Below are 134,506 nucleotides of genomic sequence, written 5' to 3'. Positions count from 1 at the left end.
AGGGGCTGGTGGAGGCCTTGCAGGTGGCAGGGACTCGCCGGTGCCCGGCAAAGGGCCCCGCGGGGTCAAGAGTTCAGTGGGGAGCAGAGACTGGCCGTGTGCCAGGGTCGGGGGTGCTAGTTTTTTAAATATATTTTTTTAATTTATTGGTTTTAGAAGGAGAGGAAGGGAGAGGGGGAGAGAGAGAGCCGCCGATTTGCTGTTCCGCTCACTGATGCTCTGTCTTAGGAGGTTCTCCCGTGCGCCCTGACCGGGGAAGGAACCCGCGACCTTGGTGCGTCGGGACAACGGTCCCCCCAGCGGAGATGCCCGGCCAGGGCGGGGGGCGGGGGCTTCATCGGGACTGGGGAGCAGTGGTGAGCTGGGGGGTTTTTGGTCTGGGGTCAGGGTCAAGGCCACCCCCCAGCCTAGGGCAGAGCTCCCAGTAGCTGGGGCCCCAAGGTGAGCTGAAGTCAGGTCCGAGCCAGTGTCAGGGGCGGAGCCAGTGCCGGGGGCGGGGCCAGTGCCGGGGGCGGAGCCAGTGTCGGGGGCGGAGCCAGTGTCGGGGGCGGAGCCGGTGTCGCGGAAGGTGGGCGCTCCGAGCCTGCGGAACTCCGCGGGGCGCGTCCAGCACACGAAGCACAGACGTGGCTGAGGCGGGCGGGCGTCCACGGCATCGCTCCCACGTGCCCACCTCGCCCCTGCTCTCTCTGTTCCGGTCCGCGGGGGTCGGCTGGGCGGGAGGGAGGCGGAAAATCTCTGTCCTGTTGTGCGACCTTTCTTTCCACGTTGAAACTGTTTTGAATGAACAAGGCATCTCCTCCCCCTGCCTCTCCCCTCCCTTCCCCACCCCCGCAGGCAGACAGCTCTTCCCCGAGAGGTGCTCCGGCACCAGCTGGAAAGCAACCTTCCTCCCCCGACCCCCCCACAGGCCTGTCGAGCGGCTCCACTCCCGCTGCCCCCGGAGGGACTGAGTCCTGCCTCTGTGCGTCCTGTCCCCGTAAAGACAGAGCTGGCCGGCCGCACGGGAGCCAGAGGCCAACTCGTAGCCCCTGGCGATTCTATCAGCGGCTGCTCTGGGGCCAGACGCCCCGCCCTGGCCAGGACGGCCGGTCACACGGAGCCAAATGTGGCTGCCTATGCTTAAAAAATCCTTTCAGAAAAAAATTGCCCGCGCAAATGGTTCTACCGTCTTCCCTTCTACCTAACCCCACCTCCAATAATACTCCATTTAGAAATGTCTTCTGAAGAGCCTCCAGGGACACCCCGCCCCCTCCGGGGGATTCGGTCCAGAGAGGACGTCACCAGGCAGAGGCAGAGAGGAGAGACCCACACCACTGTCGAGCCCCCCCGCCGGCCCCCCGCTGGCCCAAAGGGGCCGCTCAGCCTCCAGGAACACGGAAACCCCCAGAACTGCCGCCTCCGGGCCCAGCCCCCTCCCCACCGGGGTCCTGCAAGAACCGAACCCCCTAACGAGCAAACGCAGGGCGGGAGTCTCTCCGACCGAGTCGGGGCGGCAGCGGGGGGCGGGGGGGGGGGAGTCTGTGGAGCCGCTGCTCAACCTCACGCTGGGAAACAGATTAATAAACCATTATGATGAGCGAGCCGATCATTAGCGGGGGAATGAGGCTCTGGACCTAATTGAAGCCATCCAGCAAAATGCCAGCACCTTCTTGCGGCATGAAATATTCATGGCGCCCGGGCCCCCGCGGGAGGCGGCGGTCCGTCTGCCCCTTGCCGCGGGCGGTCAGATGTCAGGGCGGGTGACTGGGGTGGCGGCCTTCTCCAGGGGGACACGGCATTTGGTTACAGCTGTAGCCCTGTCTCGGTCCATTTCAAGGCCAGAAAGAGATCCTCTCAAGGGTTAGGGAGTGCCGGCCCTGTTCTTACGGGGTCTCAGTGGGTGCGGGGGCCCCGTGTCTCTGGGGGGCGCCCACCCCGGGGCGGCTTTGCTCCAGTCTGCACTTGAACTGCATGTTCCGCAGTCTGGAGTGGAGCCGCCCCACACCCCAACAGCAGCCTTTAGCCCCCCGAGTCTTCCAAGGGCCCCTCCTGCAGCCAGAGGTCCTTCAGGCTGTCTCAGTGCCCGGGGCGTGTGCGGTGGGACAGGGCCACGTGGAGTGACCAGCCTCCAGGCTGACAGCGGCTTGTCTCCAGCAAGCCACGAGTCCTCAGTAGCCCCAGGCCTGTGCCCCCAGGGAGGATGGCGCCCAGCTCGGAGGGCCCCAGGGGAGGTCAGCGTTCCACGGTGGGAAGGCCCCTCAGGGCCCTGCTCTCCCCCGGCCTCGCGGGTGGCCAGGTGGCCGGCAGTAGGCAGCGGCGCGAGGGATGCTGGGAAAGTCCGGTGCGAAGCCGGCAGCCCGAGCTGCGGTTTTGACACACGTGTGTTCGCTCAGCAGAGCCCGTGTGCAGGGCCCCGTCCGGCGGCTGGAACCCCCGTGCCGAGCTGGGCCAGCCAGAAGCTGGGGGGCCAGCCAGCCGACCTCCTGCTGCAGGGGGAAGGCTGGCCAAGGGTGGGACTCAGCGTGAGCCCAGGTGCGGCGCTCACCGGGGGGCCCAGGGCAGGCAGCATCACCGACCCTAACCCTGGGGGCACTGGACGACCCCCAGGGCGAGAGGGCAGTTTCTTAGCCCCTCCCCGCTGCCACAGCAGCCACACTTTTAAAAAGTGTCCAATCTGTGCTGGGTCTTGGACGTCGTGAGAGGGACATTCATGTTTCCCACACGCCCGCCGTGGCTGCCACCACCACGCTCCTCTGCACCAGGCACTTCTTGGTCAAGGTGAGTTAAAATTCTTCGGTTTCGGAGATGTTTTAAAGACTGCTGTGACAGCTGGGAGGCCGTTACCGCCCCTTTGGAGCCCCATCTGACCCCAGCGGTGACGCTGCCTACCACCCGCCCTCCCCGCCAGGCCCCCATGCACACGGCCCGAACCAGGACCGATGGGACAGGACCCCCTGAGATGGGGACCCTCCTGTCTCATCGTCTCCCGCTGGGCCCCAACAGATGCCACCTCACTTCTCGGGAGCGCCCCGCCGGGCAGGACTCCAGCAGGGGTCAGTCCTTGGGGACAGAAAGCAGACACGCGGTCACCAGGGGCAGGGAGAGAGGAAGGGAAGTGTGTGCTCACAGGGCCGGGGGACCCCACAACTCTGAGCACACGAGCAGGCACCTGATCACAGGAGGGAGTTAGAGCTCAGTGAGAGTGGTCTTTTTTTTTTTCTTTTTATTTATTTATTTTTAGGGAGGGAAGGGAGGGGGAGAGAGAGAGAGAGAGAGAGGGAGGGAGAGAGAGAGAGAGAGAAACATCAATGTGCGGTTGCTGGGGGTTATGGCCTGCAACCCAGGCATGTACCCTGGCTGGGAATCGAACCTGGGACACTTTGGTTCCCAGCCCGCGCTCAATCCACTGAGCTACGCCAGCCAGAGTGAGAGTGGTCTTAAACCCACCGCCCAATAGCCCAGGGTCACTTGGGACAAACTGTGCTGGCACTCACACACCTGTACCCTGACCTAGAAATCTCTCTTCCGCTTCCAGGGACTCTCCCAAGGACACACCTGAGGACGCGTTAGCCCTTTGTAAGCCCCTTGACACGCCCAGCGAGGGGTCTGACGGCATGCTGGGGCGTGCGGTCACCAGAACGGCCCTGAACAGCGCACCCCACCCCCTGCCCCATGTGGGGGCACCGCCCCGACCAGCGCAGACGCGAGCTCACGGTGAACTTTGAGGGACGTGAACAGGCCGAGCGCAGCCACTGCGGGTGGTGTGGCGCCGCGGGCCTCGAGGGCGTGGGAGGGAGCCCCCAGGTCAGACACAGGGCTGCTTCCAGACGGGGCGTGGGGCCTCCCTCCTGTGTCTACTCTCAGGATGGGCTGGGTGGCTCCTGTGCCCAGTGTCCCGTGTGACATAAACCCTTGTGAGCGTTTCTTCGGAGGTGGTGGGAGGGAGGGCACTTCAAGGGCCCGAATGCAGAGAGGGGTGGATTTGCTTTGAGCAAGCTCTGGGTCGGGGAGGGGGGAGCCGAGCCCACCACCCAGCTCAGAGGGCTCTTGCCCCCAAGGACCTGGGTGAGCCCTGCAAGGGACAGGCCCCTCCCAAGTCCCAGCTCCCAGAGGGACGGAAGGGACCAGCTGTGGGTGCGGGCAGCCACCTCGGGGGGGGTCCTCAGCCACCCAGGCGTCCCAGCTGTCCCAGCCTGGATGGTGCGCACCCAGCGGGGCCTCCAGGTCCGTGCAGGGCCCGCCCCTCTGCCTTCCCATTACTTCCTGCTAACGAGCATCACGGGCCCCAGGAGATGCCAGCCCCCGAGCCCCACCAGCTGCTCGAGGAGCCGCTCCTGCTCCGGCACGCTTGGCTGGGTCTGGGGAGACCGAACATGAGTGGAGCTGACAGCCCCATCTGCTTCCTCCGGGCGCCGGGCCTGGCTCAGCCCCCGGGGCCCACCCGCCACGGCAGCCGCCCCCCTAAGCCCTGCCCGGGTGCAAGGGACAGAGTCGGGGCCCACCCAGGCAGCAGCAGGTTGGGGTCAGGGTCGGGGTCGGAGAGGCCGAGCCCCATCCGGCTGGTGGCACAGGCAAGTGCGGAGGGACAGTGACGACTGTCAGGACCGGGCAGCGGCTGTGGGCATTGACGGAAGGCTGGCTCGGGGAGAGCCCTGACTCCCTCGGCCCTGGCGCCGACCAGGCACGCCCCTCCCAGGCGCGGAGACTAGGGCTCAGGAAGGGGGCCACACAGCGGAGCCGGGCCCAGACTCCCATCGGCCGAGGTCCGGAGCCTGAGCCTGTGGATGTGCGGAGCGTCCTGGGTGCCCGAGTCCGGGGGCTTCTCCACAGGCTCCAGACCCTCGGGGAGCAGCGTGGCCCCTTCCCCAGGGGACGTGGGGACGGAGGAGCTCCGTCACCGGAAAGGCCACAGAGCCGGCAGGCCGGCCTGGGGCACAGGGCGGCCCCTGGGTGAGCCGCAGGCGGGGTCTGGTGCAGAGCGGGAGCTGGGAGCTGGGAGCTGGGGCCTGGCCATGGGGGACTAGAGGGCGGCCAGGGCCAGCCTAGGATGGGGCCCCAGCCTGCAAGGCGGTGGGGAAGGCAGCAGGGACACACGGTGCCACTGGCCCAGGATTGGGGGCAACCATCGAGGCCCCCGCAGCTCACAGTCTGTGGGCTCGGGGGCCCCAGACACCTGCCCCCAAATGGAGGCAGGGGACAGGCCTCCGCATCCCCTGTGTCAGACCATCACGGGAGTAGGCTGCTGTCCCCCCACCGACGGGAGGGACAACCTAAGAAGGAGAGGGTCCCGGTGGCCCACGGCAGGGGCCACAGCTGTGGGCAGGTGGTGCCCGCACTGAGAGGTGGGGGCTGGGGCCAGACGAGGGGGTCCAGCGGGGCACTGCACGCCACCGAGGGCCGGTGAGGGCGCAACACCGTCACGGCCGGGGCGCCCTGTCCGCACTGGGCCCAAGACAGGCTGCCCAGAGCACAGGTCACCCCAGGAGGTGGGGCCTGCCTCGTCTGGCTGATGCAGGGGTGCAGGGGCGGCGGGAGGGGCCTGCACCCTCCACTCTCCGCCCTGCAGCGGGCGCTCACTGCCCTACACCCAGAGCCCCTGTGCCTGCCCCCGAGCCAGGCCGGCCGTCCTGTCTGCAAGAGCAGCCTTTTCTCTTTAGGAGGACATGCGGGATGCTTGGGGGCGGGGGACCCAAACCACCCACTGAGCAGAGAGCAAGTCTCCCGGAGCCCACCCAGGGAGAGCCCGCTGTGCCCCTCCCCCGGCCCGGGCTGGGCAGGAACAGAGGGTGGACGGCTGAGTGCTGTGTGCAACCCACGCTTGGCTGACTCCCCACGCATCGCGGCGTGGGGAGTGCCCCAGGGGACAGGGCGCCGTCTGTGTCTGACCCCGCCAGGGCCTCACGGAGGCTGGTTCTCCGGTCCCCTGGGTGTGCAAGACTCACCCCAGGGTCTCTCCCTGCGCCCCACACCCTGCAGCCCTGCCCAGCCCCCTGACCCGGAGCTCCCCTGTAGGGTCCCATCCCACCGTGGCCCTTGGGGAGCCGCCCCGAGGAGCTGGGCCGCCCACGCGAAGGGCCATCCCGGTGATGGATTGGACTCTGGCGTCCGTTTAATCAGGTCGGGGCGGCACCTGCTCCGGGGCTCATCCCGTTGCTAGGAAACCAAAGTGCTGCAGAGCCCACCCCATCCCAAGTCCCAGGGACAGTGGACAGACCCTCGGGGGCCTCTGTGGCCAAACCCAAGGCCGAGGCCAGGGACGGCTGGGGACTGAGGGTGGCCTTTTTATCCACTGGCTCCTTGGCGGAGTGGCAGGACTGGTTGGGCTCACCTAGAGGGGCCCCGGCCCACCTGCCCCCTGCCCCCCCCCACGGCACCCCCAGCCCCTCACACGCACTGAGACTTCCGCTCCCACACAGCCCCGTCTGTCTGCCTCCACGCCTCCTGCCTCGGCCTCACGCCACGCCGAGCCCGGCAGCCCGGTGATACAGCCCGCATCTCTGCCCGGAGGCTGACACCGCGGCTCCCCTCTGGCCTTCCCAGCATGCCTCGGGGCAGCACGCAGACGGGGAGACAGACGGGGGGGGGGGGGGGGCGGGCTGCTGCAGGAGTGGCGGGGGCTCCTGGAGGAAGGAGGGCAGCGGGCGCTGACTGCCCTGAGGGGGCGGCCTGGCCCTTGAGGCCCCTGGCACCCCGGGACGGCAGAGCCCCGGCCCTGGAAACACCCCCTGACTCCCGCCCCCACTCTCCTCGTGTCGGTAATCCTTGCAGCAATAACCCGTGTTGTGTAGGCACAGTCAGTCTCCCCCCAGAAGAGATCGCTAGCCGGCGGGCTCCGCGGGGATTCCCGGCAGCCGGTGGTGCGATCGGCCGCACGCAGCCCGGGCCGTTAAAGCATCTAATGGCCACCCCTCCGCTCCGCTCCCCGTTAAACCTGCCTCCCGCTCGCCCACAGCAGGGACCTCCGCTGAGACGCAGGACTCCGCTGTCGCAAGTCCTCGTCCCTCATCTCCGCGGTGGGGTGGGGTGGGGGGCAGTTCCACGGCCTGTGTGTGCGCGTCCCACCCCCCCTGGTGGGCCCCCAGCGCCAGGGGAGGGGGTGCAGAGCTCGGGGACCCAGGGGAGCCCCCGCCTGCGGCCTGGCCCTCGGGTTCCACAGCGGTTGCCCTGCAGCTGGTTCCACTAAAACTCCGCGGCGCCAGCCTGCGGGGGCGGGGAGCAGCCAGGGGAGCACGCTGCGTGCGGGTGGAGCGCGAGTGGGGGGCCAGTGGGCTGAGGCTCAGGGGGAGCCAGTGTCGGGAGATGCGGGAGCACGCTGGAGGGGTGGGCTAGACTGGGGCCCCCACCCCACCCGGGAGCATAGCGGGCGTGAGGAGCACGCAGCTGGTATGGATGGCGCCCGGGCAGCCTCTGTGGGTGCGGAGATTCCTCCAGAAATCAGAGAGGGAGCTGCCTTCTGACCCGGCAACCCCACCTCTGGGCCCGAGTCCAGAGGAATCCGGAACGCTTGCTCAGAAGGACACGCACGCCTGTGCCCACCGAGGCAGACGGACTTGCCGCAGCCGGACCCGGGGGCCACCCGACCGCCTGTGGGCGGAGGAGCCGGCGGGAGAGCCGTGGGGCCATGCTGAGGGGCGTCAGGAGAGGAAGACGGACACACACGATGTCACTTGCGTGTGACACCTGTGGAGCGGTCACTCTGAGTTACATGAAAGTCCACCGACCGCACTGCACACCCAGAATCCGTGTAACATCAGACGCCAGCTGCAATCCCCCAAAACGTTTAGTTGTGTTGGGTAAGAAAAAAACAAGGAAGGGGGGGAACGGTGAGCCCCACCCCAAACTGCCCGGGACCAGCTGCTTTACCGCCCCTGAGACACCACGTCCTAATCCCTGGGACCCACGAACGTGACTTCGTGTGACTTTGAGACGGAGAGACCACCCTGCCCTCAATGCCACCACAGGTGTCCTCCCAAGAGGGAGGCGCAGGGAGATCTGACCCCCAAGAGGAACCTCACAGGGGCAGAGACAGGGCCGCAGCAATGCCCGGGGACCACCAGCAGCTGGGAGGGATGAGGAAGGACCCCCTCCTGCCACCCTTGACTTCTGGCCGTGGAACTGCCATCCTGCAGAGAGCAAAAAACACACGACTCCCGTTCCTGGCCCCGCAGGGCGGGGCCCCTGGCACAGCAGCCCAGGAAGCCACAGTACTTCCTGAACTCGAACTTGAACTCTGACCCGACCCCCAGGTGTGCACTAAGGTTGGGAGGCACTGGTCTGGGGGCGCCAGAGCCCAGGGCTAACACGCCAACACCCTGGCGTCACACCTACACTGAGCTGCCCGGTTGTCTGTACAACCGTGCCACCCCAACCGCAGCGCCCGGGAGAGACGCCGCGCCGGCACACAGCCTGGGAGACGGGCAGGCAGCGACGCGCCTGGGCCAGGAGCACGCGACTAGCGCATGGCCGAGCTGCAATTCGAACCCGGGACTCTGGCTTGAGAATCTCTGCCAGCTGGTCACAGGGCCAGGCCGCCGCCTCCCCGCACCCCAGGCCCCTGGTCCACAGCCTGGAGGGCGACGTCCACTCAGAGTGCAGTGGGTGCGAGGGGGACGCTGACCGAGGGCGGCCAGGCTGCCACTGTCAGGGCAGCCACACGTGCCCGACACGGAGCCACACGGAACCACATGGAGCCACACGTGGTTCCCTGCACTGCTGTAGTGGGGGAGGTCGGGTACAGGGGGTGCTGAGGCGGGACACCGTGCCGTGGGCCTGTTCCAGGAGATGGGGGCTGGCGGTCTGAGCAGGGATGGGGTCCTTCGGTCTCCCCACCCCTTCTGTCCCCGAGCTGTCCCCGATGCACCGCCACCCACACACTGGGTGCCACCGAGCCCCCAATGGTTTGGTCCCCGGTCACAGGTCAGTTCCCTGGAGCGGCCCCTGGGACCCCCATGGGTGTGTGGGAGGTCCTCTGGGGGCTCTCTCCAGAGAAGCAGCCAGGGGGTGGAGGAAGCAGGGTCGGGCAGGGGGGTGGGGGCAGCTGAGCCGCGACACGGCCTTGACAAAGGCCCAGCAGGGGCTTGGCGCCCACCCAGACTCGCCACGCTCACAAGGTGGGGGGGCGGGGGGGCACACGGTGCAGTTCCAGACAGGGGTCCTGGGCAGTGCGGCCCAGCACCCACCACATGCACCTCCGGGTGCCAGCCCAGCACGGACCCCCCCCCAAGCTCTCCCGCCTTCGTCCAAGGCCCCTCACCCCCCCACCCCACGGGCACCTTCTCCCCAACCCCCCACCCCCGCCCCCAGCTGCCCCCTCAACCGGCAGGGAGGCCCCCTTTCCCGGTCAGCACAGAGAGCCTCGGGCCCCAGCGTGGGGGCCAGGGCAGCTCCCGGGGCCAGAGCCCCGGCCCCTCCCTGACCTGGGGGGTCAGCGACGCCAACCGCCACAGCCATGCAGCCTCCGCACTCGAACCCGGGGCGGGCGCCCCGCCAAGCCTGTCCCCGGCGATTTCCCTCACGTTAATGACGCTTCCATTAGCCCGTGCGGCGAATCTGTCGAAGCCAGCCCCCTTCTGGCCCGTATTTTTAACTTTTAATTATGATCAGATGTGGAATATTGAGTAGTTTGATGCATTTTTAGATGCCCACAGAGATTTCTTTTTAATTATGCGACTGCAAGTTTCTCATGGCTCGCAGCTCAGGCCGCTCCTGAAATACGTCCTCGGGGCACCCCCGAGTCGGACACCCCTCCCTTCAGAGGGCGGTGCGGGGGGATCTCGGGCTGGCCACGGCCCAGAGGTCATTAGGGAGGACCCTCCCTCCAGCCGGCGTGGGAGCCTCAGCCACGCAAGCCGCTACAGGAGGGCAGCTCGTGACGGCTTGCCCCCCCCCGGACCCCCACGGAGCAGCTGGTCATCCCCACCCATCCAGGAAGAGAAGGGGCCCGCCCCCAGGAGCCCGGACTCTGGAGGGGAGGGGTCACGGGGCTCGGGGGCCACCACACTCCTCCGTCACGTGGGCACCAGGGTCTTGGGGAGCACATTCACCACCGGAAACCTGAAATGTGCTTCCGCCTTGGAGGGCACGGCCCGGCACACCTGTGAGCGCCAGCCCCCCGAGGTATCACAGATGCGGCAGGTCCCGTTCCTCTGCCGGGTGCCCCCCAACCCCCGCCGCCGCATGCGTCTCACTCAGGCGCCCGTGCCCTGCCTGGCCGCCTCCTGCTCACCTGACCTGACCAAAATATCACCCATTTCGGGGTCAGCGGGACGCTCCGCCCAGGTGCCTTCACGGGGCATCGTGACAGAGGACAGGCAGTGAGCACCGCCCTGGGGAGCGATGCCAGTTCCTGTCGTCGCTGCCCTGGGTGAGCGGGAACTGCAGGCTGGGCCTCGGGCAGGCGGGTGGGCGCCCCTCCTCCGGGAGCCCCCCTCACCCCGTCCTCACGCATGTCTGCAGAGGCAGGGCGGCCGGGCCACCAGAGCGAGGTCCGGGAGGCCGGCAGGAGCTGCGGCCTCACCCCCGGACTGTCCATCGGGAAGCCGTGAGCGTGACCCAGATTCAGTGTTGAGGGGGCGTGGGGGCAGGGAGGGGGGACTTGGTGTGACCTCTCAGTGGGGAGACAACAAAGAAATGGCGTCGCTCTTTGACCCCGAGGAGCCTGGCCAGACCTGGGTGAGCCACACCGGTCAGGGTCACTGCCGAGTCAGGACCCTCACGGCCCCAGGCCCGGGCTGAGCCCGTCTCTGCCCTGGTTCCCCAGCGGAGGACATGCGCCTTCCCTTCCCGTGGGCACCGGTCTCCCTGCCTCTGCGGGCCTGTGCCGGAAGCCGGGGGGGGGGGGGGGGGCACGTGTCCTAGGAGTCCATGCAGGGCTCCGTGCACACCCCTGGGTGTGAGAGCTCCCGGTCCCCAGAGACAGTGGCCCTGTCACCTTCAGCTCCCCACAAAGCCAGGAGGGCCTGCTCCCCAGCTCTGCAGAGACCACACACGATTCCCGCCGCCCCTGGACCTCCTGGACCACCCTGCACCAAGCCGGCCCCGCCCCCGCCCCCGCCCCCGGCGCCGCTCCCCCTCCCCCACAGCCCGAGACGCTCACGCGCACGTCCACTAGACCATCCAGTTAGACGCTAATGGCGCTAAACTACCAGCCTGATTTATGGCCCTTTCCTTGCAAAAAATCTGCTGCGTTCCCTGAAGACCCCTAACTTCCCTTCTGCAGATCCATTCATCACCCTACTCCTCAGAGCGCGCGGACGGGCGGGCGGGGCCCCTCCTTCCCTAGCGGGGCTGCGGGGCTGCGGGGCTTCCAGGCTCCAGTGGTGGGGGCGGGGCGGGGGCAGGGTGGGGGCACCAGCCTCCTGCTTATGGCCGTCCTGTACCCCGCTGATCTGTGGACCCTGGGGGCGTCTGCGCCCCCTGGCGGCGCCCCTGCCGCTCCTCAACTGCTCCCCACCCTTTGCTTTTCCCCTTCACAGTCAGGGTCACCGGCTCCCTGGGCCCGGCCCTCGTCTCCTAAACACAGCGCGCAGCCTCCACCTGCCCCCCACAGCCCCGCCCACTCCTCCGTGAGGCGCCCTCTGGGGCAGACGCGTGCCGCGTCCTGCTTCCTGGTTGGCTGCGACCCTCCTGGAGGCCGGTGGTTCCAACGTGGTGGAAGGCGACCACCGCAGCCTCAGCGCTCGTCCAAGACCCCGCACAGCATTCCCCTGCACATCCTTGAGCTGCGCCCGGGCGCAGGGACCCACCAGGAGCTAGGGATGGCCCTGCCCACACCTGCCACAGCCGCATCTAGGACCCCTTCCGTAAGGACCCGGAGAGTCCGCTAAAGGTTCAGAAAGCAGGGTGGGCACCTCCCTGGGAAATGTCGCCAGTCCTGGGTCCTGCCCCGCCCCATGGGCAGGCGGCCCGTGCTCCTCCTGTCCCTGCAAGTGACACATGTGGGGAGCCGGGGCTGGGCACCCCCCCAGGCGTCCACAGCGAGGGGCTGTGGCTGGAGCACCGTGTGGGACTCACAGGGCCGGGCCTGGGCAAGGGCTCGGGGGGCCTCCTCCAGGGGTGACCTGGGCTCAGGCCATCCTGAAAGAGACCGCTCCCAGGAGGCCCGCTCGGAGTGGCCAGGGGACCCCAGGAGGTGGGGTGGGTAGCAGGCGGCCGGGCAGGAGGCACCTCTGGACAGATTCCCAGGAAACAAACTGTGGTCCCGCCACACGGTGGGATGTGGCTCAGCCTCGCAATGGAAGGAAATCCCGGCAAGTGCGGATGACCCTGGAGGACGCTGCGCTGACAGGGACAAGACAAAGGACAAGGGACACGAAGGACCGATCCTGTGTGGCCCCACGTGCAGGAGCAGTGGGGTCCACGGCGTGTGAGTGTCCCTGACGTCACCGAGCCGCGCCCCGAGACGCGGTGGGGACGGTCAGTACTATGTCATGTGTGTATTTTACCACACCCTCGTTCACTCTGACCACTCGCACACTCAGGCACTTATTTTGATCACAACCGCTCTGGAAGCACCCAACGAGGGCACGAGCTGCGTCCGGTCAGGGGCTGAGCCTGACCGCCACCGTGCCTCGGCTCCACCGCTGTTCCCATGTGTCCCACACGGGCGCGCGCTCGGAGCTGGAGACAGATCCACTCGGTGGAGAGCGAGGGCACAGACCGCCGGGGACGCTGGGGGCTGACCACACCCAGGCCCACAGGAACGGGTGGGTCGGCCCTGGGGGACCCCATGTGGGGCTAAGCACTCGAAGAAGCAGCAGGAAAGGTCATTTCTAGTGCCCCCCCAGAGGCCAAGAGCAGGGGGGTCACGGGTCTTCCCCCAGCCCCCCACCCGTCCTGCCTGCCCGAGGGCACAGCCCGCCTTCCGGCGGAGCGGACCGGAGGGAACCCGCAGCGGCTCATCACTCCCGGCCGGCTGCGCAAGTGGGTTCTCAGGCCATCAATAAATGATGAGTGGTTGCCACGGCAACAGCCCCGGCCCGTGTTTCATCTCCCGGGGACTCAGGAAGGCTCCGGCAGTGCAGTGAGAAGCCAGGCTACACGGTGAGGGGCTCGAGCCTGCCCTGCCCCTGCCCTGGCCAGACCCCGGGCTCTGGGCGTGGGGCGGACACCCCGGGATGGACGCGGGGCTCCCAGGACTCAGAAGGGACGGGTCTGGGCCAGGAGAAGGGAGGGCAGACAGCCCCGCCGGGGGGTGCCAGGGCGCGGAACCCAGCCCGGCGCCGACCCCTGCACTCTGCCAGCTCAGCCGGGTCACGCTCGCCTCGGTTCCCTCCGCTGGGGAAGGCAGGCAAGCAGGCGCTGAACCCACCCCCCACCGGGTCTGTGAAGGTGGGACGCAGAGAACCCCGGCAGTGCTGGCTGCGGACCCACGGGTGTTCCCGGAGGTCGTCGCTGCAGACCAGGAGGTTCCCATGAAGGATGAGCCTGTGTATTTATTTATATCCAGCCACACCACCGGCCCGCGCGGCGGTCAGTGCACGCCGATGCAGCAGCACCTTCTCCCTTGTCCCCGAAACACGCCCTCCCGCGCCCCCGGCAGCGAGGGCTCGGTGCAGCGGCCAGCTCTCCTGGCTCTCCCGGCTCCGTGCCCCTGGGGAGTCCCCGCTGTGTCTTCACTCCTGAAAGGTGTGGTCCCCAGGTGCAGAACTCCAGGCCCCCGCCGCTCTTGTCTCCAGCCAGCCTTTCGGAGGCCTGGCCCCAGCCGCCTCGCAGCTCCCGGTGCGAAATCCCTGCCGCCCTCGGGCTGGCTCTGTGGGGCGAGCGTGTCTTCCCCCGCGGCTGCTCTCACGGTTCTTCCCTTCGCCCCTGGGGTCCAGCATGCCCACCGCCATGTGCCTGGCTGTGGTTCTCTCTCCCTGCGTCTTGGGCCGGGGTTCCCCGAGCACCCAGCATGTGCGGGTTCTGGGTTTTTACCAAATCTGCACAGTGAGGAGGTTTCGTGTCTTCAAACCTTTCTTCTGGTGTCCGCTGTCCTTGCTGCCCCGCGGGGACCCCGAGTGTCCAGGCGGCGCGCTCCCTGGAGCCCCTCCGCCGCAGCTCCCCCGGGGGCGGGTCACGTCCTTGAGAGTTTGTCTCCCTCCGCCGCGTTCCGGATGCCTCCCACGGCCGTGTCTTCGCGCTCACTGACCTCCGTGTCCGCGGCGTGGGGTCCCACCCGGGGGTGGTTTGCATGTCAGACTCCAGGGGCTGGACTGGGGTCCTTTCTGGGGTCCGTGCCTGCATCTCGCATGCCCGGGGTTTCCCTCCGGCTCTCTGGGCAGGTGGAATGCCGTCGCAGCAACTGTCCTCACATCCTCATCCGCCCGTGCTGACACCTGGGCGCGCGCCAAGCGGGGTGCAGGCACTGGCTCCTCCCCCCGCTGGGGCCACGCCCCCCGCTTCCGGTACACCTGGTGACCCTTTGCTCGGTGCCGCTGTCCCGGAGCCCACGCGGCTGGGTGCCACACACACTTGTCACTCGTCTCCAGGGTGGGGCACTTGGTTTTGAGACACGTTCCTTCTGAATGGTTGGAACCTTCTGGGTCTTGCCTTTCAGCTTTCTCCTTCAGGGCCAGACGGTGGGTGCGCTGGGTTCACTATTCCTCCCGACAGAGGCGGGCCCCCCGGGCCCTCCCCCGTGACCCCCTGTCCGCCTAGGGGGGGATGAACCCGAGGGCCGTCTGCCCCGGTCCCGTCCGGTGGCGGGTCCTCTCCGGGGCCCGGGAGTGTTGTTCCCCTGCACACGCCGGCCGGCGCACAGGGGCGGCCCCTCCAAGCCCCCCACCCACTTCCTGTCTGCACAGCCCCCCTCCCTCGGCGCTCCGCCCTGGTCCATCCCCTCGGCGCAGTGCCCCCGCCCCGCCCCACCCCTCCCGAGGCCCCTCCCACCTCAGCCTGGGCACTCCCTCAGGGCAGCGAGCTGGTGCCCCCCCTCCAGAATCACTGTCCTCGATGTCCAGTGTCCACGGCCCTGAAAACTGGTTTCTGAGATTACGTCTGGATTTGGGGAGCAGGGAAGGGAACTCCGTGAAGCTTCCAGCAGACACCCCTGGGACCCAGCCAGCCAGGCCCACCTCTGGGCACCAGCACTTCTGGCCTGACACCCACATTTTACATGGAGACTGGGAAAAGGGGCGGGTCCCACACCCGCTGGGCCTCGCTGCCCAGCCTCAGGCCTCGCCCGTCAACACCAAGGGACCTGCCTGGGGTCCCGGAGCCCCTGAGACGGTGAGAGTGACGCAGGTCCACTCCGGCCCCGAAGGCTCCCAGAAGAAGGAGCGACTGACTGCCAGGCAGGCCCAGCGCGCAGGAGTGTGGGGGCCCATCAGGAGGACGGGGCCCCGGGTAGACTCCGGATGTCCACCCCGTGCCTGGGGGCCCTACAGGTCAGGGGCCGAGGGAGGGGCTGGGAGCCCCAGGGAGAAGGGAGGGCCCAGGTGGCAACAAAGATGCCCACAGAACACCAGGGTGGCACACATCCTGCTACCGTCATCATCACCATCATCATCATCATCACCATCACCATCATCACCATCATCACCATCATTGTACGCAGCCTGAGCTGCTCCCCAACTCCTGGCTACCCCCCCGCCCCCGACCACAGCAGTGGGGCCCCACGGTGGCGCTCTGGACAGAAGTCCAGGACGAACCCTGGCTCCGAGGCCCCGGCCTCCCCAGCCTCCCTGGGCCTCGGCCCGGCGCGCCACCCACCGACCTCCAGCTGACCCGGTCTCCCTAATAGAAACCGACCGGCCGTCCACGAAATGTTTAAATGCCACATTTCACTGTTAAACGGTGAGGCAGAGCCAGCATCTTCCGAGAAAAGACTTTCCTGGGTGCAGACAGGCATTCTATAGATCAAAGCAACAGAACGAAATTAAGGCGACCGGCGAGCTGTGAGGGGTGGCAGGCTCTGTTCCGGGGGGGTTTCCACGGGAACCGGGGCCCAGCGCAGCAGACGCTGGGCGGGTGGGGAGCCCCGCCCCGCCCCGCCCCGCCCCGCCCCCGGTGCACACACACCCTCCTTCCCGGCAGCCTCGCTGCGGGGCCCCTCCCCTCCCACAGAGGTCATCACCACCAGACTCTGAGCCTCCCAGGGCACCTCCCGGCCTCCCGGGGGGACCCCAGCGGAAGCAAGGCCTCCTCTCCACTCCACCCCCACAGCTGCTCAGAGATGCTTCTGGAGCGTCCCTCCCCAGGAGGCACTGGGCCGGCCCCAGGTAGCTGTTCCCCGCCCGCCGGGCCCTCTTCCCGAAACCCGGACACGCCCCCGGGGCCCCAGGAAGCCGGGTCTCGGCCGGCGTCACATCCGAACCCTCGAGAGTCCGAGAGACGACGTTGATTCATAAAGACATCCAGGCCTTCCGGTTCTCGGGAGAGAGCGAACGGCTCCGATCAGAGGGAGCACGCGGCACCTCGCCAAGTCCTTCACTTTCTTCTTCTTTTATGGATTTTCTTTATTCCTGTCAGAGAGGGGGGAAGGGAGGAGAGAGGGAGAGAAACATCAGTCTGTGGTTGCCACTCACACCCCCCCCACTGGGGACCTGGCCTGCAACCCAGGAACGTGCCCTGACTGGGAATCGAACCCTCGACCTTTTGGTTCCCAGGCTGGTGCTCAGTCCACTGAGCTACACCAGCCAGGGCACTTTCTTCTTTTCCTTCCCCACCCACAGAAGCTCAGAGTGCTGGGCTGCGGACCCTCCAAACCCCGCCCTCAGCCGCGCCCCACACAGCCAGTCCCCGACCTGGCCCTCCCTCAATCTCCAAACCCCGCCCTACTCTACCCCCCTCCGCCTCCAAGCCCCGCCCAGTGTCACCCTGAACAGCCAGGTCCCGCCCCTGCCCTCCTGGCCCGCGGTGTGGGACGGATTCCTGCCCTCACCACGCTTCTTCCCACCTGCCCGCCGCCCTCCTGCTGCTCAGTGTCCAGCTGAGGACCCGCCTGCCCGCAGGTCTGCCGTCCAGGCAGGGCCATGCGGCCGGCCAGCCTCACGCTCCCCAAGGTGGGCCTTTCTGCTTTTGTTCTTTCCCACAAGGCCCCGGGCCCGGGTCACCACCTTCCATGACCCGGGGGCGGGTCCGAGCGCCCTCCTTCCAAACCCCCGACAGCTCAGTTCCCGCCTTGCCAGAGGTGGGCAGGCGCGTCTGTGAGCAGGGCTGGTCGGAGGGCAGAGGCCGGGCCAGAGGAAAGGGACTCAGGGGTCCCGATGAGCCCAGGCAAGCCCTGCCCCTCTGGATGGAGGGTCCCTTCGGTGGGCAGCAGGCCCGGGCTTGTCAGCCAGCCCCTTCTCCCCCCGCCCCGGCTCAGCGAGACTCTGCTTCCGCCCAGGGGGCCTGGACCCCCTACCCAGCCTTTCCACCCAGTCCAGCGCCGTGGTCAGTTGGAACAGGCCAACCCGCCCCGCCCTCTGTGGCCCCGCCCTCTGTGAGCGCAGCTGCAGGTCAGCTGTCCTCAGAGTAGGGGACACTGGGCAATGTCTGGGGACACGCTGGCTGTCCCAACCGCAGGGGTTCCCAGCACCTTCTGGGCAGGGCCCAGCGACGCGGCTGCACAGCCTGCAGGGCCCAGGACGCGCCGGCAGCAACGACCCGGCCCCCCGAGGCCACAGTGCCGGCACACAGCGGGACGTGTGCCTGAGAGTGACCGAGAAACAGACCCCCCCGGATGCCAGACGCAGGGTGAGCGGTCGAGCTTACGGAAGATCGTCCTCCGCAGAGCACAGCTCAGGGGTCACGGCGCAGGGTCGCAGCTGCATGCCCTCCCGATGCCCCTCGTGCCCTTGCCCCCCCCAGCCCCACCTGAATGCCCCCACCCACGGCCGCCACTCTACAGAGGGCGAGCACACCCCTCTCCCTCCACGCTGCTGACGCACAGGCCACAGGCCCCGCCTCCCGCCGGGGAGAAGGCTCCAACCTGCCCCTGGGGGCTCGGGGCTGGGGGACAAGCCCCGGCTGCTCGGTCGGTTCCCCCCTTGGATGACGCAGCCACGGTCAGAGCACTGCCGCCTCCCGGGACCGCCCCCAGAATGACACCACACCCTGGGTACGGAGCCACCTGGCACACTGCAGAGTGGGGCGTCCCCGGAGAGCACGCCCCTGGTCCCCCTGGGCCCTCCAGGCCCAGCCACTCCAGGCCCAGCCCCTCCCCCGAGGGCGCACCAGAGCCCTGGGCGTTCGGTGGGGGCGGAACTGGAGCCCACGCGGGCGTGCCCTCGGAGAGGAAGGAGCGAGGCAGATGGCTCGTGGGCGGCCTGGCGTCACCGCCCGACGTGGGCAGTCGGCACAGGCTGCTGTGCGCTGCCTCCTCGCTGCCACACCAGCGCGCGCCACGGGGCACTGCTCGGGCCCAGGAGCCGGCCTCCTCCAGGAAGCCTTCCTTGATCGCCTCCCCGCCCCACCGCTTCCACGAGGCGTGGCTTCTCTGCCCTGCTGGGGTCTATGCTGCCCTTCTGCACCCACCCACGGAGGCAGCGGCTGGCTCCCCGGTCCCCCCGCAGGCTGGGGCTCTGTGAGGGCAGAAAGGGGTCCGGTTCTCCCCTTGGGTCCCTCCCTCCCCCCTCCCTAAACCGGCAGGTGACTTGCTCAAGAAGAACTTTTATAGAATGAGGGGATGCAGGGACGGGTGGGTGCATGGATGGACTGACGGGTGGGTGGACTGACCGATGGGTGATGGGTGGGTGGTGGGTGGATGACCGATGGGTGGCGGGTAGACGCACAAGATGCGGAGGTACATGGCTGGATGAATACGTCAGTGGACGGATAATGGACGGAAAAACAGACACATGGACAGAAGCGTGGATGGGAAGATGGATGGACGCATGGACAAACGCGGGCTCCGCATGTAATTGGGGGGGGGGTAATGAATCGCACAGAAAGGCAGGGGGTGGACAGAGGCAGGAGGCTGGGGGACTGCAGCCCAGGGCCCCAGGGCCGCAGCGGGCAGAGCCCAGAGCCAGGAGCCAGGAGGCCTGCTCACCCGTCCCTGGGGCCCCGGCAGCCCGTCCTCACGAAGGGGACAGGGTCTCGTCAGAGACAAACTGAGGTTCCGGCCGCTCCGGCCCCAGCACCGCCGCCCTGCTGGTCAGGCGCCTCTCTGGGCCTCCGCACAGCCCCGAGGCCACACCGCCCTCAGAGAGTCTCCGGGCAGGAAAGGGTGCCTGAGCCTGGGGCAGGGGTGGGGTCCCTGCCCAGGTGATCAGAATGACCCTCTGAGGCCACCCCCTCGGCCCCTCCCCCACCAGGGACGACTCACAGATCCAAACACCAAGGACCTGGTCGCTGTCACCCATGGCCCCGCCCTGTGGCCGCCTTGCAGGTGTCACTCAGGACCCGCCTCCTTCAGCCCACACAGCTGAAGGCCCAGTGGTGTGAGGTGATTGCCTGGCCAAGGTGCGCAGGGCCTGGGGGGCCAAGCTGACCAAAGACTCAGGTCCTCCGAGGGCCACTGGGTGGAGCTCCCCCTGCCAACAGCACGGCCCTCAGGGGTGGGGGGGATGGCCCCATCACCTGCCGACTCAGACGGATGTGATCACCCACCTGGATGTTCCTGGCACCTGGGAGGCAGGAGGAAGGTTTGGGCACCCGCCAGCCCCAAGAGCACATCCCCAGAAGCCCGTGGGTGCCTGGGGCACGCGGGCCCTCCCCCACCCCGGAGAGGCAGGGATGGTCACCTGTTCACAGGCGAGGGAGCCAAGCGCAGACAGGTCCTGCACCTGGCACCGGGGCGGCCCTGGTGCCACCCGCCTCCTCTCCCCCAAAGGGCGGCACTGGGAACGAGCCCCCCCCCACTGGGCCCCCTGCAGCTCCGGCGCGGAGGGAGGGCGGTCCCCCTGCTCGGCCCCCCGTCTCCGGAACTCTCTGAGCAGGGGCCTGGGCGCCCGGGGGGGCAGCCCGAGGGAAGCTCACTCCGGGTGGTGATGAAAGAACGGGACGTTTCACGGGAAAGGCCTCGGAGTCCGAGCCAGCGCAGGACCTCTGTGCGTGGTGACCCAGTTTCTCAGGGGGTGTGAGGGTTGTGCATCCAGCTGGAGCACATGAAAAGGCATCGTCTTCCGTTCGGGAGGACTGGCCCCTCGGGGAGCAGGGCCCTGCCTCCGCCCGTCAGCATGCCCGGTGCCAGGCCGTGGCAGGGACGAGGGTGCCCGCTCAGGAACAGGGCCGAGCACGCGGCGGGTGCTGCCAGGCCCGGTCCTCACGCCGCACGGAGCCTCGCCCCCGCTCGGCCCAAGGCCAGGATGACCCTGGCTTTCGGAGGACCCCCCTGTTCCTCAAGGTGACCCTAAGACAAGGCCCAGAGGCTGGGGGGCCAGCAGGGACACCCTGGACCCGGGCTGGGGTGGCAGTGTGGCCATGGAGGAGAGGACAGACGTGTCCGGAGCGCAGCCTGGGGTGGGGCTGGCGACCGTGGGAGAGGACCGACCTCTGCCCCCTCCCTGGAGAAGAGGCGGCCTCCGAGCTCACCAGCCGAACCGTGTTCCAAGTGGGGGACCCACGGTCCGCCTCTCCCCAGCCAGACGGGCGCCGCCACTGGGCTCCCCCTGTGCAGGAGGCCCCGAGACACCCCTAGGCTGTACCCCCTCCTGTGCCCCGGCTGCTCTGCCTGCCTCCCAGGAGGACCCCACCATCCTTCCCACCCCGACCTGGCTGCAGTGCAGACCCCACCGGCCACACCCCCCGGCCAAACCCCGCCCCTCTCTCCAGCAGGTTGGGGCGGCCGCCTCCTGTCCTCAGAGACATGGACTCAGCTGTGTCGCCCGCCTGTCCACCTTTGCCACCCCCACCACTCACACTGCCCTGGTGCGCCCCCCACCCCCACCATGGCCGCCTGCAGGAGCCCTGCTCCACCCACCGCACCTGGCCCCAGGCCCCCTTCCCATATAACAGATGGTCGAGGGGCCAGCAGCACCTCCCGGGCAACTGGAGGCCCCCAGACAAGCCCCAGACACGGATGCCGGTGCCCGGGGACCCGCACGCTGGTCGTTGCCCTGAGTTGGGGCCGGGGGCTGCTGGGCCGAGGCATCGCCCAGGGTGGCAGGGGCCCGGCCTGAAGCCACACCGGGGGCAGCGCCAAGTTGGGCCCCCCACCTGCACCCCCGCCCCCGCCACGGGGACTCCGCTCACGCCCTTGACCGCCTGGCTGCCTGGGCCCACTGCCCTCCAGATGCTGATACCCCTCTGCCCGGCCCAGCCCTCCCGGGCCTGGCGTCTGCGCAGACCAGGGCCCCCTGCACTCCAGCTCCTGGCACGCGGCCAGGCAGCGCCCCCCCAACCCACGCCCTTGCAGCAGCCCCTCACCCTCCTCCCGCAGCTCCCGGGTCTCCTGGGCTCCTGTGGACGGGCTCCCGGCGCCCTCTTGTGGACAATCAGGAGCGCGCCATCTCCGTGCGTCCTGGACAGCGGCAGGCCCCCTCCCCGCCCCCCACAAGGTGACTCAGGTGACCTCCCACGGTCAGGGGTGGCAGAGTCCCAAGGGGACGAAAGGTCAGGGCCGAGCTGAAGGAATGACGCCCAGTGTCCCCACCTATGCGCAGCTGTTTCTGCCGTCTCAGGGCCCAGGGCCATGGTTCCAGATTTATTCAATGGAACGGAACTGGGGGCCCGAGGGCCCTGCCTGGAACCAGGTGGGGTGGCCTTGTCCCCGGAGCGCCCAGTCTGGGCCAGACAGTGAACTGAGAAGTTCGGTCGCCCAACAGAGAGGTGTGCACGGGCCCGAGGGAGCCCCAGGGAGGGGGGTGTCCCCCACCTAAGCCTGCAGGGTGGGGTGGGGACAGGGACACACCGGGCTGGGCAGGCTGCAGGGGCTGGGGACCGAGCAGCAGTGGCCAGGGTCACAGGAGCCAGCAGGGAAGGCTCAGCGGGGACCACTCCTGGGAGGGGGGGCTGGGTGTGGGAGTGAGGGGTCCTGAGCAGAAGACCCCAGTGGCAGACAGATGAGTTAAGGAGAGGACCCCAGTGGCCCGGGGAGGGCCCCGCCTGGGGAGGGGAAGAGGAGACACAGCCACATCGAGACAGAGCCAGCAGGCCGGGCAGCTGGGAGGGTGTGGGGGTGAGGGGGACAGCGGGGACACCAGGCCAAGGCGGGAGCTCCAGGGGGGGAGATTCCCAGAGGAAGAAGTGCGTGGGCTGGGGGCCCTCCGGGTGGCTCCCACAGGGACCCGTTTTTCCAGCACAAGGACGGCAGCAGGCTGGGGACCTGGCGGGCAGCATGGCCCCAAAACGCCCCCAGCCGCCATGCCCACCGGCGTGTCGTCACTCTCTCAACCTGGAGGAGAGCCGCCAGGTCAGGACTCCGGTCTCCAGGCGGCAGGCCCAGCACCCGCCCCGCTGGCTCACAGGCGGCTGTAGTGGGAAACCCCGTTAGGAGGAAGCGCCAGCCCGGCCACACAAAGGGAGGAGAGCAAAGTCCCGTGAAACAACGTTACAAATCCCGGTTGGTGTGAAGCCCCGCCCCCCATAGCTTGCAGGGGGCTGGGATTTGCGCTGCGGAGCCTCAGTGAGAGCTGCCCCGGACGTCGCACGCCGCGTAGGCCTGGAGACAGGGGCCCCGGCTCTGTTTAAGTCCTCAAAGCCTGCTGGAACAGGGTGGCGGCCGAGGGGACATGCAGCGGACGGCTACCTGGCGGGCAGCGAGGCGGGAGAACGCCCTCTGACCACGCGCACCGGCCGCCCGGGGCCCCCGGGAGGGCCAGGCTTCCCTCGAGCACAGGCAGGAAGCCCTGCGCCATCACACGGGGACCAGCCAGCAGCCCCAGGGCCCCCAGTCCCCACTGACACCGAAAGGGCCTCAGAAACCCCACGGAAACGAACTCTGCCCCGAAGCGTTTCCGCTCCCGCGCCCGGGACACGCGAGGCCCCGCCCACCGCGCTGACGCAGAGTGCGTGCGTCCCCGTGGGTGACCCGCGTGTGCGAACCAATGAGCACCGCCGGCCCCCAGCCCCGAGCGCAGGCCCTGCTTTACCCGCGCGCTCTCCACCCACCCCCGCGCCCGCGGCACCCCAGGCGCCAGCGCCGGCCTGCTCCGCGCAGGCACCGGCTTCCTCTGGTTTTGTCTCGCCTTGTCACGTGCTCGCCAGCGCCTCCGCCCATCGACGGCTTAGGACGGCGATTCTCCCCCGGCGCGCCGCCGCCGCCGCCAGAATTTTCAGCGCTGCAGTGACACCCGGCCACTTGGTCAGGGCACCGGCCTCTTCTCCCTTAGATTGCCCAGTGAGCAGTGACAACGGCCAGCACAATAGCCGTCCGGTGTGAACGGATCAAAATTATACCTATTTTGCGGGGACAGATCAGCAAAATACCTATTTTTTGGTGTGCCGCAGGATCTTAGTAATTAGGGTATGTGTGCCACGAGATGAGAAAGGTTGGGAATCCCTGGCGTCACGTCATGCGTTGTTGATGAGCCCCTGGCACAGGCGGGGGGCGGGGCTCGGTCCCAGCCGAGTGACTGCCCATCAGCACAGGGACCCGCCTTGCTGCTCAGGGCCCCCTGCTTCTGCACCAACTGGGCGCTGCACACTCTGTCCAGGCTAGTCTCCTGCCTCCGGGGGCCAGCCTCCCCACGGGAGCCCACATGTCCCGCAGCGGGTGTTCAAGCCCGTCCTTCGCCCCCCGAGAGAAACGGTCCTGTTGACACAGCCCTGTTGGCACAAAGTGACCCTGGGGGGCAGGGGGGCCTCGCCTCCTCCAGGCACCACGGCCAGTGTCCAGAGCCGGAACCGGTGGTGGGCACACTCCGTCTCGGCAGAGGACCACAGAGAGCACGTGAGGACTGTCCACCTGCCACCACCACCTGGGTGACACCCAGGCCCCCAGAACCTGCCCACCCTCAGGAGAAGCCCGTGGGGGGGGCAGGGTCCCTCCTGGTGGTCTCTCCATGAAGCAGAACCTAAAGGGCTGTCCCGGGGGGCCAGAGGTCCGGGACCTGGCTCCGGTCACCCGGGCACTGAGTGGAGACCGTCCCCCCCCACCCCGCAGGAGCCCCAGGGCTGCTGCTCTGGGAAGGGGGCCTCCCGGGGTGGGGGGGCAGAAGGCAGGAGACAGGACACCCACCGGGACACGTGCTGAGCTCCTCCTGCCACCCCTGGAGCCCTCCTGCCCTGGCAGCCCCGGCGGTCAGCCGGCCTGAGCAGAGAGAGAGAGGGCGAGAGACCACCTGCCTCCTCCCACCCACAGGGCTGGGTGAGACTCAGGAAACCGCTGAAGCCCTTCCTTGCAGGCGAGCCCACAGTCAGTGCAGGAGCGGCCGGCCTGGAAAGGGACCTTCTGGGCTCAGCTTTCCGGGAGCCGGCGCCGGCCTTGCTTCCAGGGGGCACTTAGGGTGTGGGGACCGCTTTCCCCGAGTATCGGGAGTGAGTCGTCGGCAGGGCATGACTGCCCCCTGCTGGACACTCCCCTGCCTGTGCTCCGCTCCTCCGCGGGGGGGGGGGGGGGGGGGAACCCTGGCGCCCGGAGGCTAGAGCCGGCTCCTCTGCCCCCCACCCAGGAGCAGAACTAGGGCTGGGTGAGGCAAGGGTCGCACTTGCTCAGAGCACAGAATGATTTTAGGGGAATGCCAGAAAACTCAACGGTCAAGAATTTTGAAGTCTTTAATGTAAAGTCTTAAATCAAAATTAAGGCAAAAATATCCATGATGAGCAAAGCATCCGATGCTAGCTAGCTACACCCAGGACCTGGCCACTCCTCCCCTTGCCCAGCCCTGGAGGTGGGGTAGGGTCCTTCCCAGCTGCAGGAAGACCCACTACGTCAGCCCAGGACCCCCAGCTGGAGGTTCTTTCTGGAGAAAGGGGGTGAATATGCCGGCTTGGCAGCCACACCAGGATACAGTGGGCTGGGGGGATTACCTGGGGCTTTTCCCACAGCTCTGGGGACACCAGACTCCCAACCGGGGGGCCAGCCAGGGAGGTCCATGGTGAGGCCTCCCTTCCAGGGGTGCAGAGGGGCCTCCTCGCCATGACCTCCTACAGCCAAGGACAGAGCCCCGTCACGACCTGACTCCAACCCCCCCCAACAGGCCCTGTCTCCAAACACCGTCACGCTGGCTGCTGGGGCTCCGAGGCCTGAGTGTCGGGCGCACAGTTCAGTTCATAACCACGGGACACACATGTGAGGACCCGACAAAGCCTCCTGCCCCAGCCCCCGTCTCCCCCCAGTCCCCTCAGCACCAGGAGGGGGACCGCAGACCAGCCGCTGGACCTCGGGGCCGGCCCAGGTCCCTCCAGCCCTTTGGCAACGACAGGGGTTAAGCGTGGGCCCAACCAGGCACGTGCCGCCCCCTGCCTGCACCGTCCACGGCGTCCCCACCACCGGGACCAGGCTCCCCTGTCCCTCTCTGGCAGCCAGCCTGCTGGACATGGCCGCCCACCAGCCCACAGGGTCTTCTGGACTCAGGGCCGAGAGCGGGAAGGGGAGGAGACCCCAGCCCACCAGGGCTCTTTCTGTCCCATGAGGATCCCAAGCCGACAGATGCTTAATCTCCAGGCCCCCCACAGAGGGGCCTGTGGCCCCCCGGTAATAACCAGGTTGTGCCTCTTGTATGTGCCGTGACTGGGAATCGAACCCGCAACCTTGGCGTGTCAGGACGGTGCTGTAACCGACCGAGCTACCTGGCCAGGGCTCTGTACTGCTTTTGTCACTTGAGAAGAACAGTGCAAACACTGGCACAGACCAGAGGTTAAGTGGCCTCCTCCCAGGAAGGATGGCGGCTGTGGAGAGAGGGCCCTGGAACCCGGGAGAGAGCGCTGCGGGGCACAGCCTCGCCGTCCACCGGGGCCGTGCTTGGGAACACGGGGAGCAGCCCAGGGGGAGCTCCGGAGAGTGGGGTGCGTCCTCGGGCAGGTGGGGGGGTCGGGTGAACACCCCGCTCCGTGGGCTGGCCCGGGACTGGTTTCCGGAGCCAGGGGCTCCCCCCGGCCCCGGGGCCACTCTGGCTGCAGAGAGCACAGCCCGGTCCTTGGGGAGGGGCCGTGCCTCCTGCTCCCCGCCTCTGCTCCTCGGGGAGCGCCTGCCCGCCACCCCCCCCCCCACCAGCCCTTCCTCAGTGGGCGTTTCCCCAAATGCCAGGAGAGGCCCGTGGACCCTCCCTGCCCAGAGCCCAGAGGGGCCCCCATGTGAACAGCCCACCCTCCGCACCTGCAGGGGGTCGTGGGGGCGGGGCCTGGGCTGAGTGGGTCCCGCGGAGCAGCTTCACTGTCACTGTGACGCCATTCAAAGGGCTTTGGACTCGCCCGCTGACAGCGCAGGAGCCTGTGGCTTTGAGGGTGACTGCCAGGAGCACAGCCACCGTCACCGTGGGGTTGGGACACGGCACCCCACACCCAGGGACCACGCCTGCACCGCCACCCCCCGGCCTGGCCCAGCCCCGGCCACTCTCGCCCACTGTCCTTCTGCTTCCCGAAGAGCAGGCCGCTGCTCCGGCCCCACCGCGCCCGCCCCAGGGGTCTCCTGGGTGGACATGGGGACCGCCCCCTATGAGCCTGAGTACGCCTGTCTCTGGGCCCCAGCGGGTGGCCAGGGAGCCCCCTCCGGCCGGGCGTCTCCTCGGAGAAACCTGACTGCTGTCCCTCGGCCCAGGCTTGTGGTCACTCCAGGGGGAGCGTGGCCCCAGAAACGGGCAGTCAGGCCCCGAGTGCAGACTGGTCCTGACTCAGGGACTTCGCAGCCGCACACACGGCAGCACCCACGGTGAGAGCCGGGGCGGACGGACTGCGCCCGAGGCGGCGTCGGGGCGGATGAAGGTCAGCCTGGCCTGGCGGCAGAGGCCTGCCCGCCGGCGATCCGGGCCACATGCGGCCCCGGGCCCAGTGTGACATTTCCCGAGTGAGGGAGCCCCGCCCCTTTAAATGTCAGATGTCCTGGGAAGCTTCTCCTTCGCTTTTGCTGCTTTCAGAGGAAAGCCAATTACCTCCCGGCTGATGCACTTGCTGTAAATGGAACTCACAACACCGTGGGTGGGCAGCGCGGCTCTGAAGGTCAAGGGCAGGGCAGCGGCAAGCACAGGCTCCAGTGAGGACCCCTGTTCGGCCTGCCGCGGCGGCTGAGACCCGCCCTTGTCACTGGAGACAGTTCCAGGTGGCCTGGGCCGCCCCCGCCAGCAGCTGGGCCGCCCCTTACACACGTCGGCCAGCTCCTCAAGTGTCACCCCATGGTCATGAGAGTGCCACGTGTCACCTCCGTGGGCAGCGGGGACCGGTGGCCCTCTCCGGGCTCAGAACCCCGTCAGCCCTTAAAAGGCTACCACAGGAGCGTGCAGAAGCCCCAGGGAAGTGGCAGAGGGGAAACGGACCGATGGGAGATGGGACAGGAAGGGGCATGTGGAGACCCCTCGAGGTCTCGGCCACTGCCCGTCCCCCCCCCCCCGCACGGGCACAGGGCTGGGAGGCCACCCCCCCATCCTCAGAACTCGACCAAGCGGCCCCAAACAACCAGCAACTCTTCCTGGAGCCGTCAGAGAATCGAGGTTGCAGGGTTCACGGCCACCCCCAAATCAGGAGAGACGAGGACTCAGAGAGTCTCGGGGAGGCTGGCGTGGGACAGTGGGTGGGGAGCCCCCCAGGTGCCCACCAGGTGCCCCCGAGGCAGACGGGAGCGGGTCTCCCTCCATCGCTGCCTTTCCCTCTCAGTCGACCTGGGGGAGCCCAGCCGCCCCCCGCCCGTTCCCTGGGACCTGGGTGCCCTGGCCGGTGGTGACAGCCAGGGCCAGGGGCTCCCACACTCGGGCCCAGTCCCCAGGGGAACAGAAGGGGTGAGCCCCCTTTCTCAGGGCCAGCACTGCAGGAGGGGCCCATGGGGGACGGTCCCTCACTCCCTTCTCACTTCAACGGAAATGTCTGGCCCCTCGGCCCACGCGGGAGAGGCCAGAGCCCCGCCCCTGCCCCCCCCCCGCCTGCCTCTGAGGAATTGACCCGTCACCCCGCTCAAGGGCCCAACTTGGGTTCCTCTGAAAAGGTTGTGGTGAACCCCAGATTCAATCGCACCAGCGAGTGGCCGCCACCCATCTCCACGGTCACCCTCCCTGATGCTCGGGCTGCCCCTCGACGGCCCGTGGGCACCTCCTCAAGTCTCACGTGGTTCTCTGGAGTGGCTGGCAGGACCGCCCGTGTCTCCGGCAAGGGGGTGCGGTGGCCCGCCCTCCCTGGAGGCAGAGGGCGGAGGAAGCCGGGAGGTGAGCGCCGGGCCCCTGCCCCGCGCAGGCCGCCGGCTGCAGAAGCAGAGCGGGCTCCCACGCTTCAACGTGTCCCCGGATCCGGGTCTCGGGGTCGGCTTATTCTGCCCTCCGAGGCCGTGGGGTAAGTCCCAGCACCAGCAGGTGAGACCCTGGAACTGTCGGTGCCCCGCGCCCTGAAGTTTCACCGCCGTCACCCACAAAGGCCGAGAGCCCAGGCGTAGGGCAGGACATTGTGAGCGGAGCTCTCACCGCCGCCGCCGGCCTGTCCCTGAAGCCTGGTCCCCGGACCCCAGGGAGGGCAGCCCGGGCAGAAGTTCTGTCTCCCGAGGGGCACCTGCAGCCCAGGACGACAGGGTCCGCTCCACGGCCCCACCCAGGCTCCCTGCCGCTGGCGCCGGGTTCCTCGGCGGAGTCTGCGTGTCTGTCCTTCTCCGTCGCAGAGGCTCTGCCCCGGGCTCCTCGTCCTGCCCCGTCCTGCCGCCCGAGGCCGGGGTGTCTCTCTCCCGGAAGGTCGCCAGTCGACTCCTTGGATCCCAGGGGTCCTTCGAGGTGCGGGAAGACACAGGCTGCACACACCTGACTCTCCGTGGTGGGACCGTGGTATTGATTCCATGAGAAACCGGAAACCTGCACCAAGGGTTGACCCCCCCCCCAACTCATCTCGGAAACCCCCCCCCCCCCCCCGACTCGGGACGCAGGCGGCTTTCTGAGCAGACCGTGAGCAGCGCCCAAACCGCCTTCCCGCGGCTCGGCCAGGCAGGTGCACTGCCGCCGGCCACAGGGCAGGGGCCCAGAGCGAGGCCCGCGGGCTGGGGGGCGTTTTCAAGGGTCGTGTGCGCACTGCGGCGCGCTCGCCGCCCGGAACCCGCCAGAGCCTGCTCGGGACACCTTGTGCCGGAAGCCATTCCCCTCGTCACGCTCACCCTGTGTTAATCCCAGCGGTGAGGTTCTCGTTCAGGTTGTGCCTGAGTCGTCGCCTTCTCGCCTCTAGACACCTGCTCAGCAGCCTCCGCCGCCGGCCCGCTGCCCCGCCCCTTCTGGGCGGAGCCACAGGTGTGCGGCCTGTACGGCCCCGCGGAGGCCTCTGGGGCCACGCCCATCGGTGCCCACGGGGCGCTCCTGGACTGGGGCCACGCCTGCTGGACACAGCCCACCTCCAGTGGCCTCTGTGCCGGCCTGGCCTCTTCCCGTACCCGGGGCGATGTGAGGGGCCCTGGGCGGGGGTCTCTGTGGTCCCCACACCACAGCCGGCCCCACTGCCCCACGCCCCGTCCCGGGTGCCACTCGAGGTGCCCACCCGCCACCTGTCCCGTCTTCGGGGGGCAGGCCCGAGCTGGGCTCCTGTCCCAGAGCTCTTCCGGGGCAGAGGTGCTCAGGCCAAGGGGACCCTGTGCCGCCCACAGCTCAGTGCCACCAGGCCCCCAAGGAGAGCAGCAGCAAACATCCCAGCGTTGCATGGTAAGAAGGGCTTTTTCTTTTTCTTTTTTTTTTTTAGATTTTATTTATTTATTTATTTATTTATTTTTAGAGAGGGAAGGGAGGGAGAGAGAGAGAAACATCAATGTGCGGTTGCTTGGGGTTATAGCCTGCAACCCAGGCATGTGCCCTGACTGGGAATCGAACCTGCAACGCTTTGGTTCACAGCCCGCGCTCAATCCACTGAGCTACGCCAGCCAGGGTTCAGAAGGGCCTTTTCCAGTGCATCTTCTGCCAAGAACTAGAGCAAGAAAACACTGTGTGTTGCCCCGCACAGGGCGCTCCTGGGTCAAACTCGGACCCACAGCTTGGGCCCCAGCGTCCAGGGAGAAAATCATTTGTTTTGACTTTTTTTTTATTCAGCTTTTTACTTCTTTCCATTTAGAAACAAAGCCAGTGACCGTATTCCAGGGTATTATTTTTGCATGCAAATGTTGTTGCTTTCCAGAGTTACCCTTTGAACACATACACATAAATACAAGAACTGAAAACATTTATATGGATACGGAATTAGTACCGCCCACGTAAAATATGCACTCTTATTCTTCCCTCAAAAATTGGGGTGACCTGGCTGGCGTAGCTCAGTGGATTGAGCTTGGGTCTGCGAACCAAAGCATCGCAGGTTCGATTCCCAGTCAGGGCACATGCCTGGGTTGCAGGCCACGGCCCCAGCAACCGCACATTGATGTTTCTCTCTCTCTCTCTCTTTCTCCCTCCCTTCCCTCTCTAAAAATAAATAAATAAATCTTTTTTAAAAAATTGGGGCGAAATACGGCCGTTCTCTCGGATCTCAAGTGGGACGCGCCCTGCTTTCCGGACCAAACCCGAGGAGACCTGGCCGAGGTTCGCGTGGACGGGCACCGGCCCCTCCTGAGTGGGTGCATCTCAAGAGGCTTATTTTCTGCTTCAGCTCAGAGCTTCAGCCCATCTTAGTTTCACCGGGGACCCGGAAATGGGAGGTAATAACCTGGGGGGACATTCGTTCCAGAATGCTGAGAAGCTGACCCTGGAGAAATAAAACTGAATAGAGCGGTTAGGGTTCCCTTCTGAGGTAGAAGATTTTAAAACTGGCACAGAAATAGAATTTCCAAGGATTGAAGAGAGTGGGTGGTTCCTTGCACCTGGCTCTGGGTGGAATATGCAGATGATGTCATTTGCATACATTAACATTCATGCATTCCCATTAGGTACTTCGTGAAGGTTAATATTTTAATATATGAAAGCAATGCTGTCCTGACTGGTGTGGCTCAGGGGACTGAGTGTTGTCCTGCAGAACGAAAGGTCACCTGTTAGATTCCCGGTCGGGGCCCATACCTGGGGTGCGGGTTCAGCTTCAGGTGCGTGCATGAAAGGGAGGTGGCCAACTGATGTTTCCCTCTCTCCCCCCCTTCCTCTATCTCTAAAATCACTAAACACACACACATTTTTAAACGGAAACAGTATCGCCCTGGCTGATGTGGTTCAGTGTATTGAGTGGTTCAATTCCCAGGCAGGGCACATGCCTGGGTTGCAGGCCAGGTCCTCAGTAGGGGGCGCACGAGAGGCAAGCACACATTGATGTTTCTTCTTCTCTTTCTCCCTCTCTTCCCCTCTTTCTAAAAATATTTTTCTTTTTTATTGATTATGCTATTACAGTTGTCCCATTTTTCCCCTTCACTCCCCTCTACCCTGCCCACTGTCTCCCACCCACATTCCCCCTTTTAGTTCATGTCCATGTGTCATAAGTTCTTTAGCTTCTACATTTCCCGTACTATTCTTGCTCTCCCCCCGTCTATTTTCTACCTCCACCATCTATACTACTTATTCTCTGTACCTTTTCCCCCCTCTCCTCCTCCCACTCCCCTGTTGCTAACCCTCCATGTGATCTCCATTTCTGTGGTTCTGTTCCTGTTCTAGTTGTTTGCTTAGTTTGTGTTTGTTTTAGGTGTAGTTGTTAATAACTGTGAGTTTGATGTCTTTTTACTGTTCATATTTTTTATCTTCCTTTTCTTAGATAAGTCCCTTTAACATTTCATATAATAAGGGCTTGGTGATGATAAACTCCTTTAACTTGGCCTTATCTGAGAAGCACTTTATCTGCCCTTCCATTCTAAATGAAAGCTTTGCTGGATAGAGCAATCTGGGATGTAGGTCCTTGCCTTTCATGACTTGGAATACTTCTTTCCAGCCCCTTCTTGCCTGCAAGGTCTCTTCTGAGAAATCAGCTGACAGTCTGATGGGAACTCCATTGCAGGTGACTGTCTTCTTATCTCTTGCTGCTTCTAAGATTCTCTCCTTCATTTTTACCTTGGCTAATGTAATTATGATGTGCCTTGGAGTGTTCCTCCTTGGGTCCAACTTCTTTGGGACTCTCTGAGCTTCCTGGACTTCCTGGAAGTCTATTTCCTTGCCAGATTGGGGAAGTTCTCCTTTATTATTTGTTCAAATAAGTTTTCCACTTTTTGCTCTTCCTCTTCCCCATCTGGTACCCCTATAATTCAGATGTTGGAACGTTTCAAGATGTCCTGGAGGTCCCTACACCTCTCCTCATTTTTTTGAATTCTTATTTCTTCATTCTTTTTTGATTGTATGTTTTTTTAAAGATTTTATTTATTTATTTTTAGAGAGGGAAGGGAAGGAGATAGAGAGAGAGAAACATCAATGTGCAGTTGCTGGGGGTTATGGCCTGCAACCCAGGCATGTACCCTGGCTGGGAATCGAACCTGGGACACTTTGGTTCCCAGCCCGTGCTCAATCCACTGAGCTATGCCAGCCAGGGCCTGACTGTATGTTTTTTCTTCCTTCTGGTCCACTCCTTTGATGTGAGACCCAGCTTTCATTCCATCACTATTGGTTCCCTGTGTATTTTTCTTCATTTCACTTATTGTGGCCTTCATTTTTTCATCTAATTTGCGACCAAAATCAACCAATTCTGTGAGCATCCTGATCACCAGTGCTTTGAACTGTGCATCTGATAGGTTAGCTATTTCTTGGTCACTTAAAAGTATTGACTGTGGGGCTTCAATTTGTTCTTCCGTTTGAGCCATTTCTGAGGGGGGGGGGTCTGGTTGCACCTGTTACGTATGGGGGCGGAGCCTTAGGTGTTCACTAGGGCGGGGCAACCCAGTGGCTGGGTTCTGATGCTGTACGTGAGGGAGGGGCCAAGAGGGAACAATGGCACTTGCTCCGCTTGCTCTCGGACTTCAGTCCCTTCTGCCACTTCCCCCAAGCAAACTGGGCCCTTCTGGTGCTGGCTCCTGGGCAAGTGGGCTTGTGCACGTTCTAGGACCCTGTGGGTCTCTCCAACGAACTCTCCTGTGGGGCTGGGATTCTCTCCCTGCGCCTCAGCCCCCACAGGTGTTTTCAATCGGTGCTTTTAGGCTTCATTTCCCTGAGCCGGTCCCTGGGTTCCGAGGTCTGTGTCGCTGCCCGTTTTCATCCGGTTTATCTGTGTGCGAATGTGTGACTGCAGTCAGCCAGCTGCCTTGCGCGCCTCACTGGGTCTGCTCGCTGCCACCCTGCACCCGGGGTCTGCCAGCCTGCGCCCTGCGTGCCCGCGTCTGCCAGCCACCGCTTTTTCCTGCCGGGACCCCTCGACCCCTCTCGGCCGGCCTCCGACCTCGCCCCTGTTGCTGGTCTGCATGAATGGTGGTCAGGCTTCCGCACAGTTCATTTCTCTGTGTGTTCTGGTTGCTTTTTTGTTTCTACATTTTTGTTGTCCTTCGTTTTGGTTGTGCGAGGAGGCACAGTGTGTCCATCTATGCCTCCATCTTGGCCGGAAGTCTAAATAAGTAAAATCTTTAAAAAAACAAAACAAAACAAAACAAATTAAAACAGTATAAAAGGAACAATGACACACCTCCTGGCCAGCCCCCGACCCACCAGGCCACTCCCCGAGGAAGCCCCAGGAATGGCTGCTCAGGAGGCCCAAGCAGGACAGTGTGAGTCTGCTTCCCTGGGCCAGGCAGGGGGTCACCTGCCCACGCTGCTCCCCAGGTGCAAGCACACCTGGATGAGACGTCAGCTGGACCCGACAAGGACCCGCTCCAGTGGGCACGGCCCGACCTCATTCTCTCGGTTGGAGGCTCAGCAGCGCAGGGCGCCCCTCCCGTTTCACCGGCCCCCGCATGCCGGTCATTTCGCCGGGGGTGGGGGGCGGGGGGCGGGTTGCTCCAACAAGGGAAGAAGTCTCTGCAGAGATGCACCAGGACAGGATGGGGGCGGGGCCTCGGCGAGGGGGGGCGGTCCTCGCAGTGGGGACGAGCATGCATTTTCCATTCCACAGACGCCCTGGCGCACCAGCGCCCCCTGCTGGGAACTCACACCTCCTGCACGGGAAATGCGTCTTCAACGGGGAGCGTCATCAGCGACCCCATGAGGGAAAGCAGCCCAGCCGGTCCCTTACTCGGAAACTCGGCCCTCACATCGGCGAGCACTTACTTGTGAGATCTCAGAGCGGAGAAAGCCGCCCTGGGCCTCTCGCCCCAAAGCCAGGAGCCGCGAACGGGAACCTGACAGCCCCGGCTACATGGCACATCGAAAACTTGAGTGTCACAAAGAACACAAGCAAAAAGCCAAATCCCAGTTAAAAAGAAAAGCAAGAAACCGAAAAATAAGTGGTTAGCACATGAGTGGGTGGTGGAGATGAGCCAGCATCCCTCACAGAAAAAAGAAAAACTCCAGGGGAAGAAAAAGACACGCGGCCCGAGAGAAAAACACAGAATGTGCAAAGAACACAGGCAGGCAATTTTCCAAGGGGCCGGCGACCAAAGGAAAACTCGTTCGGCGAAACCGGCAGAAGTTAAAGGCGACCAAAAGGCGGTTCACCCACCCGTGAGACTGCCGGGCGGGACAGGGCAGCCTGCTCAGGCCGGCCCACACCGTGGGTGGACAGCCCGGGGCCTGGCCTTGCTGGAGGGCATTTGGGCAAAGCCCAGCCTGGCCCCTGGCCCCGGGGGTCCCTTCTGGGCACTCGCCCTGAGGAAGTGCTCAGCCGCTTCCCGAGGACACGTGCTCCCGGTCGCCACAGCATGACTTAAAAACCCGAGAGCACCCGCCAAACACTTAGCATCCGTGTTCCTGCACTGGCACGTGATTCGTTAGATACGTTTCCCCGAGTTCTTGGTAGTGAGTAGTGCTCTCATAATAAGACAATGTTGCCTATTAAAACAATTCACGCCCTGGCTGGCGTAGCTCAGTGGATGGAGCGGGGGCTGCGAACCAAAGTGTCGCAGGTTCGATTCCCAGTCAGGGCACATGCCTGGGTTGCAGGCCACGACCCCCAGCAACCGCACATTGATGTTTCTCTCTGTCTCTCTCTTTCTCCCTCCCTTTCCTCTCTAAAAATAAATAAATAAAACTTAAAAAAAAAAACAATTCACCAGAACGTTAAATCCACATTCCAGTGGGGTTCTGGACACCTGGCCCCCCAGCTCCCCAGGCCGACAGAGACGGGGGACTTCTCCGCTCCCGGGCCCCGAGGCACAAAGCCCCTGGTTTCCAGCTCTGTCAGACCTTGGGGCTTTCAAGACGGGAAATGCACGCCCAGTTCATCCCCAAACCCGTCCGTGTCGGGGCTGTGGAGCCAGGCCGTGGGGACGGACAGACGGAGGTGTTGGTGCATCTTGCTCTTGATCTGCCCCTCCCACCAGCAGGGTGGTCCCGGCCCGAGGAGCTGCACCCATGACCCCTCGGGCCTTGGGCGAAGACCTCCAGATAGTGTGAAAAGTAAAACTGGACACTCCCCATGTCCCACCCTCGGAGAGGGGACCAGACGAGACACAGAACCGGTCTTCAGTCCAGGGTGCTCCCCGGGTGCTCCCCTCTGTCTTCCCAGACAGGCCGGTGCCCAGCTCAGGCGGGATGCTGGAACGGGCTGCGGGTGTGCGGGGGAGGCAGACACGCAATTCTCCGGCCCCCACCCCATCCTCCAGCACCCACACACTCTCCCTGGGGCCCAGCCAGCAATCTTTGAGTGACTGAGGGAAGCTCTCCGAGGTCACATTCTGGGCTTCTATTAAACACGGGGCTGGAACTTGGCCGGCCTTGCTTCCTGGGCCACCTCCCAAAGGTGAAGGCAGCTGGAGGCCCAGGCAGTCGCCTGGACGGAAGGCTGGCCCTGGGCAGGCGGCTGCGGGGACGTGGCCTGGGGACCCGCCGCTTCCAGGGCTGCAGGCCAGGCTCTACCTGCTGCTCCGTGCGCGCAATTCAGCCAAGGAGGGAGAAGATGCAGGCACGGGGCGGGGCGCACAGGGGGCGCTGCACGTGCAGGAGCTTCTGGGGTCACCGCAGCTCACAATCACAGTAGCGACCCCCAGAATAAAGTAGCCATCGGCGCGCCCGCCTGCGGCCCACCCTCCCGGCCTACACTGCCCCCTCTGAGTGGGGGGGAGGGCCGGCCTTCCCCCACTCCCGGCGCTTGGCGCAGCCCAGGCGACGGGGCAGTCGGCAGTCCCCGAGGGTCCCCGCCTCTACAGCGCTGGGTGGGGGTCAGACATCGCACCAAGGAATAATTCACCAAGGGCGCCCGGACCTTTCCTGGGCCCTGTCCGAGGTGGGGAGGGTGGGGCGTCCCCGGGCCTCCGCAGCGGCCGGCAGGTGGGCGCGCGCTCGCCGGGCGGGGGTCCGGCCGGGCCGCGCGCCTCCCCCGGAACTCGGCCGTGCCATTCCCATGATGCCCAGCCACCGGGCACGGCTTCCGGAGCGCGGCCGCAGCTCCCGCCGCTGCCGGTAGGTCCGGGGAGGGGGCGCCCGGGATCGCCCCGCCCCGTGCGCCCCGCCCTCCGCGCGTCCCTCGGCGCCGGGCGGGGGTGGGGAGCGGCGGCGGGGAGACGGCGGCCCCAGCCCCCTCGTCGCGGCCCGAGGGGCGGGACGCCGGGACCCCGCCGCCCCCGCGCGCCCCCCGCGCGCCGCTCCTCCCCTGGGACGCGGGGCGGGCGGGAGGGCCGGCGCCGGGCGAGGGGCCGGGCGGCCGGGCGGAGGTGAGCGCCGGGGCCGGAGCCGGAGGGCGGCTAGGCAGGCCGCGGTCGGCGGCGCCGGGCCCCCCGGGAGGGTACGCGAGGCGGGGGCGCGCTCGGCCGGCGCCGGGGGCTGGTACTGCCCTGGGCGGGGGTCGCGGCCCGGGAAGCAGCTCTTGGTCCCGCCTCTGCGCCGCGGGGCCCGCCGCGCGCCCCGCGTTCCTGGAAGCCCGCGGGGCGCGGGAAGAAGGACGCACCCAGGTGAAGCGCAGGTGAGGGCCCGCGGGGCAGCTTCCGGCCAGCCTAGCGCTCCCGCCCTGAGAGCTCGGCCGAGGGCCCGGTCCCTCCCCCCCCCCCCTGCTTTCCCCGCGGAGGAGCAGTCCCTCCCGGTGCAGCTTCCGGGAGGGTCGCGGGCGCCCCGCGGGCCCCTGGCCCCGGGACCCCGGACCCCAGAAGCAACCCCGGGTGTGCAGGCTGCGCGGAGGCCTGCCCCCTTCCCTGCGGGAGGTGCTCGCATTTACGCAGCGGCTGACAACCGGCCCAGAGCAGGTATCAGCGCCTCGAGGCAGGGAGCCCCAGTGCGCGGGGTGAAAGGGCAGGGCGGGGTCAGCGGCGAAGGCCTGGCCCTCCTCGGTCTCAGTGCTGCCTGTGGTGAGGTCTGACCTTCTGGCCAGCGGGCGGGAATTCTGGCCCACGCCCACCTCAGGTTGGCCTGCCCGGCCCTCCCTAACCCCGGGGTAGCCTCACCAGGGAGGTGACCACCCCGGGGCTGGACCGCTTTTGCTGATGTATTTGAGGCGTGACGTTTAGGGAGCCGCACTGTTCAGAACGAGCCGCGCTGCGTTTGGAACCCCTGGAGGAGCGTGTCTGCACTGGGAGGACGTCCCCCCGGAGGCACCACCACTTCAGCTCGGGCACCGCGTGGCTCTGTGGGGTGCAGGGCTGAGCATCCTCACAGCCACCCTCTGACCCGGCTCAGGGGCAGGGCGGCAGGCTGACAGCCCAGCGGCCTCAGCTCCCGGCGCTCCCCAAGCACAGTTCTGAGTTTGCCGGTGTGATTCATCGGTGCAGTGGGTTGCTTCAGGGCCTCGGGCTGTCGCTGGAGACGCCCTCTGCATTCTCAACCTCATTCCCCAGCGAGCCGGGGAGTTTGACAGCTCAGGGCACCGTCTCCTGGGACTCTGGGCCCCCGTCCTCAGGCAGGTGGCCCTCCGGGGGACAGCTCTCCCCCAAGCTTCACTCCCCGGTGCTGCCTGGCGAGTCAGGGTCGCCCCGGGCCCTCCTCCGAGACGGCGTTTCTGTTGCACGAGTTCACATCCTTGATTCACATCCTTCTCACCCAGGCCTACGCAGCCACCGTGTAACCTCTGGTCAACGGCCACAGTGAGGTGGGCACAGGCCCCCAGCCGGTGAAAGCCACCCCATTGCTGGTCCCCCTGGTCTGGCTGTGACGGCGTGGGAGGGGTCGTGGGCTGTCGTGGGTCTGGGCCCTGGGGGCCAGCTGCCCACACTCCCTCCCCCACCCCACCCCACCCCCGCACCGCCAGCCCTGCAGACGGCCTGGTGGTCATAAGCTAGTGCTTCTCGCTGGTTGGTCCCCTGGTGAGTTCTTCCAGAATTGCACTTCGAGCCCATAAGTGGATGCTGTTTCTTTTACAAAACTGAAAAGACTCGAGCAGCCACTTTGGCCTCTAAACTGGGCGTCTCTGCTTCCCGCTCCCCCGGCAGCACGCAGCCTGGTCTGAGAGTGCCCACCGGGTGATGCGGACCTGGAACCCGGGACGGGCCGGCGTCAGCTGCTCCATCGACACTCTGAACCTGGACTCGAGGAGGGTTCCAAGTAAGTGGGGAGTCCTTTGACGTCGTGTTTCCACTCGTTGAGCACAGGTCAGCCTCTGGTGAATCGCTGGTCACTCCCACCCTGGCCTGTCCCTGCCTGGGTGGCCGGGCCACGCTTCCCCGGGCGGCCTGAGCCTGCAGATGAGGTTACGTGTCCATCAGCAAGGGAGCTCCTGGTGGAGAAGGGTCAGTGTCGGAAGCAAAGTGGGTCCCCCGGCGGGTCCCAGCCCACCCTTCAGGTCCCCAGGGCGGCAACAGCCCTGCCTGGCACCCTTTTGGGAGTGGAACTCCCATTTGCTGTTTCGTTTCCATCAAGGCCGCCAGGCCGAGCGCCCCTCATCCAGCGGCCTTGCGTTCCAGCCCCGGGGCAGGAGGGGCTGGACACACGCGCCGGGAGCTCACCCTCGCCTGGTGTGTGCTGTGTGTCCCTAAACGACTGGCTGCAGTGCCCGCCACCACCCGCGCTGAGCGGCGGCCCTGACCTCTGGGACGGAGGCTGTTTGCCGGCTGTCGTCCGTGTCCCCGGGACGGGCCCGGCGGTCCTGCCGACGACACCACACGGGTCCTGAGACACGGAGACCAGGGTCGCCACACAGGACAAAGAAGGGCGCGTGGCCGTCTCTGGGGGACTTCTGTGCTCGTTAGCCAAATTCAACGACGCGGCTCCAAGAGGGCGTCTCGCCCGCCGGCACCTGACGCTTCCCAGGGACGAGCGAGTCGGTGAAGACGTCCAGGGAGGTGACCGCCCAGTCGCTCACGCAGCGTCTCCTTTCCCCGCAGGGGGTCGCCGCCGCCACCGCCTCCGAGAATGAGCTGCCCCCCGAGGTCCGTCTCGCCGCCCCAGGACCCGAACCCCCCGCTCTTGAACCTGCAGAGACGCCTGCGTGGCCTCCGCCTCGCTAGCGCCTGGGCAGCCGTGTGAGGTACACGGAGCCTGTTCTCTTGCAGAGAAGGCGGGGGCCCGGGGCCGGAGCGGGACGGGAATGGCGGGGGCGGGCTCCCGAGAGCGGGTGGGCAGGCGGGTGGGCTGCCTGGTGGAGGCGTCTTCCTGCGGTGTCTTCCTGGCGGGCCCGGCACCGCTCAGGACATGAGGCCACGGGCCCGGGTCCCGTGCCCCCCACCCCCACCCCGTGGTACCCCCCCCCCCACCCTGAGGTGCCTCACTGCTGTGCTTTCCTCCAGGCAGGATGTGACGCGAGCTGGCAGACGGAGCCCGGCCTCGGCGTGCCTCCCCGTCGCTAGAATGTTCCTCATGAACGCCCCTCCCGTGCTTGCTCTCCAGTCCACATGGGAGGCCTTCGGGCGGCCGGGGAGCTGTAGGTTTCCTGGGCGCCTGCCGCAGCCGGGGGGCGCGGGGCGTGCGGCCGTGAGCGCCAGGGTGCAGATGATCATCAGCTCGCTCCAGGGCGACCGGGCTGCCGCGCGGGGGGGCAGGAGCCAGGAGCGTGCCCTGCACAGGGGCCCGAGGGGCCGCGAGGCCCAGCCGGCCGCCGCCGGCCCCGCCTCCGCTGCCGAGTTTGACCCCAGGCGGGAGGAGGAGGAGGAGGAGGCCGCAGACACAGGGCCCCCGGGGCTGGACTCGGACAGCGACGACTCCGTGGACCGGGACATTGAGGAGGCCATCCAGGAGTACCTGAAGGCCCGGAGCGGGGCCGCCGACGGGGACGGTCTGCCGCGCAAGCCGGAGCCGCCCCAGAGCTGCGCCCCACCCGCCCCGTGCGCCCCCAGACGCGCCCCTGCTTCCGGAGGTGCCCCCGGCAGCCGCGTGGGAGCCGGCGGGGCCCCGGGCTCCGCCTCCCCGCTCAGCGTCAGCAGCGAGGACTCCTTCGAGCAGAGCATCCGGGCGGAGATCGAGCAGTTCCTGAGCGAGAAGAGGCAGCACGGGACCCCCAGACGGGACGCGCCCCCGGACCCACAGCCGGACCCCGGCGCCGCCAGATCCTGCAAACAGCCGGGCGTCAGGGCGCAGCGGCCGGAGTCGGCGGGCACCTGCAGGGAGTTCGTCTTCCGGAAACCGCCCAGGTTGGCCAAGGCGGCAGCCGTGCAGCCCAGGAGCCTCAGGCCCAAAGCCGCCCCCGAGCCGGAGAGCTGGGGCGGCCCGAGGCCGGCTGCACCCAGGCCACCGGCCACCTGCCGCCCTGCAGAAGCCCCGAGTAAAGGTGGGGCCAGGAGGAACCCCGGCCCCGGGAGGCGGGGCCAGGGGCCCAAGGGTGCTGCGGCCCCGGCACACCAGGCCTCCGACTCCAGCAGCGACGACGGCATTGAGGAGGCCATCCGGCTGTACCAGCGGGAGAGGAGGAAGGAGGCGGGTGGGGACCCGCCAGGGGAGGGGCCGCCCGAGCCCCCCGCCCGCGGCGCGAGCCTCCCCACGAGAAGTGCCTTGCCCGAGACCCCCAGGAAGACGCCAGGCAGGAAGAAGCCGGTGGCCTCCAAGGCCGCGGACCTGGGCCCAGGGGGCCCTGATCCCGCCCAGCCCCCCAAGCCACCGAAGGAGACCAAAGCCCCCGCCCCCCCAGGAAGCGCCGCGGCCAGGAGCGAGTCTGCGGGCGGGGCCCCGTGCCGGGCAGACACGTCCGCGGAGCTGATGTGTGCCGAGGCCATCCTGGACATCTCCAAAACCATCCTGCCCGCCCCCGGGGAGGGTGGCAACGGGCCCCCGCCCTGCGGCCCGCCCCCTCGGGCCCCCTGCGTGCCTTCCCGCCGCTGCGACGGGGACAGCAGCTCCGTGGACAGCGACGACAGCATCGAGCGGGAGATCCGGACGTTTCTGGCGCGGAAGGCACAGTCGGAGCCCTGCCCTCGGACCGCACAGAGCCCGCTGCTGCCGCCGCCGCCGCCGGGCCCCCACGGTCAGGCCAGCGGCCCCAGGGCCCCCGCCTCCAGAACGCTGGACCTGTCGCTGAGCCGCAGCAGGAAACGCCGGGGAGGCAGCGGCACCGCGTGCTCGTCCGCCCCCAAGAAGGCGAGCGAGGTGGCGAAGGAGGGCACCCCGGACGGTGACCCCGGCCAGGGGAGAGCCGGCGAGGCCTCCGGCCAGGAGGGCGAGGCCCGGGCACAGCCGCCGCCCTGCAGGACCGTTGGGCTGGGTGACGAGCCGGTGGCCCCAGACTCAGCGCGGGGCGGCGGGCCACCCAGCCCCGGGAAGGCGGCCGAGTGCAGGAGCGCGGAGGAGAAGGGCAGCTCGGAGGACAAGAGCAGCTCCCTGGACAGCGATGAGGACCTGGACGCCGCCATCAAGGACTTGCTGCGGTCCAAACGGAGGCTCAAGAAACGGTGCCGGGACCCCCGAGCCGCGGGCCGGAAGAAGGTCCGGTTCAGCACCCGCGAGGCGCGGGCCCCCGGCCAGCAGGGCGGCGCCCCCCAGAGGGGCTGGAAGGATGGGAGCCCCCCCCTGCTGAAGAGCTGCCTCTCCAAGGCCAACAACAGGGACGGCAGGGAGGACCCGCCGCGGAAGCCTTCCGGCATCTTCTGCAGCGGGACGGAGAGAGCAAAGCCGAGTGGCACCGGGCCCCCGGACACGCCCCCGGCCCCCCCGCCGGGACGGAGAGCCTGCCGAGGGCGCGGGTGCCCCGGCCACCCTCACGGCACGGCCGCCAGCCCCGGCTCGCGGTCTGAGGACAGCAGTTCCGTGGACAGCGACGACAGCATCGAGCTGGAGATCCGGAAGTTTTTGGCCGAGAAGGCCAAGGAGTCTGTGAGCGGTTTGGAGGCCCCAGGAGGGGGTCCCACCACGCTCGGGGCGGGCAGCGTGCCCAGGCCAGAGCCACCAGGCCGGAAGGTGGCAGCGGCAGCGGCCCCTGCCCTGGCCCTCCAGCCCGGGGTGTGCACCCGGAGCCAGAGGGGCAGGGGGACCCCACAGCCAGCGGCGGGGCCGAGGGCCGGCCTCCATGCGGAGCAGGCCTGCCTCCCCACTGCTGCCCCGCCCAGAGGCCAGCGGGCGCCCCCCAGGAGCACCAGCGAGACCGCGTCAGCCCGAGGGCCCTCCGCGGGCAGGAGAAACCTTCATCCCCGCAGAGACCAGAGCCCGAGAGGGGCCGGGCCTACCCCGGGGGACGGAGCCTTCGGTCGGCCGTCCGGCTGCGCGGAAGCGGGAGCCGGGGCGGGGAGCCTCGGCGGGACCTTGCCCGTGACCCCCCGGGGCTGCAGCGCCCTGACCCGGAGCCTGGGCGCGGGCAGGGAGGGCGGGCCCCCGGCCGGCCTCGCACTGCCATGGGGCAACTTTGCCCACCAGAGGCGGCTGCAGAGCCCGTGGGCCGTGAGCTCGGACGGCGGGGACTCAGCCTGGAAGGGGGGCCCCGGGGGGGAAAAGGGAGAAGGCGGCGGAGGGCCCGGCCCGGGGGGGCGCGCCCGACCTCGCCGGGGACCCCAAGAAGGGCCTGCCCTTCTCGGGCTCTCACCGGCTGCGCCCCACACAGCTGTTCCCCCTTCGGGAACAGCGTGGCCTGGTGGGAACCGCGCCGGCCGGCCTCTTCGGCCCTGGCCTGGGCCACCCTCTCTGCAGGGCCCGTCCTTCTCGGCCTTCGCGAGGCCCCGGCCGGGCCCGGCCCAGTGTTCGGGGGCTCGCACCTGCTGGGGAAGATGGAGGGCGGGCACTGGCCCCGGCGGAGGGCTCCGGCCGCTGCTCAGCTTCCACGGCGGCGGGCCACTTCGGGTCTGGACGAGGACGTCCTGGACCTGCGGTACGGCGGAGGGCGGACCGGGACCTCGCCAAGGACCCGGAGGCCTGGGGCAGCGACGCCAGCGAGCTGAGCGACACGTCCGTGGAGGACGGCGGCCCCTCCGTGGCCCCCGGCAAAGCCCTGAAGCTGTGAGCACACGTGTCCGGTGGCGGCGCCGCCACGACCCCCTGTACAGATGTCCGCTAACGGGATCGATGCCCCTATTTAACAGCTGTGTCCTGGTAAATACGAGTTTTGTAGCTTTTTTTGTAAATTATTTAAAGTGCTGTAAAAACTATTTTTGGAGAATAGAGCTGTTTGATTTTGTAGGGCGTCCCTGAAGGCAGTTTCCGTGGGCTCCGTGGAGCACCCCAGGGTGACTGCTGTGGGTGGACATCCGGCTGTGCTGGGGGGGCAGTGACGCCCCCCGGTCTCCGTCTGGAGGCTCCTGGACATCGCTTGCCGTAGGGCGCCCTGGGCCGAGAGGCCGGGGGACACCCGCTGGGCACGGGGGCCGGGCTCTCTGGCCAGAGAAATGTGTCAGAGCACAAACGCCAGTGAGCACGCCGGTCACTCCCGGTGCTCGTGGATGGCCCAGGAGGGAGCGCATGCACGCAGGCCACGCTGGCCCCCGGGGGACCCACGTTGTCCACGTCCAGCCCCATTCAGGGACTACATGGTTCTCACGATTCAATAAACCTCTTTGTACACGGGAGCCCCTGGGTCCTTGTTTTTAGCCACTGCCCTCCAAGGCAGCAGGAGGCCTGCGTATCCTGAATGCCCGTGTCCAGCCCCCGTGAGCACCGAGGATGGAGCCCAGTGCCCTTGCCCCCCGCCCCCCCCCCCCCCCCCCCCCGCTCCGTGGCGGGGTGAGGAGGGCTGTGTGCACCGCACCGCAGCTGGGCTGTGGGTGGGGTCCCGGTCCTCTCCCAACGCTCGCTGTTTGGCTCCGGACAGCGAGAAGCTCGCGTCCTGGGCCTCCGCTCCACTCTGCTCTGCAAGGGGGCCTGTGGCCGCTGCAGACCCAGGAGGAGCAGCTGTGTTCACGGGGCTGGGCCCTGAGGGGTCACCACGTGTGCCTGCGGTTGTCTCATCGGGCACCCCAAGTTGTAGGACCCTCAGTCGCAGCCCGGCGCCCACAGCCCAGGCCGAGGCACACTCTGCAGCTGGAGGCAGTTGGGGTGCTGAGGCGCCAGTGGATTTTCTGCAGGTCCCGCACCCCCGGGCTTCGGCCGTGAGCCAGTCCTGTGACCGAAGGCAGCCCCGAGACGGCACCACGGTCAGCGCCGGCCTGGAGACCCGTGACCAGCGGAGCAGCCCGGACACCGGACTGCGGGCGCCTGTGGGGTGTGCCCTGAGGTCAGCGTCGTCAGAGATCGCTCCGGGAGAGACAGTTCACATCACCCGGGCTTTAAATTGTGTTTAACTGTGAGGGGTGCAGCGAACACACAGAAACAAGAGTCAGTGTGCTTTGTGTACCAGGACTGGTTTTCTAGCGCCCCTAAACCAAGCACTGCTTGCGAATCGCTTCGCTGGTTTGACCTCCTTGGGGGCCTGGGTCCCGCCGGAGGCACGGATGCCTTCTGCACTGAGCACCCCACTCCCTGCGCCCGGACCTGCCTCCCCAGCTCCCACCACCTCTGCCCCAGAGCCCTGTCCAGTGTGCCAGCTGCCCACCATGCACATGTGTCTGTTGTCATGAATGGGACAGACCCCTGGCATGCCGGCCCGTCCCCGATGCTGCCAACGGGCCACCGGGAGTGAAGGCTCCGGTGCCCACACCCTGGGCCGACTCGGGGCGGGCTGGGGCCGAGGCCAGAGGCACGGCTGTGCCCATCCCAGAAGGGGACTGCTGGGGGGTGACCGCCGGCCGTCTCACACTCCCACCTTCAGCTCCCGGCCTGACTGTGCAGCCTGCACAGCAGGAGCTGCCGCCTGAGATGCTAAAGGCGCACCCACTGGTGAAAGAGGGCCCCGGTGGATGCTGTGTTGTGACTTGGTCCCACTGGCCTGTGGAGACCTGGGGACAAGTGACGCCCAACCAGCCAGGGAGCAGGGTGGTGGGTCTGCATTCGGAGTGAGGCCTCAGGCAGAGGTGTCGTGCCCTGGGGTGGGCCGTGGCATCACAGTGTCTGCCCACCTGTGCCCTGGGCTGGTCAGGAGTCTGCGGGGCAGGAACGGGGCCAGGAGGAGGGGAAAGCCCCAGCCCTCGCTGCGGGGTGGGTGCTCACCCCCAGCGCAACTGCACGGCGGGTGCTCTGGAGGGAAGGGTCATCCATCGCCCAGAACTGGAACGGGCTGGTGGCCGCGTTTCCGCCTGAGATGCTCGCACACAGGGAAGTCGGCAGGTGGAAATGCGGATGGAGATGCAGCAGGTGTTGTCACCTAGGCATCCCTTCCTCGAAGTTACCTGAGGGCAGGTTTAGAGGCCGAAGCAGGACCAACCGCCCTTCCCCCGCACCCACAGGCCACAGCCAGGCTCGCCCGAGGCCAGGCTGCTGCTGGGGCTGTCGTTTGGGGGCGGGGGCAGGGGGCGTGCAGGACATTCTTTGCAGAATCCTTGAGGCTTCCGGAGTTCTGCGTGGCCGGACAGGGATTTTTCAGTGTGGATCTACTTTAGTATGTCTTTGAAATCTCCTCGCTGTACCTGACTATAATTAAAAGGTAAAACGCCAGTGAACAACAACACCTAAGGGTACTAGTGGAGAATAGGCCTTCGGAGTAAGGCGTTACTGGTTGTAAGCCAACCCGGCAGCTAAAATAAGGGATTGGTGACATGTTATGAAACTTTGTTTCTCAGCGTTTCCGTCAGAGCGGAATAAAAGGCCAGATTGAGAAATGCCTACTCAGCCCTGGCTGGTGTGGCTCAGTGGATTGAGCGTGGGCTGCGAACCAGGCATCACAGGTTCGATTCCCAGCCAGGGCACATGCCTGGGTTGCAGGCCATGGCCCCCAGCAACCCCACATTGATGTTTCTCTCTCTCTCTCTCATTCTCCCTCCTTCCCTCTCTAAAAATAAATTTTAAAGAACTGTAAAACAAATTAAAAAGAAAAAGAAAAACACCTACTCATGGTTGGAGAGAGGTTTCCAGGAACAGCCGTGAACCTGAGTGTTCCGGGAAACGGGTTTTGCTGCCCTGAGTGTTTCTGTGGCCTTTTCTGTGTTCTGATCGATCTGAGATCGTGAAAGAACCCAGCACGCAGAGATGCCCGTTCGAAACACGCTAAAACGGTTAAAAATCCAGGGCATCCGGGACCGCCGGGCTGCTCTGACCCCTGCCGGTGTGTCGCAGGAAGTCGGGGCCCGGAAGTGAGGTCGGGTGCTGGTGACCCGCTCCCCCAGGACACCCCAAAGTGGGTCCAGGCCCGGGGGCTACCTCCTTTGGAGCCTAATTTTCCCACCTGACAAAGGAGGTGCAGGCGTGAAGACCCGCCCCGGGTGGGCGTGTCTGAGAAGGGGAGGGCAACGAAGCCCCTTGAAAACCCGAGACCGACCGCAGCTGCCCGGGTCCGGGCACCAGGACGCGGGTACCGGGAGCCAGAGCCGGACACAGAGATGGGTGCGAACATGGAAGCTGTTTCCGATCCCGTCTTTCCAGACACTCACCACTCGGAATAAATGCCCCGAGTCTGACTTCCCCTGGACACGTCAGCCACTGTCGCAGAAATGGTATGAGCTACGACCAGTCACTTACAGCATTTCAGCGCCCAATCACGACGCCCCCGTTCACTCCATGACTCCTGCCGGGGGGCCTGGCACCCTTTTCTGGGAGCACGGCTGCATCTCCATTTTCACAAAGTCTAACTCATCGGCCTTTTCCTCTAAGGAGCCTTGGCCCGCCCAAGGCCAGGGGGGGCGCTTCCCAGACTGCCTCCGAGAAGCTGGTTTTCCCTGTCCCGACTGTGTGAGGGTCACTGGCTCCTCCAGCCGGGGCCCCAGAGCCGAGGCTGCGACCTGGTCCGGGTTCAGGGCCTCTCCCCTGGGCTGGCCCCGGGGGCAGCTGCCTGTGCTCCCACGTCCAAGGCAGGAGAACAGGCCGTGTTTGCTGGGGGCTCCACCGTCCCCCTCGTCCCGCCCCCAGAGCTGCTGATGGGCGCTCCAGTCTGCAGCCAACACGGGACCCCCTCTTCCTGATGAATCTATGAACTAGGTTGGTCGGCATTCTGTTTCTTTCTTTTCTTTTTTTTTTCCTGCAAAGGTTAAACACAGGAGTTCTTAGTATTTTGGTGTTTTTTGTTTTTTGTTTTTTTTTTATTTGAGAGAGGGATGTGCGAGAGAAACATCGATTGGTTGCCTCTCGTACACGCCCCTGACCAGGGACCAAACCCAAAACCCAGGCCTGTGCCCCGACCAGGAATTGAACCGGCGACCTTTCGCTTCGCAGGATGACACCCACCCGACCCCCTGAGCCACACCAGCCGAGGCGTAGCGGTTTCCAACGAGGGTTGTGAAAACTGACTCGGTTTGACGCCTGGCGCCTCCTCTGGCTTCCCGGCTGCAGGGGACACGCAGACCCTGGGTCAGGCGCCGCTTTGGGTCTTTTTATCGAACATGTCGACTTCCTCGGGAAACCATTTTCACTCCAAAATGGACATGGAGAAGGTTGCCCAACTGTTTATGGGGTGTATTCATAACAAAAGGGTTTTTTGTTGTTTTAAGTTTTTTACGTATTGATTTTAGAGAGAGCGGGACATCGATTTGTTGTTCCACTTATCGATGCACCCATTGGCTGACGCTCCTACGCGCCCTGACCGGGGATCGAACCCACAACCTTGGTGCAGTGGGACGATGCCCCCTGGGCTGCGGGCAGAGCAACAACAAGTTCTATGAAGAAACCACCAGTTGGTGGTGAAGCTCTCCCCAAATTCAGACGTGAGTAAACCTCTCTGGGGGGGGGGGGGCGGGGAGTCTCTGGAGACAAGAGTCAGGGCGGGCGGGGTGCGCGACGGTTTCCCCCGTCCAGTTCCCGACCGTGTGCGCGGGTCTCCTAAGGGAAGGGGAGGCCCACGTCCGGAAGACACGGGAGGTGTCTCCTCACCGCGCGCCGCCACTCCCGGAAAACGACAGGGGCTGGCCACGCGGAGACGGGAACCCCTCCCCGCAGCTACTCCCACTCTGCCCTCTCTTACCGAAGACTCTGAACGGACACGCAGGCGAGCACCGCCCGTGGGCACCGGCCCCTCCAACGAGCAGCTCCGTCTCATTCACCGGGCCTCCCCCCACCCTCGGGGCCAGAGGGTGTCCAGTGGCACCCCAGTCTGGCCTCCGTCCTGCCTGGCACCTTCCGGGTGGGCCCTGCAGCGCCCTCCCCTGCCCAGCTTGGTCCATCCGCCCCAGCAGGGTGCCGTCCCCTCCCTCCGCGGCTGAGCGAGCACCAGTGGAAACAAACAGAGACTCCCAAACAGAGACGCAGGCGGGCGGCACTCGGGACGCCACGGGGGTCCCCGGCCGGCCCGGACCGGCTCCTGGACCACAGATGAGGCCGTGAGTCCGGGCGTGAGTCTGGGCACGGCAGCACTTTAATGCAAAGTCAGGGCACGAGCATCCTCCTGCCTCCGCTGTGAGACCGAAGACGAGAAAGTGGGAGGTCTCAGCCCCGCCCGTGCGTGTTTTTCTAGTCTGGAGAGGAAAAATACTCGGAGGGCAAGTGGTGTGCGTTCAGCGCCCTCGCCATCGGGCAGGTGCTCGGAGACCGGGGGAGGGCCACTCTCCGGGTGGCCCGGGCTGGCGGGGAGCCCCGCGGGGGCGGAGGGCCCCGGCCCCTCAGTCGCTGCAGATGGACGGCCTGCTGGCGTTGTAGCTCGGGTGGAAGTTCAGCCGGTCGTAGGTGGTGATGCAGTTGTCGACACCCGTCACGATGCTCTTCTCCAGGTAGACGTTGAAGGAGTTGTTCTGGAACATTCCGGCGGCTGCGAGTTGTTGGGAAAACTTGCTCGACTTTGCATAGAACACTTTCTGGAAATCAGAAGGGGACGCAACGGTGCGTGGCGATCCCTTAAGCGGGCAGTCCTTAGGTGTTTCGGGACGAAAAATAAGGATCTGTTGGGGAGATGTCTCTGCCCCCCAGGGTGCAGAGAAGCCAGGCCGGCAGGGCGGCCCGGCGTGCCCCTGACCCTCCCGATCCAGCCTCACGCCCGGGGAAAGGATCAGCAGTGCCTCCTTCCACACACACACGCACACACACACACACACACACACACGGAGCCTGGACTCGGGTCCCGCCCGAAGCCGCCCCTAGTTTCTCGTTCACGAAGCGCGCTGCTCGGCCAGTTACCGGGCCTCTATCTGCCGCAGCACCCCTGCCCGCAGTGGCGGGACCGGCCGTGTGTCCACGTGGCCTCGTGAGCCAGTCTGCAGGCACTCGTTTCCTCCCTGGAAACGTTTCCTTGCAGATCCGTTCATTTCTCCCTGGTCCTGATGCAGGGGATCTGAGCTGCCCCTCCCACTCCGCCCGCCTTGCTCGAGCTTTGGGCCCCTCCCACCCCACCCCCAGGACTGTTGCCCTTTGGAGAAACCCAGGGTGTGGGGTGCTTCCAGAGACTCCCCCCCGCGCCCCCCCCCCATAACACCAAGCTCTCCCGTGCTTCCCGCTTACCGGCATCTCGTGCACGGTGGGGGCCCGGCCCCCGTAGGTCTGGTTGCTGGTCCTGTACACCGAGACGGGTGCCTTGGGCCTGGCGGGCGGGAAAGGCTCTGTCTACCCTCTGTCCATTGTGTCTGATTCTGCCCAAGCCACAGACCTAACGGCTTTGGTTGGTGGAGCCTTGAGGGAGATGCCCCAGGCTGGAGGTGCAGCCGTGAACGGGGCCCCCAGGGAGCGTGGGCCCCGGGTCCTCTCTGCTCACCTCTGCTCGCACGTTGTAGGCCGCCCAAAGCCCCAGAGAATGAATCTCGGGCAGCCTCCACCCTCCGCTCCACGCTCCCAGCCGTCTCTCCTGACAGGTGGGAGGATAATAGTCCCCCATCCCGGGCTTGGGGAGGGCACCGCAGGCAGGAGAGTGGGGAGGCTGCCCCTTCCCCCTGGCACCCCAGCCCAGACGTAGGAGGGAAGGGAGTCTGTGGCCCGCTCAACAGCACTCGTGTCTCCGACTCCAGGTCACATGGCCTGAGGCCGGAGGTCAGAGGCTCACTCTGAGGGGGGCCCCTGAGAGCCCCAAGGGGGGTGGAGACTCGCCCCCGCCGGGAACGGGGCGTGTGGCCTCTGCGGGCATCAGCCACCTCCCCCTGCACTGGCTGGGCCACCGACTGGCGCGTCTAAAGCGCTGCGGCTGCACTTGGGCGGCTCGCTGGGCAAAGCGCTCACTTGGGAGCCAGGGCGGGCCGGGCCCTGGAGACGCTAGCACCCCCAGGGCTGTCTGAGCAGACGCAGGACGCGGCTGGGCCCCTGGCTGTCCACTGCAAAAGGCGGCCTCTCTTTCCTCTGTGTTTGCCAGGGGGCCCCTCCCGGTGGTTCTCACCTGTAGCCCCGGAACCACGCAGGGTTGTTGAACCTGACGGGCAGGTTCTCATCGACACAGTAGTAGTCGCTGGTTTTCGGAGGGGGGCCTGGGCCGCCGGCTCCACAGGCTCCGCGCACTCTCGGGGTCCTCCTCGGACATCCGCCGTCCACGGGCGCAGCACCGGGGAGAGGGCAAGGCAAGCAGCAGCTTCTCCGCAGCCCGCGCCACGAGGGTCGCGCGGCGTCCTGTTGCTAAGCGACGGCTTGGTCACCTGACTGGGTGGGCGGCCTACATAGTGGAGCCGCGGCTGCCGGGCCACGCCCCCCCGCTGGTCTGGAATGCGAGATCTAGAATCTTCGGGACAACTACCAGGGGCCCGCTGGCCGGGATGACAAAGCATCGCTTCCTGGGGTTGCCGTGACGGGTACCCGGGATGCGTGCGGGGCGGGCCGTCCTCGCGCGCAGGTCACGTCCTGGCCTTGTCCCAAAGCGGCGCAAGGCGGGCCCCGGGGGTCCTCCACGACTTGCAGGACTTCAAGCGCCGCAGGGCCGACCGCGCGCTGGGTTCCCGCGCGCTGGGTTCCGACGCCCAGGGCGCTCCCGAGGGGTGCTCCTTGACCCCGCCACTTCGTGCCCCCAGTACCCAGAGAATGCATTTCGACTCCAGACTTGCCTAAGTTCATGGAAACCTTCTAAGCCATTGTTTAAAAATGAAAAACGATTTTGGAGTGCAAGAGGTTGGGTTGGACTGGCCGGAGGTGAAGGGAGTGCCCGGGCCCGGCGGGTTCCCACGGGGACGGCTCGTGGGGCACTCGGCCGCGAGCACTGCAGGGAAGGGGCGAGGGAGAGGGCGAGGAGCCGCCCCCAACGCCGTTCCGGAGTGCTGTCGGGGTCCCGGGGAACGGGGGCAGGGCGAGGGGACGCGCCCCCCCGCCCGACCCCGCACTCGCCCGGATCCCGGTGAAGTCCTCCGGTCTCGCGCATCTGCAGTGCGGGGTAGGCGGCGAGCACGAGTCCGGCTCAGCCCCCTGCGGCCCGGACAGCCGGGGAGGCGCCTGGCGAGCTGGGCTGCAGCGCGGAGGGAGCCCGCAGCGGCACCTCCAGGCCTGCAGGGGCGGTGCCGCGGCGGGGCGGGCCGCGGCGGAAGAAGACCACTCTGGCAGCGCGTCCGCCTGCTCCTCACCATGGCGCCCGCGCGCGCCCTGCCCCGGCTGCTGAGCACGGGTGAGCAGCGCGCCCGTGGGCCCCCGCCGCGGGCCTGCAGGGTCGCTTCACCGGGATCCTCACCCGGGGGCTGCAGGGCCGTTCCTCGGGGACCCCCGCCCCGGCGCTGCCGGGTCCCTTCCCGGGGACCACCGCCCCAGGCCTGCAAGGTTGCCGCCGCCCGGGGCCCTGGAGGCGAGAGGAAACCCGAGACGCGCGCCGTGACTCCGCTGTCCGCTCTCTCCACAGGTGTCTGGCCCAGGTCGCTGCGTTTACGTGTCCTCCAGGCGGCGACCCCCAGCCCGGCCAGGCCGAGCAGCAGGACGCTGGGAAGCGCCGCGACCACCGCCCTGAGCGAGCCCGAGGGTAGCGCCGGTAAAGCAGGTCCCTGGTCGGGGGGCGGGGCGGGGGGGGGGTTAGGCGCCAGGCCTCACTGTTTCGGATCGAAGTCGTCTGTCGCCAGGAGTCCTGAGTGCCCCTTGCTTAGTTGTGAAACCCTGGAGGGGTCCGCGTCCAGGGGGGAGAAGGGGCGGCCTGTCCCCCAGCAGCCCCACGGGCTAGGTGCTGCGCACCGAAAAGGGGCTTTAGAGTGACCCCCACCCACCCCTGAGGAGGTGGGGCCGGCACCGCCCTCCCCGACGCATCTCTGCTGACCCTGGGGGCGCTGTAAAGACCTCCAAGACCAGCTGGGCCCGCGGGCAAAGCCGTGGTCGGAACCCAGCTTCTGCACCCGGCCTCCGGAAAGCGCCCCGTGGCCCTGGGCACCCTCGGCCCCCGGCTTCACGGCCGCCCCCAGCCGTGTCACTCCCGCGGGGGACTTGGGAGGAGCGGGGGCTCAGACCCAGCGTCCTGTCCCTCTGGCCAGATCTCCAGGACAGGGTCCTCAGCGAGCCGCTCAAGCACTCCGACTTCTTCAACCTCAAGGAGCTGTTTTCCGTGAGGACCCTCTTCGATGCCCGGGTGCACCTGGGGCACAAAGCGGCTGTCGCCACAGGCAGGTGTGGGGCCCCGGGGGCGGGGTCCCTCTGTGCTGGCGTGTGTCAGCTTGTCCGAGCACAGCCCCTTCTCCAGATGGACTCACGCCGGGGGGGGGGGGGGGGGACGGAAGGTCTGGGGGCGGGGTAGGGGAGGTCCCCAAGGCCCTGCAGGGGAGTAGTAACTGGCCCCATCTTCTCACGGTCAGCGCTCGGGCCGCATGGAGAATGGGCCAGAGTGGGCTGGAGGGGTAGGTGGGAGGCCGCAAGGAACGTGGCCTGAGCCCTGGGGCAGAGGAGCCGGAACAGCAGGTGGACGGGAGGTGGTGGGGGCAGGGCTGGGGCTGGGGTTGGAGGTGGCGGGCAGAGCACAGTGCAGGTGTTGGGGCCTTTACCAAGTGGCTGGAATGAGGGGACCTAAGGGACATCGGAGCTAGGTCCTGTGAGGGGTGACACTTGGCCACCACCTCGAGGTGTCACATGGGCTGGGAGGGAGCAGCCGGGGCCTGGATGGCCGCCACATCAGTGGGGTACCTGGAGAGGAGGGGCGTCCAGGGGGAGCAGGGGCAGCAGGAGGCGGGGTCCCATTGTGGGGAGGGCAAGCCGGGGCTGGGGCTCCTCCTGCGTTCCGCCAGAGGAGGGGCCGAGAGCCAGGGGGGAGTGCCCTTGCAGCCGACCTCGTGGCTCTCCTGCCCCCCTGGCCCTCTGTGCCCTCGGGGTTCCCCCAGGCCCGGCTGGCCCCTCACTTGACCGCTCACCCTGGCAGCCTGGGGCTCCCCCTGCCCGCTGCTCCCTGGGCCCAGCCCCAGGGGGGCCTTGGTAAAGCCTCCAAAACACTAACGTGACAGAAGGGGCTGTGACGTCGTGTTGAAACACCCGGACATCCCCGTGTGAGCTGTGTTAGGGTCCCCATGGGACGAGGTGGAGGTTCCGAGGCTGAGCCACGGGTCCGAGACCTGGAAGCGGCCTGCAAGCCAGACCAGCCCCCCCACTCCCTGCCACCCCCCAGCTGCCCCAGCTGTCACTCACGGGACAGGGCCCCACCCCTGTCGTCCTGGGGAAGGGGTGTCCCCCCACCCCCGAGGATGAGGAGGGGCCCTGCTCACCGCCCGCGGGGGTCTCGGACAGGTTCATGGAGCCGTACATCTTTGGGAGCCGCCTGGGCCAGGACATCATCGACCTGGAGCAGACCGCCGCGCACTTGCAGCTGGCCTTGAACTTCACGGCCCACGTGGCCTACCGCAAGGGCATCATCTTGTTCGTGGGCCGCAACCGGCAGTTCTCGCACCTGATCGAGAACACGGCCCGGGACTGCGGTGAGTACGCGCACACGCGCTACTTCAAGGGCGGCCTGCTGACCAACGCGCCGCTCCTGCTGGGCGCCGGCGTGCGCCTGCCCGACCTCATCGTCTTCCTGAGCACGCTCAACAACGTGTTCGAGCCCCACGTGGCCGTGAGGGACGCGGCCAAGATGAACATCCCCACGGTGGGCGTGGTGGACACCAACTGCAACCCCTGCCTCATCACCTACCCCGTGCCCGGCAACGACGACTCGCCCCCGGCCGTGCAGCTCTTCTGCCGCCTCTTCCGGACCGCCGTCACCCGCGCCAAGGCCAAGCGCCTGCAGGTCGAGGCCCTGTACCGGCTGCAGGGCCAGGAGGGCGCCAAGGGCCTGGGCCCCACGGACGCTTCGACCCCGGGGACTAGGCCGTTCCCCCCTGACTTGTCTGCCCTCCCAAATAAAATAGCGGCCAAACCTGTCCCTGCTCGGAGAAGCCCCCCCCCGCCCCATGTCCCTGGTGCCACCCCGAGTGCCTGCAGTCTCCCCGGCCTTGCGTCCCGCTGCCGGCCGCACAGCATGAGCCTGTGGGGACGGGCCTGCCGGGAAACACTCTTGTCCCCAAATCCCACTGTAGCGGGGTCTGGGGCAGGGCGGCCCTCGTGCGGCTGGACACACGGGCTCGGGTCCTGCAGAGCCCGTGGGGGCAGGAGGACGGGTCCCAAGTGTCCCATCCACCTCCTCTCGGGGTTGGGGGACAGGGAGGCGAGTGCCACTCTGAAACCCCGAGGGCCCCTCATTTCAGTGCGCAAACCTGAAACATGCAAATGCTAGTGTCCAGGCAGGCAAACGGGGCCCTCCCTGCCCCAGAGCTGAGTTCTGATGGGGAGCACCAGGGAGGCTGGGGGGGGGGCGGGATGCCAGAGCTTGAGATAGAGCGCCTCACTGAACGGAGTTCAGGCCTCCCTAATGGGCCCACCCTTGGGGCGGGCCTGAGGGTGACACAGAGGCCCAGAGGCATGGGGAGTGGGCCAGCCCTGTCCTGCAGTCCAAAGGCTGGGGGCGTGGCCAAGTCAGAAGACCCCGAAGCCCGGCCAGGACTGGCCCCCAGCCCCTGCTCCTCAGGGACCACGCGACGGCCTCCTGTCATTCAGCCGTGCTGTCCCCTGAAAACCAACACGGGGGGGCCCAGGAGCTTACCTGCTCTGCTCCAGTGCCTGGGGTGCTGGGGACAGGTGGGGGACTAGGTGAGGGCAGCAAGGACCTGGAGGGAAGACTCGGGGTGAGCCTGGAGGCCTCGGAATGGACCCAGGGATGAGAGGCCAGCTGGGGAGGTTCCCAAAGGGGCTCAGGTGAAGGGGGCCCGCTCCTGGCAGAAAGGGCCTTCAAGTTGGCCACCCTGGAGGTGACCCCCAAGAAAGTCCAGAAGGAGAGAATGAGCAAGCTGGGGAGAGGCAGGGGCTGGCCTCCCGAGTCCCCCCTTCTGCAGCCAGCATGTCTGACCTGCCTGGTTAGGCCTGGCCTCCTCTGGACCCTGACCCAGGGGGGGCCCCGATTCCCAACACACAGGTTCACCAAGAACACTAGCCCAGAACGTGGGCGGAAGAGCGATGTTCAAAAACAGCCGTTGGAAGTCACGACCATTATTGCGCGTGGCTGGCAGGTGCCGTACCCAAGGACTCGTCCGGCCCAACACGAGTCCTCCCGAGAGACCCCCCACCCCCGCCGCTGAGAGTGTCCCAGAGCGCACCCCTGGTGACAGGGAAGGAGCTGGAGCGGAGCGGCGGCCGCGCAGAGAGACTCGCACACTACGGGGCGGAATTAGAACTCCCGTCTGCAGAGGAGGCCGGTGCCTTCTGCACCACGAAGTGACCCTCAGGCAACGTGTGCAGGACGTCAATGACTTTTCCCGTGGTTCCGGAGGAAAGCCAGGGCTCGGTGTCTTACGTTCACCAAGGGGGGAAACACGGGGGCGGTTAGGGCGTGCGCGACCCGGGCACAAAACCAGCCGCCAGAGGGAGCTCCGGGCCCACGGCCACCTCCCGTTCACCCCCAAACCGGCCCTTCCGAACTGGCTGGGCGCTGCCGCCTGCAACCCCACAGCCGACCCCGGCAGCAAAGGCGTCACCTCGGAGCCCACGGGGCACAAGTGAGCCCAGCACACGCACCTGCTCAGCCGCGCGGCATCAGCGCCAGCTGCAGGTGCGCTCCCGCCACGGGGTTGTCCTGGGGGCAGGGGCCTCAGGTGCGCTTCCCCCACGAGGTGGGCACGGGGCAGGGGGCCGCAGGTGTGCTCCCACCATGGGGGAAGGGGACCCAGGTGCGTTCCCCCATGGGGTTGTCACGGGGAGAACAAAGGGCCACAGGTGTGCTGACACCATGGGGCCATCGGGGGGACCGCCCCTGGGTGTGCGGCCACGGGCGGGGAATGGGCCGCAGGTGCGCCTGCCCACAGGTGTCCAGACAGGGGCGGAGCAGTGGCGGCAGTGTGGTGCTTCCTTTGGTGACAGGGATCAGCTCCGTCCCCTGCAGGGTAGCCAGGGTGAGGGTCTGTGTCCCTCTGCAGAGGGGACGGCGTCTCCACCTTGTCTCAGGTATCTGCACCTCCTTCATCTGGAAACAAACACGCGGACTTCTGACGAAGGCCTGGACCCCGGGCAAAGGCTCCACGGCCCCCAAGCCCAGCTCAGAGGGGGGGCGGGTGGGAGGCGGGGCTCCCTCGGGCCCGGAGGTCGTTCTGGGCTGGCCCCAGGAGCCCCAGGAGCCCCAGCCACGGCCTGTGCGCACTGGCGGTGCTGAGACGGGAGGGCCACCCTCGGGATAGCGGTCACCCCGCAGCGCACATGCCGAGGGCCCCCCGTGGGTCCAGGGATTCTTCAAACGCCCCAGCAGATGAGGGGGTCACAGAGCAGTTGGCCCGGACGGGGACACTTGGACCAGCCTGTTGGGTGACACCTCTGGGGAGCGCATGCACGCGGTGAAGCAAGGTCATGCGTGCGCCAGACCGTGGACACAAGGCCTGACTCCACCTGTGTCCACGAGGGAGCCCTGCATGCCCCCAAGGGCGCCCCCGCCACCCACCACGGGGGACAGCCCTGGCGTGTTCACACTGATCTGGGGCTGTTCCCTAGGCAACCCTCACGGGACAGTTGGGAAACCGAGGCAGAGGCTGCCCCCCCACAGGCCTCCTCCCCCCCACCCCCCGTGTGGTCTGCTTTGGGAATGAGCATCCCTGGGATCCTGGGGGTCCCGCTTCCCCAGCCTCTCCAGCCCCCCCGTTCTCTGGAGCGATGCAAAGACCCAAGCTCAGCTGTGGGCGGGACTTGCCTTAGAGACCCCCATGCTAATAATGCGCCCCCCCTCACGTCCAGGCTCACAGGACAACGGCACGAGTTGTGTGACCGCACCGAGGACACTTCTCCCACATTGCTCTGGGGGCCACAGCACGGAGCGCCTCGCACTGAGCAGGATCCAAGTCTAGCACCCTCGGTCCGTGCTGCCGAGAGGACTGAAGACCGGGCGACCTCACGAGGTGGCCGAGGGGACTGCCGTCCTTGCACAGCGCCAGCTGGCACCGCCTGGGGTGCCCCCTCGGCTCGGCCCGAGCTTCCTCCCAAAAGCAATCAGGAATCCTGGATTCTGTGTGAAATCAATCCCTTGTTAAAACCGCTACATGGCAAAAAGGAAAAGTTGTAGGGCAGACTGGGTCCCCCCACCCCAGTTTCCAAGTCAGGTGTCAGGGGTCCTGCGGTTGGGATCCCCAAGGCCCGTGATGATGTCACAGCTGAGACGTGTTGGCTGCTCAGGGCCGTCCGAGCAGGAGAGTCCGGGGCCCCAGGCCCCATGAGGGCTCGAAGAGCTGCTCGCTGCCCGGGAGGGTGGTGTCATCGTCTCCCTGCTCCTGGGAGAGGGAGAGGGACTCGAGGGGCCCCGGCCCAACCCTCCAGCCGTGCTCTGCTGGGGGCGACATGGCCGGCGCTAGGGGCCAGAACCCCAGGTGGGTCCCGACCCGTCTAGTTTCAGAAACTTGAAACAGCCAGCAGGAAACCTTTTATTTTTTATTCTCTTGTCTTTGACCTGGAAGTTACTAATAAGGTGAAACATTGTAACAACACACCATTGCCCTGGCCGGTGGTGCAGCAAAGGTTCCACTCCTGGTCAGGATGCGTGCCTGGGTTGGGGGCGTGGGAGAGGCAACCCACCAGTGTTTCTCTCCTGTAGCAGTGTTTCTCTCCCTCTGCCTCCCTCCCTTCCTGTGTCTCTAAAAAATAAGTAAGTGAAATCTTAAAAAAAAAAAAAAAAAAGAAAAGAAAGAAAAGAAAGAAAAACCACTGTATCCATTTCAGCTGGAAAAAGAACTGGAGTAGCCCTAGCTGGTGTGGCTCAGTGGATTGAGCGCCACTGGCCTGTGAACCAAAGGGTCACTGGTTCGATTCCCAGTCAGGGCGCGTGCCTGGGCTATGGGCCAGGTCCCCAGTAGGGGGTGCATGAGAGGCAACCACACATTGATGTTTCTTTCTCCCTCCCTTCTCTGTAAAATCTTAAAAAAAGACAACTGGAACAGCAGAGCGGGGTCCGCCCCCGAAGTCCCCGCGGTGCCGGGACAGAAACGGTGCTCCCCTGCCCCCCTGCCTGGGCGCTGCTTTCCTCTCCGGTTCCGTGTCCTGGCCCAGGCCTCACTCGAACTACCAGGTCCCCGGGTTGTTTCAGGAGCTGTGTGAACACGCCGCGATGAGGCCGTGCACAGACCTTGGCCTGGTTCGGGGGCACATTTACTGCACGGTATTCGGGAGTGCTCAGGCTACCGTGAAAAACACGGAAATGACCCGTGTCCCAGCACCGCCGCCCCCCTCCCCCACGCCCAGGTTTGGTGCTTTGGGTCGGAGTTGGGATCAAACTGAAAAAGTGTGTTTGGCTGTTGATGATGTCACCCTCCGACCCCCGAATGTGGCCGTAGGTACCAGGACCAACCTGCTAGAGACGACAGGCTCTCTGGCCTGTGTTTACAGACGGGCAGGATTTGAGATGGGTGGGGGGAGCCCAGGCATCAGACGCCCCCCTGCTCTGGGCATCAGCGGGGCTCTGGCCCTTCTCTCCGACCTGGAGAGCCCCCCGCCTGCCCCTCCCGCCTGCAGAGGGAAGGGCCACGGCCCACGGAGGTCCGGCCATGGGCCAGCGAGGAGCCAGTCTGCCCACTAACTACGAGAGAGGCCCCACAGTCTACCCATTTCACAGATGAGGAGACTGACACCTGGAGAGTTGGTCACGTGGCCCGGGCCCCTGAGAAAGGACGAGGTCGGAGGCAGCACATGCAGCCCAGAGTCTGGCACCGGCCACTGCCATCCGGCCTCGGACCAACCAGAAGGAACGGCTGTTGTCCTCTGGTTCCGCCCGCAAGCACATTCACAGGACGTCCGATTACCCCAGGGAGCCCGGCGGCCACCGGCACCCACAGGAGACAGCACGGGCAGGGCCCCCTCGGGGCGCCCCATCGGTCACTGCCCTCTGTCCCCCATGGGGATCCCGTATTCTTGCTTCTGAGCTAATTTCCCTTATTTCTGAGCTGTATCCAAATGAAATCACACAGGATGTTTTGCAGCATCTGGCTTCTTTCATTCTGCTTCTGAGAACCGAACACCGTCCTCAGTCAACATGTCTACAGCTGTTTCATGTCTGTATAACATTGTTATACATGTACAAACATTAACTCAGAATGAGTTAACGATTAAACGTGAGACCTACAATGATGAGACTCCTAGAGAAAGCCTGGGGAGCGGGGCAGAGGGAGGATTTCCTGGGAAGGGCGCTGGAAGCACCGGCAGCGCGGACGGGAAATACACAAACTGGAGTTGATGATGTGGAGACTTGTGGGCAGCAGGATGCGATGGGGGCGACAACGCAGGGAGATAGTATCTGGAGGTCGCCGGTCTGAAGGGACTTAACACCTGAACGTAGGAGCAACTCCCGTGGCCGAGCGGCAACCGCACACCAGCCCAGCTGGAAACCTGCACGGGCCTGGCAGGCACTGTCTCTGAGGATGCACCGGACCGGCCAGCAAGCCCAGAAAGTGGCGCTCTGTGGTGCTGATCGCTAGGAAAACGTGGGTCAAAGGCAAGACCCCCCTCTCTACACGCAGAAGAATGGCTGAGCCGTCAAAAACCAAAAGCCAAAACCACCCGTGCCTGGGAGGGCGGGGACGGGGTGATGCCGCAACGGGACGCGGTTCTCGGGTCCCTCAGCTCCGCCCCAGGAATGAGGTCTGGAGGTTTGGAGGGTCCACTGGGACCCTAAGACGCGGCAAACTGGGTGAGATGCGCACTAAAAATAAATTGTAAAAAACACAAGGTCCGGCAGAAGTAAGGCCTGCTTGAGCGTGGTTGGCAGGGTCATAACGCGGGTGTAATTTACAGTTTTAATCTGAACGTTCCACCTGAAACGTCATACGGCGTGCTTGACTGACTGTGAGGTTATGTTTCAGAAAAGAGGCGTTACTTGTGCGGAACCCAGTACATAACCCGGCTGACTCCTCCATCCACCACCACCCACGGGTGTCAGACACGTGGGCTCACCTGTGCCAAGGCCGGGGAGGTCGCCGTGCTGGGCGCGCGTCCCCGGAGGGGCGGTGGTGGGTCCTGGAGGTGTGGGTCTGCCTTCCAGAGACGCGACCCCAGTTTTCAAAGGCGACCCCGCAGCCCTGCGTGCGTGCGAGGCCGGGGGCTCCTCCTCCTCACAACGCGGGGTGCCGTCAGGGGCTTTATTCGGCCCATTGTAGCGCGGGCACAGGCGTCTCATTCTGGGTTTTTTGTTTCTTTGTTTTTATTTAGGGGGGGGGGGGAGGGGCGGGGAGAAGGAGAGAGAACCACGGACGCGTTATTCCCCTCATTGCCGCATTCGGCGGTCGAGTCTTGCCCGCGCCCTGACCCGGATGGGAGCTGGGGCAGCGCGCGGAGAAGGGGCCCCAGGTCGGGGCGCACCGCGGGGCCGGGGGCGGAGACCCGTTGGACACCGCGGAGAGCTAGCACCGCTCTAAGCGCTTTGCCCAGTCCAGCCGGCCCGCGCCGTTCCGCTACCCACGGCAGGCAGGTCCCACCCTGCGGGAGGAGGGCCAGGGCTGCGCCGGGCCCGCCGGCGGGGACCTGAGCCGCTCGCGCGGGCGGGAGTGGCGGAGGCCCGGCCGGCGGCACGGGAGAGGGCGGGCCCGCTAGAGGGCGCTGCGGCGCGGCCTCGGGCGGGCGCGGCTTGACCCTCGCGGGCCGCCATCCGCCGTATAAAAAGCGAGGCGCGCGGCCGCGCGCTCTTTCCCGGCGGCGGAGGTTGGGGTGTCCATGGCGTCCCAGCTTGGTCTCGGTGGTCGTGGCCCCGGCGGCGCCCCCCCATCACACCGCCGCGCCGCGCTGGGGCCTTGCTGGGCGGACGGGCGGAGGCGCCTGCGGACTCCGGGGGGGCGCGCCCCGTGGAGAAGAGGCGGGGACGGCGAGAGAGCCGTCGCCCCCGTGCACCCACGCGGCGCAAGGTGGGCTGACTCCCTGCTGGCTAGGCGACTTCCGAATGGCCGTCGGTGTGACTGCTGCAGCCCGGCGCGGCGCCTGGTGCCCGGGGCACCGGGGGTCCGCGGTGGACCCCAGGCCGGGGGTCGCCTTGTCTTCCGTCCGATCCCACTGCGCCGTGACCTTCATCTCCACGCGGGGGCTGAGCGAGCAGCCACGGGGAGCGTAACGGTGTGCGGTGCTCCAGAGGCCCGGGGCAGGGTCGCCTTGCGGAGCAAACGCAGCACAGCCCTGGCTGGGCGACGTGCTTTTTCCGGACTTGTAGGACTCTCGCGGGCTGGGTTTTCCCTTTCCCTGGGGGGTTCGCCTGCTGGAAGCTAAGCTCCCGGGAGGGCGCCCTGGAGCGGGGGCGGGGGTGGGTGGCAGGTGGGCGCCGGAGCACGTGGTCCCCTGAGGCGCGTGCAGCCTGCACGTGAAGCGCTTTCTGGGCGCCGTCCTCAGTGGCTGTGGGGACGGAGCCCGGGAGCGACCGTCCCGCACACTGCCCCTAGAGGCGTTGCAGATGTGGCTGCCGTGCCGCATTTGTGTCGTTAGGTGGCACAGAGCAGAGAGGCCTGTCTACGTCCAGCGTTCTGGCGTGAGCGCCCGGATGATTGATGGTCTGACACTCGGCGCCGCGGGCGCCGGCCCCTGGTGTGCGGGCGGCCTGGGGCCCGCCGCTGAAAGCTCCCATTCTTTCCCAGCTCTCGGCCGACCCGGTTACGCGGTGGTCATGCGCCTGACAGCAGAAGGTAGGAGCCCGCCGCCAGCGCGGGGATGAGCCGGACAGGTGAGTAGGTGTGGGTGGACCTGGTGGGGACCTGAGCGCTCCTTACTGTCGGGAAGCATTCGTGGGTAGCTGTTCAGGCTGCAGCCAGGACCACCAGAGAGCCTGGGGGAGGATGGAAGGTGGGAAGGGGGCATGGGAGGGTGGAGGGAGTTGTGTGCGAGGCGAGGCTCCTGTGTCACCACCCTCCCTCCCCTCTGGTCTTGGGCACTTGGATGTGACCCTCCTCGCCACGGGGAGGGAAGGTGCGGAAGTCTCTGGGCAGGGACCTCCTGGCGGCACCATGGTGCCTGTGGCAGCTGGGGCCCTGGCCATAGGTGGTTGGGGGTGGGGGCGGATGGCTGCCCTGCGGGTGCGGACACGCCAGCACCACAGACGCGGCTGCTGTGCTGCACCTGTGACGCCAGGGCAGAGAGGAAGTGGCTATTTCTACGCTCAGTGCTCAGAACCGTGGGCACTAAGAATGGTTTGTAGCCTGACAGTCCTGAGGGCGCCCAGCCAGTGGGTGGTGCAACCCCAGGGTGCTCACAGGCAGCTGGGAACCCAGGGGAGACCCGCAGCGTGATGAGGACATCATGCATGCGGGCACGCACCCGGCCACCCCTGGGCCCGGTGGGGCGGCCGGGAGAGGGGGTCTCCTCCCTGGAAGGGAGGTCCAGGCCCCTCAGTGGTCGTCTCGGGCAGGTGTGCTGTGCGTCCCGGGCTGAGAGCCTGTACAGGAGTGTGCACCCCTCACTGGGCTGCGGGGCCCTGGGTGCGCCGGCAGGAGCCACCTGGCACACAAACGCCCCCACTGTAGGGGCTGTTGGGGGGGGGCGGAGCACTCGAAGGGGCAGGAGAGGTGTGGGCCGTCGGGGCCGAGGGTGGGGGAGCCCGAGGTTCGCTCCCGGCCCCTGCCTGTCGGTGAGTCGGAAGTCAGGGCCCACGGGGAACCCCTCGGTGGGCCGACTGACTCTGCACTGCATGGTGGCCCCAACCAGGACACTGGGGTGAGGGTGCTCTTGGCAACCCCGCTGGGATGGCGGGTGTCACCAGGCTGTCTTTGTCCCCTGCAGGTGGAGAGCCCAGTGCTGCCGCAGCCACATAAGCAAGACCTCGGGCCACGTGCCCAGGGTGAGGAACCCCGTGCTTTCTGTGTTTTATTTTGACTTGGGAGAGAGACATTGGTTTTTTTGTTCCACTTCAGGATGCGTTCTCTGGTTGCTTTTTGTACTTGCCCTGACTGGGGAGTGAACCCACGACCTCAGTGTGTTGGGGCCATGCTCCAGCCACCGCTCTGCCCGGCCTGGGCCTCCTTGTTTTTCGGGCTAAAATTGGAGGGGGCGTCTTGCCTCTGTTTCCTAGAACAATCGGGCGTGAGGGTTGAACAGAGGCCATTCACCGGTGGTCCCCCCCACCCAGGGCGACTTGGGGGCCCTCCCAGGACACAGCACTGAGGCTCCCTCCTGGGCAGAGGCCGGGCGCTGCAGGGGTGGGGCGGGGGAAGACCGCAGGTGTCCACCGTGCTGCGGCCGCAGAACCACATGGGGAACCGGCCGCGTGTGGTCTGGCTCTGCGGGTCGGGCCAGCACAGGTGCCCGGCCAGTCTCGAGTCTCTGTCCCTTTCTCAGGTCCGGGGGCCGGCTGGGCGGTGGGGTGCGTGCGGGCATGGGCTCCGTCACCCCAGGACTCCTTTAGGACAGGGGGTTGGGGCGGGGGTCAGAGGACTGGCACCTTCACAGGGGACGCTGGTTTGCCAGAATCCGGGAGTGAGCCAAGTACAGAATTGTCTTCTTCTTTTTTCCTTCTTTTTCTTTTTTTAAGATTTTATTTATTTATTTTTCAAAGAGGAGAAGGGAAGGAGAAAGACCTCGATCAGTTAGTTGCCTCTGGCACACCCCCAGCCAGGGACCCGGCCCGCAGGGCCTGTGCCCTGGCCGAGAACCAGACCAGCCCTTTCGGTCTGCGGGAGGATGCCCAGCCCCCCGAGCCACACTGGCCGGAGTGGGGTTGTCCTCATGTGGGGGAGGAGTCAGGGGGCCTTCGGCCAGGAGAGGGGCTGCCCCCGAAGGGACGCGCTCGGTGGGGTGCCCACCCTCGGCCCCCCTGCCCCGCACCCGGCAGCAGCCTCTCCCGAAGCCCAGGCCCCGGGGGGGTGGGGCTCTTCCAAGTCAGACGTCTCCACTCGGCGCTCCTGGGTGCCCGGCCCTGCCTGTGCCGTGTGCTGGGAGCTCGGGGGCGGCCCTGCGGGGAAAGCCCGCCGCAGCGCCAGGCCTGTGGGGGGAGGGGAGCCCACTCCTCAGGGAGCAGAGTCGGTGCACAGGTGGGCAGGGGGGCTGTCGGCTGACCTCAGTCACCTCGCCTGTCAGGCGGTGTGTCAGTCACTGATCATCATGTGATACACAGCCAGGGAGCTCAGTGCTTGAGGACAGCAGAGGGCTGTCACCCTGCCCGTCTGGGGGGTTCAGAGCTGCCTGGCTGGGTTTGTCACGGCGGGGGGTGGGGGCGGGGGGGCAGCTGCTTCCGAGATGGCGCGGCCCTGCTCCGCGGGAGGGCCCTGCCCGCTGCTGCTGCCGGCCAGGGACGTGTGTCCTGGAGCACGTTTGGGGAGGGGGCCACTTCATTAGGAGGACAGACTCCTGGCCATTCCTGCCGCCGCTGAGTGGCCGTGGGGTCCTGCCCTCCTGTCCTCGCCTTAGGCGCGGGGTTTCTGCAGCTGGTCTGTGGGGTGGCACGGAGCGGCAGGAGCTAGTGGGCCTGCTGACCAGGGAGGAGGACGAGGGGGTCGGGCACGTCCACCCGGGAGCCCAGCGGCCAGCTGGGGGCTGGAACCCGTGGGGTGCAGGGGGCAGAGCGGGCCGTCCCCGCGGTGACCAGGACTGGAACCCGGCTCTGGACACAAGCTCGCTGTGGCCAGGCAGGGTGTTTTCTCAGCCGAGAGCTGTTTTCTGGGTTTGAGCTTTCACGAGGCTGAGTGTTACTTTTGTTGGGGGTCCCACTGGGAAGTGGGTAGCAAGGGGAGGGGCCAGAAGAGGGAGCTGGGCTGCCGGGGTGGGGGGCGCGGCTGGGGCGACCTTGGCAGCCATGTCTTTGCATTCCAGGAATCCTTCTGGTCAGCGAGCTGCGAGGGCCGTGGTCCGGCGCCAGGGGCACTGCTGGGGCGGCCCGGGAAGCGGCTGGCATCTTGTCTGTGGATGGGGCCCCACTGGACACGCCTGGGCACCGTCCCTGGCGGAGGGGAGAGCAGAGAGCCAGGAAGAGGAACACTGCCCACATGTCACAGTGGCTGAAGTGACTGTCGGGGCCGCCGGTCCAGGCGTGCCGGAGAGCTGGGGTGTCGTGCCCTCGACCAGCAGCCTTGGTGCAGGACGCTGGGGGCAGCCCTGTGCTCAGCTGCTGCTGGGGCGGGCGGGGGCTGGGCCCCCTGCAGTCCTGTGTGTGGGGTCCATGCAATAAAGGAGCACCTTCTGTTTACAGCATACAAACGACAAGCCTCTCGTGAATGGATGTCACAAAACCCTGGGCACAGTGTCAGCCATTCCTAGTGCGAGTTTGGGAGAATTGTTGCCATGAGTGTGTGTGTGTGAGAGAACCTCCCTGTGGTGACAGGCAGCCCCGGTTATGGGGGGCGGCCCCTGAGCGGTGACGCGGCTCATCGTGATTTCATGTACTGACCGCTGCGGAAGGACAGGCTGTCCGTGTCCACACCCGTCCTGCACATGGCGCCTCCCTGGATGGGTGTGGTTCTTGCCGTACATGCAGACAGCACACATGTACATGTGCACACACACACACACACACACCCTGGCTAGCTGGTCACTGCACAGGATCCTCACTGAGGCGAGTGCTGGGCAGGGGGGGTGGCGGGCAGGGGATGTGACGGGAGCTCAGTCGTTTCCAAGTTGCATCTTTGTTTCTCTGACAGTGTTTCTAGAAAGTTCTTTGTCCCTGACAATAGTGCGTGTTCCCAGACTCCACGCTGTGCTGTCCGGGTTCCCTTCCACGGAGCCCTCACAGGTCCTCATGACCCCGGCCCAGAGGCTGAGTTAGAGGCGCCTGCACTGGTGCACCCGGGGTCCGGGTGGCCGGGGCACTGTCCCGTGCTGGGCTTTGAGAGGCGGCCCTGTGCCGTCCAGGTCCTTCTGACCTCGGGGACACGGCAGGGGCAGGGGCAATCCCAAGAGGGTTCCCAGCGTCCAGGCCCCTTGCGCCCCGCCCCCCCAGACTGGTGGCCGGCGTCGGTCCCCGGGTGAGAGTTTTGTCAGAGGGCAGCCCTGCTCGGGGCCCAGCAACATCTGCCCGAAACGCCTGTCCCCTCCGGCCCAAGTCCTGCGGTCGCCGTACCCGACCAGTACCCGTCCTCTGTGTCCCTGGGGGGGCGGGTTCGACCGTATCAGGAACCTGTGTGGGCAGACATCCCTTCTCTGACTTTCTCCGTGGCGTCTGGGAACACGTTATCTTGACATTTCTTAAAACCTCTTTCCAAGTGTCCGGACCACCCTTTGGTGGAGGTCAGTTCTTCCGCTTCAGACCCTGCTGCTCTGAGTCGTAACGTGACAGCCTGGCTGTGTCCCCGAGTACTGGTCTGGGGGTGCGCCTGGTGGCCATGCCATCCCACTCGAGAGCTGCACTTGCAGTTCGGGGTCAAGGGCTTCCCGGCAGGTGCGAGGTTCCTGTGCCGCTGGTGGCAGCTTCGGCCGGGGCTCCTCAATTTCCTCACTGGCCCGTCCCCCGGGTTGACCAGCTGTGGAGAGGGGCAGCGTCCAGCAGTTTGGCTGTCGGAGCCTCCTGGCTCCTCGGCTGTGTGGCAGCACCCGCGGCACCGCCGGTTATGCCGTGTGCAGGCACCGGTGTCGCCCGGGGTTCACAGGGTCACCCTGACCGCAGCGGCAGGTGCATGGAGCCACGAGAGCCCTTCCAGGTAGAATGACACGTTTCGTGTGTCCGTGACACCTTTCTCTTGACTTTTCTTGACACGTCTGGGCTACGTGGTTTGTGAGTTTTTCCAAGTTGTTGCAGATCAAAACTCTTCCAACGTGTCATCCACTAAAAGCCACGTCTAAGTGGACCCGCACAGTTCAAGTTCATGTCGAGCAAGTCAGCCGTGACCCTGGCGGGCAGAGGCGGCTGCCGGCCCACAGCCCGCCATCCAAAACTGCCCTTGAATCTCTCCCCCCGGGCTGGGCATCTGGGTGGAGGAGGGGGGTATTTTGACCTGTAATGGGTGTACGGTTGCAATTTTGGAATGTGTTTTACCCAGGATATGTTGAAATGAATGGATTAATGCCTTCTTCAGGGAAAGTATTTTGTGTGTTGGCAAAACTTGAGACTAAACTGGTCTTGAACCAACTATTTTTTCTCCAGATTTTCTCTGGAGAGGGGGAGGGAGGGAAACATGGATCAGTCATCTCTCACTCGCCCCCCCAGTGGGGGACCTGGCCCGCAGCCCGAGCCACACCGCCCCCCCCCCCCACGGTTCAAGGCACCGAACCCCTGACCTGCACTCCACCCCCCCCCAACAGGCTGAGTATGGAGCGTGAGGAAGGTGTGTTCTGGCTCGTGGGGCCCCCCACGGGGAAGGGGTGTCAGAGGCCCCGGGGTGCACAGCCTCCCGCCCAGGGTCACACCTGGCGCTTCACTGAAACCAGCTGAAGGGTCCTTGGGGTGGGGGCCTGCGTTCTGAGCAGCGAGCTTTTCGGGAGGAGACGGACCCGAGGTTCATCCCCCCCGGACTTCAGGGACCAGAAAAGACGGTCAGCTTCCCGCATCCTGTCCTAACCCGCCCCTCGTCCCTGTTCATTGCCCCAGGGGGGTCTGGGGGTCTGAGGCACCAGGCAGGGCTCCGGGATGGCCCACCGAGGCCCCCACAGCCATGCCCGGGAGCCCGCACTGCTGTGTGCGGGAGGCCAGGGCAGCCCCCACTCCACACCCAGGCTGCTGTGGATGCGGGGCTCTGGGGGGCAGGGGGACTGGGGTGAGCGGACCTCCGGAGCACCCACAGAAGAGCTGTTTATTCACATCAAATGTTCCTGAAAGTAACAAAACCCCACTTGGCCCGGGCGGGTCCCCTCGGCCAGCCCTTGGTCAGACTCCCTGTCCTCGGTCCTGCCCTCCCCCTTGCAGCCTCTCCTGCCAGCCTCCCGGCCCATCAGTCCCTGCTGCTGGACCCAGGGGGAAGGGCGGGGCACGGCGGAGCAGCCTCCGGGTGCCCAGCCCCTGCAGCCCGGCCCTTCTCCAGCGGTGACCAGGCGAAGAGGCCGAGGGCGGCTGCAGGGCCCCAGTGCGGGAGGGGGCCCGGTCCCCGGCCGCGAGTCCCGGCCGCGCCGCGCCGTCAGGAGAACTTGCTGTCGGAGATCTCCTTCCACAGCAGCGACTTGAGGTGGCTCAGCACCAGCGAGTGGTGCGCCTCCACCTGGCTGGCCAGCCCGCTCAGCGTGGTGCAGGCGCGCAGCTGCCGGCCCAGCTCCTCGCGCAGGCCGGGCGGCGCGCCGGGCAGCAGGTAGTCCCGCAGCAGCGCGCACGCCTTGGCCAGGTTGGGCTGCAGCAGGTCGCCCTTGCACCGGCGCATGAGCTTGTCGCAGGGCGCCCGGCAGTCGCGCCCGTAGGTGCAGTCGGCGCTGCGCTCGCAGCGGCGGCCGCGCAGGAAGCGGCGCACGGCGGCCTCGGGCGCCACCTGCTGCAGGTCGGCCATCCTGAAGTCGTGCCGGGCCGTGTAGCCCACGTTGGCCAGCGTGGTGTCGCACATGTAGAAGTTGCCGTGGGCACCGTGGAACAGCTCCTCCACGAACTCCAGCAGGCCGATGGCGATCTTCGCCCGCCAGGGCCACGCGGGCCCCAGCCACTGCTGCAGGGCCCGGTGCACGGCGGCCGGCAGCAGCGGGCGCAGCAGGGGCGGGAGCGCGGCGCCGGGCCGGGCGGCGTGCGGCACGCCCTCGGTGACGTACAGGTCCCCGCAGTAGCCCAGCAGCGGGGCGGCGTGGCCCCGGCCCCGCAGGGACAGCAGCAGCAGGAACTCGTTCTGCTGCAGCAGCGCCCACACCGACTTGGCCTCGGCCAGCGACACCCGGCTGTCCTTGTTGAAGTCCGCCATGAGCAGGACCTGGCCGGCCAGCGCGGGCAGGGAGGGCAGGTCCCCCAGGTTCGCCTGACGGGCGGGACCGAAGGGAAGGGAGACGGTGGCTTCAGGGCCGGCACCGGTGAGGCCCTGCCGGACCCTCGGGTGCCGGCTTGGAGGGCTGCCTGTGGGACCACCCAGCCCCACCTCCCAGGAGCCCACCCTCACAGCCCACCCAGCCGAGTCTGTCCTGGAGCTGCTCTGAGGGACTGTCCCCGTGGGCCTGGGGTGGGGGGACACGTCAGCTGCCTACTCCCCAGCTCTCACCCCACTCCTGCCGCACCCCCTCCCCATGCACATGGGGCAGCGGGCGGTCCTGGGCGAGGCTCCGCTTGGAGCTGGGGGCCCCCGCCCGGCCCACCCCTGCCCTGGGCACAGCCCCGGCAGAGCCGGCTGACCTTGAGGAAGCTCAGGGTCATCTCCCGGAACTCCTTGATCGAGGTGCCCCGGGTGGGCTTGTCGAACAGCACCAGCTCCCGCCGGGGCGCCGCCTCTGGCCCGGCCTTGGGGTCCAGGCCCTCCTCGATGCCGCACTTGATGGTCACCTCCTTGCCCTGCCACAGCCCGCTATACACCTGGATGGGCCACGGGGGGCTGTCTGTGCGGGGGACCCCTCCCGCCCTGCCCGAGCCCCCCGCCCCACCGGGCCCGCCGGCTCACCTGCCGGCCCGGGGCGGCTGAGAGGCAGGTCCTCCACTCCAGCGCGTGCAGGCTGCACAGGTCCTGGCACAGGGGCCCCGAGATGATGCCCTTCCGGTACTGGTCACACTGCGGAGGGGGCACGCCAGGAAGGGGCCTGGGGTCACGGGCCGCTGGAGCCCTCCCCCACCCCGCCCGTGCTGCACCCCCAGGCTGGCAGCCAGAGCCCTCGTCCTGTCTGCCGGGGGCTCCCTGCCTCCTGGGCCACGGCACCCGTGAGAGGGGCCCTGGGACGCTGCAGCCAGTGACCAGGCGGTTCTCGCCACACGGCCCGGCCCAGAGGCGGGGCCTCAAGCCCACTGGGTCAGAAAGCCGCCGACCCCTCGGAGGCCGTGCCCACCCTCCCTGGTATGGCGCGGCCCTGGTGGCGGCCGCAGGAGCAGCGGAGCCCGTGACTCTGTGATGCAGCCGTGCTGCGGGCGGGCTGTCTGTCCCCTGTGACCTGCCCCCCTCCCCTGCCCCGAGAGGAGCTCCCGGCAGCACTCCTGTCCGCTCCAGAGCAGCGGCTGCCCCTGCCCCTTCGGGTCGGGCTGCCCAGGGGAGGACCGTGGAGGCCAGGAGACGACAGGGTCGGCCCTCCCCTCTGGAGGGAGGGAGGTCCTTCTGGAAGAGTCCCAGATGAGCTCCCGGTTGCCATGGAGGCCAGGCCCCGGCGAGCGAGGCCTGGGGACGGGGGGGCAGAGGAAGGTGGGGGCCAGACCTCTGGGCCACCAGGGCTGGGGCCAAAACAAGACTGAGCCCTGGACTCGGAGGAGGGGACCGGGAGGGGGGCGCCTGCGCTGTGGGGGCCAGTCCTCAGGACAGAAGGCAAAACAGAAAACCAGGCACTTCCTCCTCCGTCCCACTCCCTGCAGGGGGCTCCCCCCACCACCCAGGGGGGCTGCTCTGCCCCCCGACCCCGGGCGGGCCTCTGGCTTACCACGCTCAGAGCAGGTCGCATCCATGATCCGCGCCCGGCCCAGCACCCAGGGGCCCGTGAGCACCTCCTCCCTGACCCCGGGCCCCGCCCCCACGCCTGGCCCGGAAGAAACTGTGGGACCCCTGTGAGGCGGGTGATAGCCCCCCCACAGGACAGGCTGGTCGCCTCTGGAAAAGGAGGTGTCCCCAGCAACCTGGGGACAGGCCTCGGGAGGGCCTGCTGCCCCGGCCAGGGTACGTGAGAAAATGGGGGCTGTTGTTGCCCCCTGGCAAGAGGGCACAGCCCCCCTCTGCTCCCCATGGCCCTCGGGCTGGCCGCCTGCGTCGCCCTGGGCTGCCCACCCCCCCATGGCCCCCCCAGCCCTGCCCAGAGGCCGAGGCCCCATCTCCGTCTCAGCCCTGACCTTTGCCCTGTGCACCCCCAGCCCCTAGACAGTGAGGGGCTGTGCCACATGTCTGCACCCGGCTCTGGCCTGGCCCCGTGGGCCACCTGTGAGCTCACCTGGAGTGAACTCAAGTCCCAGAACGAGGGCAGGACCGAAGGCCCGCCCCCAACCCCAGCTCGAGGGAGTGTGCTGGGGCCTGGTGCTCGCCGGGCCCCTGGGAGGTGCTCAGCCAGCAACCCGAGAACCTGGCGTCCCCCAAGTCCCCATCCGGACCCCCAGGCCCCTCCCCACCACCATCTCTAGACTTCCCCAAATTCGGCCCCGAAGGACCCTGGCCAGAGCAGGCCGGCCGGAGGCTTTCTGGGCTGGCCGCGGTCACCACCCAGAGCCCAGGACGGGGCCCCTCTCCTTCCAGCACGGCAGGGACTCTGGGCCTCCGGGCTGCCCGGCCAGTGCAGCGGGGCAGGTGCAGGCATGTTGAAAGCCCAGGTCTCCCCTTGGCCACAGACCACAGCTTCCCCCTGCCGCCTCCTCTGATGGCTCCCTGTCCCCGGAGGGGCCCTCGAGGTCCCCAGCACCCGCCCATTCCCGTCGCCCTCGGGGACATCTGGTATCTGCCTCTCTGTCCATCCCTGGCCGCCGGCCAGCCATCCGGCCGTGCTCTCCTGGGGGCCCACGGTGGCCTCCCCACAGCCCCGCCCTCCTCCCGCCATGGCTGCCCACGTCTCCCCCACCCCCAGCTGGAGGAGCTGCCCAAAAGCCCACCCTCTCAGGGCCTCTGAGGAAGGGTCGGGCCTGCCCCGGGGGCCAGCACCGGAGGGGGAGGGGGGACACGGAGCGCCCAGCAGCACACCGGCCCCAGGGGACACTCACGATGACCGCCTGGCAGATGTGCCCACGGCAGAGCTCCGCGTAGGACGAGTAGTTCACGTACACCAGCCAGCTGCCCGCGAAGACGCCCAGCCAGACCAGGAAGACGTACTTGACCCTGAGGCCCGGGAGCCGGCCCTGTACGGGGGGGGGGGGGGGGGGGGGGGGGGGGAGGCGGCGTGTGAGGGGGGCGCCACATTCCAGGGGCATCGCCCCGCCCCCCACCGGGCTCGCGTCAGCCCTGCCCCGGCCCGGCGTCCAGAGCTGCCCCCCACCCAGGAGCGCTGCGGGGTCTCCGCCGCTCCCCTCCACACTGCACTCAGGGCACCCACCCTGGCGGAGTGGGGGACGGGCACCCAGACTTCTAAACACACAGGCGGGCAAAGCCAGTTTCAAAATGGGGTGAGCCAGGTGGTCGGCTCTGTATTTCGCTGAACGAAGACACTTTTTACAAACCACCCCCCTGTCTTGCCCTCATCTCAGGACAGGCAGCCTCCGCACGAGAGCGGCCACGCACACTGCCCTCCGCGGTGGGGGCTGTTGCTGCCCCCAGGGCCAGGCCAGCCGGGAGGACGGGCCTGGGAGCCGGCCGGGGCAGGGGGCAGAGGGCAGAGGGCAGAGGGCAGGGCCCGAGGTGCCGGCAGTGTGTTCCCAACGGCCAAAGTGGGGACCGTGGACACAGGCCTGGACAGACACCACAGCCCCTCCGGGCAGCGGGATATCACCCCACCTCGAAAAGGCAGGAAACCCTGACCCCTGCTACAGCGGAGAGGGGCCCTGGGGTGCAGGTGCCGCGTGGAGTAAGCCGGCCACAGAGGGACGAGCCCTGTGGGGTCCACTCACATGGGGTCCCTGGGGGCAGATTCAGGGACAGACGGTGGGGCCAGGGCCGGGGCAGGGGTGGCAGTGGGGGTCTCACAGGGACCGAGCATCCGTGTGGGGAGAGGGACCGTCCTGGAGAGGACGGCGGTGGCAGCTGGCAGCGGTGGGACTGTCCCTGCTGCCGCTGAGCCGTGCCCTAACCTCAGGCAAGTCCAGAGAGCCATTTTGTGTTGTGTGTGATCCGCCACGACAAGAAATCAGTGAGACAGGCAGCCCCGGCCTCGCCGCCACAGGCTCGGCCCCGGGCATCCGGGGGGCCAGGAGCTGTGTCCGTGCAGGGCTCGGCCCCACTGGCAGCTGCCCCAGGTGACATGTGGGAGCCCCAGAGCCACAGCAGGTGGGCAGGGGGTGCGTCTCCCATGCAGCCCCCCACACGATTCGGGGGCACCACCTCCCATCCCCACCCCCGGTCCTGGCAAGTCGCAGGTCTTGCAGGCTGCCGTCCCGGAACAGCAGCCGGGCCCCAGGGCCCAGGACGGCCTGTCCCCGAAGGAGGCGCCGCCACCGCCACGCCACACCCTCTGGGGGCCGGGCAGCAGCCCTCCCTGCGTCCTGGTCAGCCAGGACGGGGCGCTGGGGGCTGCCACCACTCCCCACCGAGGACGGCAGCAGCTCTGTGTGTGGTGCGCCCAGGAGAGGCAGGGGCTCACCTCCTGTCGCCCACTCACGCGGCGGGCCGCCCCGGGAGGGGCTGCGGGGGGAGGGCCCCGATAACGGGCTTGCGGGGGGAGGCAGGGTCTGCACCTCGGTGACCACGGGCGAAGTGGGGGCTGGAGTGGGGCCGGGGGTGGGGCCGCAGGCCCATCTGCCCGGCCGCTGCGCCTGTTTCCGTCTGATTTGCTCGAGAGGGAAAACAGGAAAGCACAGAAACAGCGTGGGGAGGGGCGCGTGCGGGCGGGCTGGGGAGGGCTGTGGCAGGACAGGGTCCAGGACATCCGGCGGGTGGGGACCGCACCCCAAGCTGGTGGTGGTGGTGGTGGTGGCGGCGGCAGGCGGGGTCGGGGTGAGCGTTCAGCGCCACAGGGGTCCTGGGGGTCCAGAGGGCAGTCTGGACTGGGCGGGGTGGGCACCCTGGGGTGGACCAGGCTGTGCAGGGTGGTTGCAGGAGCAGGAGCCTGCTGGCAGGGGGCCCCAGACGCAGAAGGCTCCCCCACCCCCTCGCCCTCCAGGCCTCTGCCTGGTGGCCCTTCAGGTACCCCAAGGCCACCTGGCTAAGTCTGGCTGACCCCCAGGTCCTCATCTTGGTGGGCACGTCCTCCAGGAGCAGCCCCTGAAGGCCACTGGCACAGGGCGGGCCTTCCTCCCGGGGAAGGGCCACTAGTGGGGGCGGGGAGGGCTGCTCAGGGGGCAGTACCAGCACAAGGACCTGGGGCCTGCCGGCTGGTTCCCTCCTGCACGGGTGGGGAAACTGAGGCTCAGAGTGAGTCTCGCCACTCTGCTCAGACCACGGGGACCCCCTGGAGCCCCTCTCCAGCCTGTCTCCAGCCCCCTGGCCGCTGCTGGCCACCCTGCAAGGCTCAAGGCCTTCCAGCAGCGCTGGGGGCCAGGGCACACTCCCCCTCCCCCGTGGAGGAGGCACCTCGGGCCCTTCAGCTCCCCACCTGCCCAGAGCTGGGCGAGCACCACCCCCCCTGAGGCAGGGGGCAAGCAGGGAGGACGTCCAGCACAGACCCGCAGCCCACACCGTCCCCAGCCGCCACCCTGCAGGAACCCTCCCGCCCTGGCCCCCGGAAAGGCTCCGGTCAGGGCCGCGCTGTGGGCATCACAGTCATCGAATGTGAGGCGACGGGGGCGGGATGCTCTCCGACTCTGAGAGGGCCTGGCTTGTCACCCAAGCCAAAAGTGACAGCCCCATCCTCCCTTGCAGGTGGCACCCAAGGCAGCCTGGGCCTCCCCTGCAGATGGAGGACCCTGGCAAAAACGTGGCTCATGCAAGGTCAACGTGGGGTCAGAGGACACCGGCTGGCGGAGGGAGGGAGGGGATGACCCAGAGAGAGGTTATGTATGTCCTTGGGGTATTTCTGTACCCCAAGTTTTCCACAACAGAAAAAACAACCTTATCTTTAAGTAGAGGAAAGAGGGGCTTTTTGGGGGGTTTTTAGGCCGCGGTGATCAAGGTCCAGCCCAAGAGGGGGTGGGGCCTTCTTCAGCGCTGGGAGCAGGGGCGCAGCACGGGCGCCGCCGGGCCCCTCCGCTCGCCCCAGCAACGGCCTCCCAGCTGCCCCCGCGGCCACGCACCCTGCGTCCCGAATCCGGCCCGGCCCCCCCCCCCAGCCCCCTCCCAGGGCTGGACGCCTTCCGCCCGGCCGCCGCACGAGCACGGAGGGCGCGCGGGGTGGGCACCGGGCCGCGGCGCGCCTACCTGCAGGACCTTGGAGAAGGGGCAGAAGAGCACCAGGTGCGCCAGGCGCCGCAACCGCCGCATGGTGGGCGCCGGGCCGGTGCGCGGGCCCGGCTTCGTCCGCCCTCAGCCCCGCGGGCCGGCCCGCAACGGCCGCGCTCCCGCCGCCCGCCGCGTCTCCGCGAGGGCGCGCGCCTCCGCCGGCGGCCGGAGGGAGGGGACACTGCGGGGGCGCGCGAGGAGGAGGGAGGGGAGGAGACGCGCGGGAGAGGGGAAGGGGAAAGGAGGACTGAGGAGGGGGTGCACAGGGAGGAGATGAGGGGGTGGAGGGGCGGGAATTACGGCGGGGGCGCCGAGGGGCGCTGCAGTACAGGGGGGTGGGGATGGAGGCGCCCGCGGCCCCGCCCCACCCCTCCTCGTCCGCCCCAGCGCGCCCCCAGCCCGGGTGAGAACGGGGAGGGCCCCCGGGGCCCGGCCCCGCGCCCTGGAGCGGCGGCGGCGGGGCGGTCACACCCGGGGCCGTCACGGCGCGGGTCAGAGCAGGGGCAGGAGAACGAGTCTGGCAGCCTGCGAGGACCGCTGGGCTGGGGTGCCGGGGGACTGAAGCCCGGGGGTGGGGGCGTGTCGGGGAGAGGTCTGGAGACGCGGCGGACGCCAACCCCCCGGCCTGGAGGGGCGACGGACGGCGTTGCGGCGTTTGCCTGTTTCTTCCATTTCTTAAAGGACTGAAGTCGGATGCACCTTTTGTGCCGTGCGGCTCGGCATTGTTTACCAGCCCCGCCGGGCCGGCACGCGCACTTCCGGACGCGATCCGTCCCTCCCCTCCCGCGCCCGCTGTCTTCCCGCCGACGCGCAGCCCGCGCGCTCTGCGGTCGCCTCCCGGGCACGGAAGTGGAACGAGGCGGGGGCGGCTTTGGCTGCGGGCCCTCTCCCCTGCCTCGGGCACGGACGCCGGGTTCCTTCAGCCCCTCGCCGCCGGAGGACGGTCGACTTGGTTCTGGATGGGGGGCAGAGCTGCGTGAACGTTGGCGTTCTGGCGCCGGTGCAGAGCTGCGGGGATTTCGGGATTTCGTCCGCGCCGCAGGCCGCCCCGCGTCCTGGCAGCTCTGTCCACTGTCAGTCCCGAGTTGTGGCCGGTCCCCAGGGTGTGCGCGGTCTCTTTGTGGCCTGTCACGTGCATTTTCCTATTGACCCACGATGCTGAACAATTTTTTATGTGTTCAGTTGCAACCTGTTTATCTCCTTCGGCAAAGTGTCCATTCCATTTCCTGCCCGTGTTTGGTGTCGCTCCCTTGTTACAGAGTTGCCAGAGTTCCTGGTGTCTTCGGAATAGCAGGACACGGTCCAGTGGGTGGTCCGCAGAGACCCCTCTCCCCTCTTCTCCGGTCTGTGGGTCGTCTTCGCAGTTTCCCTAACAGTGTTTTTCGCAGAGCCCAAGATCCGCATTGTGTTGCGGTCCAGTTTACCCATTTTTTCCCTCTTACAGTGGGTGCGTTTCGTGTGTCATATCTAAGAAGTCACCGCCTAACCCCGGGCCGCAAAGATTTTCTTGTCAGGCCCGGCCACCCACACATTGAGTCACTTGGCGCCCTCGGGCACTCAGTGCCCTCAGCCTGGTGGTCCTCATCCTCAGATCCATGTTGGTCCCCAGGTGGTGGCCCAGAATTCAGTTCGTGTTTCCCTAGGTCCCCAAAGGGCCCCCGAGGGGGAGAACAGAGGCATGGTCTCAGGAGGGTCAGGGCAGAATCTGGAGTGGGCAAAAAGACCTAGATACCCCCAGCCCCCTCTTCTCCGGGGCAGGCACTCGGGGCCGGGGCTGCCTGGCTGCGGTGTGCGGTCCCGGAGTGGGGGATGCGGGCAGTCGGAGACCTCCTCCTGCAGACTGGGAGAAGGCCGTGCCAGCGCCGCCCGCTGGGGTCTGTGGGCAGGGGGCGAGTGAGGGAGGGCCTCTGCCCCCGACCACCGGCCCGCTGTGGGGCGGCTCTCGCAGGAGAAGAGGCACCATTGTCAGATGGCCTATGAAGCCGGAACTCGGACACTGCCTGGCGTCAGGGGCCGCGAGTGTGTGGCTGGAGTCCGCCGGCTGGCCTGGAACAGCGGCACCGAGGCGAGGCGGTGAGGCACAGCCCATGGCCCTGAGAGGAGGGCAGCCCCTGGTGGAGGCCGTTTGCCTGGAGCTGGGGGGCAGCCCCCCGGTGCACTGTCTCCTCACACACAATCTGAGGTTCTGCGCAGACAGGAACCAGGGCAGACGCTGGCCAGCCCACTGCTCAGACCAGACAGCTGCGTCATGGAAACGGCCCAGGGGCCCATGAAAATACAACAGACTTCGTCAAGGCACCCCGACCTAAAAGGGGTGTAACCAGGAGAGAAGTGTGTGTGTATCTTCCCTGTGGCACTCCGTGTGTGAGCCTCTGAGGGCTGATGTGGAGGCCCCACGTTGTCAGGGACTGTGACTCCTGCCTTGTTGCACCTGTGTCCTCAAGATAGCTACTTGCAGCCCAAAGCAGCTGCTGTGCTCCAGCCATCGCCTCCACCCTCCAGCAAGGAGAAAGAATGAAGGGCAAGTGAAGAGCCCCAACTGTCTCTTTAAAGGTAAGACCTGGAAATACACAGCTCATCTTCTCACACCCCATTGGCCAGAGCATAGTCACATGACCCTATCCATCGCAAAGAAGTCTGGGAAATGTAGTCTTTTCTGGGCAGCCACATGTCTCAAGTATGTCACAAGGAAAAAAACGGAGAAATGGTGACTCCGTCCCCTGGGCATATTGCCCTTCCAGACGTAGCCTATCTCACTACCTCGGAACACTGATGACCTTTAGGCGGAGGTCAGAGGTCACACAGTTCCCTTCAGGCAGGTGGTATGCGGGGAGGTGTGGAGAATGGGGAACCCGTGTGTGGTGGGGACGGCTTCAGGCCCAGGCCAGGCCCGGGGACGGTGATATTAGGGGGCAGGGACCGGGTGGGGAGGAACTCAGGGGAAACAGAGGCGACAGGTGGGGGACCGCACCGCGGAGCCTGCACCCTGCACCCTGAATGCCGGTACGTGCAGGTGACCCACGCAATGGGCTGCAAGAGCCCGAAGGAGAGCGACAGCCCGCGTCCTGCTCCGCGTCCACAGCCTCCCCGACGTCCCCGCAGCCGCCCTCCTCTCGCAGAGTCCGCGTTCCCAGCAGGTTGCAGCCCGGAGAAAGCGGGGAGGAGGGGCCGAGGGGCCAAGTGCAGGGAAATGGCTAGGACAGGCGGGCCCGGGGCCTTGGGGACGCGTGTCCCCCGGACACAGGTTTTTCCTGGTCATTGCAGAAACCCAGGTGAAGACCCCCCATGACGCACGGTCGAGGGAGTGGACGCGTCTTTGCGCGGACAGAGTGACGTCACGGGGTGGTCCGGCCCTACAACGGAATGTCACTCCGCGGTAAAAAGGAGCGGCCATCTCATGTGCGCCGCGGCCCGGCTGAACCTCGCCGGCGTTTTCTGTGACAGGCGCCAGACACACGAGGCCACGCGCTGCAGGTGTCCACGTGTGTGAGATGTCGGAGTGGGCAACTCTGTGGACAGACAGAATTCGGATCCGGGGTTGCCGGGACTGGGGGCGGGGCTGGGGGTGAGTGTTCGCAGGGTTTGGGGTGACGAAAGTGGTCCGAGCCAGACAGAGGAGCTGGTTGCACAACCCTGCGTGTGAGCTCAAGGCCACTGACCTGGACCCTTTAAAAAGGTTCATTTCCTGTTCTGTGAATTTCGCCTCAATGGGAAAGGTGCGGGGGAGCAAGAATACATCACCGTCTCCTGCAACCTCGACTCCCCACCGAGGCTGCCTCTGCAGCATCGGCGTGTAGAGCTTTCCAGTTTTTAGCGTTTTTACGATTCATAAACACATGGTCCCGCACAGCTCAGTGCACACGCGTGATCGTGCATCGTCTGTGTAAACGGGGTCACTTTTCTGGGACCCGTTCGTCTCAGTGGAAGTGGAGTCCTCAACCGGGCTCCTGGGTGCCCACAAGCTCCGAGCGAAGCTGTGTTTCCACTTTGACGACCTGCAGGAGAAATCGTCGCGCCACTGCAATAAAAACGAGCTTCGTTCTGGCTTCAGAAAGACTTGTTTTCTCCTGACACCTCGGACTCCTTGCATTGGGGCGGGGGGAGTCCTGGCAGGGCGGCGGCATCGCTGTGGGTCTCAGGCAGACCCCAGCCCCGGAGAGCACACTGGCCCCCTTAGCAGGGAGGGTCCTGGCCTGGAGCCCTGGGGCAAGCGTCCAGGACACTGTTGCCTGGTTGGACCCCAGTTTACGCAACCAGCTGCCTCTCGGAACCACTCAGGATGGTGCAAGCCTTCTGGTCCCTAGACGAGGCTGGGTGAGGGGCCTTCTGGCTCCGTCTGGGCCCCAGCCCTTAATTATTAACTTAGGGCAGTTTCCCGCAGGTGACAGTCCCTCAGTCAAAGGCCTTGCAGGGGCTGCTCTCCGCGGTGACACGCCCCACAGAGCCCAGCCCTGGGGGCAGCTGAAGAGGAGACATGGCCACCCCTGGGGCTGGGGGCTTCGGGGACACTGACGGGGCCCCTGCAGCGGCATCACCCAGGGGGCGGGCGGCAGCTGGGGGCAGTCAGCCTGCTGCCTGCTGCCCCCCACTCCGGTGGCACGGCCTTGGGGACGTGTTCTTGATGACGCCCAGCCCGTCCCGTCAGTCCCCAGACACAGCTGCTCTTTCCCGCTTCAGAACCTTGGGAATGCCCCCATCCTGCCTCCCACCCACAGCGCCCCCTCTGGGTGGGTCCCAGCCCCCACCCCGCCTCCCACCCACAGCGCCCCCTCTGGGTGGGTCCCAGCTCTAATGCCCCTCTCACAGAGGCCCCCCTGACCTGCCGGTCCCTTAATGCTGGGTGTCCCTGTTGGCCCAGGACCCGCCCCCCGCTCCCCCAGCAGGGTAGGGCTCTGAGCTCCCTGCAGCCCCAGCGCAGGCTGGTGGGGAGGACACACGTGTGCACGCGGGGCCGGCTCACACACTCACACACATGCGCACACCGCAGGGCCCAGGCCTGCCCTGCTGACCAATGTGTCACCCTGTGCACGCTCATCCCGAATGGCCCAGGCGCAGGGACAGCTAGAGGGTCAGGCCACTGACCCTGCGGCTCTGGATGCTGTCGAGTCCCTGGTCCCCTCCGCCTCCTGGGGGCTGGCTTCGGGACGGTGACCTTGTCCATCTGTGGTTCCTCCAGGAGTTCCTGCAGGACCAGCCAGGGGGTCAGGGTGGGGGTGGAACAGGAGTGGGGGAGGGGGCAGTGGAGGTGAGGGGGGCAGGGGCAGAGGGAGGGGACTGGGCACGGACGGGGAAGGGTATGGCGTTAGTCACAGCTGCGGGCAGAGCCCTGCGGTCGGAGGGACAGGTCTGACCCGGGCCCGTCACTGGGGCACGAGACTGCGGCCTGTGGGGCGTGGAGGACAGCCCTGCACTTTGGGGCCCCTGTGACTGTTGGGAAAAGCACCCCAACATTCCGTGTTACTCGAGGGCGCTGCACTGGCTCTACCTCAGCGCCTCCCGCCGAGGTTCACGTCCCCGAAGCCCCCCAGGGTGTGGGCGGCGGTGGCCTGGCCCCCCGGGGGGCTGGGCCCACTCGTGGGCGCCGCACACAGTGTGTGGGTGCAGGTGAGGGGCAGGGGACGCCACCCCGCCCCTGCTGAGGGCCGCCGGCTCATCCTCTCCAGCGTCCTCACCGCAGAGCGACGGGCGAACTCCCAGCGTGGCTGGGCATCTCGGCCTCGCTGCGGGTGTCCCTCCAAGGTCCATGGGAAGGGAAGCTGGCCCAGCAGTTGGCAGTGCCCCGGGGTGGGCTGGGGGGCCGGGGAGGGACAGTGCACCCAGAGGCCCCGGCCTCGAGTCCTTGGGGGACACGCACAGACAGGTCCCAGGCTGAGAACCCCTCCTTCCCCAGAGGCTGCTGCCGGGCCTCGGTGGTCAGTCCAGCACGGCAGGCCGAGTGGCCCCGGGCCAGGCCGCACCCCCGCCCTCACGGTGCCCGAGAAGTGACCCCGGCTCCAGGGGCTGAGCGCAGGGCAGCCTCGGGGCCCAGCCCCGAGAGCTACTCCCTGTGCCCCCTGCTCCACGTGCACGGAGCAGGGAACAGGGAGGGACAGTCCGCGGACGCCCCGCCTTGCTGGGGGACTGACAGCCCTACGCTGGGAGCTCCGAGCAAGGAGATGAAGGGAAGCTCCAACCCGGGCAGAGGGCGAGAACGAGGAAAGCACCTCGTGAAGACCCCCGCCCCCCCCCCCAATTCCGCACAACTTCGCACGCTGGAGTCAGCTTTGCACCCTGGCCCAGGCCCACCTGACCCGGGGCAGCCCCCAGAGCCTGGCCCCTTCTTTGGCCCTGGGCGGGGGACCCTTGGGCTCACTGGTGGGCAGCTGGCCCCCGGTGGGCGGGAGGCTCTGGTGATGATCACGTGATTGCTCCCCCTCCTCCCCTGAGCGTCCACAGAGGAGGCGTCAGGCAGCCTGGGGCCCTTCTCCACCTTACGGCCGCCGGGCTCCGTCCGCCTTCCTGCAGTGTCCACTAGAGGGCAGTGCCGCCCAACGATCGCCTGCCCAGCCGCTGGCAGACCTGGCAGGCAGCGAGCGCCCCAGGGGCCGGGAGGCAGAGTCCCAGGCCGCCGGGCTCTGGCCCTCGTCTGCGGGAGGCTCGCCAGAAACACAAGACACCGGTGAGCGTTGAGCGTCCCGTAAACAACAAGGAACGTGTCTCAGAGCAAGTATGCCCCAAACACTACGTGGGATACACTCACGTGAAAGGAGCGTCCCTGCGTGTGGCACATTCAGATCTCACCCCGTGTCCTGGGTTCGCCCGGGCCAGACCGGAAGCCAGCCTGCCCCTCCCCGGGGACGGCACCGGCAGGAGTCTGGGTGGGGTGGCGGGGCGCGTTCCAAGCCCATGAGCGCGAGGGCTCATTAGCCTGGCCGGGTCACGGGGCGGCCACACCTGCCCTGAGCTCTGACTCAGGGGAGCCCTGCGAGCAGGCAGACGTGGGCAGGGCCTTCGACCTCTCCCCCGCGCCCTGCGACTTTGGACTCATTAGTGCAGAGCGCTGGGTGGTGATGGGCGTGGCGAGGGCCAGAGGCCAGAGAGCCAGGTCTGCTCGGTGGGCCCGGAGGGCCGTGGCCGTAGTTCCCGTCGTGGGCACACCCTCACCCCGGGCCCCGGGGCTCCCGCTCCCACCACGCACGGGCCCTGAGCCCCTGCAGGACCTCCCTTGACACCCGGGGGGCCGTGGACGAACATGGAGGCTCCGTGGAAAACCGCCTCCCGGGACGATGCCATCATAAATTCCTCACCAGGCAGGTCACCGCGGCGGCCGCGCCCCGGCCCATAACCCGGGGCCTCCAGGCCTGGCATCGCTCCTGTGCATCCGGGCTGACGCGTCTTTGAAGGGCCAGAGTCCCCGGGAGAAAGGGGGGGGGGCGCTGGCCCTCTGGCGAGTCTGCATCTTCTGGTCAACGGTCCCGGCCTCCGGCCCCGCCCCCACGGCCCTTCCTCACGTCCCCTCCCTCGTAAACAAAAGCCACCGACCAGGTCCCTTCTCTGCTGCACCGGAGAGCTCGCCTCCCTCCTGGCGCGTGTCGGCGGTTTGACGCAAATAAACTCATAAAAATTCTCCCCAGGTTTTGACGCCTCTTCTGTCGCCGCCTGGCCCGGAGGAGGAAGCCCCCCCCCGCCCCCAAAGCCCTGGGTGGGCCACCTGGGTCGCCCCAGGGGTGTGGCTGTGGGGCTGCAGAGGCGGCTGGAAGACCCACACCCCCACGGGGAGGGCCCGGCTTCCCGTGTCCTCTCCTTCCACTTGGCCAGAGAGACGCTGCCCCTGGGGACAGGGACGGCTCCGTGGCCGCAGACGGCGGGAAGAGGCCAGGGCTGAGCTCCGGCCCACCTTCTGCCACTCGTCTGAGTGCCGGGTCCCCGGCTGCCTGGTTTGCCAGGTGGCCTCAGGGGCAGTGCTCACAGGAGGACACCCTGCCTGGCCACAGAGGAGCGGGGGTGGGGGGGGTGGGGGGAGCACACTGGCCCCTTGGGGGAGTTCTCCAGGGCTTCAGGATGCAGCAGGTTGGGTGGGGGCTGAAGGAGGCCTGGGCCCGGGGAGAGCTCCCCCGCCCCACACCCCCACTGTCCCCCCGCCCCAGTCTCAGAGGGAGAGGCAGGTGGCCGGCCTCGAGAATGGAGGGGACACCCCAGCCTGGCGGGTCCCTCCTCGGCGGTGACAGGGAGGACAGTGGGGGCCAGGCAGCTCTGAGGCCCCTCAGCCGGCGGCCCGGACCGGGAACGGCAGGACCGGGAGCGCTGCGGCAGCTGACTGGGCCTGGCCGCCAACTGGACCATGGGTGAGGTGGCCAGGGGTCAGGCAGAGCTGCCGACGGCTGGCATCTCACGCGCAGCCTGTCCCGCTTAATCTCCCTGGGCCCCCAAGAGCCTGTCATTGTCCCCCGGCACAGATGAGGAAACTGAGGCCCCAAGAAGCAGGGCTGGTTGGAGATCACCAGAGGGGTCGGGCAGGGCCGCCGGGGGAGGGAGGAGGGAGGAGGGAGGGGGGAGATCACCTGATCGTGCCTCCCCTTCGCCTCCCCTTGGGGGTTTCTTCTGGCAGGTCTAGGCCCCCTGCCCCTGTCTGGTGGGGGCGCTGGGCAACGCCCTCCCTAGGGACCCACAAGAGACCAGGGGACTGGCCACTGTCAGTGGCGGGGTAGCTGGTGGGGCATCCCCGGGCCTCTGCCCCATTGGGCCCCCCCTTCCCAGCCTGTGGCCCAGCGGCTGGACCGCACATCCAGGGGGTGGTCTCCCGTTGGCCCCAGAGCCCGGGACCCCTGTCCCCGCCCCGGCCACGTGTGCCCCGGCCCGCCCCGTGGCCCTCACCATCCTCCCGGCCTCCCCGGGGAGTCTGCGGCCCCAGCCCCGAGCCGGGCCCCAGGCATCGGGCCCAGAGGCCTCCCCTCATCTATTTTTAAGCACAAGCCCATGAAAGATTCACAGGCCGCTCTATTTACAGGTGGCAGGACAGCGTCCGCTCCCGGTGGCGCCCCCGCCCGGAGGTCTGCGCGCACAGGCCCAGCGCAGCGGGCGCCCCAGGGCCCGGCTCTCCCGGGAGGCGGGCACCGGGCCAGCGGTGCAGCCATCCTCTCCTGGCCCCCACCCAATTTTGTGGGGCTGCTGAGACCCCCTCCCATCCCCGGCTCTCGACGGGTCTGGCTTTCTCCCAGGCAGGCCGGAAGGGGTCGTGCCCCACGTGCTGGGGTGCGAGAGGCCCAGTCGGAGGGCCCCGGAGCAGGCCTGGGACAGGCGTCCCTCTCCTCTGGGAGGCTCAGGTGCTGTTGGGCGCCCTGAGACGGAAGCAGACGCAGACTTCCGAGGCCGGGCACCCCTCCCCCTCCAGCAATGCCACGTGGCGGGGGGTGGGGGTCCCTCACGCGACTTCCAGCGCTGGAGAGCCTCAGGCCCTCCCTCCAGAGCCCGACCCACCCGAGAGATACCTAGACCAAATCCAGGGCCCCACCCTGGCCCCCAGCGGGGGTGGCCGCGGGAGTCAGGCCTGTGGCCTGCTCAGCCTCTGGCCAATCTGCGTGCGGGAGCCAGAGTGCCCCATGCCCAGCGGTGTCCGCCCCCCCCCCCCCCCCGCAGGCTGTGGGCTCTCAAGGGCCCCAGGAGGTGGTGCCAGCTCGGCCTCAATTGAGTCACCCGATGCCCATGTGCTCCCTGGCCGGGCCCCAGCAAATACCCTGGAGGGCTCTCAGCTGCTGCCCAGAGCGGGTGGGGCTGACTCGGGGGTGACCGGCGACCTTCTTCCCGGGGGGCAGCTGAGGAGACTCAGGGTGCCCTGGGAGGGCCAGCAGGACGGCGTGCGCCCCGCCCACCGAGGCAGCGTGGCCCTTCTCCCACCGCGTCCTGCAGGGAGATGGGGAGATGGGGTCGGCCCGTGCCACCCCCTTCGTTTCCCGACAGGACGTCGGAGCGACAGCGTGACTATTAGTTTCAGATCCTGGACCTCTGATGCCCCCTCCACCGGCCCCCCTCGGGCCCAGCCCTCCCCCCACCTCCCCCTGGTTGCGAGAGGGAAAGTGGACGATGTCTTTCAACATCTCCCCCAGGGGAGAACGGAACTGGGGAAGGAGGCGGCGTTGGGTAACCGCCTCTTGTCTGTCCATCTGAGGGCGCAGCAGCGAGGGCAGGACGGGGCGGCCTGTCCTGCCCAGCGCCGGCCACGGGCCACGGCGACGGGGCCAGCTTCCTCCTGCCACTGTCTGGGTGACTGTCCCAGGGAGCCCCGTATCCTGTCGTCTGTAAGATGGGGGTGCATCTGCACTGGAGGAGTCTCTGTCGAGCACCTACTGTGTGCCAGGCATCGACTGTTCTCAGTGCTGGTGACACTCCAGTGAACAGAACAGGCAAAGGCCGGTGGACCGGCCATTCCGGTGGGGGAGGGGCGCCGCAAACCCACAGACACACGGGTGTGGGACGAGGGCCTGGGAGTGCAGGGAGCAGTGTGAGGCTGGCCAGGGAAGGGGCGTGAGGGGTGGGTGTGCCCAGGCCCTCGGGTAACAGGGCCTCTGCTGCCCTGGGGTTGGTGAGGACTGGATTCCCCCCATCCCGTGCGGACCCGCAGGACCTGCATCCCGAGACGCCGCTATGCCTCCTCCCGGAAGCCCACCCTGATCCAGCCTACATTCCCGCCCTTGCCCGGCTCCCTGCAGAACCACCGGCGGGAGGGCCCCCCCCTGCACCCACCCACATCTCTCCAGAGCCCCACTGTCGACCCGGGGGCCGTGAACCCTCCGGGGGGGTTCTCAGGCCCCCTCTGAGGGGGCAGCAGTATCCTGCCCCGGGAGTGGGAAGAGGGAGCAGTGCGTTCTCTAAACAGACACAAAATCGTGGTCTGGTGGGTGGCGGAGGCTGACCCAGGGAAGGCCAGGAAGGCGTTCTTGCACAGTGCCCTCAGGTGCGGGCCCAGGCGCGAGACTCCACTCCGAGGGGCGGCTGAGAACTCGGGGAGCTCCTAACCTCTTGGGGTCCTGCCCCTCCGAGGGCCATAGGTGCCCCACTCATCTCAAGAGTGCGGGTTTTGCATTTGTCAGAGGAAACGGAGCGGTGGGGGGAGGGGTCATCGGGGACTGACTTCAGCAACAGGTCCCGGCCGCATCTGAGAGCAGCGAGAGGCCAGTGACATCCCCGCTGACGCCCTCAGGCCCGGCGGGCGGGGGGCACTTCCGAGCTGCCACAAACACAGCCCCCACCCCCAGGTGGAGAGCACGTGGGCAGGAAGGAAGCTCAGCGTTACACACTCAGATCGGTCCCCGCGGCGAGTCCCCACAAAGGTCTGGAACACCCTGGCAGGGCCCCTCCCTCCCCGCCCTTAGCCAGTGCCACCTGCCCGTTGTCCTGCCGGGCTGGCCGGGCGCCCCGCTGATGTGAACACAGTCGCCTGATCTCTGCCGCTGGCCCCGCACCAGGAGTAGCCGGGTGACACTGTTCCTGACACCCAATGCCGGCACCAAAAGCCCCGCCCAGAAAAACGCCCCATTCCTGCTGCCCCCTTCGGGTGCTGCCCACCAAGCCCCCCAGTGGCCTAAAGGGTTGCCTGAGGGGGCCCAGGGGGGGGAGCAGGCTGCCTGTCCAGCTGGCCGTTGGTCACTCGAGTGTGTTTCAAGGGCCCATCTGTTTGGCCACGGGAGTGGCATGGGCGGCTACGTCCTTGGGCCGCCTTTGGAGCCGTGGTCTGGGCTCTGGCGCAACGGTGGTGGCGGGCGGCGGGGAACAGGGGGCAGGCGAGGAGGCCTGGAGTGGGGGGGGCGCGGAGCCGGAGGCCCGGCGACCCCGCGGCCGGGATGCAGGGCTTCGAGGGGGGTGCGGCAGGGGAGGCTAGGTGCCCGGGCGGCGGCGTAAAGGGGGCGAGACGCGGGGCGGGGCCAGGCCGTGCGGATGACACTGAGTAGGGCGGGCTGGGCCTTGGGATGGGGGCGGCGCCCGAGCGAGGTGACTCGGTGGCCGAGGGAGTTGCGCGGGGTGCGCCGCACCTAGCCGCTTCCCTGGCGCGCGCGCTCTCTCCACCCCGCGCCGCCCCGCCCCTCGGTCCTCGCAATAAGGGGCGCGGGCGGGGCGGGGACGAAGGGGAGCCGCCGCCAGTCCGCGAGTCTGCGTCGCGCCCGCGGCCGGAGCTCAGGCTGGGAGCCCGAGGCTAGTGCCGTCTGGGCCCCGAGGGCGCCGCCGCCCGGCGGGGATCCGGCCATGGAGTTCTGGCCGTGGCTGACGGCGGCGCTACTGCTGCTGCTGCTACTCGTGCAGCTGAACCGCACCGCCAACTTCTACGCCAAGATCTCCTTCTACTGCGCGCTGTGCTTCTTGGTCTCCACGGTGGCCGCTGCTGTCTGCCTGCTGCGCCACGGCGGCCGGACGGTGGAGAACATGAGGCAAGCGGGCGGGCCGGGCTGGGGAGCGCCGGGGAGCGCCGGGCCGGGCCGGGGAGGGCTGGGGAGGGCTGGGGAGCGCCGGGCGCCGCCTGCTTCCGCTTCCCCAACTTTCTTCTCTCCTTTCCCTCCTTCCTGCCCCGCCCGCGCCTCTCTCCGGCTCCGGGACCGGCGCGCGAGGGGAGCGCGTGGCTCGGGAGGCAAGCGAGGAGGGGCAGGGATCCCAGGGTATCGGCGTCACAATGTCCCCGGCCCCGGGCGGGGACGGGGAGCAGGCGCGGACGGATTTAAACAGGTCGCGGCCTCCGGCGCCACAGCGTCCCTGAGTCCTGTGGGGGGCGTGCTCGGTGCGGGGTCCCGGGCGGAGGGTGGCGCCGGACGCTTTTTGGGAGGAAGGGGCCTGGGCCACGGCAGGAGAGGCTCCGACCTGCTTCCCCGCGGGGCAGCGAGGCCCAGGCGGCGCAGCACCGCCCCCGCCTGGACCCGGAGCTCTGGGGCGCCGGCTGGCGCTCTCCTCTCCACCCCTCCTCCCACCTGCTCGGCAGGTGATGAACACTCCTGGTCCCGGGCTCCCCGGCAGGTTCCTCCTTCCATTTCCTTTCTCTGCTCGCGAAGATGGGGGGCTCCGCGATGGAGCCCGGGTGCAGGAAGGGGGTGGTGGCTGCAATTTTCCTCCGGACACTTTGCAGACCCGGCGACCAGCCGTTGGGGAGGGTGGAGGGGTCCGGTGCTGCGTGGGGACTCAGGTCCGGCCGACTAGAGGACCTGATGACCTCTCTGGGTCAGAGGCTGGAGGGGCTGCCGGAGAGGGGGCTCCTTCTCGTCCTTTCTCCCCGTTTCTGCGGCAGGACACGGCTGTTGCTGACATTTCTCTTTGGGTTTTGCAATAGTCTGGTGCCTGTGGCCTGGTGAGGGGACCCTGGCGTGAGCCCCCTCCCCGACTTCCCGTGCTTCCGGGGTGGTGGGTGAGAGCTCCTGGCCTCCTTCGCTTCTGCCCTGGCCAGGGCGGGCTGCTGCCCCCGACCGGCCCACACTGCCTGGGTCCCCAGGCCCTGTCTTCAGGCGGTGGTGACCTCTCCCCACCCCCGGCCCCGCCCCCCCACACAGACTGAAATGGCTGGAGTGTCCCAGGGCCCAGGTGAGGCCCTTTCAGGCAGGCGAGTGCCCCCCCCCCCCCCCGTGCCCTCCAGGGAGGGAAGGAAGGGACTCCTTCCAGAAATAGTATTTCCTCCTGGGTCCCCGGCCCTCCCAGGCGGGGTTGCCCCAGGCTGTACTTAAATTTGCAGGCGGGGCTGAGACAAGGGCCTGGGGCCCTCAGGGAGTCCCCACCTGCAGAGTGGCAGCAGATCCTGGAGGTGACCCTCCCCTCCCCCCCCCCCCGGGTCATCAGGTGACCTTTCTGTGTACTTCCTTGTCTTTTAAACGGCCTCACCGGCTCTCCCGGCGGCGCTGCCCCGCTGGGGTTGAGTCAGGAGTCGCCGGCCTGGTGGCTGGGCCTGGCCTACCCCTGCGGCCCGGGGCTCTCCGCAGCCCGGGGCCTGGTGTGCAGGTGTCCTGCTCGGCCCCTGACGCCCTGATGGTGCCCCCCTCCCCCCCGGGGCAGCCCCCAGACCCAGGCTCTGCGAAGGGGCCCCTGCAGCACGTAGCAGCAGGCGCCCCGTTCTCTCGAGGGTGAAGGTGGGGCGAGGGTGCCCAGACCCCCACAGCGGCGACCCCTCAGCCCCCACGGGGTGGGCCACAGCGACGGCCCCCAGCGCTGGTCAGGGTGGGGTGACCGTGCGCGTGGGCTTCCAGGGGTGCGGCCGGCCGTGGGGGCAGAGGAGGAGAGGTGCTGGGTCGCTGTAGGTGGCTGGTCCGGGACGGGATTGGGAGGACGGAGGCCGAGGAGGGGGCGGCGCGGAATGAAGGGTGTGCGCCTCGTCTCGGGCCCCTGCCGGGATGGACCCCCAAGTCTGCCCAGTGAGCCCCGGAGCCCTGAGCACCCCGGGGGCCTGGCCGTCTCCGGCCCCATCCTGCTCCCCGAAGGGCCCTCCCGCTGCACTCGGCTCCCGAGCCCCCCTGCGGCCGCAGAAGCCCCGACCCCGGGGACGGACTGTGCGTGCGTGTTCCCTGATGCAGACGAGGAGTCTGAGGCTCAGAGGAGCAACGAGAAACTAGGGCCTTGGGGAGGGAGAGGGAGAGGGAGGGGTGGCCGGGCCCCGGAGCTGGGAGGGGCCGTGGCAGAGCCAGGGAGTGGACAGCGGCTCCAGGACCCACGCTTTTCCCTTCGTCCTCCCCGCCGCCCATCACCAGGGGCCGGGGCGGCGCTGCGGGGCTGGCGACCAGGCTCTGGGGAAGCCCTGAGCTCTTGGTGGGAGGCACCCCCGCTCTGCCGGCCCCCCACTTTCCATCCCCCACCCCCCCCAGCAAGGGCCCCTCCCCGTGCGACTCTGGGTGGGCACCCAAGGGGGCGTTTGCCGTCTAGACCGGAGTTCAGAGTGGGCCTGGGAGCGGACAGGTGGAGGCTGACTCTGTCCTGACTGGGCTGGGGCCCGAGACCACCGAGGACCCTCGCGGGCTGGTGGTGCCCCGGGTGCCGCGCTGGGGACGGGCAGCGAGTCCCCTTCCGGGAGCCAGATGCCCTCGTCACACCCGTCTGGCAGAGAGGATGGCGAAATCCAGGGAAGCTGGGTGTGTGTGAGGGGTGGGCTCTGCTACGGGGCCGTGAAACCCCAGTGCAGTGACGGCGGCTTAACCAGGGTTTGCGTTTCCACGCAACAAAGTGGACCACAGCTGCGTGGCCCGGGGCCACCGAGAGCTGCCGGCTCCTCTGTCCCGTGGCCGCACTGTTCCCAGTGTCCAGCAGGCCGCCGTTGGGGCAGGACCTCCGGGGACCGGCCCACGTGTTTCCACATCCGTCCTGTGGCCAGGGCAGTGTGGCCTTTAGCTGCAAGGGAGGCGGGGCAGCGAGGCCCTCGGTCTGTGTGCGCGGCACCTGCACCAAACGTGGGGAGGGGAGAACGGGCTGCACGGGCCGGGGGACTTGCCGGTGCTGGTCTGGGTTTAAATCTGGAAGGGCCAGCTCCTCGCCAGTGCTGCCGGCAATGTGCAGTCCTGGGTTCGGGGGGGGGGTGTGCCTGGGGGGGGACGCGCTGCATGGGGGCCGGCCTGGGGCCCCAGAACCGAGGGGAGGCCCCCTCTTGTCCTGCTGGGACAAACTGTCCGCTGGACCCAGAAACCAGAGCTCCCCCCAGCGCTTGGCCCCGGAGACTTGCTCCTTCATGAGGCTGAGAGGGTCTCCCCGGATCCACCCGGCTCCTGCGCGCCCCCTCTTAGCGCCTCTGGGCGTCTGTGCAGGCGGGAAGCCCCTGTCCCAGTCCCCGGCTCCTGCCCCTTCCCGGGCTCCAGCTCCTGTGACGCCTGGTGGAACACGCCGCTCGTCAGCCAGGCGGCTTCCCCGGGGCACCCGAGGGCCCTCCGTGCTGCCTCCCGACGGGGCCGCCCCCGAGGGAGCCCCACCGCGTCCCTTGCCCTGTGGGGTCTGGCTGGGGACTGCCGCCGCAGCTTGTCCGAGACGGCCGCCCAGGTCTCCCGGGGCCACCCAGCCCACGTGTCCAGGGGCTGAGGGCAAAGGTCGGCAGGTCGCCCGGCCTAGCCTTGACCTGTCTGCCGGCTCCCGGGAGCAGGGGCCGGGCAGGCCCGGGCTGGCCAAGGCTGGGGCGGGTCTGCTCTCACTCGCCCCGGGTCCTTTTGTGTCCTTGCCGTCACAGCCGCTCCCTGTGCGGACGGACTCCCAGGCCCCTGCAGTTTCCACGGGTGCCGCCCCGGCCTTCCCATTCCGCAGGCGGGGACGGCAGCTTAGGGAGGTCCAGTGGGTTGCCAGGGTCGCAGCCGGGGGAAGGGCGTCAGGACCCATAGGCGGTCCGTCTGACCCAGAGCTCCCGAGCGGCCCAGGTGTCCTGGGGCCGAGCGCAGGTGGTCCGAGGCTGCCGGCCGCCAGGAGCCCGGTCTGGCCCCCGCGGGCCCAGACCACTGTGGTGTGCACGGTGCTGATCTGCGGTGGCGGAAAGGGCTCCCGAGAGGGTGCCAGGCGGGCCAGGGAGCCGGCCACTCGCACAGGTGGTTGCAAGGAGCCGGCTCCGCGGGGCACCTGCCCTGCCATGGAGAGCTCACGCTGGTCACCTGGGCCTCAGGTGGCCTTGGCTTCACCCCCAGTGGCCTCCCCTGCACGGTCGTGGAGTTGGGGGCTGAAGAGTGTGGGACAGCGACCAGGGCTGTGTGGCCATGTCCCAGGGCCAGCCCTGCTGACATCTGCCCCAGGCTTCTGGGCCGGGGAGGGCTGACTCTCAGGATGGGGCCTGGGCTGGGCCGGGGCAGCCTGGGTGTGACAGTTGCTTCTAGGCTCTGGGGAGGCGAGGGGACAGAGCCACTTCTGGCCCTGCTGGCAGGCTGGGTGGGGCCCCAAGGGAGGGGGCGGGGGGGGGCAGGCTCAGAGGGCCGCCTGGAGTTTTGCAATGCTGAGCCTCTCCCCTGCCCCCAGCCGGCCCACCCTCAGCCTGGCACCCGGCACACTCTTCACGCCAGGGTACGGCGTGGTTCCGGCCCCCTGCTGGGTGACCTCGGGGCAGTCCCTGAACTCCTCGGAGCCCCACCTTCCTCGCCTGCAGGGCGGACACACTGCGTGTGCAGACACACTCTGTGGGGTCGTTGCCTGAGCTCAGGCGGAGCCCTTGGTGCGGTGCTCGGAGCACAGTGGGTGTTCAGCGGGGTCGGCCGTGGGGGGTGTCCCTGCCCCCCGGCGTTCTCTGCCCTGCACCTGGCACAGGCGGGCACCCTCACGGCCGGGCTTGCACAGGCAGGCGCCCGCAGAGCCGGGCTTGCGTCCCGGTCTTCGAGGAAACACGGGCAGACCGTGGTGGCGGCGCACACGTCCCCACACGGTCACGGAAAACCCTGAAGGCGGGGGCGGGGGGGGGCGGGACGCCGGGAGAGGGGAGACTGGAGGAACGGCCTGCCCCCGAGGACACCCCGGGCCTGACCCACTCCCAGGACGCGCCGTTCTGGGGAAGCTCCCAGCGGCCACGCCAGCTGTGGCGTGTTTTAGTTCCGTGCGAGCGCAGTTCTCTGCAAAAGCGTCGAGAGTGTGTTCCGGGGGAGCCCCCCATCTCCTGCAGCCCCCCGCCTCCTGCAGCCCCCCTGTCTGGCCGGCTGTGTCCTTCCTGAGCCGTGGGTCCCGCCGGCCCGGCCCGGCCCAGCCAGGCTGCCCGGCCCTGGCAGGGACCTGCGGAGCGGCGTGGCGGAGAGCCCTCTGCTGCGCTCTGCTGGCGGAGCTCGGGACACGGCGTCTCTCCCCGTCGGAAACGGCGGCAGGCAGGCAGCGCCGGCCCCAGACACAGAAAGCAAGTCCTGGAGAGGGTGGCGGTGGCGGTGGGGGCCACACGGTCATGCGGGTGCCCCTAATGCCCGCTGGGCTGGGTGCTGGAAAATGGTGGAAGTGATGATAATGTTTTAGACCACAATAAACTTTTCTTTTCTTTTTCTACTTTTTTAAAGATTTTACTTATTTATTTATGTTTAGAGAGGGAAGGGAGGGAGAAAGAGAGAGAGAGAAACATCCATGTGCGGTTGCTGGGGGTCGTGGCCTGCAACCCAGGAATGTACCCTGACTAGGAATCGAACCTGCGATGCTTTGGTTTGCAGCCCGCGCTCAATCCACTGAGCTACGCCAGCCAGGGCAAATTTTCTTTTAACTTACTGATTTGAGAGGGAGCCAGGGAAGAAGAAGGACAGAAAGAAACACCGATTGGTTGCCCCACTTGTTGGTGCTCGTACTCATTGGCTGATGTTCGTAACCAGGGGTCACACCCACAACCCTGGTGCATCAGAATGACACTCCAACCCACTGGGCTACCCTGCCGGGGCTTTACCACAGCATAAAAACAGGAGGTAAAACAACAACAGTAAATCCTACTGCCCCGGGGACACCACCGTCATCCCCTGCGTGGCCTGAGTGGCCCTGTGCCGCTGGGTGCGGAGAGCAGGCCAGCGGCCCCACCGGGAGTCACGGGGTCAGGGGTCGGGAGCTCCTGCTGAAATAATAAACGCAGGTCTGCACGGTCGAGGGCGGTGTCCCTGGCTGCCGCGGGCTGTGATGCGGACCCTGGTTCATTGCCCTGCCCCCGCCCCGGGCGGCCCCCCTCCCGGGGACCCCCCGAGAGGCCGTTCCGGGTCACAGGGACTCGGCCCCAGGGCTGCTGCTGCCAACCTGCCCTGCGGCGGCCGCCGCCTCCGCCCGGGCCCCAGCGCCTCCCCTGACAGCAGCTTGTTATCCCTGCTGATCAGGAGGTGGAGAAAAAGGCGTTCTGTTGTCTTTTTTTTTTAATCTTCACCTGAGGGTATGTTTTTATTGATTTTAGAGAGGGAGGAAGAGAGAGAGAGAAAGAAACATTGATTGGCTGCCTGCCACAGGCACCCTGACCAGGGATCGAACCCGCAGCCTCTAGGCATGGGCCCTGCCTGGGAATGGAACCCGGAACCTCTGGTGCCGGGGCGACGCCCCAACCGACCGAGCCCCCTGGCCCAGGGCAGGGCGTTCTTGATTGGGTGGGCGTTTCTCCTACTGCCTGTGAGGCGGGGCTTTTTCTGTGCATATGGGACCTGACGTTTTTCTTCTCTTGAGTTGCCTGATTGTGTCCTCCCCTTCCTTGGCCCCTTCAGTCCTCGCAGGGGCCCGAGAAGCAGAGAGAAAACAGGCTCTGGGGGAAGGAGCAGGGCAGGAGGCCCCGCGGGTCTGGCCCGGACGGCACAGCCCAGGGCCACCTGCGGCACCTTCCTGAGCCTGGGTGTCCCCGCCTGCAGCGCAGGGCGACGGGGACTGCCTGCCCTCCCCCTGGAGTTAGGCTCCGAGAGAGACGCGGCCGGTCAGGGGTCTGCCTTTCAGACACAGAAGGACGGTCCTGCGAGGCCCCACTCCCACGAGGTCCCTGCAGGGGGGAGGCGGACCCACAGGGACAGGGAGTCCATGGTGGGGCCGGGGGCCAGGGCCGGGGCAGGGGTGGCAGTGGGGGTTCCTGGGGACCGGGCGTCCGTGTGGGAAGACGGACCGTCCTGGAGAGGACGGTGGTGGCAGAGGCTGCACAGCGGTGGGACTGTCCCTGCTGCCGCCGAGCCATGTGCGCCCTGAGCCGGGGCGGGGAAACCCTTCCATCCCGCAGGGACTGACTGCCGTAGACGTGGGGGCTGGGGAGCACCTTCCCCGGGATCTCCTGGGAGACACGTGGTAGGGACCCCTGGGTGAGTGGGTGGCAGACCCCTAGCCCCCTGCTGCCCACAGGAGGACCCTGGGGCCCTGCCGGCGGGGGGGCCCACAAAGCAGTGAGCTCGAGTCCCAGTGCTGGCCCCCGCAGGGCACCCGTCCTGTCCCAGGTGTCAGCAAAGCGGCCGCAGAGCAGGGTCTGAGGCTCCCCCTCCTCCTGGCACCCGCTGCACCCAGGCAGCCGCCGGCCGACCCAGCCCTGTGTGCAGGCGGAGGACGGAAGCCCCCCGCCCGTGCCAGCGGGCCCCTCGCACCCCCGGGGCAGCCTCCCGGGGCTCAGCCTGGGGTCTGCGGGCATCCTGACCCCACAGCGGCGTCTCCTGTGACCTGCTGGGCCCAGGGCTTCCTCTGTGAGAGGGGACACGGGTCCTGCTCTGCAGGCAGTGGGGGGAGGTTGGTCGGGAGGGCGAGGGGTACGGCCTGGGTGCCCCCTCAGCATGGGTCCCCATCCTTCCGGAAGCAGCTTGACCGCCCGGTACAGGTCTCCACTCGGTACCTGGGCGTATTTCCTGGCGGGGCACCGCCTGGAGGGGACAGTCACGATCCCCCTGGGTCTCCTTCCCTGGAGTGGGTGGGTGGGACCTGGCCCTCGCTGTCGGGTGCCTTTTTCCCACGGCGGGTCCTTCCGTCGCTGACTCGGCCGAGAACCGGACCCAGCCTGTCCCCGGAGCTCTCAGCCTGCAGCCCCCTTCCGGCGGGGTCCCCACCTGGCCGCACACGCAGGGGTGTGGGCTGAGGGCCCAGCGGGTGACAAGGGCGGGCCCCTGGAACATGGGTGGGGAAGTGGGCGCCCGTGCTGAGGGTCCACCCCCTGAGGCCTGGCTCCTGGGGGCTGCGGTGGCTGGAGGCAGGGCGTCCCTCGGCCACCCCACGAGGGGCAGGACCTGAGGGCTCTGGAGGGCCGGTGAGTGAGGGCTGCGTGGCCAGCCCCGGGGAAGCGTGAGTGGGGGTCTCCTTGCCGCGTCACCACGCCCTCCCGCCCAGGGTCCCAGGGGCCTCCGCTCACTGGCACTGTCTTCTCTTGCAGCATCATCAGCTGGTTCGTCCGGTCCTTCAAGTACCTGTACGGCCTCCGCTTTGAAGTCAAGGGCCGCCAGAAGCTGACGGTGGACCACCCCTGTGTCATCGTCTCCAACCACCAGAGCATCCTGGACATGATGGGTAGGCCGAGGGCCCGCGGGTCTGGGCTGGTTGGGGGGCGGGGAGGGCTGCCCCAGGCCAGGGAAGCTGGGCCTCCTTCCAGCTTCCTGCCACGGCCGCATGTGTCATCCCGCCGGGGGCTCACTGAAAGCAGGGAGCTCTGCTCAGCTCCCCTGCGGGTGGGTGGCAGGGAGCTCCGGGGGCCTGCGGACTCGCCCAGGCAGGCAGCCGGCGGGAAGGTGCAGCTCCACCCCGGCCCGTGGGCGGGGAGGGCCCAGGGAGCGGCCAGCCCCGGGCTCTGAGCCCCTGCCTCCCCCGCCCCTCCCGCCACAGGCCTCATGGAGATCCTCCCCGAGCGCTGCGTGCAGATCGCCAAGCGCGAGCTGCTCTTCACGGGGTCCGTGGGCCTGATCATGTACCTCGGGGGCGTGGTCTTCATCAACCGGCAGCGCTCCAGCACGGCCATGACCGTGATGGCCGAAGTGGGCCAGCGCATGACCCAGGAGAACGTGAGTGTGTGCGTGTGGGGGGGAGGGGTGCAGGGGCGGGGGCAAGACCTGCTTGGTGTGGGAGCATTCCCGCTCCTCGTGGCGGGAAATGGCAGGCGGCGACGCAGCCCCACGGCGAGGCCGCCTTTGGGCGTAACACACGTGTCGCCCGCGCCCGTCTGGGAAGGGCGCGGAAAAGCGGGGGCGGGGCCCTCCCGCGGTGAGCGGGGGCGGGCTCGGTGGAGAAGGGGGCCCCTGAGGATGACGCGCACCGCCGCCCCCGGCCCCACTCCCGCCTCTCCTCTTCCCTGCAGCTGAAAGTGTGGATCTACCCCGAGGGCACACGGAACGACAACGGGGACCTGCTGCCTTTCAAGAAAGGCGCCTTCTACCTGGCCGTCCAGGCCCAGGTGCGCAGGGGTCTCGCCCTCCTGGGGCTGCTGCGGGGTTGGGGAAGCCGGTCCAGGCTGGCTTAAGGCTGCGGGTGACTGCCCGCTGGGGCTGGGGCAGGGAGCGCACACGGGCCGGCCTCTCCTGGGCGGGCGGCAGGGCCTCACGCCTCCCCCCCCCACACCGCTACCTGCTGCGCGTTAAGGGGGCGCCTTCTCGGGCGCGGGGACGAGCCAGGAGGGGCCCCGAGCGAGCCGGGTTGCAGACGAGGCAGCAGCGGCTGGCTGAGTGCTCCTTCGCCCCCGCACTCCTGGCTGGGGTGGGTCTGGAGTGGGCAGTGGGCGTGGGCCAGCAGGGCCTGAGGCGGGGGCGGGGCCTGGGTGGGACCTCACCGCCCCCCCGCCCCGCCCCCCCCCCTCGCCCTCGCTCCTGGGCCTCTGGGATACAGCTCGGCTCAGAGGGGCCTTGGGGCCTGCGGTGGGTGATGCGGTAGAGGCAGAGGGTACATCTGTCCCTGAGTGAGGGGACCTCCTGGTGGGCCAAGGGTACCCTGTCCCACCCCCGGCCCTGTGGGGTGGGGGTTCTTATAGGGAGACCACCGGGTCCAGGGAGTCGGTGGGGGCAGCAGCCTTTCTCCCGCTTCCACCTGCGACAGGCGGCCTCTAGCGCCCCCTAGCGGTGGCCCGGAGCAAGGCCCGGGAGCCTTCCTGCCGGAGGCCCCAGCAAATGTCCTAGGGGTGCAGACGCTGCCAGGGGGGAGGTGGAGGGCACCCTGCCGCGTGCCCCAGGCTGACGTCACTTCCTCTGCTGGTGGTGTGGGGGAGGGGCCCACCCCGTGGGAGAAGAGGGGGCAGTGGCGGGGCAGCAGCAGCAGCAGCAGCCTTAGCCAGTCTCACGTCATTCGCTGTCATGGCCTGTGCCCCCCCCCCCCCCCCCGCAGGGCCCTCTGGACCGTACCCTCTCTGGGTTCTCAGGCTGCCCCCCCTCCCCTGCTGGCCCCGGGGAGAGGCTCCCCAGCTGCAGGGTTAATGATTATCCCAGGCAGCACTTCCAACCTTGCAGTCACCGTTGGACTTGACCCTGGCGTTTTCCAGGAAGGTCAGCAGGCCCTGCCCCCTCCCCCAGCTGATTCTGCCCCCAGCCTTCGGGGACAGAGGATGGCCTCCTCCAGCTGCACTGGACAGGGTCCTGCCCCCCAGGTCATCGGGGTCCTGCCCTCCAAGGTGATCTTAGGACCCAGTGGGGGGCACAGATGTGAATGTGATGGATATATGCCAACCTAGGAAGCCTTCCTGGAGGAGGTGACGCTTGAATGAAGGTATACAGGATGAGTTTGTGGCCCTCTGGGCCACCTGCCTGGAGGGTTAGCGTGTGGAAGGGCCCTGAGGTCGGACACGGCGCCTGTCTGGTAGCCGCAGGTGCTGGGAGCAATCCCAAGGTGAGGCAGGCGGCGGGGAAGGCCGGGCTCCCCCACGAGCCCACCCTGGGCAGGGCGGCCCGGCGGCGGCTCCAGTCGTCCTCAGGCTGCCCTGGTCTCCATGTACAGGTGCCCATCATCCCCGTGGTGTACTCCAGCTTCTCCTCCTTCTACAGCCCCAGGACGAAGCGCTTCACCTCAGGTAGCGCCATGCACACTTGGCCCAGGCCCCTCGGGGAGTGCAGTCCCCATTTCTGGGGGTTACTAAAGGTCTGGCCCCCGCCACACTAACCACTCGGGGTTGGGGGACACACAGAGCCTCGGCCAGGGGCCCAGGTGAGTGGTCACGGGCCGTTTCCTGAGTAAGGAAACGGAGGCCCCCAGAGGTGGGCTGTGTCCCTGAGTCCGCACACACAGGTCCGGCTGCCCACAGCTCGGGGGCCCGAGGTGGACGTGGCTCCAGTGCCGGGGGGCTCGTGAGCCCGGGCATCCGGGCCCAGCTCACGGGAGCAGCAGCCTCCCGGGCACCCCCACTCCCATGGGCCCCAGAGCTCGAGACCCCTGCCCTTCCCTCCAGGTGTCACCCTGGGGCTCAGGTGCCAAGGTGGGGCCCAAGGTTGAAAGGTGGCAGGGGAGGAGCCAGGAGGACATTTCCTTGGGGGGGGGGGGTGCTCGGTGGGGGGGTCGCAGTCCTCCCAGCCCCGAGTGTGTACTTAGGAGCTGAGTGTGAGTGGAAACCAGCCACCCAGGGGGCCGAGTGTCCCGGGAGGAAACCGGCTGGCGGGGCCCCCCCTGCGAGGGGGGGCTCCGCAGGGAAGGCTGGGCCCCCTGGGCTGAAGGGGGGGGGCTTCTGCGGGCAGAGGAGGAAGGAGAGGGTACGGCGTGGGAGCCGGGGCGGTGGGCACGGGTGGGGTGCCTGGCCCCGGGCCACTGACCCCCGCCCACCCCCCCGCAGGAACCATCAAGGTGGAGGTCCTGGACGCCATCCCCACCAGCGGCCTCACCGTCGACGACATCCCCCAGCTCATGGACACCTGCCACAAAGCCATGAGGACCACCTTCTTCCACTTGTCCAGCACGCCCCAGGAGAACGGGGCCGCCGCGGGGCCTGGTGCCCAGCCCGCCCAGTAGCCCAGGCCCGTGGCGGGCAGGACCCGGAGGGGCGGGCGCAGGGCGTGGCTAGAGGATGGACAGAGAGACTGCGCCGTGCCCCGTCTCGGCTGCCAGATGTCACTGCGGCCCACTCCCGTGGCTCTCCCTGTAAGCAGGGAGCCTCTTCCTGTCACCGGCCTCGGATGCAGGCTGTCCCGCTGAGGTCACTGCAGAGTCCGCCAGAGCCTCCCCAGGCTGAGGGCAGGGCCTCGTCCGCCCTGCGCCTCGGACCCGGGTGCCGGAGCAGGCCTGGGGCCCCGGACTCTCCCACTGGGCCTCCCAGCCCGGCCTGCATCAGGCTGCCAGGGAGGGGCGGGCTCCGGCAGCCCGGTCCACGCCCTCAGTGCCGGTACTGCACGTGGTGGTTTTTTATAAACGGACTCTGAGAAGTGCTCCGTGCGCTGTGGTCGCTCAGAGGGTGGGCGGCACCTGGGGGTCTGTAGGCTGCCCACACCTCCTCCCCAGGACGTAGTGTGGGAGCCCCTGACGCCCCCAACCCCCAGTGTCCCCTCCCTGAGGGGTGCTCGGCCCACGGTCATGCCCCGATGCTTCTCTCAAACAGGTGAGGTGGGAGGGGCGCAGGCGTGCCCAGGGTCCGGCACGCACTAGGGAAGGAGGCTGAAGATCGGCTCTGTGGCCGTGGGCCTGGGGCGGGGCCGCCGCATCACCAGGAGGAAGCTGTCCTTGGCCAGTGTCGTTCCCCAGAAGCCACCTGCTGTGGCCCCTTTTGGAGGGGGGACCGAGACCCTGCCTAGGAGCACCCCGGGGGGCTGGAGGCCTCTCCGGTGCCGTGGCTGCCCCCGCCAGCCCCCGAGGGCCCAGCACAATCCACCCACGGACATGGCAGCTCTCCAGGTCTCGTTTTATTCTGACGAATATCGGGGATGGGGCTCCCCCAGGTCTACTCAGAGGCCCCAGGCCGGAAGCTGTCGTACCGCCCCTCGGCCACGGCCCGCCAGGCCCAGGGAGCCGGCCCGGGTGCAGGGGCCGGAATCATAGGAGACAGCGCCCCCCCCGCCCACCCCGCCCTGTTTCTTCTGTGAGGTTGGGGGTCACATAGGCCCGTCACAGCTCCTTCTTGCAGGAACCTGTGGGGGGATGGGGGCTGAGGTCAGAGGTCACGGCTCCCACCACCTTCCAGTCCAGCCAGAGGTGTGCCCCTGAGCCTGTGGTGCCCGCCTGCCCCCTGGCCTCTCCAGGTGAGGCCTGGCCCAGCTGGCGTGGGTGCAGGCTCCCATGCAGGGAGGGGGGGACACGTTGGGGGGGGCGGCGGTGGGCAAGGGGCCGGGCACTCACAGGACCCCAGCTGCTCCTCCAGGAAGGAGATCTGCTCGCTCAGAGAGTCGATGCGGTCCAGCTGCCGCAGGGAGTGGGCCAGGAGGCTGCCGGGGTCGGGGAGCCCCTGCTCCAGCGCCCGCGAGGCCAGGCTGTGCAGGGGGGCCAGCACCAGCTGCAGCTTCTGTGGGGCGGCAGGGGCGGCGTGGGCTAGGGCCGGCCACTGTCCCACAAGCTTTTAAGGAAACCGCTGTGGCCGGCGAGGGCTCGCCAAACCCCAGACCCAGCTCTAGCTGCAGGACCCTGGGTGGCCACCAGAGGGAGCTTCTGCGCCAGAACAGCCAGAGGCCAGGGGACACAGATGGGAGCGTCTCCGGTCCTCAGGCCAATGGCCCTGTTTAAAGGCCCACAGGGGCCCTGTGTCCCCTCGGAGACAAAGGTGGGGTGGGCTGCACCTGGACTCAGGTTCTCCGTGTGGCCAGAGGGGACAAGGCTGAGCTCAGACCCTCTCTTCGTGGGGTCCCAGCCATCCCCCACTGCCCCTGCCCGGGATGGAACCCAGGCCAACCTGGGCTGTCAGTACCAAGGAAGCCTCCCCCAGGGATCCTCCCCTCGAACCCCACAGCCGACAGGAGACAACGGAGGGGGCCAGGCCGAGGCCCCCAGTCCCCAGCCCTGGCCTCACCTGCTCCAGGACATCCACCCGCGACCGGAGCCTCTGCACCTCCTCCTCCACCACGCCGTCCACGCCTGGGGAGACGTGGCACTGAGTTGGGGGGGTCCGGCCGGCACCCCCGCCCCAGGCTGGCCTCTGCCCGGGTGTGTCGAGCCCCTCTCCTCATCCTGGGACCCGCCATCCAGCAGGGGCGGCGTGGAGGTCGGAGCGGGGATGGTGGCCCGGCCAGCTCGGTGCACCCCCAGCTCGCACCCCAGGCAGATGCAGCCCTGCCCCCCCAGCCCCTGGGCACGGAGTCCCCGCCGCGCTGAGGTGTCCCTGCCGAGGTCCACGCTGTGCTCCCGGTCGCTGGGCTGCCGACGGCGCATTATTACTCACGGTACGAGTTTGAAGTGTCACAGCGCGTACCAAAAGTAATAATGTGCCGTCGCCAGCGGAGGCGCGGCGTCCGCAGGCTGCTGGGGGGGGGGGGGGCGGGGGGAAACAGGGCCTTCCCCGCTCCGGCCGAGCACACCCCCTACCCCCAGTCCCGCAGCCCTCCTCTGAGGAAGGGCCCCCTGCTGCCCAGGCCAGGGTCAGGGCAAGGCCCTCCGGTGCCACCCCACTCCGCACCCAGCTCTCCCCGCCCCCCCCCGCCCGAGCCCCGAGTGCAGCAGCATGTGGGGAGTTTACCTTTGTCAGGGTTCGGGGCCACCCCAGGGGTCCCTCTCCTGGGCGGGCTTAGCTTCCCACCAGTGGACGGGCCGTGCCCCTCAGGACACCGGCACCAGCCACTACCCACGGTGCTGGCACAGCGGTGGGGACAGCCGCCCCCTCCGGCCCCGTGTCCATCCACATCTGCAGGGAGACCGGTGTCAGGGCCCTCACGGAACCCCCTCGAGATGGACCTGTCCCAGGGCCAGGGCTGTGCCTGGCCTCACCTGTCTGGCAGGTGTCGCCCCGCCATCCTGCGGGGCAGTGGCAGCGGCCCGGCTGGACACAGCTCCCTCCGTTTTGGCACGGTGGCTGGCATATCGCTGCGGGAGGCAGAGGTCTGTCAGCCACTCGTGAAGGTCCCGGGGGGTGGCAGCCAGGAAGGAGTGGCATGGGGCGAAGAGGCGCTGGGCTCGGGGTTCAAGAGGCAACCAGTGCTTTGCCTGGGTCTGGCCGTGGGCTGGACCGCAGTCCAGCTGCCCGCTGCCTCGGGGCCCTCACCTGCTCCGCAGGCCGCAGGGAGCCCGCCGGTCCGCTTCCAGCCGGGGCAGCAGGCGTAGCGAGGCCTGGCCGGGGTCGGCCCGGGGCTGCGGCGGTAGGCAGTCCTGTAGATGGTCCTGTGGCGGGGGTGGGGGCGGCTCAGAGAGGCCCGGCCCTGACTCACGGGGTGGCCTCCCGCACCCAGGCCAGGCTTTCCGAAGACACCTCGTCGGCTGGGACAACCCTGCCCTCCCCATGCGCCCGCCTTCCTTGGCCTGAACCCTCCAGAGCCACACAGATGGTCTCCCCCAGAGGGGACACGTCACCCAAAAGTGTCCCCCGAGATCCTCTTCCCCCACGACACATGGGTGCCCAGCCCACCTGCCCGCACGGCGTTGTGGTGCTGAGTGGAACCCCGAGGCTCGGCAGGAGCCCCGGCTCCGCCTGCCGTAGAGCAGGGGGGTCAGGATCCAGGTGTGCCAGCAGGCAGGGACGGGGCACCCGGGTCTCCCCAGTTTACCGAGGGTGCTCTGCCAGGCCACGGCTGCCCCCCTGCCACTCAGGAGCTGGACCCCGGGGCTCCCTCGGCAGGCGGGACTCCCAAATGGGGCTGTAATCACAGCCCGCTCCCTGCTTGGCTCACGGTGTCGGGGGGAGTGTGGTTCCCAGTGCTCTGGCCAAAGAAGGCGACCGAGTGGCCGCCACAGGGGCAAGGACCCGTCCCGGCATCCCCAGCCCAACCCCACCCACGCCGGTCCCCGCCCCTGCCAGGAGGTCTTGGAGGAGACGCTTGCGGAAAACAAAATGCTTCCAAGGCCCATGTCCACGGCTGAGGGCCGGAGACGCACGCCCTTCCCAGGGCCACAGGCTGCAGGGACACCCTGGCCAGGGACGGGGGCAGGGCCTCCCTCTGCGACCATCGGGGCTATAGAGGGGACCCGGGCGATGGAGGCAGGCAGCGTCCCAGGGGGGCGGGACTTGTAGCCAGTGATGCCCACAATGGAGGGGGCGGACAGGACCCCCTGCAAGCGAGGGTGGGGAGCAGGGGAGCGAGGAGGGTGCTCGGGGTCGCCCCAGCACCCTCACGACCGTGTTCACACGGGCGGCAGGCAGCCTCTGCCCCCGGCTCGGGCGTGGCCTCGGTCTCCCATTTCGGGGTGAATTGCCCGCCCCCCCAGGCCCCGAAGCCACCCGCGGTGGTGGGGGTGGGGGGGCCGCTCACCGGTACGTGCTGCAGACTCGGGGCCCCTCGCAGGTGGTGAGGAAGGGCTGGTACACTCGCTGCGCGAAGGACTCGGACACGGGGCCCCGGGGAGCCCCGAGGGCACACACCCTGCGCCTAGGGGAGGGGGGAGCGAGTCAGCCGGGGGACCCCCGGAGCCGGGGCCTCCCAGTGCCGGCACCCAAGGAAGCTGAGAACCTGGGGGAGGGGCTTCCCAGGGTCACCAGGGGAAGGGCGCTCAGCAGCAGCCACAGGAAAGAGCCACAGCCACCGAAGGTTTGGGGGTGCTGCCCTGGGGCGGGGGTGGGGGGCTCACCCGGGCCTGTAGACGTGCTCCGTGCCGCCCGCCGCCGGCACCAGGACCCACAGCAGGAGTAGCTCCCGGCAGCCCCACATGGCCCGTGTCTCCCGGTGGCCCGGCCTTCTCCTCAGGGTGGTGGCCTGGAACCCAAGGTGTGGCCTGGAGGTCCCGCTGCGGGTCCCCACCAAGCCCACGCTCCTAGGGGGGACTGTCCCCTTGCCTCGGCCTCCTGCCGGCAGGAGAGCGCCAGCTCCTCCCCAGCCACGTGCAGCCCGCAGGGCGCCACGGCAAAGCGACACCCAGGGCCCAGGAATGGAGGCCAGCACCTGGCTCGGGGCCAGGGGCCCAGACCCCACTGGGCTCCGCTTTGTGGACACAAAACGCATGCGAGGCTGCAGGGTGGTCCCTGGGGCGGGGGGGCGGGACCCAGGGCGCACTCGGGGACCAGCGTGCCCCCCCCAGCGGGGTTCGTTGTCCCCTCACCAGCACAGAGCGAGGGCATGCTGGCGCCCCGATCTCAGTCTGCAGACAGGGTGAGTGGGCAGAGCTGGAACCCAGCCCGGCTGGCTCTGCCCTTTTGGCCTCTAGTGTCCTCCAACGGGGCCCTGGGCATTGTGGGAGTCCTGCTGGGCGGCTATGGGCCCCCCACACCCACAGGACGACGTTCCGGCCCTCGGAGGTGGGGGCCTGCGTTTCGGACGGGGACTCCTTCGCTAGGACTGAACCGGTCTGGAGTGTTGAGCAAACAGCCTCCAGGGCGCCCAGACTGTGGCCCACTGGGCACCCGCTCACCTGGTGGGGGACAGGAGCAGCCTCCCCACCCCACCCCCACAAAAGAGGGGCTCATGGCCACCCGAGTCTGGTTGGGGGCTGGAGCCAGGGGGCCTGGAGAGGACGCCTGGGAATTCGAGCAACCGGGGCCTGAATTAATGGTCTGTAAGCAGCCCGGGAGACGGGAGGGGCGGTCCGCACGGGCAGGGGGTGTGGGGCGATGCCGCCCATCTGTGCGGCCAGGGCCCCCTGTCCCGGGTGCCCCACCTGAGGCCCCCAAGGGGCCAGGCCCCCCCCCTGCCCCGTGGGCTGTCCTGGGCCCTGCAGGGCCCCCGTAGGAAAAGGCACTGGGAGGAGCTGAAGTATGTGTGTGTGTGTGTGTGTGTGTGTGTGTGTGGTCTTCCTGGGGACCTGGTTTCCTGGTTTCCTCAAAGACGCCCCCGGGGCTCAGAGGGCCCTCCTCCGGCTCTGGCGGTCAGCCCCGAGAACGGGGACCACGGGGGCAGTGACAGGGCCCTCCATGCCCGCCGGTGGTATGGTCGCTCCGCTGGGAGCCCACTCCACACTCGTCCCGCCTGGGCAGGGTCCTTCCTGCACCTCCTGATCTCCGTGGGGCCCCAGGGTGGGGGAGGGGGCACTGGAGGTGTCAGGACTGAGTGTGGGGTCCCTGGGGCTTCTCAGAGTTTCCGGGCAGGGGCCGGAGCGGTGGGAAGGTGAACTTCGGGGTGGACCCCGGGGGCGGGCCTGCGGCTGCAGCACCCACCCTACGGATCCGAGCTGTTTGGCGAGGGTCACGCTGTTCTCCGAGGCTGGAGGAAGCTGATGGCGCTGCCCGGCCTGTGCTGGGCTGGCAGAATCTCATTTCGCTTTGGTGCCGCAGCCCTGCGGGGGCCGGAGCGCCAGGGCGGCGGTGGCCCCAAGCCTCCAGGTCCGTAAGCAATAGCCTCCCGTCCCCTCCGAGTGTCTGCGTGACCCCTGCCACCGCCTCGCCTCCCACCTGTCTGGCCCAGGTCCCTAAGCCCCTACCCGGGGAGGCTGGGTCCCGACTCTGCCGCTGACTGATGGTCCTGGGGCCCCCCTCCCACCAGAGGGGTGTTCTGCACGGCAGGACCCACGGAGAGTGGGGGACGAAGAGGCACCGTGAGGCGACAAGACTGACTCACGGGACATGCCCTCTCTAGCGCCCGGCCCCCGGCCCCCCTTTGCCCCGCACCGCCCGCTTCGTGAGCCGTGGCAGTGCGGGTGGAAGGACACCCCCCGCCCCGCAGACGGCCCAGCTGGCCTGGGCTGTGGGGTGCGGGGCCTGCAAGGCCCTGAGTCAGGCCCCGGAGGACTCTCGGGGCCCAGATGCGGGATGAGGGGCGGCGGCGCCCCCACCACCGCCCCCCCGTGCGGCCAGGCTTGGCGCGGCGCGGGGCGCCCGTCGCCGGCAGGGGGCGCGCTTCCCCCAGGCCGCTGGGCCCATTCTGCAGAACGAGCCGCAGGACCCGAGGCCGAGCCGGGGGACGGCTTTCCCAGCGGCGGCGCCCGGCACCCCGGCCCGCTCGCCACTCAGCTCTCCGCCGTCACTCGGCAGTCGGCCCCCAGCGTCGCGCGCGGCGATGTCCCCGGCCCTCCCCGCCGCCGTTCCCAGCCCGAACGGCGATCGGCCTCCGCCCGCGGCATTCCCCGCACCCCCAGCCCCGCGCCGCGCTCCCTCCGCACTCACCGCCCGATCCGGGCGCGCACGCGCCGCCGCCGCCGCCACCGCCACCGCGCCGAGGGGCCCCGGCCCCGCCCCGGCCCGGCCCCGCCCCACCTGGCCCTCCCGGCCCCGCCCCCGCCCCGGGGTGGGCTCGGAGCCCCAGGCCCGCCCTCCTGCCCCCCCTGCCCCATTGCGCGGATGGAGAAACTGAGGTCCGGTAGTGGATGGTGCCCCGGGGCCGGGCAGTGAGTCGCCTAGAATCGGGACCTCTGAGCGCCGCCGCCCCTCTAGAGTCCGCTGAGTCCCCACAGCCGGGTGCACTGCTTCGGGGGGACACAGGACTGGGATGCAGGTCAGGGGCCGCGTGGGCAGCTACACTGGCCAGGGCTGACTAGCTCTCGACGCCCCCCGCCCCAGGCTGAGCACGGACTGCAGGGGACAGTGAGCGCAGCCGGGGGCAGTTCCCTGGGCTAAAGCTGGGGGTGCTCTGCAGCCCCTCGCGGGGTGGGCACCATACAGCCCCCAGGCCCCTTGTTCCCGTGAAACCACGCGCTGGGTCCTGGTGTGGCACCAAGCCTGCAGCCCCTCCAGGGTGCCTGGTGGCGTCCTCTCTGTTCAGGGCACTAAAGACCACCTCCCAGCGCTCCCAGGCCCCCAGGGGGCTCCCTGAGACCCCACTGCCACTGCTGGGACTGCCGGCGGTCTTTCGTCCTTGGCTCCACTCACCCACTTGTAAGGTGGGTTAAAGCACCCTCAGGTGGCAGAGCGGCCAGGAGCAGCAGTGCCGGCTGCGAGACGGTGGCCCCACCTGGGCACTGGGGCCACCTGGGGCACTTGGGGGCCCTGACTGTCACGGCCATCACACTGTGCGGGAGGCTCTGGGCCTGCGCCCGCCGCAGCGTCCGCCCTCAAACTCCAGCCCGGGCCCGGCCGCCCGAGAGTGAGTGTGCGTGGAAGGCACGCCCGGGCTGCTTGGGACCCCCGCTGCTGCCCAGGGTCCCTGGGGCTTGCTGTGGCACTCACCTGGGGAAGGGGGCTCCGTCATGCCCCAGACACTGGTGGCAGCTGCTCTTCTGGGCCGTGGCGCCCCCCCGACTCCCCCCTGTGCCGGGCTCTGCGGGTCAGAGACAGGGCGCGGGTCAGGGCACGGCCTCGGTCAGTGCTACGTCCGGGGCTGTGGGGGGGGGGGGGACGAGGCGGCCTGTGTGCTGCTGTTGGCCGCACTTGGTCGGCGGACCCCCACCCCCCGACGGCCCACGCTGGGTCTGCCCGAGGCTCACAGCCCCCACTCAGAGGCAGGCAAGGGTTCCCATCTGTCCAGTGGGCCGTTGCCTCCTGCCCTGGGGCCCCCGGGGACGGCCGGGGACGGGGACAGACACGCAGAGACGTTCAGGTGACCCAAAGTCTCTGCGAAGCCGGGAGTTGGGCGAGGGCCCTGCGGGGTCCCCGGGAGGGAAGGGCTTCTGGTGTGGCCAGCAGCTGTGGGGCGCTGGCGCGGGCCTCCCTGGTGCCTGGGGATGGAGGGGACCCAGGGATCTGGACGGGAGCCCCAGAAAGAGGCTTCTCCTTCCTGCCCTTCAGCGGCCACTGTTCTGGCCGGGGGGGCCCTGCACCCGGCCACAGGTGGCCGGGCCCCCAAACCCAAGCGGAGCAGCTCTGGTCCAGCCGCAGTCCAGCCCCAGACAGTAAAGAGTTAAGCGCTGGGCGGAGGGGAGCTCTGAGAGAGACTTTCCGGGCCCTGGCTCCTGCCCCCAGCCTGCCCCTGAGGCTGCCGGTCACTTGACCCTTTAACCTCCTGCCGGAGCAGAGAGGGCGGCCTGGGCAGCTGAGCCAGCTGGTCCTCACCCGGCCTGACGCCTGCTTCTCCTCTGAGACCTCGGCTGTTCCCAGGGCTGCGGGTGGCCAGGGCAGCGGAGGTGCCCACTCCTGCTTGGGCGTTTGGGGGGGACTTGGGCACCCCTGGGTGGGGCGGAGAGAGGGAGAGCTGGGCCTCCCCCGGGGTCCAAGGCGGACCGACAAAGGGCCCGCGCCACACTCGACTAAGCCGTCCCTCTGCCTGAGGACCCCCGCGTCCAGGCCACTGGAGTGGGTGTGGGGGCTCCTCCAAGTCCCACACTCAGGGCCCCCAAAGTTCATAGCTCTTCCTGGCTGCAGATGTGGGTTTGGGGTCCCCATCCCCCCAGGGAGTGCCCAAGCACCCTTGGGGGACACCCAGGTCTGAGGAGGGGCCGGAGGGAGAGGAGCCGGCAGGACGGAGGCAGCCCCACGTGCCTGCTCCTTCCAGGGGTCACAGCGGCTGCCAGGCCGCCCGGGGTCAGTGTGGGAGCCGGTCAGGCCACTCCATAGTCCAGGCCGGGCCACCCACCGCTGGGCGCCCTCTGTGCGGTGGGGACAGTGCCCATAGGGGGACAGTGCCATGGCACTGGAGAGCCCAGACCACAGGGTCGGTGGTCAGCGGGGGCCGAGGGCCCCTCGCCCCATCTGCCTGCTCCCTGCCCGTCCAAGGCGCCCCCGCCGTACCTGCTGCTGCCCCGGCCCCCCGGCTGGGCCATGGCCACCGCCGCTGCCTCCCCAGCCAGGGCCGACCCTGCCCCTCGCCGGCCGCCCCCAGGCTCCTCCTGAGGCTGCCCGAGGGCCGGTCCCCGGGAGCCTCCATCGCGGCCGTGCATGCTGGACAGCGGCTCGGGGCAGGGAGGCTCCTCCCGGGCGAGGAAGGGCGGCTTTTTATGCTCCGTCCCTGGTAAATCGGGACTGGGATGGGCCCTTCCCGGCCGGACTTCCTGTGTGTGTCCCCCGCTGATAACGGGGCTGTCGGAGCACAAACAGGAGGCCCAGGGCCGGCGGGGGGCCGTGGGGGAGGGGCTGGTCGGGCTGCAGGGGAGGGGGTGGGGGACCTGTTCCCCAGGCTCCGGATCTAACCCCGAAGCAGCCAGAGACCAGGCTCCAGACAGCCACAGCCCCGCTGGTGACCCCGGGACCCGCCGGCCCCGGGTGTGAGGGAGGACGTGCTGGCGCCAGGGCCTCCCCAGGGCTGCAGGCCCCCCAGCTGGTGGGCCTGCAAGGACAGGACCCTTGGTTCTGTCACCCCCTCCCCCCAGGGTGTGCAGCAGCACCCCGAAGTGTGTGCCGGGGTGGGAGCCCCGCCAGATGAGCCCCGGGGCTGGGCATGCGGGCTGGGCTGAGAACAGCCCGCTCTGCGGCTCCTGGAGCCCCCAGTGGCCCAGGCAGGGGGCAGCAGGGGCGGGCATCCGCTCGGGGCCTTGTCTGGGACTGGGGCTGCCTCCCCTGGGAAGGGGTGCCCGAGGGGCAGCGGCCCCGCGCCTGGAGGTGGGGCTGGCGGGCGGGAGCCCCTGTGCAACCCGGCCTCCCCCGAGCCCGGCCTCCAGCAGGCTGAGGGGTGCAGGGGTGGGGGTGGAGGAATGCAGGGGCCTTTAGGTGGCCAAAGAGGGTGTTTCCTCAGATGGGCAGGCGGTCCAGTCCCCGCTCTGGCCCTCAGGTCCCTCATTCAGGAGGGGCCGTGCTGGGGCTCGGGGGCTGAGATTCAGCCACTGTGAGAGTGGGTGACCGGTGTTGGGGCGCAGCCGGGCTGCCACTGAGGAGCTGCCTAGACCACACAGCCAGCGGAGGGCCAGACCAGAGAGTGGCTGTCCTTGGGCACGGGCCCTGCTCCAGGGTCAGCCCCGCCCGCCCTCGGCCTGGCCTTGAGCCCCTCCGTGGCCCTCACCTCCCTCCGGCCCCACCCAGCTGAGGTCCTGGCCTGGAGGGGGCGGGAGCCGTCTGGGAAACTCCCCACTGGGGTGCTGACGGTGGGAGGGGGTCTCAGCCGCGCTTGGCAGGTCTCAACAGTCCGCAGGGACCTGCTCCCCCACCCCACCCCCGCCGAGTGGCTGGGAAGGGTAAGTGTGGGTAGGGGCCTGCAGCCGGGCCCGGGGGCCTTCCCCTCTCGGGTCGAGAGGGGTGCCAGCCACTGAGGCTGTGGTGACAGCCCAGGCTCCTGGGACTTAGGCGTCATTGGCCTGAGTGGCAAGTTGGCCCGAGGGCCTCTTCGTCCCAGTGCCCCTCCCGCCCTTCAGCCCACAGGGGCCGTACTCTGGGCACCCCCCGCCTCGCTCAGACCCCTGTGCTCTCCCGTCTGAGGACCCGTGTGCCCACAGGGCCGGGCTGTCCTGCCAAGGGGACTCCCTGAAGCACAGGGCCCTCCGAGCTTTACCCCACCCCCACCCCCTGCCAGGAGGTGCTCCCACGGCCCAGACCCCCCCACCCAGGCCCCTGGTGGAAGAACGAGTGGACTTCAGGCCTGGCTGCATCCAGCCCCTCCTGTGTACTGATGGGGAAACTGAGACCCAGAAAGGGCAGTCAGGGCCAGGGGAGGAGGGGAGTGTGGAGCCAGGGATGGGTCAGCCCCTCCCCCTCTCCCTGCCTGTTCTTCGTGACCCCTAGTGCCCTGCCCAGGTGTCAGACTGGCCCCTGCCAGGACGGGCCGAGGCTGGGAGTAGCTGATTAGCCAGATGAGTGAGTGGGTTCATGCATCCCCCCACCCCCCACAAGGCTGGGCACTTAGGAAACTTTCTGGGAAGGTGCCCGGCCCTCGATGCGGACCCAGGCGCGGAGGAGAGAAGGCGGAGGGAGGGCCCTGCAGAGCCCGGTCTCCCCAGAGCCCACTCCCGGGTGCCAGCCCCCCGCCCCGGCTGCCCGCTTGGTTTGGGGTGCCCACTGCTCCGTGACCCTCTCGTGACAGCCTCTGTCCTGCCCCAGCCCCTCCCTGGGCCAAGACCAGAACCAACCCAAGGACTGGAGGCCCTGGCTGAGGCCCACCAGCCCCAGCCTCGCCCGTCCAGTTGCCCCAAACCCACCCGGCACCCTGCTCAGGCTGGGGCCCTGCCCCGGCCAGGGTGTGCCAGGGACAGGCAGGGCCTGTGTGTGCAGGCCAGGGACAGAGACGGGTGACAGCTGACACCCTTGCAGACTGCAGGAGAGGCCTGGGGGGCCGGGGACCAGTAAGTGTCACTTTCTGCCCCGTGTGGCCCCCGGGATACTGGGGCCAAGCTCACTCTGTGCTTCGGGCTGGGGAGGCCCCCTCGGGGGCAGGCAGCACCGCCCCCGCCCCACCCCCACCCCCACCCCCACCCCCACCGCCACCCCCGAAGGCATCTGTTCGGGGTTATGGAGCACGCAGCCTGCTCCCTGGGAGTCCATCCCCAGGCCTGCGTCCCCAGAGGGCGACGTGACCCGCCCTTCAGACCCAACCCAGAGCTGGCCACCGGGTAGAATTGGTCAGTGACCCCCAGGAGGTCCAGACCATCCACACCCGAGTGGTTGAGAGGCCTGGCCCAAGCCCCACGGGCTGCGGGGGCGGTGCCCAAGGTGGGGGCCCTGGCGCTGCGGCGCTGGCTTTGCTTCCGTTGCTGGGGGCCCTGCCCGCCCCGGGCCTCAGTTTCCCCACCTGTCCCCTGGCCAGCAGAGCCAGACTGTGGCAGCTCCCTCCCCGCTGCCGGGGGAGTCGGGTCAGAAAGGGGGCCGTGCCGCCTTACCTTCCCAGGGTGTGCTGATCAGGGGTCCACGGGGCCTCCGGGGGTCTCCCACAACCCTCCCGGGACCCCTCACTGCGGAGCGTTCGGCCTCTGCAGCCCCGGAGGAGGGTGGACCGAGCCCCCGCCAGAGGCCCACGTGGGCATCCCCGGCGGCGAGAGGCAGGCAGAGGGGCCCCGGGCGCGTGTGAGCCGGGCCGCGGCGAGGAGAGCACGGAGGAGCGCAGCGCAGGGGAGAGATGAGCTTCCTGTTTATCACCCAGGGCCGCCGGCCTCGGGGACAGGATGGCCCTGTCAGCCACGGTGGGGCCCAGCTTCACGCCAGATGTGGCTGAAGCCGCGTGGAGGGACGGCCTGGCCCGGTGACCTGTCCCAGTGGGGGCTGTGGGGGGTGGCAGGGCTCCAGCACCCCGGGGCCAAGTGAGCTGCCCACACTGAGCGGGGCCAGGTCCCAAAGGGAACAGGTTCTTGGGGGGGGGCACAGGGTCCCTCTGGGGGCCTGGGGTCTTCAGCTCTCCCCTCTCCCCTCCCCCAGGTCCGTTAGCAGAGCCCCGGGCTGGCGCCCTGCAGGGCCCTCAGGGGCCGAACTTGCACTGAGAAGCACCTGTCTGTAGACGGTGTGACAGAGACCCACAGGACAAGGTGCTTGTCTGGGGCGGGGTGACAGGGGCCTGGGCCGGGGTAGACCCTCAGGGTCCCCCCCCCCCCCGGGCTCCTTCTGCTCGAGACCACCCACGGAGGCCCAGGATACAGCCGTCCCCCCCCCCCCACCGCCGGCCCCTGCCCTGCCCTTGGTTCCCAGAAGGTCCCGGTGGGCTCTGCGTCCAGGACACGCCCGTCCTGCCACTGTCCCGTCCTGACCCGGGCCACCACACCTCCCTCCCCAGTGACCTCCTCCCCGGCCTGCCGGGCACCCCTGCCGCCTGCTCGCCAGCAGTCAGGGAGCTTTGTGAAGGGTGACATCAGTCCTCTTGGGACACCCCTGCCTCAGCTTCCCCAGGGCTCCCCAGGGCTCCCCACGGCACTCGGACCGAGCCCGCCCCTCACGCGGCACCCTGAGCATCAGCCCCACGGAGGGGACAGGGCCGGTCTCTGGCTGGCGGCCGGCTGCCCTGCGCCAGGACAGAGTCAACACCGTGCAGGTGCGCAGAGGGCGGACCCAGACGGGCGCCCACACCCAGGGGCGGCGGGCAACCCTGCACTGCCACGAGACTTCGCAGGGACACGCATGGCTGTGGATGTTCACATGTGGAGCCGACCCGTGTAAGCGGCTCTCGGCCGAGACAGGGCCCTGCGCGCACCCCAGGAGCCCCCCACCCCCCGCCACTCCCCGTTGTGCCTGGGTCGAGGTTTAAGTCCCCGCCCGGGGTCTCTCGGTGCCTGCGCTGCCCGACGGCACGCCTGTGAGACCGCCGGTGCCGCTGTGACTGCCGGCTGCGGTGCGTCCCCGGGAAGGGGGGACCACCCGCAAGCCCACACTGCTGCTGGCTTTGAGCCTTGCCGGCGGGGCTGCGGTGGGTGTGTTGGTGCCAGCCTCCTGGCAGACACACGTGGGTGTGCTTCCCTCGGCCACCTGCGCTGGGGGCCGTCCAGGGCCTCGCCGGGCCCGGGAGAGGCACGAACCCCGCTCTGCCCGGAAGCTCCCCAGCTCGCCCCGCCAGCAGTGAGGGTGCATCCGGCTGCCCCACGCCCTCGCCAACACTTGCTATTGTCCATGTGGTCACTTAAGCCATTCGGATAACTTCGCAGTGGGCGTTGCTGTATCATTGTCTCTTTCGTGCGGAGAGATGAAGAAAATCTTCATTTTCAAACCACAGACTCCTTCCTGGGGGAAGCACTTGAAGGAGCCGCCCGGGGGGGGGTGAGAGCGGGCAGGGGCCCTTGGGACCCGGATCCAGGCTTCCAGTGGCTGAGAGGCCCGAGCTGCGGGCGCCGTGAGCAGCTTGCGCCCAAGCGACCTGGGCGGCGAGGAGAGAAGGGGCCCCCCTGGCCGGGCGGTGCTCGTGGGGTCAGTCCCCTGGTGTGATTTCTGCTGTGGGTGGGCAGTGCGTCCCTGGTCCCCAAACCCCCCCGGAAATGTTTGTCTCCAGAGCTGTGGGCCGGGTCCGGGGCAGAGTGCTGACTGGGCTCGTGGAAGTAGCCACGGGGTGGGTGCTTCCCGGGTGGTCCGGCCCACGGCCTCGGGGGCCTCGCTGAGCAGGGGCAGCCACACTCGGGCCCAGCCCCCCACCCCTGCCACTTGTCCCAGTTCCCGGCTTCATCTGCGGGGGCCGAGGAGGGGAGCTGACCCCCCCGCCCGCCCGCCTGGCACCCTGCTCGGAAGCCCCAGTCGCGGTCCGGCTGCAGCTTGCTGGGCGGATGGGGCAGCCGTTGAGGCGGAGGGGAAAAAACACTTTATCTCCGGCGACGGAAAGGGAAGTTTCTGTGAATGGGCATGTGGGGGGTGGGGGGCTCATGCAGGGGCTGGCGGTGCAGCAGCCCACCCGCCCCCTTCGCTGCCATCCTGTCCCCTCCCCCGCCAGCCCACTAAGGGAGAGCCGGGGGCCAGGCCCTCGGGAGGCTCCGGGGTGGGGGCGGGCAAGGGCCCCAACAACGAGGGCCATAGGCACCGGTGTCCCCCGGAGGCTGCCACCACCCCGTGAGGCTGACATCCCAGTCCGACCCCGTTTATCGGGGGGGCCGTGAGGACGGCCATGGCAGAGCCCGCCCTGCCCCCCGCAGCCCCCCGCAGGCCCAGCATGCATGGCAGGCAGGGTCACCAGGCTGTGTGGCCTGGGTGGGTGGCCCCGTGCTGAGGCAGGCCCAATGAGGTCACAGACATACATGCCCCTAAGGCATCTCTGCCTCAGTTTCCCCATGTGTCAGATCCGGGAGTGGTGGCTTGGGGGAGCCGTGGGCGGGATCTGGGTGTCTCTAAGAGCTGTCATGAAGGACAGTTTGTGCCTGGGCCTTTGGTTGGTGGGGCGGGGGTCGAGGAGGAAGAGGAGAGGTCTGCAGCTTTCACCGGATTCTCCAGGGGGCGGGGGGGGGGCCTGTGGTCCCCCAGAGTCAGAGCCCTGAGCCCTGGTAGGGGGTCCTGGGGTTCCCCCACCCTCCCAGTCCGTGATCCTCAGCTTTGAAGTTGCCTATTGTTATCATTATGTGTTAATATCCTTAAAAATGTGCAGAGAGAAAGGAAAAAAAAAAAAAAGGCCAGCACTGGCCGCCCGGCCAGAAATCTCTGTTTCCTCTCGGCCAGGAAACAGGAAGTGAGTGCGCGGGGAGATCGGGAACCGGCCGAGAACAATGGGCCCCCCCCCCCCCCCGGGAGGGGAAGGGGAACTGCGTCAGGGGCGGCGTGGGGGCGCGGGGGCGCTGGCCCGGTGTAAATTTAGTCTGGGCCCTTTTCCTGATCAAAAGCCCCACTGTGTCGCCGCGGGGGGAGGGGCGCGAGGCCGCCTCTGCCCGGGGTGTCTGTGCTGGAGACCGGCCGTGTGCCCTCTCTCCCCTCTGTGTAAACTGAGGCTCAGGGCGGGGAGGAGCCCGCCCTGGGGGCCCCGGGGCGCAGGTCCTCCCTGGAGAGGCGCACTGAGCAAGGGACAGGGCGCCCCGCCAGGCCCAGGAGAGGCCGCTGGGGACCTCCGGCCTGCCTGGCCCCCCCGAGCTCCGCCCCACGGCCCCCTGAGGAAGCCAAAGCCGGTCTCACGGAGGCAGGAGAAAGGGGACGCGCGGCACCGTGCCGCAAGCCCGGCTCTGCCGCCTGGAGCTGCGTGACCTCAGGCAGGCCCACGGCGGGGGGAGGGGGAGGCCGCTGGCTCAGCGAGAACCAAGGGTCAGCCAGTGCTTGCTTTTTTTGTGTTTTGTTTTTAATGCGGCAGCTTTGTTAAGGTGTAACTCACGCACCACACAATCCACGCACTTCCACCCCGCTGAATCCACGATTCCGTGGGTTTCTGCCCCAGCTACAGGGGGCAGCGGCCAGCCCAGGGTCAGGGTGAGGACATTTTCTCACCCTCCGGCGGGCATCCACTGGAACCCCCTCCCCATGCCCCCGCCCCAGGCCACCGCCACCCACTTCCGGTCTCCACAGACCGTCCAGGGCCTCCGCGTAAGTGGGACCCCACGCCTGGTGCCTGCGACCAAGCGGGGTGTGCGGGGGTCCTTGCGAGGCCCTCCCCGCAAACACGGTTCTGTCGCGTGGGCGGGCCCCAGCTGCTCTGTCTGCTCCCGTGGCCACTGTGAGCCTGGGAGTGTATGTTTGTGTGTGCACACACGTGAGTGTGCTTCTCTCTGGTGCACGCCCCGGCGTGGGCTGGCTGTGCGTGGTGGTTGGAGGAGCTCCCCATTTTATGTCCCCAGCTGGTGGTGGCCGAGCGCAGCCCCAGGACAGCGGTAGGGGGCCGCCCCCCGCCCCCCACCCTGGCAGGACCAGGGACGGACCAGGAAACGCACCCAGGACTTGGGCCAGACCGGGGCACCCCGGGGCTAGGGAGGCGCTGAACCAAGGCCAAGTGAGGCCGTCCTGGGGCAGATGTCATGAAGCCTGAGGGCTGTCCCCCCTCTGCACCCTGGGGGGGCGGGGGTCACGTCCAGAGCCCACAGGAGCCTGCTTCTCCCCTGGGTGTCCTGGACTCGGCCCCTGAGCCCCCTGGGAGGTGCAGGGGGCCCCCAGAACACCATCGGCATGTTCTGAGGACCGAACCATGGAAGGGCTTGCTGTCCTGCCCCAGCGCCTGGAAACCGCCCCCACTCTGGGGGCGGCAGGACCAGCACCGGGAAGGCACTGCCCCCCTCCCCCAGCCCTCACGTTGGGAGAGTGGCAGTCTGGGGGCAGGGGTGTTCAGGGCCCCTGGGGGCCAGGACGGTTCTCCCCCAGACCCCAGTGTCCTCCTCCCATAATGGCCACGGCAGCTGCCCCTGGCTAAATGCTAGGGTTCCATGTGGACATCTGCTGAGCTGGGGGGGGGCCGAGGCTCAGAGAGGCCCCGTGCCTCTCCCAGCCCCCCGGCCTCCACACGGCCGATGCTTGCTCGGCGCCCTCTCTGGGCCCCTGAGCCTCGCCCGCTCTAGGATTTGAGAGGCCCCCAGGGAGCCGGCGCTTTGGGCCCGGGGCCACCCTCCACCAGCACCACCCCATCGCTGCTCTGAGGGCCTGCTCCTCAAGCCCTGCTTGCGCCCACGTGGGACCTCCCCAGACCCTGCAACACCTCCAGGCAGGTATGCTGACATGGGGATCACCTCCCCCCAACTGAGGCCACCATCTCAGCCCCCGTGACTCCAGCTGGACTCCCAGCCAGGATGTCCCCAAGCCCACCGCAGCCCTGGCAGGCCCCGTTGGGGGGTCATGGCTTCCTGAGCCAGCCAGCTCCTGGTCTGGACAATGGCCGGAAACAGCGCGCTCAGGCCGCAGCCCAGCAGACCCCGTGCGCGGCCCTGGGACGGGAGGCAGGGCCGCCCTGCGTGAGCACAGGCCTCCCCCAAGGCCCGAGGGGCCCGCCCGCCCGTGGACACCTCCTCACAGGGGTCTGGGCTGCCGAGGGCTCAGGACACGGGCCGCCACCACGGCCGAGTGCCACCGGAGGCTCCGCCGGGTTCCTGGCAGAGCGGGAAGGCTCAGAAACATCATCTGTGAGGATGGCGCTGGTATTTTCCTGGGGTGCCCCCACCCCACCCCGTTCAGCTGCCCCATTTTAAAGGAACAACACCCAGAAGGGAAAAAGCCACCCCCCTCCCAGGGCCCAGTCCCTGGAGCTGAGCAGAGCCCTGGCCTCCTGGACTGGGCTGTGGGGGTGTGATTTTCCCTGGGGTGGGGCAGGGGGGCCATCAGCCTCTGACGGGGCAGGGCGGGAAGACCCCTCGGGGCCAGGATCACCTGCTTCACGTTGTGTTTTAGGACCCCAAAGCACCAGTCAGTTTTGCGTGTGTGTGTTAACTGCGGTGGGAGGTGGTTCGTGCTTGTCCTGAAAGAGCCCGGCGGATCCGAGGCCTCAAGAAGGAGCCGCACGCGCGCATGAGCTGCCTGGGGTCCACGGGGCGCTGTGCGGCGCCCGCACCCTCCCTCGGACACTCGCGTGAATGCAGACCGCCCGGCCAGGCCGCCCACCCCCGACCGCGAGCAGGCAGGCGCGGCCTTGAGGCCGACTCAGCTGACATCCGCCGCTTCAGCGCTCACGTTTTTAACAGCCTGGTTTTCGGAGCATCGACGGGAAGGCAGGGAGACGCCCACAGAGCCCCGCCCCTGCCCCCCACCCCGAGGGGAGCCCCGGGCCCGGGGACCGTCTGCTGCGAGGCAGGACCCTCCCTGTGCTGGCACTCTCGGCGCTGAGCGTGCGTGGGCCGGGGCGCGTGGACACCGCTGAGGTCCCAGGCGGAGCGGGGCCCCGGGCACACACCCTCGGACCGGCTCGCAGGGCGCGGGGCCGTTTTGTGCTTTCCATGAACGCGTTTCCCGCGGCATCCCCCCACAAGCGTCTTCTGGCGGGGCGTCTGCATCCCATGCCCACGCCCCCCACACGCTGCCCCGCCCCGTGCCTCTCTGGGGGGTCCCCTCCAGGAACCAAGCAGCAGAGTCCACGCTCCGCTCTGTGCCCTCGAGCGGGAGCGCGCTGTGCGCGCGCGCCCTTCCCTTCCCTGTGCGCGCGCGCCCTTCCCTTCCCTGTGCGCGTGCGCCGTTCCCGTCCCCTGTGCGCGCGCGCCGTTCCTGTCCCCTGTGCGCGCGCGCCGTTCCCGTCCCCGGCGGCTGGGCGGGGCGGCGTTTCCCCAAAAGTGACAGAGAACGACCACAGGCCCCCGCCACACCCCTGCCCGGTGGACACGCGGAGGGATGAGGCGGGGACCTAGATGAACGGGACCCCCACGACCCACGGCTCACAGTGGCTGGGAGGGGGGACGCCCCGGTGCCGCTCCGCGGACAGACGGACGGACCACGGTGGCACGCTCACACGGTGGGATGTCGCTCGACCCCGAAGGGACAGAGGCATGACACCGGGTGCAGAGCGGGGGAGCCTTGGAGGCGCGACGCTGAGTGGGGGAAGCGAGACACAAGGGGCAAACGTCTCGTGGTTCTGTTTACACGGAGCGTCCGGGGCGCTGGGCAGGTCCAGCCAGAACTCGATGCGCTAGCCGGTAGGGAGGCAGGGCCGCTTCCCCAGGGTGCAGGGTTCCTGTGCAGATGACGGGAAAGTTCTGGAAACGGTGCCGAGGGCTGCTCAGCAGCGTGCATGTCATTAATTCCACCGAACCGAACACTTACAAACAGTGAGAACTGGCAAACTGGATGACATATGTGTGCACACACACACAACGGGGAGAATCACCGGGCTCCGTCCCAAACTCGCTGACATGGGCCTGCACCAGGCGATCCCCGGCTGTGGATGGAATGGCGGGGCCCTGGGGGAGCTGCTGGAGGAGCAGCATGCCCCAGACTCCAGGCCCTGCCGAGGGGTGGAGGGGGCGCCTCAGCTGCCTCACAGACGAGGTGGCAGGTTTTAGGGGCACCGCAGGAGTCGGCGGGGGGTCAGTGCTGAGGGCCCCAGCCCAGGAGGGGGAGTCTCCTCTAGGGGGCCAGGGGCCGGTTTCCCGGGACCAGACCTGGGGGCAGGGCGGGCCCAGCCCTCCTGGGCTCTGTCCCGCCTGGGGCCCACCCTCCCCCGCCCTTCCCCAGCCGAGGGTCACTCCTGGAGTCCAGGGGGTGGGGGGCATCCGGTCCGAGGCCGGTGGAGCCCCCTCAGCCGGCTGTGGGGCTTGGCCCCGGGTCCTGTGGGCACCGTGGGGAGGCCGAGGGTCCTCTGTCCGGTGTCGGGCCCACGCAGACCAGCTCCCCGCAGGACAGACAGCGGGTGGAGCAGCCCAGGTGGCCGGCAGGTCCGAGGGGGCCACATGTGCGGGCTGAGCCCTGGACGTAGCACAGGGCAGAGGCAGCGTCTGCCCCGGGGCTCGGACGTGCCCACCCAGAGGGCGGGGGCCCCTCTTATGGCCGCCCTGCTTCCCAGCGCCCAGGGCCTCCCTGGCCGGGTGGGCCGGAAGGAAGCCTGGAGCTGCTGGCTGGGTCTGTCTCGTCGTCACCTTGGTCCAGGTTCCAGGGCAGGACCCGAAGCCCCGCCACCTGGGGTCCCCAACTCCTCCCGGCTGCTGGCCTCACAGCCCCAGGGGGTGGGGGGAGGGGAGGAGGGCCACCACTGGGGGCTCAGGCCTCGGGCCCAGGCAGGAAAGGCTGGCCGGAGCCGGGACAAAGGGCGGACGTGCACTGGGCCATGTGCGCCCTTATCAGGACCTGCACTCGCCGGCGCGGGGCCTCCGCGGAAACGCTCCTCTCCGCCGCCTTCCTGCCGCCCGGCCCCCCGCCCGACCCCCGGGGCCCGGCCCGGGCAGGGGCGAGGGCCACCTGGCCTCTGGGGCCCGGGCTGTAGCGCAGGTGGAGGTGGGGGCGTTGTCACCCTGCTGCTGCGCTGGCGGGGAGTCGGCACTGAGTCCCCATCCGGTCAGCAAGGGCACGGAGGCCAGAGCGCAGGGCCCACGGGCCGGCGCCCGGAGCCATGCGGTTGGTGGTGGGAGGGACGGTCGCAGGCTTGGGATCGGGGCCCACCGGGTCCCCGCCCCTGACGGGCAGGAGGCCGTGGGAAAGGACGCAGGCAGGGGCGTGACCTGGGGACACACCTGTCACGGCCCAGCCCCCTGCACACGCAGGAGCCACATGTGTGTGGTATTTACGAACAGCGTGTCTCCAGGAGCAAACGCGGGGGCGGCCTCAGGCAGTGTGCTGGGGGGGTCCTGCAAGGACCCGGGTCAGGCGTGGGGCGATGGGGCCGGGCCCCGGTGGCCGGGGTGGCCTCCCACCAGGCCGGGCCCCGGTGGCATCGAGTCCAAGGCTCTGCCCGGAGACACAGGCTGCGAACAGATCCCCCTGGTGCCGCGGGCGTCCTCCTGGAGATGGCCGGGGGTTGGCCGGGGGTCGGCCAGTGTCCCCGCCGCCAGGGAGGCCCGGCCTGAGAGGACTCCCAGGCCCTCGTGGCCTTCCCTCTGCCCCCCCACCGTGGGCCTGGTTACCCCATTTCCCAAAGGAGGATGGGGACGGGGACCGGTTCTCCGTCCTGGTACGTGGGGAACCTTACAGACCCTCCGAGGGGGCCCTCCCACCCCCGAGGTCAGGGGCTAGGCAGTGGGGACTTTGAAAGCTCGGGATGAGGCCAGTAGGGCTCGAGGGGGACCCCAACAAAGCGTCGGGCAGAGCTGTGGCAGCAGGCCGTTGGGTGCCAGCCCTGGGCCCCTGGGGTCACACGGGTCATCCCGGTGACAGGAAGGCATCCCTGTTCCAGCAGGAAGAATCCGCCAAAGGCTTGGACCCCTGTCACCTGAGCTCCTTCTGTGTGTCTGGGACCCATGGGTGGGGTGTGACCCCTGTGTCACCCACGAGCACCCAGGGGAGGCCGAGGGTCGTCAGGTAGGGGCCCGGGGTGGGCTGACTGCCATGCCCTCTTGGGGGGCAATGCCTTGGAAGTCCTTCCCGGGGTCCTGCCGGGGGCCCAGGATGCGCAGGCTCCAGCCAGGCCCCCACCCGCTGCAGCAGCCAGCCTGGCCAGCCGCATCGCTGGGCCTGCCTGCGCCTCAGCTTCCCCGTCGGATGGGGCCGGGCTTGGAGCTTGCGTGGGGCGGGCCCCGGCCCTCCAGGCAGCCCTGCCGAGCTGGAGGGAGGGACGTGCTCGGGAGCCACCGAGGGGCCAGCGTGCGTGTCCACAGCACGTCCACACTCTGGCCTGGCCCGGCCCGGCCTGGCCCGGGGCCCTGCTGCTGGACCGGGAGGCCCGGTGGCCTGGCTGACCCCACACATCTGGCTGCTCTGAGGGCCCGGGTGCACCGGGCGGCCTGGGGCCAGTTCCCTGCTGCCCGGGCCCCCTGTGGCCTGGCCCCAGGGCCACGCTCTCAGAGACCAGCCCAGACCCCTGGAGAAGGGCTAGGGGTGTCTGAGACGCTTGGCGCCCGCCACCATGTGGGGGTCACAGAGTCCCGTCTTCGCCTCTCACCCAGACACGTCCTACCCAGGAGGCCGCCCGGGCCTGCCACCCCAGGCCCAGAGGAAGGGGTGGGGCCGGGAGGGCCCTGGGGAGAGCCTCTTAGGGTCTCCCAGCCCTGGTAGCACCCACCAGCTCTGGGACCCCGCCTACCAGCCCTTGGGCTCGGGGGGAGCAGACCAGGCCGGCCGGTGCAGCTGCTCCTCTGCCCGCCACCAGCAGTGACCTCGTGGGACACGGGCGGGGTTTGGGGCTGGCCTGGGGCCCCTGAGTGTGGGACCCCCCGGGACCCGGCACCCTCCCCCAAGGAGATGTGCGAAGGGTCGGAGGGGCGGCCCTGCATGCCGCTGCTTCCCAAAGGGGCTTCGGACACGCCGGGGCCAAGGACACTGAGCTCGGTGACCATGTGGCCCCTTCTGTCCACGAGAACTTTTGTCACAGTACCTCCCCCTCCCCCACCCCCCTCCACACGGCCAGGCAGCTCGCCTGGGAGGCTCCCCACCACCCCTCCCCACACCGAGCCTGAGCCTTTGCCAGGCCCCTGTGTGAGCACAGGGTCCCTGCCACCAGCCAGCGGTGCTGAATCTCAGCGTTGCGGGAGCGCATCAACAATGGCCTTGGGGGGACCCCGGGGCTGCTGGGCCCTGGACTGGGACCCCCAGCCCTCCGGTGCCGGTGCGCTCTGACCACAGGGTGGCGTGCGGCTCCCCGGCTTTGCCTCTGGGAGGACGCTCCCAGGGCAGCAGATGGGGGAGGGACCAAGGTCTCCAGGAGGCGGGGCCTCTGAGGACACGAGGCCTCAGGCAATGACCCGACCTCCGTGACCGAGTAGACGGCAGTCTCGCCGCCTCTGGCAGATCTCACGAGAGAGCGGGGGGCGGGGGCTGTCTGGAGGCCGGGGCGCTGGTGGGCCAGGTCCCGGAGCCCTCGGCGTCCCCAGGTGCTCCACAGCCAGGCCCGGGCTTCACACGCAGCAGAGCACGGTTCAGCCTCAAAAAGGGCGGGGATCCCGGCACCAGCTCCACCGTGGGCGGCCCTGGAGGGCAGCGGGCAGAGGCAGCGAAGGCAGACTCGGAAGGGCAGTGCTGGGGGCCCCACTGCCGTGAGGGGCCCAGAGGGCTCGGACAGAGGGGGGTCTGGTGGGTGGAGAGGGTCCGGCCCGGAGAGGGGCGGTCGCCCGAGGGGCGTTCTTGATGCTCCTGAGCGATGCACTTCACACTGGTCTGACGGTGCGTGTGACTGTGTTTCCGCCGTCGGAGGGAGGGACAGGGAGACCTCAGAGAAGCGAAAAGGGGAGGCGGTGGGGGTGGGGGTGGGGGTGGGGGTCTCATGGGGACCGGGCGTCCGTGTGGGACGACGGACAGTCCTGGAGAGCACGGTGGTGGCAGCAGCTGCACAGCGGTGGGACTGTCCCTGAGGCCGCTGAGCCGCGTGCGCCCCGAGACGGGGTTGCACCGGGAAATTTTATGTCGTGTGTTTTCGCACAACGTATGAAGATCGTTTCGCACAACGTATGAAGTTAAGTAGAGGCACGAAAGGCAGTACCCTGGAGCGTTCCCCGGGCCGCTTTCCACACACATGCCTGCGCCCCACCCCCACCCCGGCCACCCGCAGCCGCCGCCTGACATCTGTCACCAGGGAGCTTCGCGGGCGGTGGGGCTGCACGCACGCACGGGGGACCAGACCGCGCGTCCTCGCCCGAGCCGGCTCCTTAGCACAGCCACACGGCTCTGTGGGGGTTGCCAGGAGCACCCCGGATTTCACGGCCAAGGCTCATTTGGGGTGCACGGACACCTGGGGCACCCCAGCGTTCGAGCTCCGACTGCGGAGAGGGGGTTCTGTACAGCAGGGGGGTGGTCGCAGGCTCGAGAGACAGGCTGGCGCCTCCAGAGGAGTCCCCGAGGGGCAGTTCGGGGTCGGGCGGGTGGCCGGGCACCGGCGGCTCCCCCGGGCGCTGGCAGAGAGCGCCGGGACGAGGACACTTCCGGCGAGCCCCACGAGGACGGCGTCAAACAGCGCCCACCCCCCGTCCTGAGCACACAGACGCCCAGACTGAGCCCGGGCATCCAGGGTGCGTGTCCGCCTGGGCGTTTCCGTCCATGCGCCCGTGTTCTCGGTACCGGGAGTGGAGCCGGGACGTCGCCGATCGGCCGCCTTCTCTGCCTGCCCCCCACCCGCCGCCCCCGCCCCCGCCCCCGCCGGGTGGCCGCAGCCTGCGTGCGTCCCAAGGGGTCCAGGGGAGACGCAGGCTCACTCAGTGCGTTGGGGACGCTGCGGCGCTCCTGTCCACTGGCTTCCCCGTGACACACGTCTCGCGTCTGTGGGGGAGGAGAGTCGCAGTGCATGACCCAGCGCTGGCGTGTGGTACGTTGTCGCTAACTACAGGGTGGGGCTTCATTCGGGTTTGTTTTAGCTTTTACCCGCGTCCCTTCCCTGACCCAGGGCCCCATCCAGGACCCAGGCGGCACTCAGCCACCACGTCCCGTCGGGCCCCTCTGGGCTGGCCAGGGTGTTCCCCAGACGCTGCTAACCGTCGTGCCGACCCGCACGGTTTTGAAGACCGCCCGGGCGATCCGTAGAATGCGCCTTTTCTGGGACCGGGCTGATGTGCCCCTCAGGCCTGTGGTGACTGGCGGGCTGGGGGGAAGCCTGCGGGGGGGGGGGGGGGTGCCCTTCCCACGGCATTGGGTAGGTGGCATCTGCTGTCACTGTCACCGAGAGTGTCCTCAAGGGCGGTGACCTCCGTCACCTGCCTCAGGCGTGCTTTCAGGTTGCCGGGTGGTAAAGCCCGCCCCCCACCTTCTGTGCTGGCCTCTGTGGAAGGGCGCCCCGTGCACGGCCACACCTGAGGACAGGGCGTCGGGCGCCGCCTCCTGGGGGGTCTGGGTAAAGCGCAGGGAGCTCCGCCCGAGGGGTTCGCCTGCCTCCGCAGCCCCGTCTGCGCCAGCGTGGACTCACAGACACTCACGTTGCTCCCTGGGCCAGGACCCGACGGGAAAGGGCCGGGTCGCTTGTTCCAGCTCTGGCTCTCGGGGTGGGGGGGCGTTTTCAGGTGGGTGTCTGTGAGCCTTTGACGTGCCGCCCCACCCCCGTGACTGCAGGGGTTTTTTTGGGGGATGAGCACTTCCTCACTTTCTGGCCCCTCAAGAAGCTCCAGGCGCCTCGTGGTGTTTCCCGGCCCGGCCCAGCGTCAGCCAGCTCCTCCCAGGAGCCCCGGCTGCGTCCCCCGGAGATGGCGTTGGAGGCCGTGGTCCGGCTGCCCGGAGCCCTCGTGGCTACTGCGGGGTCGTAGCTTCTCCGGCCTCCCCGCGGACAGAGCAACACGGTGCACCAGACACGCATGCGTACAGAGCCCGTGCACACGCACACATCTCCGTGCGTGTTTCTGTGTGAGACCGTTTGTGTCTCTGTGAAACTGAGCGAGGGCTTATCCGGACGCTGCCCGCTCTGGTCCACCCCCACCAGCACCCCCCTGCTGACCTGTCACTCCAGCCCCACGGCCACGAGCCTGGCACCTGCCACTCACTTCATTGTCCCGTTGCAGCCTGCACGCACAGGGGCCTCTGGGTTGCCACCCCGCACTCCCGTGGGTGACGATCCTGTGGTGTGGTGACCCTGACACTCATCCGTGCTGCCTGCACCGGTAGTGCCTTCTTAGTGCTGAGTCCGTCCGTCCGTCCGTCTGTGGGTACAGTGCAGGGCGCTGCTCGCCTGCCAGGGGCCATTGGGTTGGCGTCTGTGTGTTGGGTGGTGTGAACGAGGCTTCCTGGGACATTCTAGGACACACCTGTGGTGACAGGGCAGGCGGACAAGACCGGCCCCTGGTGACCCGGCCCTTGTCTCCCCCTCCGTCCAGAGTGCGAGAAACTGTGGGCACGACCGGACATGCCTCGTGTGATCACGTGGTGTCACGCAGCAAAAGGAGGCCGTCGGGTGAGGATAAGTGAATCGCGAGATCCCTTCAAACGTGGATGGTTTTCCCCGGTGGCGGCCAAGAGGGGGGTGAGAGAGGACGGAATGGGGGTGTCCTCTCAGAGCACAGAGACTGCCGGCGGTGGGGACCAGGTCCCACAGCGGGAGGAGCCGCCCTTGGCCGACAGCCTCACGGAACTCGGACGCCGGCTCTTCCCCAGCCTCTAGGTGGGCCCAGCCTGACTCACCCTCCAGGCCGGCCTGGGAGACCCAGGCCCCACCAGACTTCTGTGCGGGAGCTACCAGTGGGCGTGGTTTGAAGCTCCCAAGCTCGGGGCAATTCGTTACACAGCGACAAGTAGCTGATACAGCCACATGGTTTTTTTGTTGTTGTTTTAGATTTTATTTATGTATTTTTATATATATTCTTTTTTTTAAGATTTCACTTATTTATTTTTAGAGATGGAAGGGAGGGAGATAGAGAGAGAGAGAAACATCAATGTGCGGTTGCTGGGGGCCGTGGCCTACAACCCAGGCACGTGCCTTGACTGGGAATCGAACTTGCGATGCTTTGGTTCGCAGCCCGCGCTCAATCCACTGAGCTACGCCAGCCAGGGCTATTTATGTATTTTTAGAGAGAGAAGAAGGTAGGGAGAAAGAGAGGGAGAGAGAGAAACATCAATGTGCAGTTGCTGGGGGCCGTGGCCCACAACCCAGGCATGTGCCCTGACTGGGAATCGAACTCTGGGAATCGCTGGGAAGCGACTCTTTGATCCGCAGGCCAGGACTCAACCACTGAGCCACACCAGCCAGGGCCCTGTTCATTTTCTTAATGGTGCCTTCCGATGAGCAGCACACTTTTGTTTTGATGGTAGCCGATGTACCGACTTCTCTTCTTGTATTGCTGGTGCTTTTGTGACCTGACAGAAATCTTTGCCCACCCCAGAGGTCATGGAGCCATTTCTCACATGCTTTCTTCCAGAAGGTTCTGGGTTTTCTGTGTAGGCCTAGGCGCCATCCTGATTCCATTTTTGTGCAAGGAGTGAAATACATCTGAGGTTCCCTTTTTTCTCCCCCATGTGTGTATCCAGTTGTTCAGCACCATTTGTTACAAAGCCTTTCTCTGCTAATTGACTCCATGCAGCATCAGCATCGTGGTTGAAGATCGGGGACCATATGTTTGGGGGCCTATTCCCGGGCTCCGAGTTCTGTTCTCCATTAGCCCATGTGTCTGGCCGTCTGTCAGCCCCGCGCCGTCTTAATCACCACGACTCCGGAGCGGGCCTTTCAAGCACAGACTTCATCTGCGTTTTTAAAATTCTGTTGGTTGTTCTAGACCCTCTGCCACCCATTCAGATTAGAGCCATGCTGTCGAAACCTCGTTAAAAGCCCGGTGGAATGTTGCTAGGGCTGGCGGTGAGTTTTGGGGAGGACGGTTGTCTTAGAGACGCGGAGTTGCCCCGTCCACACTGCGCGCACACGGCACCCCTCCCATGAGCAAGGGTTCCCGGCCACCCTCAGCAAGGGTTCCCGGCTCTCTATTTAAAAGTCTACTTTCTTTCGCTATTTTGATTCCTGTGAATTTGCTTTTTTGGATGCTATTGAAGGTTGTTAAAAATTTAATTTTCCACCCTGGCTGGTATAGCTCAGTGGGTTGAGCTCGGGCTGAGAACCAAAGCGTCACAGGTTCGATTCCCAGTCAGGGCACATGCCTGGGTTGCAGGCCACGGCCCCCAGCAACCTCACATTGATGTTTCTCTCTCTCTCTTTCTCCCTCCCTTCCCTCTCTAAAAATAAATAAATAAAATTTTTAAAAAAGACTCATTTAAAAAAATTAAATTTTCCAGTGCCTCAGCTGATTTTTCCAAAATGACCCTTCACCCCCCGCCCCCAACCTTGCTGAATTGCATTACTGGTTCTATTAGCTACTTTGGTCATTTCAAAAGAATGCTCTACTCATAGAATCCTGCCTAAAAAGGAAACTAAGTCTGGGTGTCCTTTATTTCCTTTTCTTGCCTCCTTGCCGTGGCCGGTCCGCTCGGACGGGGTCGTGCGAGGTGGTGGCCGTGGGCGTCCTTGGCCGGTCCCGGCCTCGGGGGCGGCGTCCCCTGCTCACCGTCCGGCATGAGGGTAGCTGTGGGTCAGGCAGACACACCTATCAGCTCGCATCACCCCCCGCCCCCCGTCCGCTCAGAGTTCTCTCGAGAAGGGCGTCAAGTTTTGTCGAGGGGCTTTTGTGGCGGCGACCCCGTGGCTCCCGTCTGCCCCGTGAAGAGTTGCATCGCTTGGCCTCAGGGCGCCGAGCCAGCCTGGCGCTCCGGGGGGGACGCCCCTTTTCCGTGGGGCCCAGCCCCGCTCACTCACCTTTTGTGCAAAGGTTTTCGCGTCTGCGTTTCTGAGGGATGTTGGTGTGCAGTTTTCTCTTCTTTGAATGTCTTGTCTGAGCTTGGTCTCGGGATAATGGTGGCCTCGTAAAAAACGTTATTTTCTGGGACTTCTGGCCAAGGTGGAGGCGTAGACAGACATACTGTGCCTCCTCGCACAACCAAGATAGGGACGACAACAATTTAGAAGCAGAATAACCACTAGAACGGACAGAAAACTGAACTGTATGGAAGTCGGACAACCAAGGAGTTAAAATAGACGCGTTCACCCAGACCAGTAGGAGGCGCGGAGTCCGGCAGCCGGGCGCGGGTCGCGGCGAGGAGAGCAGAGAGCGTTGGGGCCAGGCGAGTAAGGCACCCGGAGCGCGCAAGACCACAGTGGGCGGACCCTGAGCGCGCAAACGGCAGCTGGCAGACCCCGGCCGAGGGGTGGCAACCGGCAGACCCAGTGAGGTGGCATTTGTGCAGCCAGGCCCTGCGAGCAACCCAGGATCCCAGCTCCGGGAAATAGAGCCTCGGGACACTGATTGAAAACACCTGTGGGGGTTGAGGTGCAGGGAGAGACTCCCAGCCTCACAGGAGAGGTCATTGGAGGGACCCACAGGGTGCACAAGCCCACCCACACGGGAATCGGCAACAAAGGGGCCCAGTTTGCTCAGGGGAAGCAGCAGAAAGGGATTGAGGTCCGATGGAGAGTAGAGCAAGCGCCATTGTTCCCTCTTAGACCCTCCCCCACATACAGCGTCACAACCCAGCGACTGGGGTGCCCCGCCCTGGTGAGCACCTAAGGCTCCGCCCCTTATACGTAAGAGGTGCAACCAGACCCGCCCGCCAAAAAAGGCTCAAACAGAACAAATCAAAGCCCCGCAGGCAATGCTTTTAAGGGACTGAGAGATAGCCAACCTATCAGATGCACAGTTCAAAGCACTGGTGATCAGGATACTCACACAATTGGTTAATTTTGGTCACAAATTAGATGAACAACTGAAGGCTACAATAAGTGAAATAAAGAAAAATGCACAGGGAACCAATAGTGATGGAATGAAAGCTGGGTCTCACATCAGTGGAGTGGACCAGAAGGAAGAAAAAAACATACAATCAGAAAAGAATGAAGAAATAAGAATTCAAAAAAAGGAGGAGAGGCTTAGGGACCTCCAGGACATCTTGAAACATTCCAACATCTGAATTATAGGAGTACCAGAAGGGGAAGAGGAAGAGCAAAAAGTGGAAAACTTATTTGAACAAATAATAAAGGAGAACTTCCCCAATCTGGCAAGGAAATAGATTTTCAGGAAGTCCAGAAAGCTCAGAGAGTCCCAAAGAAGTTGGACCCAAGGAGGAACACTCCAAGGCACATCATAATTACATTAGCCAAGGTAAAAATGAAGGAGAGAATCTTAGAAGCAGCAAGAGATAAGGAGACAGTCACCTGCAATGGAGTTCCCATCAGACTGTCAGCTGATTTCTCAGAAGAGACCTTGCAGGCAAGAAGGGGCTGGAAAGAAGTATTCCAAGTCATGAAAGGCAAGGACCTACATCCAAGATTGCTCTATCCAGCAAAGCTATCATTTAGAATGGAAGGGCAGATAAAGTGCTTTTCAGATAAGGTCAAGTTAAAGGAGTTCATCACCACCAAGCCCTTATTTTATGAAATGTTAAAGGGACTTATCTAAGAAAAGGAAGATAAAAAACATGTACAGTAAAATGACAGCAAACTCACAATTATTAACAACCACACCTAAAACAAAAGCAAACTAAGCAAACAACTAGAACAGGAACAAAACCACAGAAATGGAGATCACATGGAGGGTTAGCAACAGGGGAGTGGGAGGAGGAGAGAGGGGGAAAAGGTACAGAGAATAAGGAGCATAGATGGTAGGGAGAAAACAGGGGCAGGGCAAGGATGGTATGGGAAATGTAGAAGCTAAAGAACTTATGACACATGGACATGAACTAAAGGGGGGAATGTGGTTGGGAGAGGGTGGGCAGTGTGGAGGGGAGTGAAGGGGCAAAACGGGACAACTGTAATAGCATAATCAATAAAATATGTTTTAAAAATGTTATTTTCTGGTCACATTCACCACGAAGCCATCTAGGCTGGGAATTTTGTTTGTGACAAGATTATAAACGACAAATTGGGTTTCCTTTCTAGGTACGGGGCTGTTCTAGTTATGTATGTCTTCTTCCGCCTGTTTTGGTCACTTGTGTCCTTCAAGGAGTTTTCCCATTCCGTCTAAACTGCCTACTTTGGGTCACCAGGTCATCAACAAGGTGGAGACCGTGTCCTAGTTTCCTCAGGGCGGGAGGTGACCCTGCTCTTCCGTCTCCCGCTCCTGATACCGGTCGTCCCCTCCATTTTTCTTCATCAGCCCAAGTAGAGATTTATCTGCTTCACTGGCCTTTTCAAAGAACTAGCCTTAGGTTTCTTTTTCCCCCCTGTGGTTGGTCCGGTTTCTGTTTTTCGTGTCTCTCCTCTTCATGGGCTTCTTCCTGTCGGGTTCACTCCCCCCCCCCCCTGCCGTCCTCAGGCCTTCGGCGAGGCCCAGCAGCTCTGTCCTGCTGCCCAGGGGGCCTGGGTCCCCCGGGGGGGGGGGGGGAGGGGGCGGGTCTGCGCCCCACCGGGGCCCCTCCCTCCTACACCAGGGAAGGGGCTGGGAGGCCGCCAGGTCTGGAACCCAGGGCTCCCAGGGTGCCCTTGGGGACTTGGGGGATGGAGCAAGGGGCCAGTGGCTTGCCAGACTCTGCCGTCACCCGGGCCTCAGTGTCCCCTCACCCTGTATGTATGTATATATGTCCCAGTGCCCTGCCCTGCTCCTCGGGGAGCCACCTGCGGCCACTGGGGGGCAGTGCAGCCCCAGGAATGAGAGAGAGCGAGCGCGAGAGAAGCCTGAGTACCCTCTCACAGCCACTCACGGTCTCCCAGGACCTCTCACCTCCTCCCCATCTGAGCCCTCCCCCTCTGAGCCCCTTTTTACCAACCCCCCCAACCCAGGCCCCACGTAGCGGTCAGTGGTTAAGCGGGTGCAGCCGCACAGCGACCCCAGGCCCAGCAGGTGGCGCCAGAGCTCAGGAAACAGACGGTCCTACAGGGGGCGGGGGGTGGGGGGGGTGGGGGGGGTGGGGGGGGGGGGGGGGGTGGGGGCGGTGCGGGTTGCAGGGCAGGCTCCGCTCGAGGAGGCTGGGGGCTTGTCCCTGTGGGGCTCCTTCTCATCCTCCCTGGGGTCACTTGGGGAGGCCGGGCTGAACCCCAGCGCCGGCCAGGAGCGTGGGGGCTGTGCCAGGCCCGGCCGCTCTGAGCTCAGTCATCAGATCCAGGCTTTGACTGAGCGTGGCTGGGGGCGGCCGGGAGGGCAGGGTGCGAGGTGAGGGGTGGCAGGCAGACTCGGCTGCTGCGTGGTGGGAAGGGGAGTGGGGAGCCCACCCCCGCAGGCAGAGGGGGAGCCGGAAGGAGCCTGGGGCTCGGGACTCCGGGGGGGTTCTGGGGGGCAGGCACAGCGGCAAGGACCCCTCAGTCTGCAGCCCCTGTTGGGCAGGGTGGGCCTGGAGTCAGTACTGGGGGGAAGAAGGGGGCAGGGGCTCCGTGGGGAGGCGGCCAAGCACCCTCGTACCTCCTGTGGGAACAGGTGACTGTCCCCTCAGGCCTCGGGTCTGCCCCAGCAACACCCCCAGCCCTCCCCTGCCCCCTCCCTCTAGGGACCGACAAAGCTGTGCCCCCTCCCCCCTCCCCACCGCAGCGGACGGCTTGTCTGGGGCAGCGCTGTGTGCAGGGGGCTCAGTGAGGGGTCTGGGGGGTTGAGGTGCCCCGAGTGGGGCAGGGTTACAGTCAAAGAAGCATTTCCCTTTGTGCCAAGGTGGGCGGGGCAGGGTCTGCCAGCCCCCAGACACTGCCCCCCACCAAACGAATCAGGGCAGCAGTGCGGGGTCAGCAGGCCTTTGCTGACCAAGAGAGGGGGGCCGGGAGCTACAGAGAGCCCCCCAGGCCCCCCCTGCCCCGGGGCCTGTCCCGGCCCAGCCTCGGCACTTGCTGACCCGGAGTCACGGGCCCTGGTGGTGCTGGGGAAACCGAGGTACAGGGCAGGAGGCTGGTTGGGCAGCTTCTGGGTCCCCCCAACAGGATGCCGGAACCCTCACCGGAATAGATGCCCCTGAGCCAGGCCCAGGCCCCGCCGCAGCTGCCCGGCTCTCTAAGCACATCTGGCGACCACACGGCTGTCCCCCACATGCTCAAGCAGCCACGCTGCAGCCCGAACACGGGTGACAGTGGGAGGGTCCCGGACACACGCCCCTGGGGGACACAACGTCCAGGTGGCTGGAGAGGCGGCTGAAGGGCACAGTCCCTGGCTCTCGCTCGCTCCCACTCAGGGGCAGAGCTGGGGGGAGGGCGGCCCGGGGTGCCCACCGCCTCACCTGGGGGACGTAGGGAGTGACTCTGGAGCTAGCATTCTGCCTGGGGACTCTCCTGGGTTCTCGGGGTGCAGCCGCAGCCTCCAGGCCCAGGCGGCAGCCCTGCCAGGGGCCTCCGGGCACCTGGCTCCCCGGAGTCCGGCACTGGCACCGGGTGGGCAGGCACTGCGGGGGCCGCGGAGGGCAGAGGAGCGTGGGAACCTGCGGGGGAGCCCCAGGTGTCTCCGGCTTGATTGATGGCGGTTTGGCCCCGGGAGCCGGAGAAGGCAGGGAGGGTGCAGGTGGGGAACCACGAGGGGAGGGGAGGGCTGGGGGTGCCGGGGAGGGCAAGGGCGAGGGCAGGGCGAGGGCAGAGCTCTGTGGCTGGAAGCTGCGGCTCAGGGGGCCAGGGGGCTGCCCTGCCCCATCTCCCGCCTGAAATCCTGGATACAGACCCTCAACCTGAAGGATGCCCGCCTTTGCCCCAAGCCCACTGCCCCTTCTGTTGGCTTCTAGAAACCTCCCTGGAGCCCATTTAGCCCACCAGGTGGGGAAACTGAGGCACGGGGCAAGTCAGCCTCCTGATCGCTCCCTCGCCGGCCCCTTTCCCGCGGGGACCCCGCAGCACTGTCCCCTGACTCGGCCGCGGCAGCCTCGGCCCCGCCCGCCCCTTGCCCACGGGACCCCTGCGGCCGCTGCAGCGGCCTCCGAAATGCAGGCCGGAACTTTTGGAAGCCCCTGTGGCTCCCCGGGCCCCGCCCCCCAGGTCCCTGGCTGTGTCCCTTCCCAGGAGGCCCCGGAGCTCCTCCTGGGGCTCCCCACCCATGGGGGCTCCTCTTGGGTCAGGTTCTAGTGCGGTGTTCTGAGCCGCTTGCCTGACCCCCAGCCCAGGTCGGGTCCCTCCTCTGGGCCCCCCAATGCCCGCCCAGAGGCCAGCTCCTCCACCCTGCCCAGGCGCGAGGGCCCAGGAGACGCTCAGGGGCTTAGGGTAATACTTTCATGTCTTTTAAAATCAGGAGGAGAAAAAACTGAGCGTTTAAGAGCAAGAAACTTCTTTCATGTACGATATGAACGTATGTGGCTTTAGACCAACACGAGATCTGATTTCCACTGTTTCTGTTCTTTATGGAGGAAGGGGCTCCAGGCGGCCCAGAGCCCGGGGCTGCGCTGGTCACAGCCCTGTCCCCGAGCTGCCCAGGGCCTTGCCCAGCATGCTGGGGCCCTTCCCCGGGCCTGGCCCGCCTGCCCAGACCTGTGTGCCTGGGCCCTGGCTGCCCCCAGTGGGCCCCGAGGACCCCGGGCGTCTCCCCGACTCACTCCCCCGGTCCGTCTGCCCTATAGCCCACTTGGGGGTCCCGAGGCTCCCACAGCCTCGGGGAAGGCGGGTGATGGCCCGTCGGGGGCAGGGAGCGCCACCCACCTGCGGGTGCCAAAAGGGCTTTGAAGCAGCCCAGAGGCCCCATAAA

The 134,506-nt window shown here is 67.4% G+C and overlaps 6 protein-coding genes and 2 non-coding genes across 13 annotated transcripts; 5 read left to right on the top strand and 3 right to left on the bottom strand.

Moving 5' to 3' along the window:
* Positions 1–36,668: 36,668 nt before the first annotated feature.
* PPP1R26 (protein phosphatase 1 regulatory subunit 26) lies at positions 36,669–43,340 on the top strand. Its single transcript, XM_028532621.2, is given in 7 exon segments — positions 36,669–36,804; positions 39,152–39,294; positions 39,558–42,677; positions 42,679–42,867; positions 42,869–43,076; positions 43,079–43,194; positions 43,228–43,340. Coding segments are annotated over 4 exon segments (3,564 nt in total). The 5' UTR covers positions 36,669–36,804; positions 39,152–39,294; positions 39,558–39,614; the 3' UTR covers positions 43,183–43,194; positions 43,228–43,340.
* Positions 43,341–48,578: 5,238 nt separating this feature from the next.
* C3H9orf116 (chromosome 3 C9orf116 homolog) lies at positions 48,579–51,226 on the bottom strand. The gene is given in 4 exon segments (XM_028530180.2): positions 48,579–48,985; positions 49,626–49,704; positions 50,488–50,578; positions 50,581–51,226. Coding segments are annotated over 4 exon segments (651 nt in total). The 5' UTR covers positions 50,870–51,226; the 3' UTR covers positions 48,579–48,793.
* A 312-nt stretch (positions 51,227–51,538) lies between these two features.
* Positions 51,539–55,797, top strand: MRPS2 (mitochondrial ribosomal protein S2). The gene is given in 6 exon segments (XM_036020141.1): positions 51,539–51,693; positions 51,922–52,047; positions 52,538–52,648; positions 52,651–52,666; positions 53,775–54,508; positions 55,589–55,797. Coding segments are annotated over 6 exon segments (1,236 nt in total). The 5' UTR covers positions 51,539–51,653.
* Positions 55,798–61,952: 6,155 nt separating this feature from the next.
* On the top strand, positions 61,953–62,081 carry LOC114514603. The gene has a single exon (XR_003686082.1). It is a non-coding gene; the product is annotated as a small nucleolar RNA SNORA17 (small nucleolar RNA).
* Positions 62,082–62,589: 508 nt separating this feature from the next.
* On the top strand, positions 62,590–62,722 carry LOC114514517. Its single transcript, XR_003686072.1, has one exon. It is a non-coding gene; the product is annotated as a small nucleolar RNA SNORA43 (small nucleolar RNA).
* Positions 62,723–68,213: 5,491 nt separating this feature from the next.
* DIPK1B (divergent protein kinase domain 1B) lies at positions 68,214–75,608 on the bottom strand. The gene is made up of 5 exons (XM_028519904.2): positions 75,449–75,608; positions 72,208–72,342; positions 69,992–70,099; positions 69,730–69,906; positions 68,214–69,361 (listed from the first exon to the last, which is right to left on the bottom strand). Exons 1-5 carry the CDS (start codon positions 75,509–75,511, stop codon positions 68,549–68,551), a joined length of 1,296 nt encoding a protein of 431 aa, XP_028375705.1. The 5' UTR covers positions 75,512–75,608; the 3' UTR covers positions 68,214–68,548.
* An 11,980-nt stretch (positions 75,609–87,588) lies between these two features.
* On the top strand, positions 87,589–99,778 carry AGPAT2 (1-acylglycerol-3-phosphate O-acyltransferase 2). Of its 2 annotated transcripts, XM_036022439.1 has the most exons (8): positions 88,398–88,505; positions 91,408–91,410; positions 91,790–91,797; positions 96,186–96,319; positions 96,632–96,807; positions 97,101–97,196; positions 98,723–98,795; positions 99,549–99,778. In XM_036022439.1, the coding sequence occupies exons 1-8, from the start codon at positions 88,413–88,415 to the stop codon at positions 99,722–99,724; spliced, it is 759 nt and encodes a 252-aa protein (XP_035878332.1). In that variant the 5' UTR covers positions 88,398–88,412; the 3' UTR covers positions 99,725–99,778. The 2 variants fall into 2 exon arrangements, with proteins under 2 accessions (XP_028378917.1, XP_035878332.1); XM_028523116.2 differs by lacking the exons at positions 88,398–88,505; positions 91,408–91,410; positions 91,790–91,797 and adding an exon at positions 87,589–87,867.
* Positions 99,779–100,590: 812 nt separating this feature from the next.
* EGFL7 (EGF like domain multiple 7) lies at positions 100,591–109,561 on the bottom strand. 5 transcript variants are annotated; one of them, XM_036022435.1, is made up of 10 exons: positions 109,368–109,561; positions 107,871–107,961; positions 104,092–104,208; positions 102,891–103,006; positions 102,617–102,712; positions 102,369–102,533; positions 101,706–101,770; positions 101,042–101,204; positions 100,808–100,833; positions 100,591–100,752 (listed from the first exon to the last, which is right to left on the bottom strand). In XM_036022435.1, exons 1-9 carry the CDS (start codon positions 109,501–109,503, stop codon positions 100,811–100,813), a joined length of 972 nt encoding a protein of 323 aa, XP_035878328.1. In that variant the 5' UTR covers positions 109,504–109,561; the 3' UTR covers positions 100,591–100,752; positions 100,808–100,810. The 5 variants fall into 5 exon arrangements, with proteins under 5 accessions (XP_035878328.1, XP_035878327.1, XP_035878329.1 ...); XM_036022434.1 differs by having other exon boundaries at positions 100,591–100,833; XM_036022436.1 differs by lacking the exon at positions 109,368–109,561 and adding an exon at positions 104,408–104,528 and having other exon boundaries at positions 100,591–100,833; positions 107,870–107,964.
* Positions 109,562–134,506: the final 24,945 nt, after the last annotated feature.

The sequence above is a fragment of the Phyllostomus discolor genome, chromosome 3 (genome assembly GCF_004126475.2).
Source record: "Phyllostomus discolor isolate MPI-MPIP mPhyDis1 chromosome 3, mPhyDis1.pri.v3, whole genome shotgun sequence".
NCBI lineage: Eukaryota > Metazoa > Chordata > Mammalia > Chiroptera > Phyllostomidae > Phyllostomus > Phyllostomus discolor.
The sequence above is the reverse complement of the archived record's forward strand: the minus strand, read 5'-3'. Positions and strand labels throughout refer to the sequence as shown.

Excerpts from the sequence above, each read along its gene's own strand:
- EGFL7 (XM_036022434.1), bottom strand. The coding sequence starts at position 109,503 with ATGGAGGCTCCCGGGGACCGGCCCTCGGGCAGCCTCAGGAGGAGCCTG. Across the intron at positions 107,962-109,367 it reads GGGGGCCGGGGCAGCAGCAG|AGCCCGGCACAGGGGGGAGT; the intron begins GTACGGCGGGGG and ends TCTGACCCGCAG. Across the intron at positions 104,209-107,870 it reads GACGGAGCCCCCTTCCCCAG|GCGCAGGGTGTGTGCCCTCG; the intron begins GTGAGTGCCACA and ends CCCCTCCCCTAG.
- AGPAT2 (XM_028523116.2), top strand. The coding sequence starts at position 87,686 with ATGGAGTTCTGGCCGTGGCTGACGGCGGCGCTACTGCTGCTGCTGCTA. Across the intron at positions 96,320-96,631 it reads GAGCATCCTGGACATGATGG|GCCTCATGGAGATCCTCCCC; the intron begins GTAGGCCGAGGG and ends CTCCCGCCACAG. Across the intron at positions 98,796-99,548 it reads GACGAAGCGCTTCACCTCAG|GAACCATCAAGGTGGAGGTC; the intron begins GTAGCGCCATGC and ends ACCCCCCCGCAG.
- DIPK1B (XM_028519904.2), bottom strand. The coding sequence starts at position 75,511 with ATGCGGCGGTTGCGGCGCCTGGCGCACCTGGTGCTCTTCTGCCCCTTC. Across the intron at positions 70,100-72,207 it reads ACATCTGCCAGGCGGTCATC|TGTGACCAGTACCGGAAGGG; the intron begins GTGAGTGTCCCC and ends CCCCCTCCGCAG. Across the intron at positions 69,907-69,991 it reads CAGCCGCCCCGGGCCGGCAG|GTGTATAGCGGGCTGTGGCA; the intron begins GTGAGCCGGCGG and ends TGGCCCATCCAG.